A 135,135-nucleotide genomic window follows, 5' to 3' on the forward strand; every position below is an offset into this window, starting at 1 on the left:
GGTGGGGGGAGTCACCCTGAGATAGGTTTGAGGCAACCCAGGACAGGGGAAACTTTGAGCCAAGAGGATGAGGTTGCCAATCTGGGAGCCGGGGGAAGACAGGGGGGCCCAGGACTGGCCAAACCTGGATCGGGGGAAGGGACCGCGCTGGGGGCCGGGGAATGGCTGTTTTGGAAGCCAAGGGGCAGAGTCTCCGGGAAGGGGAACATCCCCGGATCCCGAGCAGCAGGGCCGAGCTAACAGGTACCGCGACTCAGTTTCCGGGCCGGAGCAGAGCCAGGGCCGGATTTATCGGAAAGCTCCTACACGCGTATGTACTTATTCTGGGTTTTCTATTGGTCCGTCCGTCGTGGCAAGGAGCTTTAACGCCTCGGTGCCTGAGTTTGTTGGTCTGCCGGTCGTGGCAAGTCGCTTTAACGCCTCAGTGCCTGAGTTTCCTCATCTGTAAAATGAGGATTCGGTCCCTGTTCTCCTTCCCCCTTAGACTGCGAGCCTCATGTGAGACAGCGATTGGGTCCTACCTGATTATCCTGTAGGCACCCCAGCGCTTAGTACATTGCTTGGCTCGGAGTGAACGCTTAGCAAATACCACAAACACCCCCTTGATTAGCCGAAAATCAGAAAGGTCGGGGCGGGAAGGGGGGACCTCGCCAGCCTAGGCCGGGGAAGGGGGCATCCAGGCCACACATCGGCATCGGACTGGCGCTGCTTCCAAGGTTGACTTCGAGCTGGGGGTTCAGGACCTCCGGGGAGATCGGCAGAGACCCCAGAAGACCCCCGCCCAGGATTCCCGGCCCTGCCTGGCTCTGCTGACCCCCACCCTCAAACGGTGGCACCGTGGCCTAGCGGATAAAGCACTGGCCGGGGAGTCCGAAGGACCTGGGTTCTAATCCCGGCACCACCGGTCTGCTGGGTGACCTTGGGCAAATCACTTCACCTCTCTATGCCTAGATCACCTCATCTGGAAAATGGGGATTAAGATGGTGAGCCCCACGTGGAACAACCTGATTACCTTGTATCTTCTCTGTGAACCCCTGGTGGGAAAGGGACTGTGTCCAACCCGATTAGCTTGTCCCCACCCCAGGGCTTAGTAGAACTCCTGGCACATAGCTTTTAACACCGGAGGCGTTGGGGTCAGAAGACACGCTCCGACAGACAGCGGGTCTCTGTGCCCGGGCTGCAGTCCTCCCCCCTCCGCCGGGGCCGATTCCTATTTTCGGCCAAGTCGGCAGAACGGCTTCCCGCCTGCCGCTTCTCCACCCCCTTGCAGACCCCTCCCCTTCTAGCCTGGCCCGGCGGCCGCCCGAGCCCGAGTGACCGACCCGCCCCGCCGCAGCCCCACCGACCCCAGACCCCAAACCCAGGTGAGCGATACTAGCCTTGATCGGCTACAACCCCCTCCCTCCCCCCCATCGCCCCAGGCCTCCCCTCTGACCTGTCCCGTCCCCCCGGATCTCCCCCGACCCCGTTTTCCCCGGCCTTCCCTCATTCGGGCAGCTTTCCCCCCCGATCTGCGTCTCCCCCTGACTCAGTTCGCCCCGGTCCTTCCCCAGGCCCCGTTTCCCCTACCCCATCGTTTCTGCTTCCCCGTGGTCTAGGGTGGGGAGGGTGGGGGGTCCTGAAGGTCTCCCCTGGGCTGGAGGAGGAAGGGGGGGGAGTCCCCAGTGGCCTCCGGACCAGCGTGGCACAGTGGAAAGAGCCCGGGTTTGGGAGTCCGAGGTCGTGGGTTCTAATGCCGCCTCCGCCACCTGTCAGCTATGTGACTTTAGGTAAGTCACTTGACTTCTCTGTAAATCTTCATCTGTAAACTGGGGATGAAGACTGTGAGCCCCACGTGGGACAACCTCATTACCTTGCATCCACCCAAGCCCTTAGAACAGCTCTGGGCACATGGCAAGCGCTTAACAAATGCCATCCTAAATATTACCGTTATTATTCAGGCCGCAACTGGGAAGGAAGGAGGGAGCGGGGAAAGGAGCTCAGGGGTCCCGGGGCCTTCCGGGGTCAGGTTGGCCCACCTCCCGTCCCGTCCCCCCGGATCTCCCCCAGCATGTGCTCCCAGGCCTCGACGAGGCCTATGCGGCGCGTGGCGGTGTGCGGGGGGACCCACGGCAACGAGCTGAGCGGGGTGACCCTGGCCCGGCTCTGGCTGCGGGATCCCGCCGAGCTGCGGCGCCAGACCTTCGCGGCCACCGCCCTGCTGGCCAACCCGAGGGCCACCCGCCATGCCCGCCGCTACCTGGACCAAGATCTCAACCGCAGCTTCACCGCAGAAGTCTTAGCGTGAGTGCCCTCGTCTCGTCCCCCTTCCCTGCCCAGCTCCCTCTCCCCTCTCTGTCTCATTCACTCATTTAATAATAATAATAGTAATGATGATGTTGGTATTTGTTAAGTGCTTACTATGTGCAGAGCACTGTTCTAACCGCTGGGGTAGATACCGGGTCATCAGGTTGGCCCATGTGAGGCTCACAGTCTTCATCCCCATTTTGCAGGTGAGGTAACTGAGTCCCAGAGAAGTGAAGTGACTTGCCCACAGTCACACAGCTGACAAGTGGCAGAGTCGGGATTCGAACCCGTGACCTCTGACTCCCAAGCCCGGGCTCTTTCCACTGAGCCACGCTGCTTCTCCATAATGTTGGTGTTTGTTAAGCGCTTACTATGTGCAGAGCACTGTTCTAAGCACTGGGGTAGATACAGGGTCATCAGGTTATCCCACGTGAGGCTCACAGACTTAATCCCCATTTTCCAGATGAGGTAACTGAGGCCCAGATAAGTGAAGTGACTTGCCCACAGTCACACAGCTGACAAGTGGCAGAGCCGAATTCGAACCCATGACCTCTGACTGCCAAGGCCGTGCTCTTTCCACTGAGCCATGCTGCTTCTTCTTTGGTCGGTCGTATTTATTGAGCGATCACTGTGGGCAGGGCACTCTACTAAGCGCTTGGGGACGTACGATACAAGAAGAAACAGTGACAGTGCTGCCCACGATGAGCTCGCAGTCTAGAGGGAAGGGGGAGACAGACATCGATAGAAGTAAACGGGCATCAATATAAATAAATAAAATGACAGAAAGAGCACGGGCTTGGGAGTCAGAGGTCATGGGTTCTGATCCTGACTCTGCCGCTTCTCAGGGGTGTGACTCTGGGCAAGTCACTGCACTTCTCTGTGCTTCAGTCACCTCATCTGGAAAATGGGGATTAAGACTGTGAGCCCCACATGGAGCAACCTGATTACCTTGCATCTCCCCCAGCGCTTAGAACAGAGCTTGGCACATAGTAAGCACTTAACCAATACCATTATTATAATTATTATTATACATAAGTGCCGAGGGGCAGGGAGGGGGGAAGAACAAAGGGAAAGAGTCAGGGTGAAGCGGAAGGGAGTGGGAGCTGAGGAAAAGTGGGGCTAGTCCAGGAAGGCCTCTTGGAGGAAGTGAGCCTTCAGTAGGGCTTTGAAGCGGGGGAAGAGTGATTGTCTGTCAGATTTGAGGAGAGAGGGCATTCCAGGCCAGAGATAGCATGTGGGCCGGGGTCAGCAGCGAGAAAGGCGGGATGGAGGCACAGGGAGAAGGTTAGCAGCAGAGGAGCGGAGGGTGCGGGCTGGGATGGAGAAGGACAGAAGGGAGGTGAGGTAGGAGGTGGCAAGGGGATGGAGAACTTTAAAGCCAATGGAGAGGAGTTTTTGTTTGATACGGAGGTGGATAGGCAACCACCTGCCTCTCCCCGGGCCCTCGCCCTCCCGCCCTCTTCGCCCCCTCACCGGCCCATGCATCCTTACTCCTCGCCCACAGCTCCCCGCCCGCGGAGGATGACCCGTACGAGGTGACCCGGGCCCGGGAGATCAACCGGTTGTTCGGCCCCAAGGGCTCGGCCGAGGCTTTCGACTTCCTGTTGGACATGCACAACACGACGGCCAACATGGGCTCCTGCCTCATCGCCAATTCTGCCCACAACACGTTCGTCATGCATCTGTGCCGCCACATCCAGGTGTCCCGGGACGAGCCGGTCACTCCCTGGCCTTGGCCATCAGGCCCCGCCCCGCCCCACCCCAGCCCGGCCTTTCCTTTGTTGGTCACCCTCGCCCCAGAGTCCTCCCCCAACACCAGCCCTCTCTGCTCCCAGACCATTCACCCACCTGGCCCCCACCAACCTGAGAGGCAGCATGGTGTAATAATAATAATGATAGTAATAATAATTACGGTATTTAAGTGCTTACTATGTGCCCGGCACTGTTCTAAGCACTGGGGTGGATACGCGCAAATCAGGTTGGACACGGTCCTTGTTCCGCATAGGGCTCACAGTCTTAGAGGAGCAGCGTGGCTCAGTGGAAAGAGCCCGGGCTTTGGAGTCAGAGGTCATGAGTTGGAATCCCAGCTCTGCCACTTGTCAGCTATGTGACTGTGGGCAAGTCACTTCACTTCTCGGTGCCTCAGTTACCTCATCTGTAAAATGGGGATTAAGACTGTGAACCCCACGTGGGACATCCTGATTCCCCTGTGTCTACCCCAGCGCTTAGAACAGTGCTTGGCACGTAGTAAGCGCTTAACAAATACCAACATTATTATTATTATTCTCCATTTTACAGATGACGAATTGAGGCGCAGAGAATAATAATAATAATGATAATGATGGTATTTATTGAGCGATTACTATGTGCCAAGCACTGTTCTAAGCTCTGGGGGAGATACAAAGTAAGGAGGTTGTCCTAGGTGGGGCTCACAGTCTTGATCCCCAGTTTACAGATGAGGTAACTGAGGCACATAGAAGTGAAGTGACTTGCCCAAAGTCACACAGCTGACAAGTGGTGGAGCCGGAATTAGAACCCATGACCTCCAACTCCCAAACCCGTGCTCTTTACAGAGAAGTGAAGTAATTTGCCGAAGATCACACAGCAGACAATAATAATAATAATAATGTTGGTATTTGTTAAGCGCTTACTATGTGCAGAGCACTGTTCTAAGCGCTGGGGGAGATACAGGGTCATCAGGTTGTCCCACGTGAGGCTCACAGTTAATCCCCATTTTACAGATGAGGGAACTGAGGCGCAGAGAAGTGAAGTGACTCGCCCACAGTCACACAGCTGACAAGTAGCAGAGCCCGGAGACGAACTCATGACCTCTGACTCCGAAGCCCAGGCTCTTTTCCACTGAGCCACGAGCTGGGTTTAGAACCCATAGAGCATGGGCCGGGAGTCACAAGGTCCTGGATTCTAATCCTGACTCCACCTCTTGTCTATGTGACCTTGGGCAAGACACTTTACTTCTCTGGGCCTCAGTTCCCTCCTCGGCAAAATGGGGATTGTGACTGTGAGTCCCGTGTGGGACAGAGACTATGTCCAACCCGATTCACTTGCATCCACCCCAGCACTTTGTACAGTGCCTGGCACATAGTAAGGGCTTCACAGATACCATTATTATTATTATTATTGTTATTACCAGCCTCTCATTCACTCATCATACCTGCCCCTGCCACCCCCCTCCTTTCCCAGGCCATTGGCTTATTGGCCATGCCAGTTCAGGTCCAGCCTCCCTGCCAGCCTATCATTCACTGGTCACCGCTGCCCCACTCCCACCCTCAATGACTACATTCATGCAGACCCCTGACCCACATCAGCCTATCATTCATTGGTCAGACATGCCCCTTCTAGGCCCCTACATCTGACCGATCACTCACTGACCAGGCCCAGCCAAGCCCAGCCTTCCCAGGCACTGGCCATACCCATCCAGGGCCCCATGTCCCAGGGCCCCACGTCCACCCAGGCCCTAGGCCCACCCAGACCCCACCCCCACCTTCGCAGCAATTGTCTTTGCTCTGGTCTGTCCACCCGGCGCCGAGAGGTCCGGGGGCGCAGGGCCCGGCAGGACTGGGGTTGGGGGGTAATCCGGTCCTGTGCCCCCCGAATCACTTTGCTCCGGACCCGTGCCCCATCTACCTCTTCTTACTGCCTGGAGAGCAAGACTACGCCCTCACCTCTGTGGGCAAAAACGGCTTGGGTAGGGAGGAGGTGGAGGCAGAGAGATGGACCGGGGGATGGGGATCTGGGATGGGTTGGGGGCGGGGAGATGGGAGGGAATGGGGCGGGGGACGGGGAAATAGGGTGGGGTGGGGGCTTGGTCGGCGGGTCCCTCCGGGGCCCCTGATCCGAGCGGGGGCTGGTTCCGGGCAGGTCTGGAGCTGGGGCCTCAGCCCCATGGAGTGGTCCGCGCTGACCTGCTGTTTCGAATGAGGGCCCTGGTCTCCTGCGTCCTGGACTTCATCGACCTCTTCAACCAGGGTTGGTCCTGATCCCCTACCGTCCCTCCCCTTCTCCAGACCCAAGGGTCCATCTGGGCGTCCCATCCCCCAGCCCTGATCCCCTCCCCCCTTCCCTCTCATCCCTCACCCACTCTGGCTCTCCTCCCTCGCAAGGACCTGGGAGTCAGAGGTCTTTTTTTATGGTCTTTGTTAAACTCTTACTATTCAAGCACGGCTATTCTAAGCACTGGGGCAGATACACATTTATCAGATTGGACACAGTCCCTGTCACACTAGCTTCACTAACACCATCCTCTCCAGGTTCTCCTCTTATCACTCTGACTGCTCCTTCTCTGTCTCTTTCGTGGGCTTTTCCTCCACCTCCAACCCCCTAACTGTGAGGGTCCCTCAAGGGTAGTTCTGGTTCCCCTTCTACTCTCCATCTACACCCACTCCCTCGGACAACTCATTCACTCCCACAGCTTTAGCACCATCTTCTTGTGTTGTACTCTCCCAAGCGCTTAGCACAGGGCTCTGCACATAGTACCGCTACAACCCAACCCACTCACTTTGCTCCTCTAATGATAAACTTCTCACTGTACCTTGATCTCATCTCTCTCGCCACCGGCCCCTCACCCACGTCCTGCCTCTGGCCTGGAACGCCCTCCCTCCTCATGTCAGAGAGGCAATTACTCTCCCCCCAGTTCAAAGTCTTATTGAAGGCGCAACTTTTCCAAGAGGCCTTTCCTGACTAAGCCCTCTTGTCTTTTTCTTCAACTCCTTTCCGTGTCACCCTGAATCGCTCCCTTTATTCATCCCCGCTCTCAGCACGGCAACACTTCTGTCTGTATCTGTAATTTTACTTATTCTAATGTCTGTTTCCCCCTCTAGACTGTAAGCTCACTGTGGACAGGGAATGTGTCTATTTATTGTTATATTGTACTCTCCCAAGAGCTTAAACAGTGCTCTGCACGAAGTAAGCATTCAATAAATACGATTGATTGATCAGATGAATTCCAAATTTACATCTCTAGCCCTGATCTACCTCCTCTGCTGTCTCTGTATTTCCTCCCACCTTCAGGGCATCTAGACTTGGACATCCCACGGACACCTCACAGGGAGTTGTCATTCGAACTCAATTTGTCTGAAACGATCGTGTTTCAATCAGTTGTATTTATTGAGCACTTACTCTGTGCAGAGCACTGTACTAAGTGCTTGAGAGAGCACAGTATAACAAAATTTGTACATTCCCTTCCCTCAGTGAACTTACAGTCTAGAGGGGGAGACAGACATTAGTATAAATAAATAAAGAATTCATTCATTCTTTATTGTGCAGACTACTGTACTAAGCGCTTGGGAGAGTACAATGTAACAATAAACAGACACATTCCCTTCCCTCAACGAACTTACAGTCTCGAGGTGGGGAGAGACAGTAAATATGAATAAATCTATTTCAGATATGTACATAAGTGCTGTGGGACTGGATGGAATAAATAAGAGGACCAAGTCAGGGCGACGCAGAAGGGAGTGGGAGAAGAGGAAAGGAGAGCTTAGTCAGGGAAGGCTTCTTGGAGAAGATGTGCCTTCAATCCCGCTTTGAATTTGGGAAAGTAATTAATTTGTCTAGGATATGGACATAAGTGCTGTGAGACTGAGGGAGGAGTGAATAGAGGGTGCAAATCCAAGCACAAGGATGACAGAGAAGGGAGAGAGGAAAAAAGAAATGAGGACCTAGTCGGGGAAGGCTCCTTGGATGAGATGGGCCTTCAATTAGGCTTTGAAGGTGGGGAAAGTAATTGTCCATCGGTCAGTCGGTCCTTCTCCTGGATCGTCCCCTTCTCCTGGAAACGTTTTTCAAACTAGTCTTCACTAACTCTGTCCTCTCTTGGTTCTTCTCATCTCTCTGGCCATTCATTCTCAGTCTCCTTCTCAGGTTCCTCCTCTGCCTCCCACCCCCGAAATGTTGGGAGTCTCTCAAAGTTCAGTTTCTGGTCCCCTTCTATTCTCCATCTACACTCATTCCCTCGGAGAACTCATTCGCTCCCACGGCTTCAACTACTATCTGTAGGCAGATGATACCCAAATCTACATCTCCAGCCCTGATTTCTCTCCCTCTCTCCAGGCTCGCATCTCCTCCTGCCTTTGACACATCTCTACTTCACTGTCCTCACATCACCTCAAACTTAACATGTCCAAACAGAGCTCCTTATCTTCCCACCCAAACCCTGTCCTCTCCCGGACTTTCCCGTCACTGTAGATGGCACCACCATCCTTCCCATCTCATAAGCCTATAACCTTAGCATTATCCTTGACTCCTCTCTCTCAATCACCCACATGTTCAATCCGTCACCAAATTATATCGGTTCCACCTTCACAACATTGCTAAAATCCGCCCTTTCCTCTCCATCCAAACTGCTACCATGTTGAAACAATCACTCATCCTCTCCCACCTAGATTACTGCATCAGCCTTCTTGCTGACCTCCCAACCTCCTGCCTCTCCCCACTTCAGTCCATACTTCATTCCGCTGCCCGGATCATCTTTCTACAGTAGCGTTCAGGACATGTCACTCCCGCTCCTCAAAAATCTCCAGTGGTTGCCCAACCACTCCATATCAGGCAAGAATACCTCACCATTAGCTTTAAAGCACTCCATCACCTTGCCCCCTCCTACCTCACCTTGCTTCTCTCCTAGTAGAACCCAGCCGGTACACCTCACTCCTCTGGTCCTAACCTTCTCAGTGTGCCTCCATCCCGCTGTCTCACCGCCGACCCCTGGCCCACGTCCTGCCTCTGGCCTAGAACACCCTCCCTCCCCAAATCTGCCAGACAATCACTCTCCCCATCGCTTCGAAGTCCTATTGAGGCGCACCTCCTCCAAGAGGTCTTCCCAGACTAAACCCCACTTTTCCTCGTCTCCCACTCCCTTCTGCTTCATCCTGACTTGCTCTCTTTGCTCTTCCCCCCTCCCCACCCCATAGCACTTATGTATATATCCGTCATTTTATTTATATTGATGTCTGTTTATTTCTATGTGTCCCTCCCCCCCATGCCGGAGTGGGAGCTCATTGTAGGCAGGAATTGTCACTCTTTATTGTTACATTGTACTTTCCCAAGTGCTTAGTACAGCGCTTTGCCCACAATAAGCACTTAATAAATATGACTGAATGAATTGAATGAATGACTACGAAGAGGGAGGGCATTTCAAGGCCAGAGGCAGGATGTGGACAAAAAGTTAGTGGTGAGATAGACAAGATCGAGGTACTGTGAGTAGGTTGGCACTCAACTTCCCACTCAAAACCCTGGCCTCCCTCTGTCTTTCCCATGACTATAGACAACACCATTATTCTCCCTGTCTCTTAAGTCTGTCACTTTGGCATTATGCTCAACTCATCTCTCTAATTCAACACTCTTTGGTCCTTTCATGCCAACCTACTCCATTGTACCTCGACCTCGTCTATCTCGCCGCCGACCTCTGGCCCACATTCTCTATCTGGCCTAGAAATCCCTCGCCTAGAAATCCCTCCCTCTTCATATCTAAGAGTCCACCCTCTCCACTCCTTATGAGACTCATTAATTAAATAATTCATACATTCATTCAATCAGACATTAAAATCACATCTCCTCTAAGAGGTCTTCCTCATTTTTCTCATTTCCCCTACTCCCTCTCCCTTTTGCATCACCCTTGCACTTAAATTTGTATCTTTTAAGCATTTGCTATTCACCCTACCTTCAGCCCTACGGCATTTAACTCCATGTCCATAATTGATTTTAATGTCTGTCTTCCCTTTTGGTCTATAAATTACTTGTGGACCGAGGAAAATATCTACCAATTCTGTTGCAAAAACTTCTCACTCTAGGCTTCAAGGCTCTCCATCACCTTGCCCCCTCCTACCTCTCCTCGCTTCTCTCTTTCTACCGCCACCCCGCACGCTCCACTCCTCTGCCGCCCAACTCCTCACCGTCCCCCCTTCTCGCCTATCCCGCCGTCGACCCCCGGGCCACGTCCTCCCGCTGTCCCGGAATGTCCTCCCTCCTCACCTCCACCAAACTAACTCTCTTCTCCTCTTCAAAGCCCTACTGAGAGCTCACCTCCTCCAAGAGGCCTTCCCAGACTGAGCTTCCCCTTTTCCCTCTGCTCCCTCTCTGCCCCTGCCTTCACCTCCCCTCAGCTAAGCCCCGTTTCCTCCACTTTCTCTCTGCTCCTCCCCCTCTCCCTTCCCTTCGCCTCAGCACTGTGCTCATCTGCTCATTTGTATATTTTATTTATTACCTTATTTATTTTGTTAATGAGATGTACATTCCCTTGATTCTATTTATTGATATTGTTTTTGTCCGTCTGTCTCCCCCGATTAGACTGTAAGCCCATCAATGGGTAGGGATTGTCTCTATCTGTTGCCGAATTTACATTCCAAGCGCTTAGTACAGTGCTCTGCACATAATAAGCGCTCAATAAATACTATTGAATGAATGCATGAATGAATGTTGCACTGTACTCTCCCAAACGCATTATACAGTGCTCTGCACACAGTAAGCATGGGGATTCAATAGCTGTTTTCCTTTTCACATAGACTGTGAGCCCAGTGTGAGACAGGGATTGTGATCCAATTGTGTTGGACAGTACTTACTGCAGTGCTTGTCACATAGTAAGCACTTCATTGTATTATTATTATCATCAATAATAAATCGTATTTATTGAACATTTTTTATGGTATTTGTTAAGCACTTACTATGTGCCAGGCTCTGTACTAAGCCCCAGATACAAGTTAATCAAGGTTGGACACAGTCCATGTCCCATATGGGGCTCACACCCTTAATCCACATTTTTACAGAGGAGGTAACTGAGGCACAGAGAAGTGAAGTGACTTGTCCAAGGTCACGCAGCAGACAAGTGGCAGAGCCAGGATTAGAACCAGATCCTTCTGACTCCCAGGCCTCTGCTCTCTCCACTAGGCCTGGCTGCTTCTCAGAGTAGAGCACTGTCCCAAGTACACTGGAGAAGCAGCGTAGCTCAGTGGAAAGAGTACGGGCTTTGGAATCAGAGGTCATGGGTTCGAACCCCGGCTCTGCCACTTGTCAGCTGTGTGACTGTGGGCAAGTCACTTAACTTCTCTGTGCCTCACTTACCTCATCTGTAAAATGGGGATTAAGACTGTGAGCCCCACGTGGGACAACCTGATTCCCCTGTGTCTACCCCAGCGCTTAGAACAGTGCTCTGTACATTGTAAGCGCTTAACAAATACCAACATTATTATTATTATTATTATTATCTCACTCCGCCACTGATCAGCTGTGTGACTTTGGGCAAGTCGCTTCACTTCTCTGGGCCTCAGTTACCTCATCTGTAAAATGGGGATGGAGACTGTGAGCCCCACGTGAGACAACCTGATTACCTTGTATCTACCTCGGTGCTTAGAACAGTGCTTGGCCCACAGTAAGCACTTAACAAATACCATCATTATTATTATTCCTTCTAGACTGTAAGCCCCTTGTGGGCAGGGATTGTCTCTGTTGCCGAAATGTACTTTCCAAGCCCTTAGTAGAGTGCTCTGCGCACAGTAAGTGCTCAATGAATACGATTGAATGAATACAATATAACGGAGTTGTTAGACACATTATTATTATTGCTGTAATTATTGTATTATAATTATGGTTGCTGTTGTCATTTCTCCTGCTCCCGCTCTCTCAGGCACGGAATTCCCGGCCGCCGACATTGAAGTGTATCAGTCCCTGGACCGTGTCGACTACCCCCGAGGGCCCGAAGGCTTCCTGGAGGCTGCGGTGCACCCAACCCTGCAGGTAAAGCTCTCCATCACCTCTCTCCCTCCAACCTCACCTCGCCGCTCTCCCCCTACAACCCAGCCTGCACACTTCGCTCCTCAAATGCCAGCCTACTCACAGCACTTTGATCGCATCTATCTTGCCACTGACCTCTTGCTCGTGTCCTGCCTGGGGCCTGGAAGGCCCACCCAACCCTCTCCCCACCTTCAAAGCCTTCCCGAAGGCACATCTCCTCTAAGAGGCCTTCCCCCCTCATTTCCTCTTCTCCCGCTCCCTTCTGCGTCACTCTTACGCTTGGCTTTGTTCCCTTCATTCACCCCTCCTTCAGTCCCTCAGCACTTCTGTCCATGTCCATCGTTTATTTTTATTTATATGAATGTCCGTCTCCCCCTCTAGGCTGTCGGCTTGTTGTGGGCGGGGAACATGGCTACCAACTCTGTTATATTGTACTGTCCCTAGAGCTTGGTACAGGGTCTGCACGCAGTAAGCGCTCAATACATAGTATTGATTGAGGTGGGTGGGCAGGCGCCGATTGGGGGTGGGGGATCCCCCCCCGGGGACCCATGCCCCAGCCTCCCTTCTTCCTTCCAGGACCGTGACTTCCTACCGCTGCGACCTGGGGCGCCGGTGTTCCAGACCTTTGGCGGAGAGGAGATCGTGTACGAGGGCGCCGGCACGGTCTACCCGGCCTTCATCAACGAGGCGGCTTACTATGAGAAGGGCATCGCCTTCAGCATGACCGAGAAGAGGACCATCTCGCTTCCTGCCCTGCGGGTCTCGGGGGACTGATTCCCTGACCCCAGACCTTTCATTCATTCATTCAATTGTATTGATTGAGCACTTACTGTGTGCGGAGCACTGTACCAAGCGCTTGGAAAGTACAATTCGGCAACAGAGACAATCCCTGCCCACAACGGGCTCACAGTCTAGAAGGGGGGAGACAGATATCAAAACAAGTAAACGGGCATCAGTAGCATCGTTATAAATCAAGAGAATTATAGATATATAAATCATTAATGATAATAAACAGAATTATAATTATAAATACGTGCATATATGCACAAGCTGTGGGGCGGGGATGGGGTAGAGCAAAAGGAGTGAGATGGGGAGATGGGGAGGGGGAGCAGAGGAAAAGGGGGGCTTTGCCCCCCACTCCTCAGGTCCCCCAGGATCCAGGGCTCTGACCCCTGACTGCCCCCCGCCCCGACCTCCCCGGTCCTCGGCTTAGGCCTCCCCCTCCTCCTACCTTGCCCAGCTCACGCCCCTCGCCAATCTCCCCGCTCCCGTTGGACGAGCAGATCCACGAAATGGGGGAGGGTCGGTGGGCCCCTAACTCATTAAAACCCTCTGAATCCTCACCGGCCATGGAGTCGGCTGGCTGAGCTGGGGAGGGGGGCGGGGAGGGGGAGGGCACGGGCTGCCCGAGGCTGTGGCCCACCGAGGCGAGGGAGCGCTAGACAGAACCTGATGATATGGGCGGGGGGAAGATGGACGGGGTTGCCCTCCTAGCCCCGCCAACGCCCGTCCAGGGCCCCCGGAGCCTCTCTCCCCCGGACCCCTCCCCTCCAGGACCCAGGACCCCGGACCCCCGCCCCCTCGTCGTCCCTCCGCCGCCCATCCGTCTCCCCGAGGCGGGCAACATCGAGCGGGAGATGAAGAGGTGTGAGAGACGGGCGGGCACGGGGGACCGAACCGACAGAGATAGATGAAGGGGTGGGGGGGGGGCCGGTGGGGGGGGGCTCGGGGGGCCGGTGGGGAGGGGCCGCCAGCTAGACAGCTACCCCCTCATCTCTCCACTGCATGCAAACTCACCACAGGCCCAGGCCCCCAACCCCACAGCCCCAGCCCCGGTCTCAGGCCCTCCCCAGGCCCACCCCTAGCCCCAATTTCTGCCCCAGTCCCAGCCCCGGACAGACCTCCTGTCTCCCCTGACTCGTCTCCAGCCTCTGCCCAGCCCCTGGCCCAGCCCCTGCTCCTGCCCCAGGTCCGGCCCTCACCTTAGCGTCTACTCCATTCCCACTCCAGCCTCTACTCGAGTCCGCTGCCCCAGGCCCCATCCCAGCCCCTGACCCAGCTGCAGACCCTGCCTCGGTCTCTACCCGGACCCCACCCTGGGCTTCTGCCCCAGCCTCTGCTCAGCCCCTGGCCCAGTCCCAGCCTCTGCCCCAGCCCTTGGCCCAGCTCCAGCCCCTGGCCCAGCCCCTGGCCCAGCCTCTGCTTCACCTACCCGGTCTCCCTCCTCTAGCCTCTACCCCAGCCCCAGCTCCATCTCCAGCCTCCTCCTCTGCCCTAGCCCCTGCGAGGACACTTCACCTGTGCCCCTGCCGCACCCCCTCTCCTGCCTCCCCGACCCCGGCCGGGCCTGTAAGCGGGGGGCTGAGGGCGGGGGGGGGGGGGGCGACCATATCTGTGCTGTCGCTGGAGCCTCATTGATCGGGCTGTAGCCCGCGGGGGCCGTCCTGTCCTGGCCGGGGAGGGGGCCGGGGGGTACCCAAGGCTCCCAAGATGGTTGCTTCTGTCAAGCCCCCTCCCCTGCCACCCGCTGCCGACCCCTCCCCGCCCTAGCGCCGCCCCTGGGCGCCCCCACCCCGGCCCCTCTCCGGCTCCTCTGGCCTGTCACTGCGGCCACCAGCCCACACCCGCCACAGGCCGCGGGCCCGTCGGACCCCCCAGCCCCCCCGCCAGAAACCCCTCCCCCGGGGACAGAGACACCGACAGAGACACCCACCCGACGACAGAGACGCCTGGACAGCGATAGCTAGACACCGAGACACCAAGACGCGGGGACAGAGACAGAAACAGAGCCACCGAGGCACGGACAAGCACAGAGACCCCGCGACACGGACAGAGACACAGACAGCGACAGGAAGAAAGAGATTCCAAAAGAAAGCGAGAACTGAGGCAGGCAGAGTCGCCGAGACCCAGCCGGGAGGAACCGAGCCGGGGGAGAGGCGAAATCGGGGCCGAGCCCGGTGGTGGGACCCCTTTCCATGGCAGGTAAACTTCGCATCCTCTTCTTCCTTCTCCTCCATCCCCATAGTTGCCCCAGTGGGCACAGGGGAAAACGGGCGGGGGGACCGGGGGTCTCCCCAGGGAAATCGCGGAGGCTGAGAGACAGACAGACCCAGAGACGAAATCAGAGGCAGAGACAGGCACCGAAACGGAGACAGAGACAGAGACGGACAAGAAGACAGAGACAGATGCGGAGAGAAATGCACAGAGGAGAGAAAGACAGAGACAGAGAGACAGATACAGAGAAAACGAGGGACAGAGAAGAGATGGAAAGGCAAACAGGTTCAGGGCGACGGGAGGGTGCAGAGACAGAAGAGGCCTCCACCTCTCCCTTCCCATCCCCACAGCACTGTACTCGTCCGCTCAACTGTATATATTTTCGTTACCCTATTTATTTTGTTAATGAATTGTACATCGCCTCGATTCTATTTAGTTGCCATTGTTTTTACGAGATGTTCTTCCCCTTGAATCTGTTTATTGCCATTGTTCTCGTCTGTCCGTCTCCCCCGATTAGACCGTAAGCCCGTCAAACGGCAGGGACTGTCTCTATCTGTTGCCGACTTGTTCATCCCAAGCGCTTAGTACAGTGCTCTGCACATAGTAAGCGCTCAATAAATACTATTAAATGAATGAATGAAAGTGGAAACCTAGAGGGACGAGAGAGAAAGGGCAGAGACCGAAAGGGAAAGACACAAATGGAGATCCGGAGAGACAGAGAGAACTGCGGACACAGAAGAGGAGAGACACGAATGGAAACCCCAAGACACTCGGAGAGAGAGAAGTGCGGACACAGAAAAGGAGAGACACGAATGGAGACCCCAAGAGTCTCAGAGGGAGAGAAGTGCGGAGGCAGAAAAGGAGACAAAAATGGAGACATTGAGACCGAAGTGCCGAGGTAGGAAAGGAGACACAAATGGAAATCCAGAAATACAGAGACAGAGACATGCAGAGACTGAAAAGGAGAGACACAAATAGAGGCCTAAAGTCACAGACACACTCACGCACACCCAGAGAAAGAAGTGCGGAGACAGAAAAGGAGAGAAACGAATGGACACACACATCGACCCAGAGACAGTGCAGAGAGACAGAAAAGGAGAGACACCAGTGGAGACCTAGAAATACAGAGACAAAGCGAGAGAAGTGCGGAGACAGAAAAGGAGAGACACAAGGGAGACAGAGAGAAGTGAGGAGGCAGGCAGATGAAGAGACAGGGTGGCAGGAGGGGGACAAAACTAGTCTGCGATCCGGAGGCGAGGATGGGATAGGTGGGGGGCTTGGGGAGGGTTGTGGCTCCTGGGGCAGAGCTGCGGGGGGGCCAGGGTCGGGGGGCGGAGGTTTGGGGGCGGAGATCTGGCCGTTTTCTGTCGGGATTTGCGGGAAGGACGGGTTTGGTGTCAAATATTTGCTCGCCCTCCTACTTAGACTGTGAGTCTCGTGTGGATCAGGGCCTAGCGCCTAGTACCACAGCGCCTAGTACGGTGCTTGGCACGTAATAAGCGCTTAACGAACACCGCAACTATTCTAAGATTATTATTGGGATTAGCGGGCCCATCGGCTCGTCCCGTCCCCAGCTCTCTGAATCGTTCCCCACAGATCGAGCAGAGTGTGTGGGTGACTGTGTATGCGTGTCCCCGTGTCCGGTGCCCCCTCTCCATCCCCCAGCCGGCTGGCAGCCCCTCCCCCAGGGGCCGGTCAGTCTCGTCCTCAGAATTTGTGTGGAACTGCATCGTTTTATTTCTCTATTGAATTTAAATATTTAGTCAGGTATTTTACGGTGATGTATTTGTATTACTTTCATGGAAGCAGCGTGGCTTAGTGGAAAGAGCTCGGGCTTGGGAGTCAGAGGTCGTGGGTTCTAATCCCGGCTCCGCCACTTGTCAGCTGTGTGACTTTGGGCAAGTCACTTCACTTCTCTGTGCCTCAGTTCCCTCATCTGTCAAATGGGGATGAAGACTGTCAGCCCTACGTGGGACAGCCTGATTACTTCCTATCTCCCCCAGCGCTTAGAACAGTGCTCGGCACATAGTAAGCGCTTAACAAATACCATCGTCATTATTATTAATAATATAACCTCCCGAGGGGCAGGGAAAGGGTCTGTTGATTGTTACAGTGTACTCCCGAGTGCTTAGTACAGTGCTTTGCAGGCCGCGAGGGCTCAGTAAATACGATTGAGTGCCTCTGTCGGGGCCCGAGACGACCCCTCCTCCCGCCCGTCTGGTCCCGCGTCTCTCCCGCAGCCTTCCTGTCCAGCAGCCTGGCCGTCCTGGCGTCCGGCGAGGGCTTCCCGCCGCCGCCCTGCAGCCCCGCCTGGGGGTCCGGGCTGGGGGCGTCCTGCTCCCTGGGGCCGCCGGGCCCGGGCCCCGCCCCGGGGGGCGAGCGGGGGGCTCCGGGCCCGGGCCCCGTCCCGGGGGGCGGCCGGAAGAACCCGCGCGTGTCCGAGGTGACGGTGCAGCTGGAGACGCAGAGTCTGTGGGCCGAGTTCCACCGCCTGGGGACCGAGATGATTGTCACCAAGGCGGGCAGGTGCGGGTCAGCCCCGGGACCGGCGAGGGGCGGATAGCGGCGGGGCTGGAGGAGGGGGGCGCTGGGGGCAGGGGCAGGGCCGGGGTGGGGCAGAGGAGGGTCAGGGGTGGGGGGGGCCTTGGGGGGGGCAGAGCCGGGGATGGGACAGAGGAGGGACTGGAGGAGGGCAGGACGGGCGGGGGGCACGGCCAGAGGGCGGGGATTCATTCATTCAATAGTATTTATTGAGCGCTTCCTATGTGCAGAGCACTGTACTAAGCGCTTGGAATGGACAGTTTGGCAACAGAGAGAGACCATCCCTGCCCAATGACAGGCTCACACGGAGGAGGGCAGGGGCTGGGCTGGGGCAGAGGAGGGGCAGGGGTGAGGGGTGGGGCTTTGGGGGCAGGGCCGGGACCGGGGCGGAGGCGGGGCTGGAGGAGGGCAGGGCAGGACTGCGCTGGGGGCAGGGGCAGGGGGCTGGGATGGAGGAAGGCAGGCCAGGGCAGGACTGGGGCAGAGGAGGGTGAGGGGTGAGGGGTGGGGGTTGAGGGGGCAGGGCCGGGGCCGGGGCAGAAGAGGGGCTGGAGGTGGGCAGGGTGGGCCCGGGCCTGGCTGGAGGACAATGGGGCGGGGCTGGAGGGTCGTTGGGCGGAGCCGGGGGGCGGGGGGTGGGCCCGGAGGAACGCGGGACGGGACTGGGGCTGGGGCGGGGGCGGGGCCGGGGGAGCGGGCTGAGGGGCCGGGCGTGAGGGGCCGGGGGTGACGAGGGGCCGGGGGCCGGCAGGCGCATGTTCCCCACATTCCAGGTAAAGATCGATGGGATGGACACGGGGGCGGACTATGCGCTGCTCATGGACTTTGTGCCCCTGGACGATAAGCGATACAGGTGTGTTTGGGGGAGGGGGCGGGCCGGGACTCATTCATTCAATCATTCATTCAATATTTATTGAGCGCTTACTGTGTGCACAGCACTGTTCTGAGCGCTTTATTTATACAATAGAGACAATCCCTTCCCACAAAGGGCTCACAGTCTAGAAAGGGGGAGGCAGACATCAATACAAGTAATCAGGCATCAACATAAATAAATAGAATTATAGATATACACATAGACATAAGTGCCTGTGAGGCGGGGTGAGGAAGAGTCGGGTGACGCGGAAGGCAGGGGAGCTGAGAAAAAGCGGGGCTCAGTCTGGGAAGGCCTCCTGGAGGAGGTGAGCCTTCAGTAGGGCTTTGAAGGAGGGGGGGGGGAGTGTGATTGGCGAATTTGAGGAGGGAGGGCGTGGGTCAGGGGTCAGCGGCGGGACAGGCGAGACGGAGGCCCAGGGAGAGGGTTAACGGTACCAGAGGAGCGGAGTGTGCGGGCTGGGATGGAGAAGGACAGTGGGAGGTGAGGTGGTGGTGGGGGGACGTGTCCAGTGACCCCCCCCCCCGCCCCCCTCTCCTCCTCCTCCTCCTCCTCCTCCTCCTCCTCTTCCACCAGATACGCCTTTCACAGTTCGGCCTGGCTGGTGGCCGGAAAGGGCGACCCCGCGACCCCTGGGCGAGTTCACTTCCACCCGGACTCGCCGGCCAAGGGCGCGCAGTGGATGAGGCAGATCGTGTCCTTCGACAAACTCAAACTGACCAACAACGTGCTGGACGACAACGGCCACGTGCGGGCGTCAGAGGGGAGGGGGCGTGGGGAGGGGGTCAGCGGGCCACGTGGGAGCAGGTGGGGAGCTGGGCGGAGGCCGTGGGGGCGGGGACGCTCCTGGGTGGTAACCCTGCCCGCATCCTCCCTACCATCCCCCTCCCCTTCCCCCCAGACCGTCGTCCCCTCCACCGCCCCCTCCCCTTTTCCCCAGCCTATCCTCCCCCCGGCCCCCTGCCCTTTCCCCCGGTCCATCCTCCCCTCTCCCTCTGTCCCACTCCCCTTTTCCCCAGATCATCCTCCCCTCTCCCCCCGGCCCCTTTCCCTTTTTTCCCCAGCCCATCCTCCCCTCTCCCCCATCCCCCAGCCCATCCTCCCCCCTCCCCCCGTCCCCCTCCCCTTTTTTCCCAGCCCATCCTCCCCTCTCCCCCCGGCCCCCTCCCCTTTTCCCCCAGCCCATCCTCCCCTCTCCCCCAGCCCATCCTCCCCTCTCCCCCCGGCGCCCTCCCCTTTTTTCCCCAGCCCGTCCTCCCCTCTCCCGCCGGGCCATCGTCCCCTCTCCTCTCCAGCCCCCCTGCCCCTCTCCCCGTTGCCCCCTCGCCCCCGACCATCCTCCCCCCTCCCCCACAGATCATCCTCAACTCCATGCACCGCTACCAGCCGCGCTTCCACGTGGTGTTCGTGGACCCGCGCAGGAACAGCGAGCTCTACGCCCACGAGAACTTCAAATCCTTCGTCTTCGCCGAGACCCAGTTCACTGCGGTGACGGCCTACCAGAACCACCGGGTCAGCGCCCCGCCCGGCGGCCTCGCCCCCCCGCCCCCCTTCCCCCCACCCACTCCCCCAGACCCCCACGACCCCCGAGCCCGGCCCCAGGCCCCAGCCGCCTGCTCTCTCCCCTTCTCCCCAGATCACTCAGCTCAAGATCGCCAGCAACCCCTTCGCCAAGGGCTTTCGAGATGGGGAGCCCGAGGACTGGTAAGAACAGGGGGGCGTAGATCCGAGGACATCGGTCTGTCCCACGTGGGGGCTCACGGTCTTCATCCCCATTTGACAGACGAGGTCACTGAGGCCCAGAGTAGTGAGGTGACTTGCCCAAGGTCACCCAGCTGACCAGAGGAGGAGCCGGGATTAGAACCCACGACCTCTGACTCCCAAGCCGGGGCTCTTTCCACTGAGCCCCGCTGCTTCTCACAAGCGCTTACAATGGGCCGGGCACTGTACTATAATAATAATAATTAAATAATCATAATTATAATTGTGATATTTGTTAAGTGCTTACGATGTGCCAGGTACTGTGCTAAGCCCTGAGGCGGACACGTTTAGACTGTGAGCCCGTCACTGGGCAGGGATTGTCTCTATCTGTTGCCGAATTGTCCATTCCAAGCGCTTAGTACAGTGCTCTGCACATAGTAAGCGCTCAGTAAATACTATTGAATGAATGAATACAAGCAAATTGAGTTGGACACAATCCCTGCCATTCATTCATTCATCCCATCGCATTTACTGAGTGCTTATGGAATGCAGAGCACTGTACTAAACGCTTGGGAAGTACAATTCAGCAACAAATATTCATTCATTCAATCATATATATTGAGCGCTTCCGGTGTGCAGAGCACTGTTCTCAGTGCTTGGAAAGTACAATTTGGGAACAGATAGGGACAATCACTATCGAACAACGGGCTCACAGTCTAGAAGGGGGGAGATGGGGATGGACAGCAAAATAAGTAACCGGGCATCAGTTGCATCATTATAAATAGAATTATAGATATATACACATCATTAAGAAGCAGAAGCAGCGTGGCTCAGTGGAAAGAGCCCGGGCTTGGGAGTCAGAGGTCGTGGGTTTGAATCCCGGCTCTGCCACTTGTCAGCTGTGTGACTGTGGGCAAGTCACTTCACTTCTCTGGGCCTCAGTTCCCTCATCTGTAAAATGGGGGTGAAGACTGTGAGCCTCACGTGGGACAACCTGAATTATCCTGTATCTACCCCAGCGCTTAGAACAGTATTCTGCACATAGTAAGCGCTTAACAAATACCAACATTTATTATTTATTTTATTTAATAAAAATAAATAGAATTATAATTATAAATATGTAAATATATACACAAGTGCTGTGGGGCAGGGAGGGGGATAGAGCAAAGGGAGCGAGTTGGGACGATGGGGAGGGGGAGCAGATGAAAAGGGGGGCTTAGTCTGTCCCTCATGGGGTTTACAGTCTCAACCCCCATTTTACAGATGAGGCAACTGAGGCACACAGAAGAAGTGAAGTGACTTGCCCAAGGTCACATAGCAGACAAGTGGCAGAGCTGGAATTAGAACCCATGACTTTCTGACTCCCAGGCCCTTGCTCTCTATCCACTATGTCAAACGGTTTCTCGAAATCTCCCTCGAGACTGTAAACTTGTTGTGGGCAGGGTACCTGCCTGCCATTTCTGTTGTATTGTACTCTTAGTACAGTGCTCTGCACCAGTAAGTGCTCAATAAATACCATTGATTGATGGTAGCAATAGAGGGGACATTGATTGAGCTCCCACTTGGCGTGATGCACTATACTAGGCGCTTGGGAAATTCAGAATAATGAAGTTGGGGGGGGAGGGGGGTGTCCCTGGACATCAAGAAGCTTACACTGTAAGTGGGGAGACAAACATAAAACTATTTTTTACACAAGTGGTCAAAATAGCAGTCAGAGTTTTTATTAAACACTTGCTGGGTTCAGAGCACTGTGCTAAGCACATCGAAAGAATACACAGATGGGAATTAAACGGGTTCCTGTTCCTGGGGGAAGGGGCAGTGAGGCTCACAATGTAAAAATAGAGTCATATATGTACATAATGCCGAGGAGAAACTGTGGTCTCATGGATAGAGCCCGGACTGGAAATTAGAAGGACCTGGGTTCTCATCCCAGCTCCACCACTTGTCTGCTGTGAGGCCTTGGGCAAGTCACTTAATTTCTCTGTTCCTGAGTTCCTTCATCTGTAAAATGGGGATTAAGACTATGAGCCCCATGTGGGACAGGGACTGTGTCCAACCTGATTACCTTGTATCTACTCCAGTGCTTAGAACAGTGCCTGACCCAGAGTAAGCACTTACCAAATATCACTGTTATTGTTATTATTTCTTCCTTCTCCCTGGCCCCCACTGCTCTCTGTTTTCCTCCCAGGACTGGGGCCCCGCGGCCACTCCTGACCACCCTACCCCGGGGCCGAGGACGGGCCGTCCTCTCCCGGCCCGAGGACGAGGGGCGAGAGCCAGGTAACACCCCCGCACCTCCCCAACCGGAATTCATCCCCCATCCCATCTCTTCCTCCACTCCCCATCCACTCTCCTCTCCCTGTTCCCAATCCCACCCTCCAAACACCTTCCCATCACCCTCCTTCATGCCCAATCGGTCCTCCTCCCCCAGTACTCCTTCTCCATTCCCAATCCTCCTTTCCAGAACTCTTTCCCACTCGCAACCCTCTCCCCAATCCCCTTCCCCTAGAACTCTTCCTCACTCCCATGCCCACTCCCCAATACCTCTCCCCCAAACGCTTGCCCATCTAGACCGTTACCTTGCTGTGGGCAGGGAATGCGTCTGTTTATTGTTATATTGTCCTTTCCCAAGCACTTAGTACAGCACAGTAAGTGCTTAATAAATTCGATTAATAATAATATTGCTGGTATTTGTTAAGCGCTTACTATGTGCAGAGCACTGTTCTAAGTGCTGGGGGAGATTCAGGGTCATCAGGTTGTCCCACATGAGGCTCACAGTTAATCCCCATTTTACAGATGAGGGAACTGAGGCACAGAGAAGTTAAGTGACTTGCCCACAGTCACACAGCTGACAAGTGGCAGAGCTGGGAGTCGAACCCATGACCTCTGACTCCGAAGCCCAGGCTCTTTCCACTGAGCCAAAGACTGTAAGCCCGTCAGTGGGCAGGGATTGTCTCTGTTACCGAATTGTACATTCCAAGCGCTTAGTACAGTGCTTTGCACATAGTAAGCGCTCAATAAATACTATTGAATGAATGAATGAAATTCGATTGACTGACTGACAACTCCCAATACCCCTCCCCCAGCACTCTTCTTCATTCATTCAGTCAATCATATGTATTGAGCACTTACTATGCGCTTGGGAAGTACCATTCAGCAACAAATAGAGACAATCCCTGCCCGCAAAGGTTCTTTTCATTCATTCATTCCATCATATTTATTGAGCTCTTACTGTGTCCCAAGCACTGTACTAAACGCTTGGGAGAGTACAATACAACAACAAACAGACATTCATTCAATAGTATTTATTGAGCACTTACTATGTGCAGAGCACTGTACTAAGCGCTTGGAATGAACAAGTCGGCAACAGATAGAGACAGTCCCTGCCGTGTGACGGGCTTACGGTCTAATCGGGGGAGACGGACAGACGAGAACGATGGCAGTAAATAGAGTCGAGGGGAAGAACATCTCGTAAAAACAATGGCGACTAAATAGAATCGAGGCGATGTACATTTCATTAACAAAATAAATAGGGTAATGAAAATATATACAGTTGAGCGGACGAGTACAGTGCTGAGGGGATGGGAAGGGAGAGGGGGAGGAGCAGAGGGAAATGGGGGGAAAAGAGGGTTAAACTGCGGAGAGATGAAGGGGGGATGGTAGAGGGAGTAGAGGGAGAAGAGGAGCTCAGTCTGGGCTCAGACACATTCCCTGCCCACAACGAGCTCACAGTCTAGAGGGGGATCCAGACATAAATATAAATACATAAATAATCTCAAACCCCTCCCCCAGAACTCCTCCCATTCATTAATTCATTCATTCAACTGTATTTGTTGTGTTTACTGCGTGCAGAACACTGTAGTAAGTGCTTGGGTGAGTACAATACAAGAATAAATAGACACATTCCCTGTCCACAGCAAGTTTACAGTCTAGAGGGGGATCTAGACATGAATATAAATATGTAAATAAATAAATAATCTCAATCCCCCCTCCCCCAGAACTCCTCCCATTCATTAATTAATTCACTCAACTGTATTTATTGAGTGTTGACTGCACGCAGAGCACTATACTAAGTGCTTGGGCGAGTACAATACAAGAATAAATAGACACATTCCCTGTCCACAGCAAGCTTACAGTCTAGAGGGGGAGACAGGCATTAATATAAATAAATAAATGACAGATTTGGACATAAATGCTGTGGGGCTTGAAGCGGAGATGAATAGAGGGAGCAAGTCAGGATGAGGCCTGTTTACTTGCTTTGCTGTCTGCCTTTCCCCTTCTAGACTGTGAGCCCGTTGTTGGGTAGGGATTGTCTCTGATGCCGGATTGTACTTTCCAAGGGCTTAGTACAATGCTCTGCGCACAGAAAGCGCTCCATAAATGTGATTGAATGAATGAATGCTGCAGACGGGAGTGGGAGAAATGGAAAGGAGGCCTTAGTCAGGGACCAGCCCCGTCACCGCTATCACTGAAACTCTTACTGCCATCGTGGCACTGACCACCACAGCCACCATCCTAGGCCTCACCAAAGCCCCCCCGCCCCGCGCCGCCACAGCCCCCACCGCATTCGTCGTCCACCTCACCATCCCACTCAGCCCTCCTCCTGGCCCCATCGCAGTCCCCAATCCGTCATCCCACGGGATTTACTGAGCACCCCTTGAGCGTTAGTCACTTGAACCATCGGCTTGAAAGCTCTCAGTCAGCTCGGCACCGCCCCCCAACCTTACCCTACCTCACTGATTTCCTGCTACCATCTTAATCTGCACATTTCACACCCCTAGCACCGGATAGATCGTTCGCGTAGCCCGATCTCGTGTATCTCACCGCCGACTTCTTCCCCACATCCTCCTTGTGGTCTGGACCTCCCGCCCCCTCCATATCCCAAGGACTATCACTCTCCCTACCCTCAAAACCTTATTTATCCATCAGTGGTATTTACTGAGCGCTTACTATGTGCAGAGCACTGTACTAAGCACTTGGGGGAGTACAATATAACAGAGTTAGACATGTTCCCTGCCCAAAATGGCTTATTAAAATCACATCTCCTCCAAGAGGCCTTCCCCAATTAAGCCCTTTTTTCTCTGACTTCTCCCTTCTGTGTTTCCTGAGTACTTGGATCTTTGCCAGAATTAGAACCCAGGACCTGTGATTCCCAGGCCCATGTTCCTTCCACTAGGTCACTGTGCTTCTCTAAAACATCAGACTGGCATACGACAGAGCCGGGTACACGGTGTACAGATAGGCTGGTGTCAGTCAGTCAATTGCATTTATTGAGCTCTTACCAGGTGCAGAGCGCTGTACTAAGCAATTGGGAGAGGACAATAGAGTATATCAGACATATTCCCCACCCACAACGAGCTTACAGTGTAAAGGGGGGAAACAGACATTAATATAAATAGATAAAATTACAGCTATGGATATAAGTGGTGTGGGGCTGGGAGGATGAATAAAGGGAGCAAGTCAGGGCGACGCAGGAGGGAGTGGGAGAAGAGAAAAGGAGGGCGCAGTCAGGGAAGGCCTCCTGGAGGCTTTGAAGGAGGGGAGAGTCATTGTCTGTCGGATAAGAGGAGGGAGGGCATTCCAGGCCACAGACAGGAGGTGGGTGAGAGGTCAGCGGCGAGATGGACGAGACGGAGGTACAGTGAGAAGGTTGGCATTAGAAGAATAAAGTGTACCGGCAAAGAGGTGGTGAGAGAGTAATAATAATAATAATAATGTTGGTATTTGTTAAGCGCTTACTATGTGCCCAGCACTGTTCTAACTGCTGGGGTAGATACAGGGTAATCAGGTTGTCCCTCGTGAGGCTCACAGTCTTTTATCCCCATTTTACAGATGATGGAACTGAGGCACAGAGAAGGTGAGTAGCGAGGTGAGGTGGGAGGGGGCAGGCTGATGGACTGATGTTCATTCATTCAATAGTATTTATTGAGCGCTTACTATGTGCAGAGCACTGTACTAAGAGCTTGGAATGAACAAGTCGGCAACAGATAGAGACAGTCCCTGCCATTTGACGGGCTTACAGTCTAATCGGGGGAGACGGACAGACGAGAACGATGGCAATAAGTAGAGTCAAGGGGAAGAACATCTCGTAAAAACAATGGCAACTAAATAGAATCAGGGCGATGTACATTTCATTAAACAAAATAAATAGGGTAATGAAAATATATACAGTTGAGCAGAGTACAGTGCTGAGGGGATGGGAAGGGGGAGGGCGAGGAGCAGAGGGAAATGGGGGGTGAAGAGGGTTAAGCTGCGGAGAGGTGGAGGGGGGGTGGTAGAGGGAGTAGAGGGAGAAGAGGAGCTCAGTCTGGGAAGGCCTCTTGGAGGAGGTGAGTTTTAAGTAGGGTTTTGAAGAGGGGAAGAGAATCAGTTTGGCGGAAGTGAGGAGGGAGGGCGTTCCGGGACCGCGGGAGGACGCGGCCCAGGGGTCGACGGAGGGATAGGCGAGGCCGAGGGATGGTGAGGAGGTGGGCGGCGGAGGAGCGGAGCGTGCAGGGTGGGCGGTAGAAAGAGAGAAGGGAGGAGAGGTAGGAAGGGGCAAGGTGATGTAGAGCCTTGAAGCCTAGAGTGAGGAGTTTGACCCGGAGGTCTTGGAATGTACAATTCGACAACAGAGACAACCCCTGCCCAACAACAGGCTCACAGTCAAAACGGGGGAGACAGACAACGAAACAAAACAGAACAAAACAAGGAGTCTGGCGTCAATATCATCAAGATAAATAGAACCGTAGATATATACACATCATTAACAAAATAAATAGAGTGATAACTGATATATACAAATATGCACAAGTGCCGTGGGGAGGGGAGCAGAGGGCGGGAGAAGGGGGAATGGGGAGAGGAGGAGGAGCAGAGGGAAAGGGAGGAGTGGGGAAACACGACCTGAATGTTTTTGTTGAAAAATGTGAGCCCTTCTTCTGGAACCGACAAGGGAAGTTTCACGTCTACCAACTCCATTGCACTGTATTTTCCCAACCGCTTAGTACAATGCTCTGCCCACATTAAGCGTGCAATAAAAGGCATCGATTGACTCACCGAGTGCCTCTTTGGTGCAATTCGCTGAACTAAGCACTTGGGAAAGTACCAAATGAAGAGGAACCCTAGTAATAATAATAATGATGATGAATGATGGTATTTGTTGAGCACCTATGTGCCCAGCATTGTTCTAAGCACTGGGGTAGATACATGGTAATCAGGTTGGATACTGTCCCTGTCCCATATGGGGCTCACAGTCTTAACGCCCAGTTTACAGATGAGATAACTGAGGCCCAAAGAAGTGAAGTGACTTGCCCAAAGTCACACAGTTGATCAGTGGCGGAGCTGGGATTAGAACCCACGCCCTCTGACTCCCAAGACCGTACCCTTTCCACCAGGCTACGCCACTTCCATGCTAGGGTGGAGATAGGACAGAGGCAGGGGCTCAGCCCCACTCCCAGGACCGCCCCCGCCCCCAGTCCGGGGTCTGGCCCCGGGCTGCGGTCTGGGTGGGTGAAGGAGAAAATGGAGAAATAAAGAAGCGATGTGGCCTAGTGGATAGAGCACAGGCCTGGGAGTCAGAAGGATCTGGGTTCTAAACCTGGCTCTGCTGCGGTGTGACCTTGGGCAAGTCGCTTCACTTCTCTGGGCCTCAGTTCCCTCCTCCCTTAAATGAGGAGTATGACTGTGAACCCCATAGGGGACATGCACTGTGTCCAACCCAATTAGCTTGTACCTACCCCAGGGCCTAATAAAATGCCTGGCACATAGTAAGCGCTTAACAAATACCATTAAAAAAAAAGGAGGACTAATGGTTAGGAACCCTGTCATTCTCTGCAGACGTGGACGGTGACCAGTGCTTCGGGTCCATGTTTGCGGCCGCCGGCTCCCAAGCTCCGGGCCGGCTCTGTCACCAGCCCCCAGCTGGCCCGGGGACAACCGGAGGCGTCCCGGATCTCCCCGGACTCCTGGACTTTCACTCGGACCCGCCGCCGGCCCCGGCCGGCCCCCGGCCCGGCCCCCGGCCCCAGCCCGGCCCCGGCCCGGCCTTCTCCTACCTCAGCCCACACCCGGCCCGGCCCCGGCCGACTCCCTACCACGGCCCGGCGGGCAGGGTGGGCGGCGGCCCACAGTTTCGACCCTTGTCCTCGGGACCTCTGCCCACCTCCCCCGGCCTGGCCCGGGGTCAGGAGAGGCAGTGACCAGTGGACAAGTCCGGGCCTGGGGATCCTCCCCCCCACCCCACCCTCCTGCCCCCCGGCCTGCCGGCTCCTCTCCAGCTCCGACCACCCCCTCCAAGGGAATCTCCAGTTGGACCCCTGGAGACCAATTTCTGGAGACACCAATTTCTCCCCTGAGTTCTGCCCCCTCCTACCTCGACCCCAACTCGTGCTGTGACGTTGGATTCATTCAATCGTATTTATTGAGCGCTTACTGTGTGCAGAGCACTGGACTAAGCGCTTGGGAGAGCACAATACAACAATAAGCAGACACATTCCCTGCCCACAACGAGCTTACGGTCTAGAGCGGGGAGACAGACATTAAAATAAAGAAATACATAACAGATATGGACATAAGTGCTGCGGGGCTGGGGTTGGGGGTGAAGAAAGTCAGTTGGCTGTGACTGACCCCCCCCTTAACCCTTTCGGGCTCTCCCCCTTCTTTGAGAGGAGATACCCCCAGGCTTAATCCATCGCGGCTACCTATTGAGCACCTATGGAGTACTAAGCAAGTGACCCTGCAGCAGCAACGGTCCCGCAGCCGAACACCAGGGGGAGGGAAGGAGGTGGCTCATTTATTGAGTGTCGAGCCGAGCGCTCTGCACACTGTAGGCGCCCGATCGAGGTCGGGGCGGAGGAGACCTCGCGCCTCCTGACTGTTCCCCCCTCTCCCCCTCGGTTATGAGAAGTAGCGTGGCTCAGGGGCAAGAGCCCGGGCTGGGGAGTCAGAGGTCATGGGTTCTAATCCCGGCTCCGCCGCTTGTCAGCTGTGTGTCTTCGGGCGAGTCACTTCGCTTCTCTGGGTCTCAGTGACCTCATCTGTCAAATGGGGATGAAGACTGGGAGCCCCACGGGGGACTGAGCTCCTCCCTTGCTCCCTCTACCCCCCTCCCTTCACCTCTCCGCAGCTAAACCCTCTTCTCCCCCCTTTCCCTCTCCTCCTCCCCCTCTCCCGTCCCCCCCCCCAGCACTGTCCTCGTCCGCTCAACTGTATATATCTTCATCACCCTATTTATTTTGTTTATTTTGTTTCATGAGATGCACATCACCCTAATTCTATTTATCTGCCAGTGTTTTCATGAGACGTTCTTCCCCTTGACTCTATTTACTGCCATTGTTCTTGTCTGCCCGTCTCCCCCGATTAGACTGTGAGCCCGTCAAACGGCAGGGACTGTCTTTATCTGTTGCCGCTTTGTCCATTCCAAGCGCTTAGTCCAGGTGCTCTGCACATAGTAAGCGCTCAATAAATACTATCGAATGAATGAATGACCTTGTATCTTCCCCAGCGCTTAGAACAGTGTTTTGCACATAGTAAGTGCTTAACAAATACCATCATTATTATGATTATGATGTCCCCCCTCGGTGTCTCCGCCCCCCCGTCCCGCCCCTGCCTCGGTTTCCCCCCCGGGCCCCGCCCCCCGCGGGGTGGTGCCTCCGCCGCCATCTTGTCCCGCGGTCCAGGCCGTAGCGCGGGCCGTTCCGGCCCTTGACCTCCGACCCCTGACCTCCGACACCCCCCCCCCCCCGGAGGCACCTCGGCGGGACCCTCTCCAATCCCCGACCCCGACGCAAACCCCCACCCCGGTTACCCCCGGTTACCCCCGACAGGACCGGACAGGACGAGAAAGGACAGGCCCGAACCGGACCGGACAGGCCCGGATCGGACCGGACAGGACCGGACAGGACCGGACAAGATAGGAAAGGACCGGACCGGACAGGCCCGGACAGGACAGGACCGGACCGGACAGGAAAGGACCGGACCGGCCCGGACAGGACCGGCCCGGCCCGGCCTCCGCCTCCCCCGCCGGCCGCGGGTCGTGGGCCGATGCTGTGGTCGGTGCTGCAGGCCAAGCCCCGGGCCCTCAGCCCGCCCGGCCCCCGCCTCCGGCCCGGTGCCGGTGCCGGTCCCGGGGGGGGTCCCGGGGGTCCCCGCGGCTACCTGCGCCCCGGGAACGAGCGCCGCTGCCGGGACCTGCTGGCCGCCGCCACCGCCCGGGCCCGGGACCGACGAGCCGCCGGGACCCCCGGGACCCCCGGGGCCGCCGCCGCCGCCGCCGCCGTGCTCGTCCCCCTCTGCACCGTCCGCGGGGCCCCCGCCCTGCTCTACACGCTGCGCTCCGCCCTCCTGGCCGGGCGACACCGCGGGGATGTCAGGTAGCCGCCGGGGGGACGGCGCCCAGCCCCTCCCCACCCCCCGAATCGTCATCGATAACGACGATGCCATTTGGTCAGCGCTTCCTACGCTGTTCTAAGCGCTGCGGGGAGATACAAGGTCATCAGGTTGGCCCACGCGGGGCTCACAGAAATACCATCGTTATCATTATATTATGATTATAGTACTATGATTATTATTGTTATTCCCCATTTTACAGATCAGGTCACCGAGGCACGGAGAAGTGAAGTGGCCCGATACGGTGCAAGCGCTTAGTACGGTGCTCTGCACATAGTAAGCGCTCGCGCTCAGTAAATGCGATGGAATGAATGAAGCGGCTTCCCCAAGGTCACACAGCCCACAAGTGGCGGAAGTGGGACGATAGAGCCCGGGCCTGGGCCTGAGAAGGGCACGGGTTCTAATCCCGGCTCCGCCACCCGTCGGCCGCCCGACCCTGGGAGGGTCGCCTCACTTCCCTGGGCCGCCGTGACCCCGTTTGTGAAATGGGGATTGAGACTGTGAGGCCTCCGTCGGACTGGGACTGGGGGACTGTGACTCGATTTGCTCGGTTGCCCCCCAGCACTTAGTACGGTGGCTGACGCACCTAACAGATACCATAATTATTCTTATTATTGTTATGGTCTGTCCGGTCCCCTCTCCCCCCGGGTCCATCTTCTCTCCCCCAGTGTCCCCCTCGGCCCCCAGGACGCCCTTCTCCCTCCAGCCCTCCCTCCCCGTCCCGGGACCTCCTCCCCTCCATCCCCCCTTCCCCTCAGGACCTTCTCTCCCCCACCGCCTCTGGAAACTCCTTCTTTTCGGAGTTTCTGACCCTCCCCTTGCCAGGACCCCTTACCTCCCCTACCCCAGTGCCCTCTACCCCACCAGGGCCCTTTCCTTTCCCTCCCAGGGGTCCCCTCCTACCCACCCTTCAGCCCCTCCTCTCATCTAAACTCATCCCCGCCTGTGCCCTCCACCCCCCAAGCTTCACAACCCTCCCGGGGACCCAACGGTACCCCCTTTTCTGGAGAGCCCCCCCCTCCGCCCCCAGATATAGGAACCCACAGCGGGGCGTTGGGGCGGGATGCCTCTTTTCCTTCCCCTGCCCCGTCCGTCGAGGCCCAGCATGCCGGTGGTGGTCAGCGGGCCCCCCCGTCAGCCCCTCGGGCCCGGCCGGCTCCCGGCCCCCCGACTCCCGAGGGCCCGCGGCTTCTCGTTTCAGCTTCCCGGGGGGCAAGTGTGACCCCGTGGACCGGGACGTGGTGGCCACGGCCCTGAGGGAGACTCATGAGGAGCTGGGCCTGCAGGTCCAGGAGCGGAGCGTGTGGGGGGTCCTGGAGGCTGTGCCCGACTCGGTAAAGCTGGGGCGCGGGGGGCCCCCCACCCCTCGGCGGCCCCGCCTGGCTCCCTCCGGAAATCGTCCCGGGCCCGGTGAGGTCCGTCCCGGGCCCGGTGAGGTCCAGCCGGGAGGGCGGGTGCCCCGGGGGCGGGGGTGGGGCTGAGCCTCCTCTGACCGCAGCCCCCCGCGGGGGTCTCCCGCAGAAAAACTCCCACATCGTTCCTGTCGTCGCCCAGGTGGGAGCCCTGGAGTCCCTGTGTCTGACCCCCAACCCCCAGGAGGTGAGACACTCTGGGCTCCAAGGCCCTCCCCGCCCCCACCACATGAGAAGCGGCGCGGCGGCCTAGTGGCTAGAGCGCAGGCCTGGGAGTCGGAAGGTCAGGGGTTCCAATCCCGGCTCCTCCACTTGTCTGCGGGTGACCTGGGGCGAGTCACTTCACTGCTCTGGGCCTCGGGGACCTCATCTGTCAAGTGGGGATTGAGACCGTGAGCCCCAGGTGGACCGTGTCCAACCCGGATTGCTCGTACCCGCTCCGCCGCTCAGTACGGCGCCCGGCACGTAGTAAGCGCTTCACAGATCCCGTCGTCATTCTTAAGGCCGGTGGGTGGGGAGGGCGGTCCGGTCATAGCAGCCCAGTCGCCACCCGCACCCCCCGCTCCCCTCAGGTGGACGATGTGTTTACCCTCCCCCTGGCCCACCTGCTCCAGGACGGCAACCAAGGTTACACCCACTTCTGCGTGGGGGGGCGTTACCGCTACACGCTCCCCGTGTTTCTGCACGGTCCCTACCGCGTCTGGGGGCTCACGGCCATAATCACGGAGCGAACGCTGGAGCTTCTGGTGCCCGGGGCCTACCGCCGCCGGACCCACGGCCCGGGGCTCTGACCGGACGGCGCTCCGCCGCCCCCGGCCTCCGACGGGCTGGGCCTCCTTCCTCTCTGATGGGCCGGGGCCTCTCCCACCCTCTGACGGACCGGGGTCCCCCCCACCCATGGGCCCGGTCCCTTACTCCCCGCCTCTCCCAGCCTCTGGGTTAGGTCTCTGAAGGGTGGGGTCTCCGCCACCACCCCCAGTCTGACAGGCTACGTCTCTCCTCTCCCTTTGGCTCTTCCATCGAGGCCCTCCAGGAACGATGCGGAGCCACTGGGCCAGGCCCCCTCCCCCCTCCGTAGGGACCTGGAGACCCCCACATTTAGACGTGGAAGGGGAGTGGGCAAGCTCAAGCTGGAGTCCTAAAATCCTGCCTTTGCACTGACCCGGCCCCAGATGTTTTTCAATAAAGAGCCTTCGGAAACTCAACGGGCCCCGACTGACCTCTTTCCTCCAGGGCAGAGTGGGACCAGGGACCAGGCCGGGAGCAGGGGACAGGCGGCATTGGGGCACGCCCTCCCGCAGTCGAGCCCGGCCCCACACCCCTCCTTGCTCGGCCAGCATCAGGGCCTGAGGGGCGGGAGGAGGGGACGGTCCTCCCTCTATTCCAGGCAAGCAGCGCGATTTAGTGGAAAGAGCACGGCATGGGAGTCAGAGGTAGTGAGTTCTAATCCTGGCTCCGCCACTTGTCAGCTGGGTGACTGTGGGCGAGTCACTCAACGCCTCTGCGCCTCAGTTACCTCATCTGTAAAATGGGGATTAATACCGCAAGCCCCACGTAGGACAACCGGATAACCTTGTATCTATCCCAGTGCTTAGAACAGGGCTTGGCCCATAGTAAGTGCTTAACAAATACCATCGTCATCGTTATTATTTTTATTATCATCATCCCCACTCCCCTACCTTAGCACGGACCCAGTGTGGCAGTCTCTGAGCCAGTCTGTCCGCCTGCCCGCCTGGGAGGGGCAAGGTGAGGGGAGCGGCACCCTTTCCCAGAGAGGAGAAGGAAGCATGGCAGCTTCCGGAGGTATTTCCTAACCCCAAGGGGCCTCCCCGCTGCTCCCAGGGTAGGAGCGTGTGCCGGGGTGGGGGGCCTGCGTACTCAATGGGCAGAACCAGCCCCGGGGAAATCAGAGCAGGATCCCACCAGAGCCACGGCCGCGGTGGCGACGGGACGTGGACACACGGCGGAAACAGTTGACAACGGGCCGGACGGCAGTAACTTTACTCGCAGGAGAACCCGGGGAGGGGGAGTGTGTGTATCTGGTGGGGTGGAGGGGTGTCAGGCAGCGGCCTGGCGGGTGCCGTGCTGCTCCTCGAAGCGTTGGAATCGCTGCTCCAGCTCCGGCCGGAAATGGCGAATCAGGCCCTGGTGGTGAGGAGGAGACAAAGTGGGAGGCAGACGGTTGGGGCCTTGGGCCCCGCAAACAACCTCCCCGCACCCCCCGCTCTCCGAAGGCTGTGCCCTCCGCCTGGGGGCTCCCCGCCGCCCGCCCCAGCCGTACCTGGACAGGCCAGGCGGCGCCGTCGCCCAGGGCGCAGATGGTGTGACCCTCGATCTGCTTGCTGATCTCCCACAGCGCGTCGATCTCCGCCGCCCGGGCCTCCCCCTTCACGAAGCGCCACATCACCTTGTTCATCCAGTCCACACCTGCCTCGGAGGGGCGGGAGGGGGCAGACGGTCAGTCAGTCGTGTTTGTTGAGCGCATACTGTGTGCAAAGCCCTGTACTAAGCACTCACAGATAAATTACAGCTAAGTACCTCAGTGTTGGGGGGGGGGGGGGGGTTGAATAAAGGGAGCTAGTCAGGGCGATGCAAAAGGGAGTAGAAGAAAAGGACAAAGAGGACTTAGGGAAGGCTTCTTGGAAAGAAATAGGCTTTGTGTGTGGAGGGGAGGAGGGCTGGCGGGATGCAGGGTGGAAGGAGATGGGCATCACCGTGGGAGGAGGAGCCGGGTCCCACCCAGGTTCCCCGGGCTCCTGTCCGGTAGCGGGCTCACCCTCACGGCAAGGCGTGCACTGCCCACAGCTCTCGTGCTTGTAGAACTCAATCAGACGGGCGATGGCCTTCACGATGTCCGTCTGGGCCGGGCGGAGGGAGGGGGGGGGGGTGGGGGGGGGTGACTCTGGTGAGGCTCCGGGAGGAGTCTGGGAGCAGGGGGCAGGTCTCCCCATCCCGTCCGCCCCACCCGGGAGCCAGGAAACAGTTGGGAGCCACGGTGGCGGGGGACGGACGGAGGGACGAGGCGTGGCGGGAGCCGGGGAGCGGGGTTACCGATCGGTCCATGACGATGACGGCGGCCGTGCCCAGCCCGGTCTGCGCCTGCACCAGCCCATCGAAGTCCATCAGCACCGTCTCGCACACGGACTTGGGGATCAGCGGGGTGGAGGAGCCGCCGGGGATGACCGCCAGCAGGTTGTCCCAGCCGCCCGTCACCCCACCTGGGGACCGGAGCCCGTCAAGGGCCGCCCCCGGCCCCTTCCTCCCGCCGCAGCCCCGGCCTCCTCCCCCCACCGGCACGCCAGCCCTTGACCGTCCCGCTTCCCCACCGCCCTGTCCCCCTGGCTGCCCGCCCCCACCAGCGTGTTTCTCGATGAGCTCCTTGAGGGGCACGGACATCTCTTCCTCGACGGTGCACGGGTGGCGTACGTGGCCCGAGATGTTGAAGAGTTTGGTGCCGGAGTTGCGCTCCCGGCCGAAGCCGGCGAACCAGGCCCCTCCCCGGCGGCAGATGGTGGGGGACACGGCCACGGTCTCCACGTTGGCCACCGTGGTGGGGCAGCCGAACACACCTGCGGGCACAGCCGGGGCCAAGCTGCTGGGACGGGGGCGTGCGGACGGCGGGTTGGGGGAGTCTGTCATCCCTCTAGGCTGTAAGTTTGTTGTGAGCAGGGAATGTTTCTATTACAGGGTATTCTACTAAGCGCTTACTATAGGGCTCTGCACACAGTAAGTGCTCAGTAAATATGACTTGGGTGGACCCAATTCCCACGTCCGCCCCCTAGCCTGGAACTCCCTCCCCCACCATACAGGCCAGAACACCACTCTCTCTATCTTCAAAACATTTTGATAATCCCATCTCCTCCAAGAGGCCTTCCCTTTCTAGGCCCTCTTTTCCCCGGCTTGCTCTCCCTTCTGCCTCCCCAACCCCACAGCGCGTAATAATGATGGTATTTGTTAAGCGCTTCCTATTTGCCAAGCACTGGGCTAAGCACTGGAGTAGATATGAGTTAATCTGGTTGGACACATTCTTAATCTCTACTTTTCAGATGAGGTAACTGAGGCCCAGAGACATGAACAGACTTGTCCAACGTGACCCAGCAGACAGGTGACGGAGCCGGGATTAGAACCCGGGTCCTTCTGACCCCCAGGTCAGTGCTCTATCCACCAAATGTTCAATTATGTAGCATAAAAAATTACTTATTTATTCACATTAATGTCCGTCCCCATCTAGCCTATATGCTTTTTATGGGCAGGGAACGTGTCTGTTCTTTTGTACTGTATTCTCCCAAGTGCTTAGCACAGTGCCCTGCGCATATTAAGCGCTCAATAAATACGACTGATTGATAGAGCGGGGTCTGGTGAAGGAAGGGGAATGGGGGGAGGTGGAGATGAGGTGGAGTGGCATGGGGGGCGCGGTCCTCCTCACCCACGTCGGCGGGGAAGGGTGGCTTGAGCCGGGGTTTGCCCTGCTTCCCCTCGATGGACTCGATGAGGGCCGTCTCCTCGCCGCAGATGTAGGCCCCGGCGCCGCGCACCACGAACACGTCGAAGTCGTAGCCCGAGCCGCACGCGTCTCGGCCCAGCAGCCCGGCCTCGTACGCTTCGCGGATGGCCACCTGCCGGGGTCGATGTGGGTCCCGGTCACCCCGTGAGAGTCCCACAGCCCCCCACGACCACCCCCCAGCCTCCTCATCCACCTCATCCTCCCATCCCTTAGCCCCACCGTCCTCTCGGTGGGTCCCCCGCCCCCCGTCCAGCTTCCCCTTCCCCCCTCTGCAGGTTGAGGGGATTATAAAACTCCCTGCGGATGTAGCACCCTCCCCCCACCCTGCTGAGCCCCCGATTTTCCCCATCTCCCCCTCAGCTCCCGACCTGCAGGTTGGAGGCCTCGTTGTAGAACTCCCCGCGGATGTAGATGTAGGCAGCGCGGGCCCCCATAGCCCGGCCCCCGACCAGGCAGCCCTCCACCAGCTTGTGGGGGTCGTGGCGCATGATCTCGCGGTCCTTACAGGTGCCCGGTTCCCCCTCATCCGCGTTCACCACCAGGTATTTGGGTCTGCGGGCACCAGGGCATCAGCCCGTGGGGTTTATCCCTCCCGCCCCGCCAACCACGCGCTTCTGCCCCTCCTCCTCCATAGCCACCCGAAGACTTGGGCCCCTACATTTCCTGCCCGTGGGTTATCATAGCCTTCGTAGCGGCATGGCCTAGTGGATGGAGCACGGACCTGGGAGTCAGAAGGACCTAGGTTCTGATCCCAGCTTCGCCACTTGTCTGTTACGTGACCTTAGGCAAGTCACTTCACTTCTCGGTGCCTCATCTATAAAATGGGGATTAAGGCTGTGAGCTCCATGTGGGACGGACTGCGTCCCACCCGGTTAGTCTGTATCTTCCCCCAGTGCTTGGCACACAGTAAGTGCTAAACAAATACCATTATTACCTGCTGGAGGGCAGGGATCGTATCCACTAACTCTTTCTATTCTCCCAAGCGCTTAGTACGGTGTTCGGTAAATACTATTGACTGATGGCCTGAAGGACCACCAACAAAAACCAGGGCAGGGTCTTTATGGGCAGACCCGTCACGTTCTGGGAGAGCAAGGGTGGTGGTGGTGGGGGGCTGGCTCTCCTAGGACCCCTCCCCCCGACCGTGGCCTCTCCCCAGCATCCTTCCTCCTCGCACCTGCCGTCCGAAGGCTTGTTCATGAAGCTCCACTTGAGGCCCGTGGGGAAGCCGGCCCCTCCGCGGCCCCGCAGGCCGGAGGCCTTGACCTCCCCCAGGATCCAGTCCGGCCCCTTCAGCAGGATCTCCTTGGTCTTGTACCAGTCGCCGCGCTTCAGCGCCCCTTTAAGCCTGGAGGGGAACGGATGGGTTGGGGGTGGCTGGGGGGGCTAGAGAAGCAGCGTGGCTTAGCGGAAAGAGCCCGGGTTTGGGAGTCAGAGGACGTGGGTTCTCATCCCGGCTCCGCCACTTGTCTGCTCTGTCACCCTGGGCAAGGCACTTAACTTCTCTGGGCCTCGGTGACCTCGTCTGTAAAATGGGGATGAAGACTGTGAGCCCCACATGGGACAACCTGGTGACCTTGTATCTACCCCAGAGCTTAGAACAGTGCTTGGCATATAGTTAGCGCTTAAAATATCATCATTACTGTTCTAAGCTCTGGGGGTAGATACAGGTTACCTCATCTGTAAAATGGAGATTAAAAGTCTGAGCCCCATGTGGGACAACCTGATTATCCTAACAATAATCATAGTATTTGTTAAGCGCTTATTACGTGCCAAGCACTGTTCTAAGAGCTAGGGTAGGTACAGGGTAAGCAGATTGTCCCACATGGGGCTCACACTTGCCAAGTGCCTCAGTGACCTCATCTGTCAAATGGGGATGAAGACTGAGTCCCACGTGGGACAACCTGATCACCTTTTATCTCCCCCAGTGCTCAGAACAGTGCTCTGCACATAGTAAGCGCTTAACAAGTACTATTATTATCTTCTCTGTCACTCAGTGACCTCATCTGTCAAATGGGGATGAAGACTGTGAGCCTCACATGGGACAACCTGATGACCTTGTATCTCCCCAATGCTTAGAACGGTGCTTGGCACATAGTAAGCACTTAACAAATACCATCATTATTATTCTCTGGGCCTCAGTGCCCTCATCTGTCAAATGGGGATGAAGACTGTGAGCCCCACGGGGGACAACCTGATGACCCTGTATCCCCCCGCCGCGCGCTTAGAACCTCAGCATGTAGTAGGTGCTTAAATCCCATCACTATTACCACCTGTGACTCCCGGGGCCGGAGGGGTGGGGACAAGCCGTGGGGGTGGAGGAGGGTCTGGCTGTGTCACCTCCAGTCGTGGCGGCCGTAGAGATTGGTGAAGATGCGGTCCTCGTCCTTCAGCGACCCAAATGTCGTCTTCTTGGGAGCAGCCTGCGGGGTCTGTGGATCGTTCATTCAATGGCATTTATTAATAACAATAATAACGTTGGTATTTGTTAAGTGCTCACTATGTGCCGAGCAGTGTTCTCAGAGCTGGGGAGGATACCAGGTCATCAGGTGGTCCCCTGTGGGGCTCCGGGTCTTCCTCCCGATTTTCCAGATGAGGTCACTGAGGCCCAGAGAAGTGAAGTGACTGGCCCCAAGTCACACAGCTGACAACTGGCGGGGCCGGGATTTGAACCCATGGTCTCTGACTCCCAAGCCTGGGCTCTTTCCACTGAGCCATGCTATTTATTGAGTGCTTATGGTGTGCAGAGCGCTGGACTAAGTGCTTGGGATGGACAATTTGGCAATAGAGGGACCAACCCTGCCCAATGACAGGCTCACTGAAGTGTGGGGTGGGAGGCTCGGACAGCCGGAATAATAATAACGTTGGTATTTGTTAAGCGCTTACTATGTGCAGAGCACTGTTCTAAGCACTGGAGTAGATACAAGGTCATCAGGTTGTTCCACATGAGGCTCACAGTAGAAAAGCAGTGTGGCTCAGTGGAAAGAGCCCGGGCTTGGGAGTCAGAGATCATGGGTTCGAATCCTGGGCTCTGCTCCTTGTCAGGTGTGTGACTGTGGGCAAGTCACTTCACTTCTCTGGGCCTCAGTGACCTCATCTGTCAAATGGGGAGGAAGACAGGGTGCCTCACGTGGGACAACCTGATGACCCTGCATCTCCCCCAGTGCTTAGAACAGTGCTCTTCATATAGTACAGGGAAGCAGCGTGGCTCAGTGGAAAGAGCCCGAGCTTGGGAGCCAGAGGTCATGGGTTCGAATCCTGGCTCTGCCACCCATCAGCTGGGTAACTTTGGGCAAGTCACTTCACTTCTCTGTGCCTCAGTTCCCTCATCTGTAAAATGGGGATTAACTGTGAGCCTCAAGTGGGACAACCTGATGACCCTGCATCTCCCCCAGCGCTTAGAACAGTGCTCGGCACAGAGTAAGCGCTTAACCAATACCAACGTTGTTATTATTATTATTATTATAGCAAGCGCTTAACAAATACCAACATGATTATTACCCCCATTTTGCAGATGAGGGAACTGAGGCCCAGAGAAGTGAAGTGACTCGCCCACGGGCACCCAGCTGACAAGGGGCAGGGCCGGGATTCGAACCCATGACCTCGGACTCCCAAGCCCGGGCTCTTTCCACTGAGCCACGGAAGGACTCCCCCCGCCCCCCGCCGCTCTGAGCCCGGACAGTGTCCCGGGGCCGGTCCTTCCCCCCGGCGCGCGCCCCCGCCCCTCGCGCGCGCCCCCGCCGGCCCCCCCCCGCGCGCCCGCGCGCGCGCTCACCGCCTGGGCCGAGAAGCCCCGGGCGGCGCCCCCGGGGAGCGACCCCCGAGCCAAACGCCGCGCCGCCAGCATCCTGCTCGCCGAGGAGGACCGGGAGGAGGAGGAAGAGGAAGAGGAGGAGGAAGAGGAGGGCGGCTCCAGGCGGGCCTTGATCCGCCGCCGCCGCTTCACCCTCCCACTGTCACCTTCAGCCTCGGAGGGAGGGAGGGAGGGAGGGCGGGCGGCGCCGGAGGGACGCGCCCCAATGACACCACGCGCCTCCCCCGAGGCGCACGCCGATGACGTAGACGCCGGGCGGGAAGCGACCGGAAGCAGAATCGCCCGACATCGCCGCGGGGGCTTCTGGGGAATGTAGTCCCCAGCCGCGGGGCCGGCCCCGCCTCGCCCTTGGCGCTTGGGCCGCCGGGAACCGTGTTTTCCCCAGCCGAGGCGCCCGCCTCGAGGAGTCACTCTCCCCTCGTTCGAAACTTTATAATAATCATAATAATGATGGCATCCGTTAAGCGCTTACAATGTGCCAAGCACTTAGGGAAGCCCCATCTCCAAGAGGCCTTCTTCATAATAATAATAATAATGGCATCTGTTAAGTGCTTTAAAAACCCGCTCTTAACCCCACTTCCCCCTCCAGTTATCGCCCTATCTCCCTACTACCCTTCCTTTCCAAAATCCTAGAACGAGTCATCTACGATCGATGCCTAGAATTCCTTAACTCCCATTCTCTCCTAGACCCCCTCCGATCTGGCTTCCGTCCCCTCCACTCTACCTACACTGCTCTCTCTAAGGTCACCCATGACCTCCTTGCCAAATCCAATGGCTCCTACTCCATTCTGATCCTCCTTGACCTCTCTGCTGCCTTTGACACTGTCGACCATCCCCTCCTCCTCCATACCTTATCTCATCTTGGCTTCACGGACTCCGTCCTCTCCCGGTTCTCCTCTCACCTCTCTGGCCGGTCATTCTCGGTCTCCTTCGCCGGCGCCTCCTCCCCCTCCCATCCTTTAACTGTCGGAGTTCCTCAAGGGTCAGTTCTCGGCCCTCTTCTGTTCTCCATTTACACTCACTCCCTCGGTGAACTCATCCGCTCTCACGGCTTCGACTACCATCTCTACGCAGATGACACGCAGATCTACATCTCCGCCCCTGTCCTCTCCCCCTCCCTTCGGGCTCGCATCTCCTCCCGCCTCCGGGACGTCTCCACCTGGATGTCTGCCCGCCACCTAAAACTCAACGTGAGCGAGACTGAGCTCCTCATCTTCCCTCCCAAACCCGGTCCTCTCCCAGACTTCTCTATCACCGTGGATGGCACGACCATCCTTCCCGTCTCTCGGGCCCGCGATCTCGGTGTCATCCTTGACTCGTCCCTCTCGTTCACCCCACACGTCCTATCCGTTACCGAGACCTGCCGGTTTCACCTCTACAATATCGCCAAGATCTGCCCTTTCCTCTCCACCCAGACGGCTACCTTACTGTTACGGGCTCTCGTTATATCCCGGCTAGACTACCGTGTCAGCCTTCTCTCTGACCTCCCTTCCTCCTCTCTCGCCCCGCTCCGGTCTATTCTTCACTCCGCTGCCCGGCTCATCTTCCCGCAGAAACGATCTGGACGTGTCACTCCCCTTCTTAAACGACTCCAGTGGTTGCCTATCGACCTCCGCTCCAAACAAAAACTCCTCACTCTAGGCTTCGAGGCTCTCCATCACCTTGCCCCTTCCTACCTCTCCTCCCTTCTCTCTTTCTACCGCCCACCCCGCACGCTCCGCTCCTCCACCGCCCACCTCCTCACCGTCCCTCGGTCTCGCCCATCCTGCCGTCGACCCCTGGGTCACGTCCTCCCGCGGTCCTGGAACGCCCTCCCTCCTCACCTCCGCCAAACTGATTCTCTTTCCCGCTTCAAAACCCTACTTAAAAATCACCTCCTCCAAGAGGCGTTCCCAGACTGAGCTCCTCTTCCCCCTCTACTCCCTCTGCCATCCCCCCTTTACCTCTCCGCAGCTAAAGCCTCATTTTCCCCTTTTCCCTCTGCTCCTCCACCTCTCCCTTCCCATCCCCACAGCACCGTACTCGTCCGCTCAACTGTAGATATTTTCGTTACCCTATTTATTTTGCTAATGAATTGTACATCGCCTTGATTCTATTTAGTTGCCATCGGTTTTTACGAGATGTTCTACCCCTTGACGCTGTTTATTGCCATTGTTCTTGTCTGTCCGTCTCCCCCGATTAGACCGTAAGCCCGTCAAATGGCAGGGACTGTCTCTATCTGTTGCTGACTTGTTCATTCCAAACGCTTAGTACAGTGCTCTGCACATAGTAAGCGCTCAATAAATACTATTGAATGAATGAATACTATGTGCCAAGCACTTAGGGAAGCCCCATCTCCAAGAGGTCTTCTTCATAATAATAATAATAATGGCATCTGTTAAGTGCTTACTATGTGCCAAGCACTTAGGGAAGCCCCATCTCCAAGAGGTCTTCTTAATAATAACAATAACAATAATAATAATAATGGTATTTGTTAAGCGCTTACAATGTGCCAAGCACTTAGGGAAACCTCATCTCCAAGAAGCCTTTTTAATAATAATAATAATAAAAATGATGGCATCTGTTTAGAGCTTACTATGTGCCAAGCCCTTAGAGAAGTCCCATCTTCAAGAGGCCTTAATAATAATATGATGATGATGATGATGATGGCATCTGTTAAGCACTTACTATGTGCCAAGCACTTAGGGAAGCCCCATCTCCAAGAGGCCTTCTTCTTAATAATAATAATAATAATAATGGCATCTGTTAAGCACTTACTATGTGCCAAGCACTTAGGGAAGCCTCATCTCCAAGAGGCCTTCTTAATAATAATAATAACAATAATAATGATGGCATCTGTTAAGTGCTTACTATGTGCCAAGCACTTAGAGAAGCCCCATCTCCAAGAGGTCTTCTTAATAATAATAATGATGATATTTGTTAAGCGCTTACTATGTGCCAAGCACTGTTCTAAGCTCTGGGGGAGATACAAAGTTGTCAGGTTGTACGTGGGGCTCACTGTCTTAATCTCCATTTTTTACAGATAAGGTAACTGAGGCCCAGAGAAGGGAAGTGACTTGCCCAAGGTCACCCAGCAGACAAATGGCGGAGGCGGAATTAGAACCCATCACCTTCTGACTCCCAGGCCCGGGCTCTATCCATTAGGCCATTCTGCTTCTTAAGCTCCTCCTTTCCTCTTCTCTCACTCCCTTCTGCGTCATCTTGACTTGCTCCCTTTATTCATCCCCCCACCCGCCAGCCCCACAGCACTTCGGTACACATTTGCCATTTATTTCTTTACATTACTGTGTGTCTCCCCCCCTAGACTGTAAGCTCGCTGTGGGCAGGGAACGCATCTCTTATATTGTACTCTCCCAAGTGCTTAGTAAAGTGCTCTGTGCACATAGGAAGTGCTCAATCAATATGATTGATTGGTGACTTTAGGGCAATATCACTGGATTGAAGAGGACCGAAGCCAGATGATTGGAGGGGATCAAGGAGAGAATTTGAGGAGTGGAAGTGGAGGCAGTAGGTGTAGCCATTCATTAATTCATTCATTCAACCGGATTTATTGAACGCTTACTGTATTCAATAGTATTTAATAGTATTTATTGAGCGCTTACTATGTGCAGAACACTGTATTAAGCACTTGGAATGTACAACTGGGCAATAGAGAGAGACAATCCCTGCCCAGTGACGGGCTTACAGTCTAATCGGGGGAGACAGATGGACAAAAACAAGACAACATCATCACAATAAATAGAATCAAGGGACTGTACACCTCATTAATAAAATAAATAGGATAGTAAAAATATATTCAAATGAGCACAGTGCTGAGGGGAGGGGATGGGAGAGGGGGAGGGCAAAGCACTGTACTAAGCGCTTGGAAGAGTACAGTATAACAAATAGACACATTCCTGCCCAGAACGAGCTCACAGTCTAGAGGAGGAGACAGACATTAATAATAATAATCATAATAATGATGGTATTTAAGCACTTAGTATGTGCAAAGGACTGTACTAAGCGCTGGGGGGGATACATGGTGATCAGGTTGTCCCACATGGGGCTCATAGCATTCATCCCCAATTTAATGATGAGGGAACTGAGGCCCAGAGAAGTGAAGTGACTTGCCCAAAGTCACACAGCTGACACGTGGCGGAGAGGGGATTAAAACCCACAACTTCTGACTCCCAAGCCCGGGCTCTTTCCACTGAGCCACGCTGCTTCTCGTAACAACGCCAGGCTGATGCGTGGAGGGGACGGACCAAGCTCCCAACCCACCTCCCCACTCCAAAGATGCTTAATACAGCGTCCTCGTATCGAGGACATATCCGATATTAAACTGATAAGAACAGATATTACACTTGATCTTAGCCCAAAGGCTGAGAAGCGATATAAAATAGGAGTAGATAAATAATAATAAATCTATTAATATGAATAGCCGAATAAATTACAGACATGTATCTATCTGCCAGATATATACATATGTGCTGTGGGGGTGGGAGGGAAGATGAATGAAGGAGCAAGTAAGAGCGGCACAGAAGGGAGTGGGAGAAGAGGAGGGCTAAGTCAGGGAAGGCTTCTTGGAGGAGATGGGCCTTCAATATGGTTTTGAAGTGGAGGAGAGGCAGTTTCCCCCACTCCATATTCACTCCCTTCTGTATCACCTTCGCCCTCGGGTCTCTGCCCCCTAAGCACTTTGACAGAGTCTGGGACAAGGCTGCAATTTATGTACCAGGTGTTCGGTTAGCTTACCAAGTTGTCCAATATGGTGATGATGATGGCATTTGTTAAGCGCTTACTCTGTGCAAAGCACTGTTCTAAGCGCTGGGGAGGATACAAGGTGGTCAGGTTGTTCCCCGCGGGGATCACAGTCTTCACCTCCATTTTACAGTTGGGGCAACTGAGGCCCAGAGAAGTCAAGTGACTTGCCCAAAGCCACACAGCTGACAAGTGGCTGAGCTGGGATTTGGGGATCTGTGAGCCCCACGTGGGACATCCTCGTTAACCTTGTATCTACCCCAGCGCTTAGAACAGTGCTTGACACATAGTAAGCGCTTAATAATGGCTTTTATTGCCATCGTTCTTGTCTGTCCGTCTCCCCCGATTAGACTGTAAGCCTGTCATAGGGCAGGGACCGTCTCTATCTGTTGCCGACTTGTTCATTCCAAGCGCTTAGTACAGTGCTCTGCACATAGTAAGCGCTCAATAAATACTATTGAATGAATGAATAAAAACCAACATTATCATTATTGTTACTGTTGTAATAATAATAATGTTAATAATGTTGGTATTTGTTAAGCGCTTACTATGTGCCGAGCACTGTTCTAAGCGCTGGGGTCGACATAGGGGAATCAGGTTGTCCCACGTGGGGCTCACAGTCTTAATCCCCATTTTACAGATGAGGGAACTGAGGCACAGAGAAATTAAGTGACTTGCCCACAGTCACATAGCCGACAAGTGGCAGAGCTGGGATTCGAACTCATGAGCCCTGACTCCAAAGCCCGTGCTCTTTCCACTGAGCTACGCTGCTTCTGAATGTTGGTATTTGTTAAGCGCTTACTATGTGCAGAGCTGTTCTAAGCGCTGGGGTAGATACAGGGTCATCAGGTTGTCCCACGGGAGGCTCACAGTCTTAATCCCCATTTTACAGATGAGGGAACTGAGGCCCAGAGAAGTGAAGTGACTTGGCCACAGTCACACAGCTGCCAAGCGGCAGAGCTGGGATTGTACTCACCCACGCACCTAGTAGTGCTCTGCAAACAGTTATCTATCACTGAATCCTGTAGGTTCAACCTTCACAACCCTGCTAGAATCCATCCTTTCGTCTCCATCCAAACTGCTTCCACGTGAATCCAAGAATTAATCCTCTGCCACCTGGAACACTCAATCAGCCTCCTCACTGCCCTCTCCGCCTCCTGTCCCTCCCCGCTCCGGGCAATACTTCACTCTGCTGCTTGGATCATTTTTCCATAGAAACGTTCAGTCCATGTCTCTCCCCCTCCTCAAGACCCTCCAGGGGAAGCCCATCCACCTCGGCAGCCAACAGAAACTCCTCACCATGGGCTTTAAAGCCGTCCATCCCCTTGCCCCCTCCTGCCTCACCTCCCCGCTCTCCTCCTGCAGAGAAGCAGCATGGCTCAGTGGAAAGAGCACGGGCTTTGGAGTCAGAGGTCCTGGGTTCGAATCCCAGCTCTGCCACTTGTCAGCTGTGTGACTGTGGGCAAGTCACTTAACTTCTCTGTGCCTCACTTACCTCATCTGTAAAATGGGGATTAAGACTGTGAGCCCCACGTGGGACAACCTGATTCCCTTGTGTCTACCCCAGCGCTTAGAACAGTGCTCTGCACATAGTAAGCGCTTAACAAATACCAACATTATTATTATCTCCTCCAACCCAGCCTGCGCACTTTGCTCCTCTAATGCCGACCTACTCATTGTACCTGGATCCTGTCTATCTCACTGCCAACCTCTCACCCGCATCCTGCCTCCAGCGTGGAACGCCCTCCCTTTTCATAACCGACAGTTGCTCTCCCCACCCTTCAAAGCCTTACTGAAGGCGCGTCTCCTCCAAGACACCTTCCTCAGCCAACGTTTCTTTTTTTCCCCACTTCCTCTGCCCCACCCTGGCTTGCTCCCCTTAGACACCTCTCCCTCCAGCTCCACAGCACTTTTGTACAAATTGGTAATTCATTCATTTATATTAATATCTGCCTCCCCCTTTCATTCAGTCATATTTATTGAGCTCTTACGGTGGGCAAAGCACCGTACTAAGCAGTGTGGCTCAGTGGAAAGAGCCCGAGCTGGGAAGTCAGAGGTCATGGGTTCAATTCCTGGCTCTGCCACTTGTCAGCTGTGTGACTTTGGGCAAGTCACTTAACTTCTCTGCGCCTCAGTTACCTCAACTGTAAAATGGGCATTAAGGCTGTGAGCCCCAAGGGGGACAACCTGATCACCTTGTATTCTCCCCAGCACTTAGAAAGGTGCTTTGCACAAAGTAAGCCCTTAGCAAATGCCATCATTATTAATGTATCCCCCCCCCAGTGCTTAGAACAGTGCTTTGCACATAGTAAATGCTTAATTAAATGCCATCATTCAGTAGAAGCAGCGTGGCATAGTGGAAAGAGCCCAGGCTTGGCACTCAGAGGCTCTGCCATTGATCAGCTCGGTGACTTTGGGCAAGTCACCTGACTTCTCTGTGCCTCAGTAACTTCATCTGTCAAATGGGGATGAAGATTGTGAGCCCCATGTGGGACAAGCTGATTACCTTGTAACCCCCGTCCCCAGCGCTTACAACAGTGCTTGGCCCATAGTAAGTGCTTAACAAATGCCATCATCATCATTATTATTACTAAGCGCTTGACTGTAGACTGTAAGCTCATTGTGGGCAGGGAATGTCTGTTATTTTGTTGTCTGTCCTCTCCCAAGTGCTCAGTACAGTGTTGAGCACACAGTAAGTGCTCAGTGAATACCACTGATCGATTGAGGTGGGGATGGTTGTAAGGACTAATCCCTTTTCCTGACCACAGCAATTCAGATCGGGACCCGTTTGGCCACAGAACTGGCTGCCAGTTCAGGGCTGCGGCTCCCGCAGAGATAAGACTGGCCATTTTCCCCGTAGTGCCACCCCCCAATTCCCTTCACCCTCCTCCTGTCTTCTCCCTTTTCTTCTTTCACCATGAGTTCGGTCCCACAGGAAGCAGCAGCAGCAGCAGCAGCAATAACTTGGCCTTTAGTGCCCTCCCCAAGCTAGTACCAGAGGGAACCCTGACCCCCGACCAAGGACCAGATTATGATCTTTGAAAACTTTTATTGGTTGCCTTGAGGCCGGGCGGGATGCGGGTGGCACCTGGGGACCCAGGTGGAGGGCCCGGTGGGCCCTCACTGTTTGCCATTGCCGTTGATGGGCAGATTCAGGTGCTGAGGCGAGGCCAGGAAGGCCTGGAGCTTCGGGCGGGCGGAGAGTCGCTTCACGTAGGCCTGCAGCAGCGGGAAGGAGGCCAGGCAGCCAGGGGCGAGGACCTCGTGGTTCAGCAGCACGTCCAGCAGGCTGTAGTCCGCGAAGGAGATCTGGAAAGGGGCAGGGAGGAGTGTGAAGAGCTGCGACAAAACGACTGGATAGGCCCCCTCCTCCACACAGCCTTCTCCCTGGATTCCCCAAACGTGTACGTGTTTATCCCGTTTTGGATAAACCTCCTGCCTCTCCCCACTCCAGTCCGTACTTAACTCTGCTGCCCGGATCATCTTTCTAAAGAAACGTTCAGACGGGTCACCCCACTCAAAAATCTCCAGTGGTTGCCTATCAAACAAAAACTTCTCACCATTGGCTTTAAAGCACTCCATCCCCTTGCCCCCTCCTACCTCACCTCCCTTCTGTCCTTCTCCAACCCAGCCCGCACACTCCGCTCCTCTGCCGCCGCTAACTTTCTCTCTGGGCCTCCATCTCACCTGTCTCGCCGCCGACCCCTGCCCCAGGTCCTACCTCCGGCCCTGAACGCCCTCCCTCCTCAAATCCGCCAGACGATTACTCCCCCCGGTTCAAAGCCTTACTGAATGCCCATCTCCTCCAGGAGGCCTTCCCAGACTAAGCCTCACTTTTCCTCATCTCCCACTCCCATCTGTATCACTCTGACTTGCTCCCTTTGCTCTTCCCCTCTCCCTGCCCCACAGCACTTATGTCTATATCTGTTATTTCACTTATATCGATGTCTGTCTCCCCCCCGCCAGACTGCGAACTCGTTGTGGGCAGGGACTGAAACTCTTCACTGCAGGATTGGACTTTCCCAAGGGCTTAGTACAGTAACCTGCACACCGTAAGCGCTCGATCAATAAGCTCGATAAGCACTTGAAAACAGCGTGGCTTCCTGGAAAGAGCGCGGGCTTGGGAGTCAGAGGTTATGGGTTCTGATCCCGGCTCCGCCGCTTGTCAACTGCGTGACCGTGGTTAAGTCACTTCACTGGGCCTCAGTGACCTCATCTGTAAAATGGGGATGAAGACTGTGAGCCCCCCATGGGGCAACCTGATTACCTTGTCTCTACCCCAGAGCTTAGAAGAGTGCTCGGCACATAGTAAGCGCTTAACAAATACCAACATTATTATTATTATAAATACGATTGAATGTATGATTGACGTCAGGCAGGGCAAGGGGCTGCAGGGGTCGGGGGAGCCCTCACCTGGTCCCCTACGATAAACGCTTTTCCCGCCTGGTTCCGGGCCAGCAGCTCCTCGAAGGGTCGTAGCTGGGCGGGCAGTTCCTTCACGTACTGATCCTTGCCGTCCTCCTGTGAGGCAGGTGGCCATGAGCCCTCCGCGTCCCCCCTCCCCTATTCCACCCTCTCCGTCCCCCTCAGCTTACGTAATTCTGGTAGATGAGGCGCACGTAGCGCAGGCGCAGATCCTCCACCCCGTCGTTCACCATGTCGATCAGGGCCGCTTCCCGGGTGTCCTTCCCGTACAGCCCTGCCGGGAGCACCCGCTCACACCTGCGCAGGCCTCTCCCGGGAGGCGGCCTCTCCGTTCCCTCCCTCCGGATCCCCATCCCGCCTCCCTCCGCTCGGCCGGTCCCTTACCGTGCGAGCGGCCCAGGTGCCGGAGGATGGCGTTGGACTGGAACAGGGTCAGGTCTCCGTCCAGGAACTTGGGCAGCTGCCCGTACAGCTAAGTGGGGAACGAGAGGGGCCTTCCTTAGGTTATGATGTTTGTTAGGCGCTTACTATGCGCCAGCCACTGCACTAAACACTGCTCCTTGGTGGCAGGGAATATGTCTGTTTATTGTTAGATTGTACTCTCCCAAGAGAGCGTGGCTGGGTGGAAAGAGTACAGGCTTGGGAGTCAGAGGTCATGGGTTCTAATCCCAGCTCCGCCACTTAATAATAATGTTGGCACTTGTTAAGCGCTTATTATGTGCCGAGCACCGTTCTAAGCGCTGGGGTAGATACAGGGTAAGCAGGTTGTCCCGCGTGAGGCTCACAGTCTTAATGCCCATTTTACAGATGAGGTCACTGAGGCACCGAGAAGTGAAGTGATTTGCCCCAAGTCACACAGCCGACAGGTACGCTGACAGTTATTCACTTGTCAGCTGTGTGACTTGGGGCAAGTCACTTTACTGTGCCTCAGTGATCTCATCTGTACAATGAGGATTAAGACTGCGAGCCCCAAGTGGGACAACCTAATTACCTTGTATTTCCCTGCCCACCCCCAGTGCTTAGAACAGTGTTTGGCACATAGCGAATGCTTAACAAACACCATTATTATTATCATCAGGACACACAGTAAGCACTCGATAAATCGGCTTGCAGTCGATTAGACTGTAAACCCGTCATTGGGCAGGGATTGTCGCTATCTGTTGCCAAATTGTACATTCCAAGCACTTAGTCCAGTGCTCTGCACATAGTAAGCGCTCAATAAATACTATTGAATGAATGATAAATACGACTGAATGAATACAAGTGATGCAGGTTGGACACGATCCATATCCCATATGGGGCTCACGTTCTTAATCCTCATTTTACGGATGAGGGAACTGAGGCAAAGAAGTGGTGTTTTGCCCCAAGGTCACACAGAGGAGAAGTGGCGGGGCTGGGATTGGAACCCAGGTCCTTCTGACGCCCAGGCCCTTGCTCTATCCATTAGGCCCTACCGCTTCTCTATAATCAACCTTTAGTTTTTACTGCACTCCTAGAGGTGCAGAGCTCTGTCCTAAGTGCTTGAGAGAGAACAATATCCACTTATGTACAAATTTGTTATTTATTTTTATTAACGTCTGCCTCCCCCTATAGACTGTAAGCTCATTTTGGGCAGGGAATTTGCCTGTTGTTATAGTGTACCCTCCCAAGCGCTTAGTACAGTGCTCTGCACACAGTCAGCGCTCAAATACAATTGACTGTCTCTTTTTGTTCAACCGTTTCATCCTGTTTCCTGCTTTATCTGTGTTCTTCCCACCTCATTAGATGATCAACTTCAGGAGGTCAGAGAATGCGTCTCTCGCTACCGGTGTGCTCTTCCAAGCGCTTATTACAGCGCCTAGCACTCCTGAGGGCCTCTCAAGAGAGGGAGAGCTGGGGTCTGGGAGGCTCGAAGGGGGAGGGACTTGGAGGTGGGAGAGACACAGGCAAACTGAGGAGAATGTAGAGCGCAAGCTGGGGCATAGTGGGAGAAGAGAGTGCGTGAGTGGGGGGGACAGAGCTGATTACGTGCCTTAAGGCCGACGGTCAGAATGGTCTGCTTGATGTGAAGGAGAGGAACGGATATCCTTGGAAGTGTTTGACAAGTGGGAGATAACGTGTAGTTCAATACTTTTAGAGAAATGATCTGGGCAGAAGAACGAAGTGTGGACTGGAGACGGTAGAGGCCGGAGGCAGGGCGGACTAGACAAAATGGAATATCAAGAGCATTTGGACCAAGGCATTAGCTGTTTGGATGGAGAGGAAGGAATGGATTCTGGAAACGCAGAGAAGCAGCATGGCGTAGCGGATGGAGCCCGGGCTGCGAGTGAGAAGGACCTGAGTTCTAATCCCAGCTCCGCTGGTCTGCTGCGTGACCCTGGGCAAGTCACTTTGCTTCTCTGTGCCTCAGTTACCTCACCTGTAAAGTGGGGTTTGAGACTCTGAGCCTTATATGGGACAGGGACTGTGCCCAAGCAGTGTGGCTTAGTGGAAAGAGCAGGGGCTTGGGAGTCAGAGGTCATGGGTTCTAATCCCGACTCCACCACTTGTCTGCCGCGTGACCTTGGGCAAGTCACCTGACATCTCTGTGCCTCGGTTCTCTCATCTGTAAAATGGGGATTAAGACTGTGAGCCTGATGTGGGACAACCTGATTACCTTGTATCTACCCCAACACTTAGAACAACAGTGCTTGGCAGATGGCGCTTAACGAATACCATCATCATCATAGAAATAATAATGACTGTGGTATTTATTAAGCTCTTACTGCAAAATCAGGTTGGACACAGTCCCTGTCTCACATGGGGCTCCCCACCTCAACCCCCAGGCTACAGATGAGGGAACTGAGGCACAGAGACATGAAGTGACTCGTCCAAGGCCACACAGCAGACGAGCGGCAGAGCCGGGATCGGAACCCACGACCTTTCAGCTCCCAGGTCCGTGTCCTATCCGTCGCGCCCTGCCGCTCCCCCTGCGATAGGTAAGTTAGATGAGAGTCCCCGGGAAAAGGATGAGATGATGGATGAGGCAGGGACATGGCTGTTAGTCACCCATGGAATGAAAACACCTGGGGAGGCCTCTCCCTCCTCCTCTTCCTCTTCTCCTCCTCCCCCCCCTCCCCCTTCCTCCTCCCCCTCCCCCCCCCCTCCCCTCCCGCCTTTCCCCTCCCAACCCCCCCTCCTCCCCCCTTCCCCCTTCTCCCCCTCCCCCCTCCTCCCCCTTCCCCCCTCCCTCCCCCCTACTCCCACCTCCCCTCCTCCACTCCCCCTCCCCCTCCCCTCCTCTACTCCTCTTCTAGAGAAGCAGCGTGGCTCAGTGGAAAGAGCCTGGGCTTGGGAGTCAGAGGTCATGGGTTTGAATCCCCACTCTGCCACTTGTCAGCTGGGTGACTTTGGGCGAGTCCCTTAACTTCTCTATGCCTCAGTTATCTCATCTGTCAAATGGGGATGAAAACTGTGAGCCCCAAGTGGGACAACCTGATCACCCTGTATCTCCCCGGGCGCTTAGAACAGTGCTCTGCACAGCGTAAGCGCTTAACAAATACCAACGTTATTCTCCTCCCCCTCCTCCTCCCCGTCCCCTCCCCCGGATGGGGGGAGGTTTGACTCACACAGCCGGCCTTGACCTCGCCCTTCATCCAGGCCTCGATGGTGACCACCTCCTCCTTCCAGGGCAGGCCCTGGTCTGCCAGCAGCATGCGGGTGGCCTCGCAGCGGCCTGATGGGGGAGGGGGGGTGAGGCCCGTGGCCCCCCGCCCTCCGCCCCCCGCCCCCCGCCGGCCCGGGGAGGGGAGGGGGGAGAAGAGGAGCGCTGTAGGCGAGCCTGGGGTGGGGGGTCCGGTACCTCTGACGGGGAAGTAGACGATGGTGTAGGGCGGCACTGGGAGGGAGACAGAGACAGAGAGACAGGGTCAGGGCCGGGCCGGCGCCCCCTGCCCTTTGCCCCCTGCCCCCTGGGCCACCCCCCACCGCGGGCCCGAGGAGGGGACCCCCACCAAGGGGTCGGGGCGGGGGGGGGGGGGGGGGAGAGTGAGGACCCGCCCCGGACTCACTGGCGACGGCGGGACGGCCAATGTGGGGCGCGCCGCCCCCAGCTCGGCCTTTTAGGCTTGGGCCCCGCCCCCGCTCCGCCCCCTCGGCCCCCCGCCATTCCTCCGGCCCGCCCGCCGTCCCTCCCCCCAGCTTCTCTCGGACCCAGCGTTTAGAGCAGTGCTCCACACACAGAGGTCACCCACGCTGAGCAGCGGCGTGGCTCGGTGGAAAGAGCCCGGGCTTTGGAGTCAGAGGTCACGAGTTCGAATCCCAGCTCTGCCACTTGTGAGCTGTGTGACCTCGGGCAAGTCACTTCACTGGGCCTCAGTTCCCTCATGTGGAAAATGGGGATGAAGACCGGGAGCCCCACGGGGGACAACCTGATTTCCCTGTGTCTACCCCAGCGCTTAGAACAGTGCTCTGCACCTAGTAAGCGCTTAACAAATACCAACACCTGATGTCCTTGTATCCCCCCAGGGCTTAGAACAGTGCTTTGCAGAGGAAGCGCTTAACAAAGGCCATCATTATTATTATTATTATTATCATCAATATTATTATTATTAACAAATACCATTCTTCTTCTTCTCCATACCTCCCTCCCCTCCCCCATGCCGCCCCCCCCCCCCCCCGGATTGTGCTGACTCACCGTGGCTCAGCAGAAAGGCCAGTGAAAGGACAGAGCGGGAATTTTGGCCAACTGCCCACCCGAGGCCTTGGGAACACCCGGACAACCCGCAGGGAAGCGCCATGGCCTAGTGGCAACAACACCACTTGGGGAGTCAGAAGACGTGGGTTCGAATCCCGGCTCTGCCAGCTGGGTGACCTCGGACATGTCACTTCACTTCTCTGGGCCTCAGGGACCTCATCTGGAAAACGGGGGTGAAGACTCTGCCCCTTGTCAGCTGTGTGACTGTGGGCAAGTCACTTCACTTCTCTGGGCTTCAGTTCCCTCATCTGGAAAATGGGGATGAAGACTGTGAGCCCCACGTGGGACAACCTGGTTCCCCTGGGTCTACCCCAGCGCTTAGAACAGTGCTCGGCACATAGTAAGCGCTTAATAAATACCACATTAAATACCAACATTAAGACGGTGAGCCCCCCCCCCCCACCCCAACGGGGGACCACCTGATCGCCTTCTATCCGCCGCAGCGTGGCTCAGTGGAAGGAGCCCGGGCTTGGGAGTCAGAGATCATGGGTTCGAATCCCTGCTCTGCCACCTGGCAGCTGGGTGACTGGGGGCATGTCACTTCATTGGGCCTCAGTTCCCTCATCTGTTAAATGGGGATGACAACTGTGAGCCCCACGTGGGGCAACCTGATTACGCTGTATCTACCCCAGCGCTTAGAACAGTGAAGCACTTAACAAATACCAACATTAGTATTATTATTACCCCAGCGCTTAGAACAGTGCTCGGCACATAATAAGGGTTAACAAATACCAACATTATTATTATTATTATTATTATTAATAACCCGAGTTTGGGAGTCAGAGGACGTGGGTTCTACTCCACCACTTGATCTTTTTGTACATTCCAAGCACTTCAAATACTATTGAATGAACGAATGAATTAATCGATCATATCTCTTGAGAGTTGATCGGGTGCAGAACGGCGAGCAGGGTGCCCAGTCTTTATTTTACTCTCCTGCCCCCTCTTTTCTTCCAAAGAGATTTCTACAAAATCCTCTTTTTGAGGACTAAGATTGTGAACCCCAAGGGGGACAACCTGATTACCTGGTATCTAGCCCAGCGCTTAGAATAGTGTTTGGCACAGAGTAAGCGCTTAACAAATACCATCATTATTATTACTAAACGCTGGGGAAGGTACAACACGACAAATAAAGAGTGCCATTCCCTGCCCTCGACGAGTTCACAGTCTAGAACGGGGGAGATAGACATCGATAAAAGAAAATAAAATGACAAATATGTACATAAGTGCTTTGGGGTGGGGAGGGAGGAAGGGCAGAGGGATAAATAAAATTACAGATACGAACACCTCGCTGCTCTCCTACTCCAACCCCGCCCGCAAACTTCGCTCCTCTAATGCCAACCTCCTCACTGCACTTCGATCTCCTCTCTCTGGCCGCTGACCCCTCACCCCAGCCCTCCCTCTGGCCCGGAAGTCCGATCCCCTTCAAATATGAAATCCCCTCCCCACCCTCAAAGCCACTTGTCTGCTGTGTGACCTTGGGCAAGTCATTTAACTTCTCTGTGCCTCAGTTACCTCATCTGTAAAACTGGGGATTAAAAAAATGTGAGCCCCACGTGGGACAATCTGATGACCCTGGATCGACCCCGGCGCTTAGGACAGTGCTCAGCACAAAGTAAGCGCTTAACAAATACCATGATTACTATTATTATTATTAAAATCACATATTCTTCTAGAGGCCTTCACTGGCGAGGCCCTCATTTCCCCTACTCCCTTCTCCCTGCCGCATCGCTCTTGCACTGGATTTTGCCCTCTTTATTCAATAGTATTCATTGAGCGCTTACTATGTGCAGAGCACTGTACTAAGCGCTTGGAATGAACAAGTCGGCAACAGATCTCTTTATTCACCCCGCCGCAGGCCCCAGGGCACTTATGTCCATATCCATCATTTATCTTAATGTCCCTCTCCCCCTTTAATAATAATAATGCTGATGGCATTTGTTAAGCGCTTCCTCTGTGCAGAGCACTGTTCTAAGCGCTGGGGAGGATACAAGGCGATCAGGTTGTCCCACGTGGGGCTCACAGTCTTCATCCCCATTTGACAGATGAGGTCACTGAGGCACAGAGAGGTCAGGTGACTTGCCCACAGTCACACAGCTGATCAGTGGCAGAGCCAGGATTAGAACCCACAACCTGACTCCCATGCCCGGGCTCTTTCCACTGAGCCACGCTGCTTCTTAGACTGTAAGCTCCTTGGGGGCAGGGCAGCGTGGCTCAGTGGAAAGAGCACGGGCTTTGGAGTCAGGGCTCATGAGTTCGAATCCCAGCTCTGCCACTTGTCAGCTGTGTGACTGTGGGCGAGTCACTTAACTTCTCTGGGCCTCAGTTCCCTCATCTGTGAAATGGGGATGAAGACTGTGAGCCCCACGTGGGACAACCTGATTCCCCTGTGTCTACCCCAGCGCTTAGAACAGTGCTCGGCACCTAGTAAGCGCTTAACAAATACCAACATTATTATTATTATTATTATCACCTACCCACTCTCCGTTATATTGCACTCTCCCAAGTGCTTAGTGCAGTGCTCTGCACACAGAAAGCGCCCAGTAACAGCGATGGATTGGTTGCTTGTGGGCATGGAGCATGTCTACCAGCCGTTGTACTCTCCCAAGCGTTTAGCACAGCCCTCTGCATCCAATGAAGTAAGTTCTTGAGGAGTGTTGTTATACCGTACTTTCCCAAGTGCTTAGTCCAGTGTTCTGGACACAGTAGAGAAGCAGGACAGAAGCACCACGGCAGGGTAGAGCCCGGGCCGGGGAGTGAGAAGGTCATGGGTTCTAATCCCGGCTCTGCCACCTGTCTGCCGGGTGACCTTGGGCGAGCCCCTTCACTTCTCTGTGCCTCAGTCACCTCATCTGTAAAATGGGTACTGAGACTGCGAGCCCTACACGGGACAGGGACGGCATCCAGCTTCATTCGCCCACCCCAGCGCTTAGAACGGTGTCTGGCACGTGGTAAGCGCTTAACCAACACCATCATCATCATCAGTAAGCGCTCAATAAATACGATTGACTGAGTGGGGAGATGTGGACTGGACCTTTTTTTTTTTCTAGAAAATGATCCAGGCAACAGAGCGAAGTATTGCAGGGAGGAGAGACAGGAGGCAGAGGGAGGTCAGCGAGGAGGTTAATGCTGTTGTCAGTCAATATCTCTTGAGCGCTGTACTAAGCGCTCGGGAAAGTACGATACAAGGCAGGAATTGACCGACGCTTGGATCAGCAGAGTAGCCGTTTGGGTGGAGAGGATAGGGCAGATTTAGCGATACCGTGAAGGTAGAAAGGACAGGGTCGGGTGACAGGTTGGTTGAATATGTAATAATAACGTTGGTATTTGTTAAGCGCTTACTATGTGCAGAGCACTGTTCTACGCGCTGGGGTAGACACAGGGTCATCAGGTTGTCCCCCGTGGGGCTCACAGTCTTCATCCCCATTTTCCAGATGAGGTCACTGAGGCCCAGAGAAGTGAAGTGACTCGCCCACGGTCACACAGCTGACAAGTGGCAGAGGTGGGATTCGAACTCATGACCCCCGACTCCCAAGCCCGTGCTCTTTCCACTGAGCCACGCTGAATATGTAGGTTGTACGGGAGCGAAGAGTCAGAGAAGATAATACGGAGGTTACGGGCTTGCGAGATAGGGAGGATAGCGGTATTGTCAGGCAGTCAGGCAGTCGTATTTATTGAGGGCTTACTGCTTGTGCAGAGCGCTGTACTGGGCGCGTCGGAGAGTGACCTGGAACACTATAACAGACACGTTCCCCGTCCACAGCGAGCTCACAGCCTAGAAGGGGAGACGGACGTTAATGGGAATTAATAAACGACAGATACGGACATAAGCGGTGTGGAGCTGGGAGGGGGGATGAACAAAGGGAGCGAGTCAGGGCGAAGCAGAAGGGAGTGGGAGAAGGGGAAAGGGGAGGGCTTAAGCAGGGAAGGCCTCTCGGAGGAGGTGGGCCTTCGATAAGGGGTCTGGGGCAGGAAGGCCAGGGAAGACCCGGGCCGGAGGGGCTCCGGCCGGACCGATGTCCCCCCCACCGGGCCCACCCTCTCGGCGGCCCCCCGAGCTGTGCCCGGGGATGTGGAGGGGTCAGGTCCAACCGTGGGCACCGCCTGAGGGAGGGGTGGGGCTGGCGACACGCAGGGAGGGCCCTGCCCAGCTCAGGTGGCAGAGGCGGGCGGGGATCCGATTCCCCAGAACAAAGGTTTGGGGGGAGCCGGGGGGGGCGGACGGGGCAGGGGAAGCAACCCGAGAGGGGCCGGGGCCGGAGCAGGAGGCCGCGCGGGGAGACCGAGCCGGAGGTCGGGGCTGGGCAGGGGAGGGAGAGGAGTGGGCAGCGGGAGCTGGGGGGGAAGGGGTAGGCCGAGGGGGTTGTCGGAGACCCTGAGGGCACCGGGGTGGGTCCTGGGGGGGCTGTGTTGTTGAGGGGTGACTGGCAGAGGGGGGTGAGGAGGGAGGGAAGGCGGAGGGCCGGTCCCCGACGGAGGATTGGGGGCTACAGGGCCGGCAGCACGCTGGGGGGAAGGGAAGGACTACGGAGAGGGGGCAGTGGGAAGGGGGCAGCCCGGGTGGACGGGGCAGGGAGGAGGGGAGCGGGTTTAAGGGAGGGGGCAGCGGGGAGAGGGTGGTCGCGACTCACGAGGCCGGCTGGCCCTTTCGTTTGTGGGAAGCTCGGCTAGGAGTCGAGCGGGAGCCGCAGCGCGGAAACGCTCCGGACACGTGCGGGCCGGACACGAGGGGGCCACGAACAATGGACGGGTCCAGTGGGCCGGGGGCCGGGAACCGAGCCCCCGGGCTTTCCCGCCCCCCACCCGGCCCGCGGATCCAGGGGGCCGGGGCCGGAGCGGGGCCCGGCCCCGGCCCCGGCCGTTCGGCCGCCCCCGCCCCCGGGGCACCCCGAGACCGGACCCCCCAGCCGCAGGCCGCGTACGGGCAGGTGAGGGGGGCGGGGGCACAATCCAGGGACCCTCAGCCGAGGGTCCCAACTGGGGAGGGTCTCCCCCAAACCCCCGCATCGCCCTTCGCTGCCCTCCCGAGACCTGGGGGTGGGCCAGAGACAGCCGGGGTCAGAGACATCCGACGAACAGAGACAGCGGGGGCGGGGGGGAGCCGAGGGAGACCTGTCGGCCACCAGGGGAGGCTTGGGGGAGGGGGATCGAGGCCAGGGAGAAGCCCAGACGGGAGGCGGCGGGGTGGGGAGGGGATACGGTGCCTCGCCCACCCCTCCAAACGGTCCGCACGGTCTGCCCGCCTGTCCAGGCCTGAGGAGAGGACAGGCCCCGGGGAGAAAATGGGGGAACAGGGCACAGAGACAGCAGGGGGACGGAGACACACGGGGACAAAGACTGCCCGGGAGGAGCAGCGAGGTCTAATGGCTAGAGCCCGGGCCTGGAAGTCAGAAGGATCTGGGTTCTAGTCCCGGCTCCACCGTGTGTCTGGACAAGTCACTTTACTTCCCTGTGCCTCATCTACAAAATGGGGATTACGACCGTGAGCCCCATGTAGGACAAGACTGTGTCCAACCTGATTACCTTGTATCTACCCCGGTGCTCAGAACAGCGCCTGGCACATAGTAAGTACTTAAAAAAATAAAAATAAAAGGCCGGGGCCAGACACAGGCAGGGGCAGAGACATCTGGGGGCCAGAGACAGCCGGAGATAGAGACACCCGTTGACCTAGACAATGGGGGGGGGGAGATAGAGGCAACCGGGGGACGGTGACAACGGGGGACGGTGGGCGACGAGCGCCAGGGCCCAGGGGCGGAAGCAGGAGCAGGGATGCGCGGGCCCCGGGCGGTCTGGAAAGGGAAGCAGCGAGAGGGGAAAAGGGGTCCCTAATCCAGCCCCCAGCCCCACTCCCCCCTTTCCCCTCCCAGGACCAGCAGCTGCGGCCAGAAGAGATTGAAGGTAAAAGGGTTGGGGGTCTGCGGGGGGGACGGTGCGGGCCCGCTTGGAGGAGGGGCGGGAGGGGGCGGGAAGTTCGGGGAATGCCGGGGTCACATCCTGCCCGCTTCCCAGAGCTGCAGGCCGCGTTCCGGGAGTTTGACCGGGATGGCGACGGGTCTATCGGCTGTCGGGAGCTGGGCGCCTGCATGCGGAGCTTGGGCTACATGCCCACCGAGATGGAGCTCATCGAGGTCTCCCAGCACGCCAGTGCGTCCCACCCTCTCGCCCCGGGCCCGGGACCCTCGCCCACGCCCTCCCACCCCGACGCTCCATCCTGCCCCCTCCCGCCCCCCGTCGCCCCCCGGACCCCGACCCCTCCTGACCCCGGCTCCTCCCCGAGACCCTCCTCCTTGACCCCTAGAGAAGCAGCGTGGCTCAGTGGAAAGAGCCCGGGCTTGGGAGTCCGAGGTCATGGGTTCGTATCCCGACTCTGCCCCTTGTCATCTGGGTGACTGTGGGCGAGTCACTTCACTTCCCTGTGCCTCAGTTCCCTCATCTGGAAAATGGGGGTGAAGACGGTGAGCCTCACGTGGGACAACCTCATTCCCCTGTATCCACTCCAGCGCTTAGAACAGTGCTCTGCACGTAGTAAGCGCCTAATATCAACACGATTATTATTATTATCCCGGGGACTCAGCCCCTTCCCCCAGCCGCCCTCCGTCGGCTCACAGTCTTCATCCCCATTTTACAGATGAGGTAGCTGAGGCACAGAGAAGTGAAGTGACACAGTCACTTGCCCACGGTCACCCCGCTGACAAGTGGCAGAGCTGGGATTCGAACTCATGACCTCTGAGTCCAAAGCCCATGCTCTTTCCACTGAGCCACGCAGCGCTCAATAGATACGACTGAATGAAGTGTAGTTCCCCGCCCCGCCCCGCCCCGCCCCCGGCGCTCAGTACAGGTCCCGGCACGTAGTAAGGGCTTAGCAAATGCCGTCAGTGTTCTTGTTATTTATTGCCAGTCCCGTCCCTTCCCCCTGCCCCGCCTCGGTCCTCCCGATGGCCCCCGTGAGCCGGGGCGGGAGCTGACCGGCGCGGGGGCGGGGCGGGTCCGGCCAGGCGGCGGGAAGGTGGACTTCGAGGACTTCGTGGAGCTCATGGGCCCGCGGATGCTGGCGGAGACGGCGGGCATGATCGGGCGCCGGGAGCTGCGGGTGGCCTTCCGAGAGGTGCGGACCGGGGGACCCGACGGCGGGGCGGGGCGGGGCGGGGCGGGGCCTAGAGGGCGGGGCTTCGATCGGCGGAGGGGGGCCGGGTGGGCGGGGCCCAGGGGACGGGCTTCGATTGGCTGAGAGAGGGCTGGGTGGGCGGGGCACAGAGGGAGAGACTTCGATTGGCTGAGAGGGGGCCGGGTGGGCGGGGCCCAGGGGACGGGGCTTCGATCGGCTGAGAGGGGGCCGGGTGGGCGGGGCACAGAGGGAAAGACTTCGATTGGCTGAGAGGGGGCCGGGTGGGCGGGGCCCAGGGGACGGGGCTTCGATTGAGAGGGGGTGGGGTGGGCGGGGTCTGAGAGGAGGGGTGGGAATGGGGCGGGGCCTGCAGGGGAGGAGCGGGTGGGCGGGGCCTGGAAGGGAGAAGGGCGGGGCCTGGAGGGGCGGGACCGAGAGGTGGGAGGGGCGGGGCCCGGTGGGGGATGGGCGGGGCCTGCGGGGAGGAGGCGGTGATGGATTGGTGCGGGGTCCGGAGGGGCGGGGCCGTGGGGAGCGGGGAGGAGGCGGGGATTGGGGCGGAGCCAGGAGGGGCGGGGCCTGGGGGAGCGGGAGGGAGGCGTGATTGGTGCGGGGTCCGGAGGGGCGGGGCCCGGGGGAGCGGGGGGAGCTGGTGATTGGTGCGGGGCCCGGAGGGGCGGGGCGTTGGGGGAGGTGGGCGGGGATCGGCGCGGGGCCCGTTGGGGCGCGGGGCCTCGGGCGGGCGTGCGGGGCCCGGGCGGTATCGAGCGCGTGCGTGGCGGCGGCAGCTGGACCGCGACGGCGACGGCCGGCTGAGCGCGGCGGAGCTGCGGGCGGCGCTGCGGGCGGCGCTGCGGGAGCGGCTGAGCCTCGGCGACGCCGAAGAAATCCTGCGCGACCTGGACCGCGACGGCGACGGGCTCGTGGACTTCGAAGGTCCGACCCCGCCCCTCCCCCTCCCCGCCACGTGCTCCCCCCCCCCCCCGCCGCGCCGACGGGCAGGCCTAATTATACTAGATAATAATCAATAGATTAATAATAGTGGAATTCCAGTGTTTACGACGTGCTAAGCACTGTTCTAAGCGCTGGGGGAGATAGGAGGTCATCAGGTGGTCCCCCGCGGGGCTCACGGTCTTCATCCCCCTTGGACCGACGAGGTCACCGAGGCACAGAGAAGTTATTAATGATAATGATGGTATTTCTTAAGCGCTTACTATGGGCCAAGCACTATTCTAAGCACTGGGGGAGATATTAATAATAGTGATGTTGGTATTTGTTAAGCGCTTACCATGTGCAGAGCACTGTGCTAAGCGCTGGGGGAGATACAGGGTCATCGGGTTGCCCCACGGGAGGCTCCCAGTCTCCATCCCCATTTGACAGATGAGGGAACTGAGGCCCCGAGAAGTGAAGTGACTTGCCCACAGTCGACAAGTGGCGGAGGCGGCATTCGAACCCATGACCTCTGACTCCCGAGCCCGGGCTCTTTCCACTCAGGTTGCCCCACTTGGGACTCGCAGGCTTCATCCCCATTTGACAGATGAGATCATCTGTCCGTCTCCCCCGATTAGACCGTAAGCCCGTCAAACGGCAGGGACCGTCTCTATCTGTTGCCGACTTGTTCATCCCAAGCGCTTAGTACAGTGCTCTGCACATGGTAAGCGCTCAATAAATACTATTGAATGAATGAATCACCAAGGCACAGAGAAAATAAGTGCTTGCTACGTGCCAAGCACCGTTCTCAGCGCTGGGGGAGATACAGGGACATCAGGTTGTCCCCCGGGAGGCTCCCAGTCTTAATCCCCATTTTACGGAGGAGATCATCGAGGCACAGAGAAGATATAATAATAATGGTACTCGTTAAGTGCTTACTACGTGCCAAGCACTGTTCTAAGCACTGAGGGAGACGCTACGTCATCAGGTTGTCCCACGTGCGGCTCACAGACTTAATCCCCATTTTTAACAGATGAGATGACTGAGGGACAGAGAAGTTAATAATAATGTCGGTATTTGTTAAGCGCTACTACGTGCCAAGCACCGTTTTAAGCGCCGGGGCAGATACGAGCCAAAGACGAGTCACGGTCTTCATCCCCATTTGACAGATGAGGTCACCGAGGCCCAGAGAAGTGAAGGGACTTGCCCAGAGTCACACAGCTGACAAGTGGCGGAGCGGGGATCAGAACCCACATCCTCTGATTCCCAAGCCCGTGCGGGTCGGGGGCGAGAGGGGTTCAACGGTCCTGTCCCCCCTCAGAGTTCGTGCAGATGATGTCACACTGAAGCCGGGCGCGGGGCCCATCCGGACTCCTCCGGCAGCTTCGGGACCGTCCAACCCAACCGTCCTCTCAACTCTCCCGCCGCCGAGACCCCAGGGCCGCTCCGGCCCGTCCCATCCTCCGGTCCCGCCCCCTCCCCCCAACCCCATTTTCCCTCCAATTCCCATCCGCCATCCTCGCCCCCCCAGACCCCAGACCCCAACCCCCATCCTGCCCCCGACCCCCGAATCTCAGACTCCGCCCTGCCCGCTGGGTGGCCTCTGCCCAAGGGTTCGCCCGCCACCTTCTATCTCTGGACTAATAAACTCCTAGCCCAGGTAGCCGCTGTGCCTGCTCCTCTCTGGGAGAGTCAGTGCCCTGCCCTGCGACCGGGGAAGGGAGCCTGGGCGGGGCCCCAGTCAATCAATCGATTGTAATAATAATGATAATAATGTTGGTATGTTAAGCGCTTACGATGTGCAGAGCACTGTTCTAAGCGCTGGGGTAGACACGGGGGAATCAGGTTGTCCCACGAGGGGCTCACAGTCTTCATCCCCATTTTACAGATGAGGGAACTGAGGCACCGAGAAGTGAAGTGACTTGCCCACAGTCACACAGCTGACAAGTGGCAGAGTCTTCACCCCCATTTTCCAGATGAGGTCACTGAGGCACAGAGAAGTGAAGTGACTTACCCGAAGCCACACAGCTGAGGCCCCAGTCAATCAATCGATTGTAATAATAATAATAATGTTGGTATGTTAAGCGCTTACTATGTGCCGAGCACTGTTCTAAGCGCTGGGGTAGACGCAGGGGAATCAGGTTGTCCCACGTGGGGCTCACACTCTTTATCCCCATTTTACAGATGAGGTCACTGAGGCACAGAGAAGTGAAGTGACTTGCCCAAAGCCACACAGCTGACAGGTGACAGAGCTGGGATTCGAACCCATGATCTCTGCCTCCAAAGCCCGGGCTCTTTCCACGGAGCCACGCTGCTTCTCGTGTAGCAGTGAATTTATTGAGCACCAGAGCATTGCGCTAAACGCTTGGGGGAATACAGAGCAGAGTTGGTAGACATTCTCTGCCCACAACGAACTTACAGTCTAGAGGGGGACACAGAAAATCTAAATAAATAAAGTACGGATATGAACAGAACTGCTCATGGGGCTTAAGTGGGGGTGGGCGGTGAATAATAATAACGTTGGTATTTGTTAAGCGCTTACTACGTGCGGAGCACCGTTCTCAGCGCTGGGGTAGATACAGGGTCATCAGGTTGCCCCACTTGAGGCTCACAATGAATCCCCATTTTACAGATGAGGTAACCGAGGCACAGAGAAGTGAAGTGACTTGCCCGCAGTCACACAGCTGAGAAGTGGCAGAGCCGGGATTCGAACCCATGACCGCTGACTCCCAAGCCCGGGCTCTTTCCACTGAGCCACGCTGCTTCTCTAAGGAGGAAATGAGGGCGACACAGAAGGGAGTGAAAGAAGAGGAAATGAGGGCTGAGTTAGGGAAGGCCTCCCTTCATTCATTCGATCGTATTTATTGCGCGCTTACTACACGCAGAGCACTGTAGTAAGCTCTTGGGGGAGTACAATACAGCAATAAAGAATGACAATCCCTGCCCACCACAAGCTCACAGTCTGGAGTGTGGAAAGAGCTCAGTGGAAAGAGCACGGGCTTGGGAGCCAGAGGTCATGGGTTCGAATCCTGGATCTGCCAGCTGTCAGCCGTGTGACTGTGGGCACTTTACTTCTCTGTGCCTCGGTTCCCTCATCTGTAAAATGGGGATGAAGACTGCGCGCCTCATGTGGGACAACCCGATCACCCTGTATCTCCCCCAGCGCTTAGAACAGTGCTCTGCACAAAGTAAGCCCTTAACAAATACCGACATTATTATTACTAGAGGGCCCCGGGGGGAGAAGGGTGGGGGGTGGGCCTCCTGTCCATACTTCCCACTCCAGTCCATACTTCACTCTGCCGCCCGGATCATTTGTCTACAAAAACGTTCAGCCCATGCTTCCCCCGCTCCTCAGAAACTTTCAGTGGATGCCCGTCCGCCTCCTCGTCAAACAGAAACTCCTCACCGTCGGCTTTAAACCGCCCGATCCCCTTGCCCGCTCCTACCTCACCTCGCTACTCTCCTTCTTCAACCCAGCTTGCGTATTTCCCTCCTCTAAAGCCAACCTTCTCACTAATCCTGGCTCTCGGCTATCTCACTGCCGACCCCTCACCCTGCCTCTGGCCTGCAACGCCCTCCCTCCTCAAATCCGCCGGACCACGACTCTCCTCCCACCCCTACAAAACCTTATTGGAGCCCCATCTCCTCCAAGAAGTCTTCCCTACCTAAGCCCTCCTTTCCTTTTCTCCCACTCCCTTCTGCACCGCCTTGACTCGCTCCCTTTATGCGTCCCCCCTTCCAGACTCACTTAGGTCCCTATCTGTCATTGAATTTATTTTAATGTCTGTCTCCCCTGCTGGATTCTAAGCTCACTGTGGGCAGGGGATGTTATATTGTATTCATTCATTCATTCGACAGTATCTATTGAGCGCTTACTATGTGCAGAGCACTGGACTAAGCGCTTGGAACGGACGAGTCGGCAACAGATAGAGACGGTCCCTGCCGTTCGACGGGCTCACGGTCCGATCGGGGGAGACGGGCAGACGAGAACGATGGCGATAAATAGAGTCGAGGGGAAGAACATCTCGTAAAGACAACGGCGACTAAATAGACTCAGGGTGATGTACATCTCATTAAACAAAATAAACGAAATAAATAGGGTGATGAAGGTATATACAGTCGAGCGGACGAGTACGGTGCTGAGGGGGTGGGACGGGAGAGGGGGAGGAGCAGAGGGAGAGGGGGGAGAAGAGGGTTTAGCTGCGGAGAGGTGAAAGGGGACGGGTAGAGGGAGCAGAGGGAAAAAGGGGGGAGCTCAGTCTGGGAAGGCCTCTTGGAGGAGGTGAGTTTTAAATAGGGATTTGACTTGCTCCCTTTATTCATTCCCCCCCACCCAGACTCACTTATGTCCCTGTCATTTTATTTATTTATATTAATGTCCGTCTCCCCTGCTGGATTCTAAGCTCACTGTGGGCAGGGGATGTTGTATTGTACTTAGTACAGTGCTCTGCACCCAGTAAGCGCTCAATAAATATGATCGGCTGCTGACCGCTACTACTATTAATAATAATGATTATGGTACTCGTTAAGCGCTTACAATCTGCCAATCACTGTAACCAGGGTGCCAGGACCCCAGCTCAGCCTGGCCAGGCACCCCATCCCCCAACCTCTACCTCTGAGGTCCCGTCACCGCCCCTTCCTCGCCCCCCACACATTAAAAAATCAGTAACAATAATGATGATGGTATCTGTTGAGCGCTTACTACGTGCCAAGCACTGTTCCAAGCGCTGGGGGAGATACGAGGTCATCGGGATGTCCCACGGGGGGGCTCACAGTCTTCATCCCCATTTGACAGCTGAGATAACCGAGGCGCAGAGAAGTGAAGCCACTTGCCCAAAGTCACGGAGCCGGGATTAGAACCCACGACCTCTGGCTCCCAAGCCCGGGCGCTTTCCACTGAGCCGCGCTGCTTCTCACGATCACTGGTGATGTGCAGAGCGCTCCGTTAAGGGCTTGGGCCCGTTTTCTGGCCACAGCGAGCTTACGGTCTAAAGGAGAAGACAGACATGAATATAAATCACCTTTTTCATTTCCAGGGCACGGTTTAGTCCGGCTCAATCAGTCAGTCAGTAGCTGTATCGAGCTCTTACAGCGTGCCGAGCACCCTACTGATCGCTTGAGAAAGTACGATACAACCGAGCTGCGTGGCACGTTCCCTACCCATAAAGAGATTAGCGTCTAGAGGGGGAGCCAGACATTAAAATAAATAACGGATATGGACATGAGTGCTCTGGGGACGAGGGTGGGGTGAATATCAAGCGCTTCAAGGATACAGATCCAAGTGCCTGGGCCACGGAGAAGGGAGGCAGGGTAGAGGACGCGAAGGAGATGGGATTTCAGTGAAGTTTCGAAGGTCCGGAGAGCCGTGGTCTTGGTGAATAGGAAGGGGATTCCCGCTCTCCTTCGTGTCTCCTTCTCCCTCCCTGACGACCCGCCCAGGGAGACTCTTCAAACTAACTCATTCATTCATTCAGTAGTATTTATTGAGCGCTTACTATGTGCAGCGCGCTGGACTAAGCGCTTGGAATGGACAATTCGGCAACAGCTAGAGACCGTCCCTGCCCATTGACGGGCTCACGGTCTAGTCGGGGGAGACGGACGAAAACAGTGATGTTTAGGTCCTTTTAGGTCTTTCTGACTCCCAGGCCTGTGCTCCAACCACTAGACCACACTGCCTCATGCAGCTCCACCTTCTCGAGAAGCAGCGCGGCTCAGTGGAACGAGCCCGGGCTTGGGAGTCGGAGGTCACGGTTCGAATCCCAGCTCCGCCACTCGTCAGCTGGGTGACCGTGGGCAGGTCACTTCACTTCTCTGGGCCTCAGTTCCCTCCTCTGTAAAATGGGGATGAAGACTGTGAGCCTCATGGTGGGACAACCTGACGACCCTATGCCGACCCCAGCGCTTCAAACAGTGCTCTGCACAGAGTAAGCGCTTCACAAATACCAGCGTTATTATTATTGTTATTAGATGTAACTCGCTCTTGACTCTCTCACCATCGACCCCTGGCTCACACTAGTCCTCCGGCTTGAAAGTCCCTCCCGCCTCAAATCTGAAGGACTTGGCCCATATTCGAAGCCCTCCTGGGAGCCCACCTTCCCCAACACACTTTTCCAAATGAATTACCCGAATCCCAACTGGTATAAACCCATCGGCCATCTCTAGCACGCTTAGCTACCTACATGCACTTAATCCTCAGCGCTGCGCATTTACTGGTCGTCATTGCTGTTTATATGTAATTTTGACCGTCTCCCCCCGTAGAAGCAGCGTGGCTCGGTGGAAAGAGCCCGGGCTTGGGAGTCAGAGGTCACGGGTTCGAATCCCGGCCCTGCCACTTGTCCGCTGTGTGACTGTGGGCAAGTCACTTCACTTCTCTGGGCCTCAGTTCCCTCACCTGTAAAAGGGGGATTAACTGTGAGCCTCACGTGGGACAACGTGATGACCCTGGATCTACCCCAGCGCTTAGAACAGTGCTCTGCACATAGTAAGTGCTTAGCAAATACCGTCATTATTCTTATTATTATCGCTCTTTCCCCCTCCCAGTCCCACAGCACTTACGTCCACATAATAGTGATGGCATTCGTTAAGCGCTTACTATGTGCCAAGCACCATTCTACAGCACTGCGGGGGGATACGAGGCGATGAGGTTGTCCAACGTGTCAGCCTTCATCCCCATTTGACAGATGAGGTCACTGAGGCACAGACAAGTGAAGTGACTTGCCCGAAGTGGCGGAACCGGGATTAGAACCCACGACCTCTGACTCCCAACCCCGTGCTCTTTCCAGCGAGCCACGCTGCTTCCATCCGTCGTATTATTTCATTCAGTCGTATTTATTGAGCGCTTACTGTGTGCAGAGCACTGTCCTAAGCGCTTGGAACGTACAATTGGGCAACAGAGAGAGACCATCCCTGCCCAACAGCGGGCTCACAGTCCCGCTTAGAACAGTGCTCTGCACATAGTAAGCGCTTAACAAATACCAACATTCTTATTAAAAGGTTTATATATCTGTACTGATGTCTGGGTCCCCGGCTGTCGACCATGAGCCCGTTGGGGGCAGGGAATGTCACTGTTTATTGTATTGTCCTGTCCCAAGCGCTTAGTACAGTGCTCCGCACATGGCTTAGTGGAAAGAGCCCGGGCTTGGGAGTCCGAAGTCATGGGTTCGAAACCCGGCCCCGTCACTTGTCCGCTGTGTGACTGTGGGCAAGTCACTTCACTTCTCTGGGCCTCAGTGACCTCATCTGGAAAATGGGGATTAACTGTGAGCCTCACGCGGGACCACCTGATGACCCTGTAAGCGCTTAACAAATACCAACATTATTACTAGAGAAGTCGCGTGGCTCAGTGGAAAAGAGCAGGGGCTTGGGAGTCGGAGGTCATGGGTTCGAATCCCGCTCTGCCACTTGTCAGCTGAGTGACCTTGGGCCAGTCACTTCACTTTTCTGTGCCTCAGTGACACTTCATCTGTAAAATGGGGATGAAGAGTGTGAGCCCCACGTGGGACAACCCGATTCCCCTGTGTCTACCCCAGCGCTTAGAACAGTGCTCGGCACATAGTAAGCGCTTAACAAATACCAACGTTATTACTAAGGGCTCAATCAATACGGCTGAATGAAGTGCATTGGGTGGCTCAGTGGAAATAGCCCGGGCTTGGGAGTCAGCGGTCATGGGTTCGAATCCCGGCGCCGCCAGCTGGGTGGCTTTGGGCAGGTCACTTCTCCGGGCCTCAGTGACCTCATCTGGAAAATGGGGACGAAGACGGGGCGCCCCACGGGCGGCCGCTAGGGGGCGGCAGGGGGGGCGCGGCCGCCGCGTTTGGCCGGTTGCCATGGAGACGTGGGGGGAGGCGAGGGGCGCGCGCGGGGGCAGGTGCGCGGTGACGTCAGAGGGCGGGGCGCGCGGCCGGCTGCGTCAGTGCCTGGCGCCCGGCGCTGTCCGGAGAGGGAGAGCGGCGGCGGCGGCGGCGGCCCCGAGGAGGGAGGGAGGGAGGGAGCGGAAGAGGGAGCGAAGCGGCACGAGGAGCGGAGCCCGGCGGCGCCGGACGACGACGGCGGCGGCGGCGGCGAGCGGAGCCCGGCTCCCCGGGCCCGCCGCGCCAGCCCCGGCGCCCGAGCCAGGCCGCCCGGCGCCAGGACGCCCCGCCCCCCGCCGCCCCGCCCGACCAATCGCTGAGGGAGGGCGGCCGGCCGCACCCAATCGCCACCGGACAGGTGAGAGCCTCGCCGCGGCGGGAGCCAATCGGGCGCGGGGCCCGCCCGCCCTCCCCCCCCGGCCCGCGCTCCGCCAATGAGGAGGCGGCGGGGGGGCGAGTGACGTCCGGCGCCGCCAATCGGAAGCGGAGGAGCCGCGGGCCTATCGGGGCGCGGGCCTCCCGGCCGGGTGACCAATCGGGAGGCGAGGCGGCCGCGGCGGCCGGCCAATCGGCGGACAGAGCTCGGACGGGGGCCGCTCCAGAGGGAAGACTTGGGAATGTCCTACAAACCCATCGCGCCTGCGCCGACCAGCACCGCCGGCTCCAGCGGCACCGGCACCGGCAACCCCATCCCCCCAGGTCGGCTCCTTCCTTCCTTCCTTCCTTCGCACGCTCCTATTTACTGAGCGCCTCCCGGGGGGGGAGGAGGGGCAGGACACCCTACTAAGCGCCCGGAAAGTCCAGTTCAGCAGCGGACAGTGACCCTCCCCGCCCGCACCGGGCTCACAGTCCAGAAGGAATAAATAATAATAATAATGCTGGTATTTGTTAAGCGCTTACTCTGTGCAGAGCACCGTTCTAAGCGCTGGGGGAGATCCAGGGTCATCAGGTGGTCCCACGTGAGGCTCACAGGCTTCATCCCCATTTTCCAGATGAGGTCCAGAGAATAATAATGTTGGTATCTGTTAAGCGCTTACTATGTGCCGAGCACTGTTCTAAGCGCTGGGGTAGACATAGGGGAATCAGGTTGTCCCACGTGGGGCTCACAGTCTTAATCCCCATTTTACAGATGAGGGAACTGAGGCACAGAGAAGTTAAGTGACTTGCCCACAGTCACACAGCCGACAAGTGGCAGAGCTGGGATTCGAACTCATGAGCCCTGACTCCAAAGCCCGTGCTCTTTCCACTGAGCCACGCTGCTTCTCAGAAGCAGAAGAAGAGAAGTGAACTTCTCAGAAGAGAAGTGAAGTGACTCGCCCACAGTCCCACAGCTGACAAGTGGCGGAGCCGGGATTCGAACCCATGACCCCTGACTCCCAAGCCCGGGCTCTTTCCACCGAGCCACAAATGGAATTATAGTTATGGGCACAGCGGAACGGGCAAGCGGGCGTCGATAGAAATAAGTGGAATTAGAGCTACATGCACTTCACCACAGGCATCGATAGAAATAAGTGGAATTATAGCTGTGTACGCATCAGAACGAGCAAACAGGCAGCGATAGAAATAAGTGGAATTATAGCTGTATATGCATCAGAACGAGCAAACAGGCAGCGATAGAAATAAGTCGAATGATAGCTGTATACGCATCAGAACGAGCAAACAGGCAGCGATAGAAATAAGTGGAATCACAGCTATGTACGCATCAGAACAAGCAAACGGGTATCGATAGAAATAAGTGGGATTAGAGCCATGTGCACATCAGAACAAGTAAGCAGGCAGCGATAGGAATAAGTGGAATTATAGCTATATACGTATCGGAACAAGTACACGGGCATCGACAGGGATAAGTGGAATCATAGCTATCTGCGCATCGGAACAAGTACACGGGCATCGATAGAAATAAGTGGAATTAGAGCTATGCGCACATTAGAACGAGCAAACAGGCAGCAATAGAAATAAGTGGAGTTAAAGCTATGTGCACATCGGATCGAGTAAACGGGCATCGATAGAAATAAGTGGAATGATAGCTGTATACACATGGGATCGAGTAAACGGGCAGCGATAGAAATAAACTGAATTATAGATATACGCATATAGACAGAAGGGCTGTGGGGCGGGGAAAAGGGAGCGAGTCGAGGTGATGGAAGGGAGGGGGAGCTGAGGGTAAGGGGGGCTTAGTCTGGAAGGCGGCTACGGAGGAAGGGGGTGGCCCGAGCTTCGGAAGGGTCGGGGGAGGCTTTGACAGGCGCTCCGGGAAGCGATCAATCATATTTATCGAGAGCCTACTGCGTGCAGAGCACTCCACGCAGCATTTGGGAGGAGACGGTAGAGCAGAGTTGGCAGACACGGCCCCTGCCCACAGGCGAGCTTCCAGTCTAGAGGGGGAGAGAGACATTAATGGAAAGAAATAAATGGTGGGTCTGCACATAATGATAGTGAGGGTATTTGTTAAGCGCTTACTGCGTGCCAAGCACTGTTCTAAGCGCAGGGATAGACGGAAGGTCATCAGGTTGTCCCACGTGGGGCTCACAGTCTTCATCTCCATTTATAGATGAGGTAACCGAGGCACAGAGAAGTGAAGCGGCTCTCCCAAGGCCACCCAGCAGACAAGTGGAGGGGTCGGGCTTAGAAGCCACGACCTCGGACTCCCAAGCCCGGGCTCTCTGTGGGGCTGAGGGAAGGGTGGAGAGAGGGAGCAAGTCCAAGCACGAGGGCGAAGCAGAAGGGAGTGGGAGAAGAGGAAATGAGGGCTTAATCAGGAAATGACAGGGTTGAACTCTCTGAAGAGGTCACGTGCTGGCCCTTCATTCACTTATTCATTCATTCAATCCTATTTATTGAGCCCTTGCTGTGGGCAGAGCACTGTACTGAGTGCTTGGAAAGTACGGTAGGGCAATAAAGAGACCATCCCCGCTCACAGTGGGCTTACAGTTCGGGGGGAGGAGGGGAGATGGACATCAAAACAAATAAACACGCTGAGAAGCAGTGTGGCTCAGGGGAAAGAGCAGGGGCTTGGGAGTCAGAGGTCGTGGGTTCGAATCCCGGCTCTGCCACTTGTCAGCTGTGTGACCGTGGGCAAGTCACTTAACTTCTCAGTGCCTCAGTTACCTCATCTGTAAAATGGGGATTAACTGGGAGCCTCACGTGGGACAACCTGATTCCCCTGTATCTACCCCAGCGCTTAGAACAGTGCTCGGCACCTAGTAAGCGCTTAACAAATACCAACATTATTAAACGGGCATCCATATAAGTAGAATTATAGATGTATACGTATAGACAGGGAAGCAGCGTGGCTCAGTGGAAAGAGCCTGGGCTTCGGAGTCAGAGGTCATGGGTTCGACTTCCAGCTCTGCCACTTGTCAGCTGTGTGACTGTGGGCGAGTCACTTAACTTCTCTGTACCTCAGTTACCTCATCTGTAAAATGGGGATTAACTGTGAGCCTCACGTGGTACATCCTGATGACCCTGTATCTACGCCAGCGCTTAGAACAGTGCTCTGCACCCAGGGAGCGCTTAACAAATACCAACATCAGACAGAAGTGCTGTGGGGCGGAAAGGGGGGAAGTGCAAAGGGAGCGAGTCGAGGTGACGCGGGAGGGACGGTGGGGAGCTGCAGAGCGTGGGAGCGCAGATGGGGAGGGTTGGGGCCCGGGAACCCCTCCGGCTCCCCGAAACCCCCTCCGGCTATCCCGGGGTTCCCGCCTTCACACCCGCTGCCGACTGACCCCCGTCCCCCCACCCCCACCCCGGTCCGCGTTTGCAGCCACGAACGTCCCGTCGCCCTCCGGCTCCGCCCCGGGAACCGCCGCCCCTTTCCGGCCACTGTTCAATGACTTCGGGCCGCCCTCCATGGGTTACGTGCAGGTGAGCCGCCGGGGCCTGGCGGGCTGGGGGGGCTCGAGCCGAGGGGCCCGGGGCCGGGGGGCCCCCCCACCCATCCACCCGCCCGGCGGGCGTCTGTCACGCAGGCGATGAAGCCGCCCGGCGCGCAGGGGTCTCAGAGCACCTACACGGACCTGCTGTCCGTCATCGAGGAGATGGGCAAGGAGGTCCGGCCCACCTACGCCGGCAGCAAGAGCGCCATGGAGCGGCTCAAACGAGGTGCGTCCTCCGGGCTGTGGGGGTGGCCCTCGGACCACCCTCCCGTCCCTCCGTCCGCCCGTGACCGTCTCCCCGGCCCCCGCCGGTCCCCCGCCCCCCGAAGCCGCCCCGGCCCTCGTCCCTCCCTTCCGCCGGTCGGGCCCTCCCCGCCCCCGACGTCGCCCCGTTGCTCCCCGCAGGTATCATCCACGCCCGGGCACTGGTCCGAGAGTGTCTGGCAGAGACAGAGCGAAATGCCCGCACGTAACAGCTAGCGTCCGTCCCCCACCCGACCTCGCCCCCCCGCCCCGGACCGGTCCACTCCCCCACCGCCTGCCATCTCCACGGTCGGAGAAGCGTTCGGATCCCCCCGGCGGAGCCTCCTCGGCCAGTGGCCGGGGGCCACTCCGGCCCCTCTCCCGCCCTCCGCCGATCACCCTGCTCCTCCCTTCCCTCGGCTCCCCCCTCCCCTTCCTCCACCCCCAACGGCTGGGCCTTGGCACCTCTTTTCTCGGCGTCTTTTACTAAAACGTTCTTTTTCTATGAACCAATAAAGGAAGCTTTGGAGTTTTGTGCTGTGTCCCCGGGGCTGACGAGACGTGGGCGGGCTGCATCTGGGGAGCCCTGCTGGCTCGGGGGAGAGGGACAGGACTTTCAGCATGTGACTCCAACAGGATCCCCGGGGCGGGGGGTGGGGGCCGCCTCTTCCGGCTCCTGTCGATCAGAACGATAAAAGCGATATTTGTTAGTAGTGATCGTAATGGTTACGTTGTTTGTTAAGCCCTTTAATAATGATTAATAATAATAATAATAATGTTGGTATTTGTTAAGCGCTTACTGTGTGCAGACCACTGCTCTAAGCGCTGGGGTAGATACCGTGTCATCAGGTTGTCCCACGTGAGGCTCACAGTTAATCCCCATTTTATAGATGAGGTTACTGAGGCCCAGAGAAGTAAAGTGACTTGCCCACGGTCACACAGCTGACAGGTGGCGGAGCCGGGTTTCGAACCCATGACCTCGCACTCCCAAGCCCGGGCTCCTTCCACTGAGCCACGCTGCTTTTCGTCATTATTAATGATAATAATGTTGGTATTTGTCAAGTGCCGACCAAGTGCCAGGCACTGTTCTAAGCGCTGGGGTAGATCCAAGGTCATCAGGTCGTCCCATGTGGGGCTCACAGTCTGCATCCTCATTTTACAGATGAGGTACTAAGCACTGTACTGATCGTTCAGTCGTAATAATCATTATGGCATTTGTTAAACGCTTACTACGTGCCAGGCACTCTACTAAGCGCTGGGGTGGATTCAAGCTCGCCGTCTCCGTCCCCGTTTTACAGATGAGGTGACTGAGGCCCAGAGAAATGAAGGGTCTCGCCCAAGGTCACGTGGCAGAACAGGGGCAGACAGGATTAGGACCCGTGACCAGACTCCCAAACCCGTGCTCCATCCACTACGCCGTGCTGCTTCGATCGTATTTATCGAACGCTCACCGTGCGTAACCTAAACGCTTGGAAGAGTTCATTATAACAGATTGGAGAGACACGTTCCCTGGTCACAAGGAACTTGACAGTTTAAAGACGGAGACAGACATTAAAATGAATTATGGATAATTCATTCAATTCATTCAATAGTATTTATTGAGCGCTTACTATGTGCAGAGCACTGTACTAAGCGCTTGGGATGAACAAGTCGGCAACAGATAGAGACAGTCCCTGCCGTTTGACGGGCTTACGGTCTAATCGGGGGAGACGGACAGACGAGAACAATGGCACTAAACAGCGTCAAGGGGAAGAACATCTCGTAAAAACAATGGCAACTAAATAGAATCAAGGCGATGTACAATTCATTAACAAAATAAATAGGGTAACGAAAATATATACAGTTGAGCGGACGAGTACGGTGCTGTGGGGATGGGAAGGGAGAGGGGGAGGAGCAGAGGGAAAAGGGGAAAATGAGGCTTTAGCTGCGGAGAGGTAAAGGGGGGATGGCAGAGGGAGTAGAGGGGGAAGAGGAGCTCAGTCTGGGAACGCCTCTTGGAGGAGGTGATTTTTAAGTAAGGTTTTGAAGAGGGAAAGAGAATCAGTTTGGGATAATAATAATGTTGGTATTCGTGAAGGGCTTACTGTGTGCAGAGCACTGTTCTAAGCTTTGGGGTAGATACAGGGTCATCAGATTGTCCCACGTGAGGCTCACAGTCTTCATCCCCATTTTCCAGATGAGGGAACTGAGGCCCAGAGCAGTGAAGTGACTTGCCCACAGTCACCCGGCTGCCAAGTGGCAGAGCCGGGATTGGAACCCATGACCTCGGACTCCCAGGCCCGGGCTCGATATGGATGTCAATACCGTGGGGCTGAGGGCGGGGTGGATATCGGGTACTTAAAGGTTACACCGGTCACCTCGGCGTTATCCTTGACTCATCCGGCTCATTCAACCCACGTATTCAATCTGTCGCCAAATCCTGCTCAAATCTGCCCTCTTCTCTCCATCCAAACTGTTGGATCAAACCACTTTTCGTATCCCGCCTCGAGTCCTGCATCAACCCTATCTTCCATAGCCTCCTCTCTATCCCCGCTCCCCACTCGTTCTGCTGCCCCAGTGTTTTTTCTCCAAAAACGTCCGATCCACGTTTCCTCCGATGGCCGCCCACCCGCCTCCGCGTCCAACGGAAACTCCTCGCCGTCGGCTTTAAAGCCCTCGATCGCCTCGCCGCTCTCCTTCCGGCCCACACACTCGGCTCCTCTGATGCCAACCTTCTCCCTCTTCCTCGATCTCATCTAGCCCCGGACCTCGCCCACATCCGGCCTGGAATATCCTCCCTCTTCGCGGCTGACGGAAGATCACTCTCTCCGCCTCCAAAGCCTTATCGAGGGCGCATCTCCAAGAGATCCCCAACTCAGCCCTCATTTCCTCCTCTCTCGCTCCCTTCTGCATCCCCCTTGCTCTTGGATCGGCGCCCTTTATTCAGCCCTGTCTCCGCCCTCCGGCTCTAGTGTGCATATCTGTAATCTATTCACATTAACGGTCTCCCCTTCTGGATTGTAAGTTCGTTGTGGGCGGGGAACGTGCGTTTACTACACTGCTCTGCACACGGTAAGTGTTCAGAAAATATGGCTCAGTGGAAAGAGCCCCGGCTTGGGAGTCAGAGGTCATGAGTTCGAATCCCGGCTCTGCCACTTGGCAGCTGGGTGACTGTGGGTAAGTCACTTCACTTCTCTGGGCCTCAGTCACCTCATCTGTAAAATGGGGATGAAGACTGTCAGCCTCATGTGGGCCAACCTGGTTTCTTCCTGTAAAATGAGGATGAAGGCTGTGAGCCTCACGTGGGACAACCCGATGACCCTGTATCTACCCCAGCGCTTAGAACGGTGCTCTGCACGTAGTAAGCGCTTAACAAATACCAACATTATTAGAAGCGTACAGATACAAGTGCACAGGCATCACAGAAGGGAGAGGAGTAGGGCAAATTAAGGCTAAGTCCGGGAGGGCCTCTTGGGGGAAATGTAGTTTTAATAATAAGCCTTTAAAAGCGGAGAGAGGGGTCGCCTGTCGGGTATCAGTCAGTGGTATTTATGGAGCTCTTACCGTGTGCAGAGCACTGGACTAAGCGTTTGGGAGAGTACGATATAGAAGAGTTGCTAGACGTGATCCCTGCCCCAAAGAAGCTCACGGTCCAGTGGGGGAGACGGACTTCCACGTGAAGGAGACGAAGCGGGAGGGAGTGCCGGGACGGAAGGAGGATAAAGGAGGACGCGGGCAAGGGAGCCACAGCGAGATAGACGAGCGAGTAGGTCGCCGTTAGAGGGGTGAAGCGGGTGGGCCGGGCCGCGGGAGGGACGAGGGGGCGATTCTGACCGAGGGCTTTAAAGCCATTGTTTCTGTCGGATGGGCGACCACAGAAGAGTAAGGAGCGGTGAACTGAACAATTTTTTAGAAAAATAATTCGGGCCAAAGATCATCAGGCTGGATACAGTCCCCATCCTACATTGGGGTTCACAGTCTTAAGTAGGAGGGAGAACAGATAATAATAATGTTGGTATTTGTGAAGCACTTACTGTGTGCCAAGCACCGTTCTAAGCGCCAGGGGAGATACAGGGTCGTCAGGTTGTCCCACGTGAGGCTCACCGTCTTCATCCCCATTTTACAGATGAGGTCACTGAGGCTCAGAGAAGTGAAGTGACTTGCCTACAGTCACACAGCTGCCAAGTGCAGGGATGGTCTCTATCTGTTGCCGATTTGTCCATTCCAAGCACTGAGTACGGTCCTCTGCACATAGTAAGCGCTCAGTAAATACTATTGAATGAATGCAAGTGGCAGAGCCGTGATTCGATATTGCATCCCTATCCTACAGGTGAGGAGGCTGAGGCATTCATTCATTCAATCGTATTTCTTGAGGGTTTACTAGGTGCTGTACTAAGCGCTTGGAATGGACGATTTGGCAACAGAGAGAGACCATCCCTGCCCAGTGACGGGCTCGCCGTCTAAACGGGGGAGATGGACAGCGGAGCTAAACAGAACGAGACAACATCACCACGATCGATAGAATCAAGGGGATGTACACATTGAGGAGCAGCGTGGCTCAGTGGAAAGAGCACGGGCTTTGGAGTCAGGGCTCATGAGTTCGAATCCCAGCTCTGCCACTTGTCGGCTGTGTGACTGTGGGCGAGTCACTTAACTTCTCTGTGCCTCAGTTCCCTCATCTGTAAAATGGGGATTAAGACTGTGAGCCCCACGTGGGACAACCTGATTCCCCTATGTCTACCCCAGCGCTTAGAACAGTGCTCGGCACATAGTAAGCGCTTAACAAATACCAACATTATTATTATTATGTACACCTCATTAAGAAAATAAATAAGGTCATAAATAGTATATACAAAGGAGCACAGTGCTGAGGGGCAGGGGAAGGGGGAAGAGCAGAGGGCCGGGGAGGGGGAGCAGAGGGAAAGGGGGAAGTACAGAGAAGTGACATGGCTTGCCCAAAGTCACACAGCATGTAGACCTGGGATTAGGACCCAGGTCCTCTAACTCCTTTAGAGAAGCAGCGTGGCTCAGTGGAAAGAGCCCGGGCTTGGGAGTCAGAGGGCACGGGTTCGAATGCCGGCTCCGCCACTTGGCAACCGTATGACTGTGGGCGAGTCACTTCACTTCTCTGGGCCTCAGTGACCTCATCTGGAAAATGGGGATGAAGACTGTGAGCCTCACGTGGGACAACCTGATGACCCTGTATCTCCCCACATAGTAAGCGCTTAAATACCAACATTATTAGTATTATTGTTATTATTAACTCTCAAGCCCGTGCTCAGCGTGGACAGGAAATGTGTCTACCAACTCTGTTATACGGTACCCTCCCTAGCGCTTAGGAAGTCAAGCAGTCATATTTATTGAGCACTTACTGTGTGCAGAGCACTGTACTTAGTGTTTGGGAGAGTACGCTATAACAGTAAACAGACACATTCCCTGCCCACAACGAGGTCACAGCAGAGAAGCAGCATGGCTCAGTGGAAAGAGCCCGGGCTTGGGAGTCAGAGGTTGTGGGTTCTAATCCCCACTCTGCCGCTTGTCAGCTGGGTGCCTTTGGGCAAGTCACTTCACTTCTCTGGGCCTCAGTTCCCTCATCTGGAAAATGGGGATTAAGACTGTGAGCCCCACGTGGGACGACCTGATGACCTGGTATCCACCCAGTGCTTAGAACAGTGCTTGGCACAGAGTAACCACTTAACAAATACCAAAATTAGTATTATTATTATTGTTAGAGAAGCGGTGTGGCTCAGTGGCAAGAGCCCAGGCTTGGGAGTCAGAAGTCACGGTTTCTAGTCCAGGCTCCGCCACCTGTCAGCTGTGTGACTTGGGGCAGGTCACTTCACTTCTCTGGGCCTCAGTGACCTCATCTGGAAAATGGGGATGGAGACGCTGAGCCCCACGTGGGACAACCTGATCACCTTGCATCCTCCCCAGTCCTTAGAACAGTGCTCGGCACATAGTAAGAGCTTAACAAATTCCATCATTATTATTATTTTTATTAGAGGGTTAGACAGCTATTAATATAGACAAATTCCAGCTGTGGACATCAGTGCTATGTCCCCGGGAAGGGGGATGAATGAAGAGAGCAAGTCAGGGTGATGCTGAAGGGAGTGGGAGAAGGGGAAAGGAGGGTGCAGTCAGGGAAGGCCTCCTGGAGGAGGTGGGTCTTCCGTAAAGCTCTGAAGGCGGGAAGAGTCATTGTCTCCTGGATATGAGGAGGGAGGACGTTCCAGGTCAGAGGCAGGACATGGGCGAGAGGTCGGCGGCGAGATCGAGGCACAGCGGGAAGCTTAGCCTTAAAGAAGCGAAGTGTGCGGGCTGGGTCGCAGTAGAGTAATAATAATAATAATAATACATATGATATTTGTGAATAATGATGGCATTTGTTAAGCACTTACTATGTGCAAAGCACTATTCTAGGCGCAGGGGGGATACCAGGTGATCAGGTTGTCCCATGTGGGGCTGACAGTCTTCATCCCCATTTGACGGATGAGGGAACTGAGGCACAGGGAAGTGAAGTGATTTGCTCAAAGTCACACAGTTGACAAGCGGCGGAGCACTTACTATGTGCCAGGCTCTTTTCTAAGCATTGGGGTAGATACACAATAATTGGGCTGGACACCGTCCCTGTGCCTCATAGGGCTCGCAGTTGTAATCCAGCACTTAGAACAGTGCTTGGCATATAGTAAGCGCTTAACAAATACCATCGTCATCATTAATGTTAATAATAAGAATTATGATGATGTTATTTGTTGATTAATTGTAATTAATTAATTATGGTGATGGTATTTGTTAAGCGCTTCCTATGTGCCAAGCACCGTTCTAAGCACTGAGGTAGATATGAGGTAATCAGGTTGTCCCATTTGGGGCTCACAGTCTAAATCTCCAATTTACAGGTGAGGTAACGGAGGCACAGAGAAGTAAAGTGGTTTAACCAAGGTCACACAGCAGACAAGCGGAGGAGCCGGGATTAGGATCTAAGTCCTCTGACTCCCAGGCCCGGGTTCTATTATTATTAATAATCCCCATTTTACAGATGAAGGAACCGAGGCCCAGAGAAGTGAAGTGACCTGGCCAAGGTCACCCAGCAGACGGGTGGTGGAGCCGGGATTAGAGTAGCAAGGTGAGGAAGGAAGGGGAAGGAGTCAGTGGCAAGGAGGGGGGTTTAGTTCAGTGTTGAGTACACAGTAAGCGCTCGGTAAATATGACTGATTGAGCCTACTAGGCCATTTTGCTACCGCTTGGTGTGATGACCTGAGCAAGGTCAGCCCAGTGCTGGGCGCTCGGACCCAACGGACTCCCGGACCCCCCCGGGCCCCCGTGCCTTCCCTGGTCACCCCCAGAGAAGCAGCGGCGCCCAGTGGGAAAGAGCACAAGCCTGGGAGTCAGAAGGACCTGGGTTCTAATCCCGGCTCCGCCACTCGTCTGCTGTGTGACCTTAGGCGTGCCACTTCGCTTCTCTGTGCCTCAGGTCTCTCGGGTAAAGTGGCGATTAAGATCGCGAGCCCGCTGTGGAACGGGGACTGTGTCCAACTCGACTACCGTGTATCTATCCCGGCGCTTAGTACAGTGTCTGGCACATAGCTCTTAAGAAATACCACAGTGATTACTACTTATTATTAGTAGGTCCTCGCCTGTGATGATTGGGATCTCCCTAGCCCCCTTTCCCCTCTGTGCCTGGGAACCAAAGCCCTGGTGTTTGCACGGGGGCGGAGAGGGGGTGGTCTCGGACCCCACCGACCCCACTCGATTCCGAGGCAACCGGTGTCTCCCGGATGGGGCGGGAAGGGAGCGACTCACATCCCCGGACCCCCCAACCCGTCCCACCCACAACCCCATGTCAGTGGAGAGGCCTCTGAGGGGCTGCAAGGTTCCTGGTGGTGGTGGTTGGTGACGGGGGACCTGAGGCAGGCGGGGAGAGTGAGCTGGCGGTGCCCACCACCCCCAGGACCGACAAGAGGCCCAAGGCCCCGGGGGGACGCCGCTGCTCGGGAGAGGGTGGGGAGGATGGAGGCGATGGAGGCTGGCCGGCGTGGGGAGGGAGAGGGGGAGAATGGAGGTTGGCCGCTGCTCGCTTGCAGGGAGGAAATTGGCCCTTGGAGGGACTGGAGGCTGACCGGTTGTGGGGAGGGAGAAGCGGCAGGGTGGGGAAATGGAAACCGGCCGGATGGCTGGTAGAAAGAAGTCTGAACTGGCCGGCAGGGAGGCAAGGGACTGGAGGGGATGGCTAGGATTGGCGTAAAGCGGGGTTAAGGCTGGCTGGGGTTGGATTCATTCAGTAGTATTTATCGAGCACTTACCATGTGCAGAGCACTGTACTAAGCGCTTGGAATGGACAAATCGGCAACAGATACAGTCCCTGCCCATTGACGGGCTTACAGGGATAGGGCTGGCTGGAGGAGGGAGAAGGGGATGGGGCAGTATCAAGGGCGTTGGGTCGGGGGTGGGCTGGAGTGGAGGTACGAGAGGAATGGCCTAAGGGGGATGGACTGGTATGAGGGGGTTGGGGGGGCTGGGGCTGGCCGGGGTTGGTATAAGGGGGAGGGGACTGGCCGGGAGAGGTCTAAGGGGGATGGGTCTCACTGGAGGAGGGAGAAGGGGATGGGGCAGTATAAAGGGCATTTGGGCTGGAAGGGAGGTAGGAGAGGGATGGATGGGGGCAGCGTAAGGGGCGCGGGGCTGGCCGGGGTGGATATAAGGGGGTAGAGTTGGCTGGGGTGGGCATAAGGGCGTGGGGCTGGTGTAAGGGGGATGGGGCTGGTACAAGGGGATGGGACTGGCTGGGGTTGGAATAAGGGGACGGGCCTGGCTGGAGTGGGTATACGCAGGATGGGGTTGGTATAAGGGGGATGAGGTCGGTATAGGGGAGCGGCGTGGCTCAGTGGAAAGAGCATGGGCGTCCGAGGTCACGGGTTCTAATCCCGGCTCTGCCACTTGCCAGCTGGGTGACTTTGGGCGAGTCACTTCACTTCTCTGGGCCTCCGTTTCCTCATCTGAAAATGGGGATTAAGAGCGCGAGCCCCACGCGGACAACCTGATCACCTCGTATCCACCCCAGTGCTTAGAACGGTGCTTTACGCCTACGAAGCACTTAACAGATACCGTTATTACGATTATTGTGAGGGGGTGGGGTTGTCTGGGGTTGGTATAAGGGGGATGGGGCTAGCTGAGGTGGGTAAAAGGGAGATAGGGCAGTATAAAGGGGGATTGGTTTGGGGTGGGCAGAGGGGCGGTAGAAGGGGGATGGGGCTAACCGGAGAGAGGGAGAAGGGGGACGGAATTGGTATGGGGGGGGTGGGGGTGGCATAAGGGAGATGAGGCCGACTGGTGCCGGTATAAGGGCCATGGGGCCGGCTGAGGTAGGTATAAGGAGGATGGGGCAGTAGGAAGGGGATCTGGGGTGGGCCGGACGGTCGGCAGATGGGGGACGGGGTTGTTCGAGGGGGGATGGGGTCGGTGGAAGGGGGATGAGGCTGGGCGGTGCCGGTATAAGGAGGATGGGGCAGTAGAAAGGGGATCTGGTTCGGGGCTGGGCCGGAGGGTCGGTAGAAGGGGGATGAGGTGGGTATGGGCGAGATGAGGCTGGGGCGGTGGAAAGGGGATTCGGTTTGGGGGTGGGCCGGAGGGTCGGTAGAGGGGGGAGGGGGTTGGTATGGGGGGGATGGGGTTGGTAGAAGAAGGGGGAAGGGTGGGTATAGGGGGGTTGGTATGGGGTCGGTAGAAGGGGGATGAGGCTGGCCGGTGCTGGTATAAGGAGGAGGGGCGGTAGAGAGGGGATTTGGGGGTGGGCCGGACGCTGGGTACGGGGGGCATGGGGTGGGTGTGGGGGGACGGGGCAGTCTAGAGGGGCCGTGCTTGCGGGTGGGCCTAGGTGGGGAGAAGGGGGCTGGGGGCCCTCGGAGGACGGAAGCTGCGCGGAGAGGCGGGCCGGCCCGCCCCCCGCCCGCCCGCGTCAGCACCGGGTTGCCGGGGGAACGGGCGGGGACAGCTGGGGGGGCGGCGGCGGCGGCGGCCGGGGGGGGGGGGGGGCGCGGCCCTGGCGGCTCCTCCATGGGGGCCGGGGCGGGGGGCTGCGGGAAGGCGCCCGGACCCTGAGCGGCCACGGCCCCGGGCCCGCCGCCACCGCCGCCACCATGCTCATCAAGGAGTACCACGTCCTCCTGCCCATGAGCCTCGAGGAGTACCAGGTGGCGCAGCTTTATATGATCCAGGTGCGGGCCCGGGACCCCCGCACCGCCCGGGGGGGGGGGAGGGGGGCTCACGGGGCGGGGGGCAGCCAGCGCCGAGGCCGGCGAGGACAGAGGGAGGCGGGACACGAAGGGTTAAGGAAGCCGTAGAAGGCAGAAGGTCGGGGGTTCCCATCCCCGCTTCCCCGGGCCTCGGTTTCCCTCCTCCGAAAATGGGGATCGACAGCTCGAGCCCCACGTGGGACGGGGACGGCGTCCAACCCCGTCTGCCGGGACCCGTCTCGACGCCTGGTAGAGGGCCTGGCACCTAGCGGGCGGCCAACACGACGGAGGAGGGCGGAGGGCGTCGGGGGGCATCGGAATTCCGAAGGGGTGGGGATGGCAGGGAGTCCAGGTGTGGCAAGGGTGGGAGGCGCGGAGGGGGCTGGCTGGGACGCAGAGGAGGAGACGGGCGGTGAGGGGCGAGGGGGTCGAGGAGATGGGGGGCAGTAGGGGAGGAGGGGGCGTGGGACGCGGAGAGGGTCGGGGGTCGACGGCACCCGGGGCCGACCCCCTCACGGCGGACCCCGGCCCGCAGAAGAAGAGCCGGGAGGAGTCGAGCGGCGAGGGCAGCGGCGTGGAGATCCTGGCCAACCGACCCTACGCCGACGGGCCCGGGGGCAGCGGCCAGTACACGCACAAGGTCTATCACGTGGGGTCCCACATCCCCGGCTGGTTCCGGGCCCTCCTGCCCAAGGCCGCCCTGCAGGTGGAAGAGGAGTCCTGGAACGCCTATCCGTACACCCGGACCCGGTGAGGACCCCCGCGCGCCCCCGGCCCTCCCCCGGGACCCGGACGGTCCCCCGCGCCCTCACTCCCGGAGAGCTCCCCACGCCCCCCGTCCCCACCCCGGGGATGCCGGAGACCCCCCCCCCCCGGCCCCGGAGGGTGCCCCTACCCCCACCCTCACCCCCGCTCCTGGACTCGAAGAGTCGCCCCCCCGCCACACACCCCAGCGTGGCTCAATGGAAAGAGCCCGGGCTTGGGAGTCAGAGGACGTGGGTTCTCATCCCCGCTCCGCCACTTGCCTGCTGTGTGACCTCGGGCAAGCCGCTTCACTTCTCTGGGCCTCAGCTCCCTCCTCTGGAAAATGGGGATTGAGACGGTGAGCCCCACGTGGGGCAACCTGACCACCTTGTATCCACCTCAGCGCTTAGAACAGTGCTTGGCACGTAGTAAGCGCTAACAAATACCACTATCATTATCACTGTTATTATTAAAGGGCTCCCTCACCCTCACTCCTGGACCTGCAGAGTCCCCTACACACCCACCCCTGGAGAGCGCCCCGCACTCCTACCCTCAGGGAGCTCCCCCCGTCCCCCACACCTGGCGAGTCTTCCCCACTCTCACCTCCGGACCTGGTGAGCCCCCTACGTCCAGTGTAGACCCGGTGAATCCCCCTACACTCCTCCCCATCCTGCCCCTGGGCCCCGCGACACCCCGGGTGAATCCCCTCTACATCCCTATCCAGACCTGGCGAGTCCCACCACCCCTGGACCCGGTGAGCTCTTTGCCCCCCCACCCCTCTCTCCCCGTTGCACCCCCCTCATCTGCCTATCCCCTGGGTTGGGCCTGGGGGCTTCCCGGCCCCTCTCCCCTCCTCCAGCTGCCACGGGAGCTCGGTCAGGAGGGACGTGAGAGTCCGGGGCTGGAGACGGGTGGGGAAGGGGCCCTGGGCCGCCCCCCCCCCCCCCGCACGGAAGGCCGGCAGGGGAGGGCCGAGGGTGGGCTGAGGATGGGCGGGCCGGGCCGGACCAGGCCACGAGTCGTCTGAGGCCGGGTGTGGCCCGGGCCCGCAGGTACACCTGTCCCTTCGTGGAGAAATTCTCCATTGAGATTGAGACCTACTACCGGCCCGACGGGGGCGGCCAGCCCAACGTCTTCAACCTGACCGGGGCCGAGCGGCGCCAGAGAATCGTGGGTCAGTGCGGGCCGGGGGCGGGCGGGGGCCGGGGCCCAAACACACGCACATGCCCTCTCTGTCTCCGTCTCTGTGCTGGAGAGGGCCAGAGGGAGGAGGAGGCGGCACAGTCTCTGCTCCCGAGGGGCTGCCATTCTGACTGCGGAAGTGGGACACGCACGCATTCACTCACTCACACCAGTCCATGGTAGAAGCAGTGACCTCAATCCAACCGATGCAAGCGGGGAGAATCAGCCCAGCAAAGCGAGGGCCCGGGGACCACCCAACGTGCACAGGGTTTCGTGGTGCAGGGCCCCGGGGGACTTGGTGGAGGTGAAAATGACCGATCGATTGACTGAGACAACTTACTGAGCGCCTTCCATGGGCGGAGGGCACTGAGCAGAGCGTTTGGTCCATTAGAGTCAGTCCAAGAGCTCACGGTCTAGACGGGCCAGAGCGGGGCCGTCCGGGAAGAGGTGTCTTTCGGGATCGAGGCGGTTGTCCCGGAGGGAAGGGGGCGGGAACCGGGGAGATCCCCGGAGGTGCCGGGCTGAGCCCCCCTCCCCCCGCCTCCGGCAGACACCATCGACATCGTGCGGGACGCGGCGGCCCCGGGCGAGTACAAGCCCGAGGAGGACCCGCGTCTCTACCACTCGGCCAAAACGGGGCGGGGGCCGCTGTCGGACGACTGGGCTCAGGCGGCCGCCCGGACCGGACCCCTGATGTGCGCCTACAAGCTCTGCAAGGTGGAGTTCCGCTACTGGGGCATGCAGGCCAAGATCGAGCAGTTCATCCACGACGTGGGTGAGCCCGACCCCCGGCGCCTTCCCCTGCACCTCCCCCAGACCTTTTTTTTCTTCCCACGGTATTTGCTGAGCGCTTACTCTGTGTCAGACACCGTCGTTTGCGCTGAGGTAGAAATGAGATAATTAGGTGAGACGCAGTCCCCGACCCTCATAGGATTCACAGTCTTAGTGGGACGGAGGACAGGCATCTAATCTCCATTTTACAGCCGAGGAAACTGAGGCACGGAGAAGTTAGGTGACTACGGTCACGCAGCGGGCAGTTAGCAGAGTCAGGATTAGAACCGAGGAGGTCTTCGGACTCCCAGGCCCGGGCTCTTTCCACTGGGCCGCGCTGCCCCTCGCCCCCCATCCCAGCTCCAGTGCTTCGGATCTCCCCGGGCACCCTCCCGGACCTGCCCCCCACCCCCAAGCTGGGATCCCTCTGACCAGTCCCAGCTCTCCGCACAGTCCCCCTCAGCCTCACGGACCCCTCGCTTCCCTCCGGGTCCCCTGACCTGTCCCAGCTCTCCGGACAGGCCCCCCTCCCAGCCCCGGGGACCCCGGCTGCCCCGGGCCCCAGCCCACGACCCGCCCCCCCCACCTCCCCTGCCCCGCAGGGCTGCGCAGGGTGATGCTGCGAGCGCACCGCCAGGCCTGGTGCTGGCAGGACGAGTGGACGGACCTCAGCATGGCGGACATCCGGGCGCTGGAGGAGGAGACGGCTCGAATGCTGGCGCAGCGCATGGCCAAGGGCGGAGGCGGCTGCGGGGCCGGCGCGGCCGGCGGGGGTGGCGGGGACGGCGGCGGGGCCGAGCCCGCGGGGGAGCCCGGAGCCCAGGGCCCGGCCAGGCCGGGCCAGGCCGGTGGCCCCGACGGGGCCGAGGGGCCGGGGGCGCCGGACACGTCCCCCGACGACAGTTTCGCCAAGCAGTGGTCTTCTTCGTCCCGCTCATCCTACTCCTCCCAGCACGGCGGTGAGCGCGGCCCGGGAGGACACGGGTGGGGGGCTGTGCGGGTGGGTGTGTATGTGTGTTTCGGGGGGGGGCATCCCGGGCCTATTGATGTCTGTCTCCCCCGCCCAGCCCCCGTCTAGACTGCGAGCCCGTCGTGGGCAGGGATTGTCTCTCTCTATTGCTCTATTGTGTTTTCCAGGCGCTTAGTCCAGTGCTCTGCACACAGTAAGCGCTCAATAAATATGACTGAATGAGCGAGCGGGTGGGGTCGGCGAGGCTGGGGGTGGTGACAGGCCTCGGGGCGGGGGTCCGCAGGGGGCGTGTCTCCCCAGAGTCTGTCAGAGTGGCGAATGCAGCACATCGCCCGCGACTCGGAGAACAGCGACGATGGCGATGAGTTCTTCGACGCCCACGGTATGTGAGCCCACCGGGCCCGGGGGACCCCCGAAATCCCCTCCCCACCCTGGTTTGCTCCACCACCTCCCCCTCCCTTCCACTCCCCCACCGCTGAGCCCGCCCCCCGTCCATCGCCCACAGAAGGCTTCTCGGACAGCGACGAGGTTTTCTCCAAAGAAATGACCAAGTGGAATTCCAACGACTTCATCGACGCCTTCGCTTCTCCCGAGGCCGAGGGTCCCCCGGGTGAGAGCCCCCCGCCCTCCAGCCCCGGGCCCGCGAGGTCAGCTGGGGGCGAGGGAAGAACCTGGCGGGGAGACACAGGCCCCCCCACCAACCCCCACCCCCTCCTCTCGACTGTAAACTCGCCGTGGACGGGGAACGTGTCTACCGGGTCGCACTCTTCCCAGCGCTTAGTACAGTGCTCTGTGCACAGTAAGCGCTCGATAAATACGGTTGATTGATCGACTGGTTGATCCTCAACCCCGCCACGCACAGATCTGGGCGCAGCGGCTATCAAAGCAGAAGGAGACGGAGAAGGAGCCGGAACTGCCGGGGACCCCGAGGTTAGTCCGCCCCCTCCCCTTCCCCACTCTCCCTTCCCTCCCCACAGCCCTAACCCTGCCCCAGACCCCAGCGTGGCCTAGTGGTTAGAGCCCGGGCCTGGGAATCAGAAGGACTTGGGTTCTAATCCTGACTCCACTACTTGCCTGCTGTGGGACCTTGGGCAAGTCACCTCACTTCTCTGGGCCTCGGTTCCCTCATCTGTAAAATGGGGATTAGGACTTTGAGCCCAGCGTGGGACAGGGACTGCGTCCCACCTGATTAGCTTGTATCTACCCCAGCGCTTAGAACAGTGCTTGTCACATAGTAAACGCTTAACACTTACAGTCCTTTAAACGGTAAACTCGTTGTGGGTAGGGAATGTGTCCGTTTGTTGTATTGCTTTCTCCCAAACCCTCAGTAATATTATTATTCTGATGGTATTTGTTAAGCGCTTACTAGGTGCCAAGCACTGTTCTAAGCGCGAGGTCATCAGGTGGTCCCACGTGGGGCCCACAGTCTTCATCCCCATTTTACAGTTGAGGTCACTCAACTGAAGTGAAGTGACGAGCCCAAGGTCACACAGCTGTCAGGTGGGGGGAGCCAGGATCAGAACCCACGTCCTCTGACTCCCAAGCCTCTGCTCTTTCCACCGAGCCACGCTGCTTCTCTGTACAGTGCTTTGCACGCGGTATCGCTCAATAAATACGAACGAATGAATGAATGAACGTACCATCATCGTCACGATGGATAGAGCAGAAGGTCAGGGGTTCTAATCCTGGCTCCGCTACTGGCTTGCTGTGTGACCTTGGGCAAGTCGCTTCACCTCTCTGGGCCTCAGGTCCCTCATCTGTAAAAGGGGGATTGAGACTGTGGGCTGTCTGACCCGATTTGCTTGACTATCCACCCCAGTGCTTAGAACGGTGCCTGGTACGTAGTAAGCGCTTAACGGATGCTAATATCAGCATCCCCCCTCCCAGTACTGGCCTGGGGGGTGGGTGGGAGGGAGGGGCTTCTCTGCCCCATCTCGCCCGGGGCCGTCCCCCCACCCCGGGGCCGGTCCCAGCCTCGCTCTGCCTCTCCCTGCTGCCCCGCAGGCGGTGGGGCCCGGGGCCCGGACGAGCTGCGCCGTCCACGCGCTGTTCCTGATCCTGCACAGCGGGAACATCCTGGACGCGGGGCCGGGAGACCTGGGTTCCAAGCGCGCGGACGTGCAGACGCTGGCCGCCGCCTTCGACGCCGTCACCCGCCTGCACTTCCCCGAGGCCCTGGGCCACGTGGCGCTGCGCCTCGTGCCCTGCCCGCCCGTCTGCGCCGCCGCCTACGCCCTCGTCTCAGAGTACCCGGGGACCCCGTGGCGGGGGCGGTGGTCTGCCGGGGGGGGGGGGGGCGGGACACCGGTGGGCGGAAGACTGGGGGCGGGGGCGGAGGCGGAGGAGTCGGGGCGCCTCGGGAGTGGCGGGCGGGCGGGAGGAGGGGAGGCCGGGGGTCGGGGGGCGATGTGCAGACAGAACCAGAAGCCACGTGGCCTAGGGGCTGGAGCCCGGGCCCGGGAGTCCGAAAGACCTGGGTTCCAGGCCCGCCTCCGCCTCTTTGGGCAAGTCACTTTACTTCTCCTTGCTTCGGTTTCCTCATCTCTAAATTGGGGATAAAGCCCGGGAGCCCCCTGTGGGACGTGGATCTTGTCCAACCTGATTACTTTCTATCTACCTCAGCGCTCAGAACAGAGCCTGGCACATAATAGCGCTTAGTGCAGTGCTCTGCACACGGTAAGCGCTCAGTAGAAACCTTCGAACGAATGAATGGGAAAGTCCAGGTCAGAGGTGGAGGGAGGGAACGAGGCCCCAAGCCTAGACTGACCCTCCCCCTCCCCCCGCTCCGGCCAGCCTGAGCCCCTACAGCCACGACGGCGACGGTCTGTCCCGCTCCCAGGACCACATCCCGCTGGCCGCCCTGCCCTTGCTGGCCACCTCGTCCACCCGCTACCAGGGCTCCGTGGCGACCGTCATCGCTCGGACCAACCAGGCTCACGCGGCCTTCGTGCACTCGCCCGAGGGGGCCGGCTTCTGCGGGCAGGTCAGGGGCGGCGCCTCCGCCTCCTCGCTCCCCATCCCGGTCCTCCCCGTCCCCCCTCGGGCCTCCCGCCCCCCCCCAGGCCTCCCCACCCCAACTCGGTCCCCCCCGCCTCCCGTCTCCGAGTCTCCTCTCCGCCCGCAGGTGGTGCTCATCGGAGACGGCGTCGGAGGGATTCTGGGATTTGACGCGCTGTGCCACAGTGCCAGCGCGGGGAGCCCGAGTAGCAGCCGGCGGGGCAGCGTGGTGAGTATGCGGTGCTCTGCACGTAGTAAGCGCTCAGTAAATACTGTCGAATGAATCCGCTGCCCTCCCTGCGTGCTCCCCTCGCCCCAGGCCGCCTCCCCCCTTCCTCCCTCCTCGCCGACCCCCATTCCTCCTCCCCTCTAGGTTATGGTTGGACTCCGAGAGGCCTTCCCGGATCGCGCCCTCCTTTCCTCTCCTCCCTCTCCCCGCCGCGTCGCCCTGCCTCGTTCCCTTCATTCGTCTCCCCCCAACCAGCCCCACTTACGTCCGTCTCTGTTGCTATTCACGCCCCTCTCCCCCTCTAGACTGCGAGCTCGTGATGGGCAGGGAACGTGTCCGTTTATTGTTGTGCTGTCCTCTCCCCAGGGCCTAGTACAGTGCTCTGCACCCCGTGAGCGCTCAGTAAATAGGATCGAATGAGTGAATGGCCTAGGTGGGTGGGGGCGGGGACAGGGCCCCACCCGGACCCGGACCCGTTTCCTCGCGCCCAGAACACGGAGCTGTTGTCCCCGGAGTCCGGAACCGGGCGCGACCCGTTGATGGACGGGCCGGAGGGGCCCGGCGGGGCCAGCCCGGACCCGGGGGCCCCGTCCGCCCAGCGCCCCCCCGGCGACGGAGCCGCCCCGGAGCCGGGGTCCCCCCCGGCGCCGCGACAGGGAGTCCCGGGCAGGTGAGGCCTTGTTCCCGCCCTCCACCCTGCGGTCCCGGGACCCCCCCCGCCCCCTCCCCCGACCCCGCTCCTCTTTCCCTCCCCCAGCCTGCAGGCGGGGGCGCTCGGGGCCGACTCGGAGCCCCGCCGAGGCAGCACGGCCTCCTGCCCGCCCCCGGAGGTGCCCGACGGCCCCACCCGCCTGGACTTCAAGGTTTCGGGCTTCTTCCTGTTCGGTTCGCCCCTCGGCCTGGTGCTCGCGCTGCGCAAGACCGTGATGCCGGCCCTGGAGGGTGAGGGGGGAGAGAGATGGGGGTGGGAGCTGTGCCGCCGGTCAAGCTGCAGGGGAAGTCGGGGGAGATGACGATAATGACGACGATGGTATATGTTAAGCGCTTACTGTGCCACGCGCTGTTCTAAACCCTGGGGTAGATACAAGGTCGTCAGGTTGCCCCTCGTGGGGCTCACGGTCTTCATCCCCATTTTACAGATGAGGCCGAGAGAAGTCAAACGGCTTGCCCAAGGTCACACACCTGACAAGCGTAGAGAAGCAATGTGGCTCAGTGGAAAGAGCCCAGGCTGGGGAGGCAGAGGTCATGGATTCTAATCTCGGCTCCGCCCCTTGTCAGCTGTGTGACTTCGGGCAAGTCGCTTCACTTCCCTGGCCCTCAGTCACCTCATCTGTCAAATGGGGATGAAGACTGTGAACCCCACGTGGGACAACCTGATCACCTCGTACCCCGCCCGGCGCTTAGAAAAGTGCTTTGCACATAGCAAGCGCTTAACAAATGCCAAGGTTTTTAAGTGGCGGAAGCGGGATTGGAACCCACGACCTCTGACTCCCCGGTCCGGGCTCTTTCCACTGAGTCACGCTGGGGGACAGTTGGGTGGGCCGGGTTGGGGGCCCGGGGGCGAGGCTGAGCCCCCTGCCCCCTTGCCCCCCGCAGTGGCCCAGATGCGCCCGGCCTGCGAACAGATTTACAACCTGTTCCACGCGGCGGACCCCTGCGCCTCCCGGCTGGAGCCCCTGCTGGCCCCCCAGTTCCAGGCCATCGCCCCGCTGGCCGTGCCGCGCTACCAAAAGTTCCCGCTGGGCGACGGCACCTCCCCGCTGCTGGGTACCGTGTGGGCGGGGCACGGTCGCCAGGGTGACGGTGGGGGGCAGAGGATGGGGCCCTGCCGACCACCGACCCCCCACCCCCACCCCGTCCCCCCAGCGGATGCCCTGCAGACCCATTCGGGTCTCTTCCTGGAGGAGATGGACTCGCTGGTGCCGTCCACGCCGACCTCGGCCGGCGGGGGCTTCTGGCGGGGCGGCGACCTCGGCCCCGAGCCCCCGGCCCCGACGGGAAACCCCGGCACCGCCGGCGAAGTGGTCAAGAGTGAGTCCGCCCGCCCCGCCCCCCTCCCCCCGTCCTCGCCCCGGACCGGGGGGTCCACGGGAGGGGCCGGAGGGAGGCCGGGCGGGGCCCGGGAGGGGACGGCGGGGACGGCCCCGGGGGGGGCAGCGGCCGGAGGCCGGGCGGGTGCTGAGCCGAGCTGGGCCCGCAGTCCTGGAGCGCTGGTGGGGAACTAAGAGAATCGACTACTCGCTCTACTGCCCCGAGGCCCTGACCGCCTTCCCCACCGTGTCGCTGCCGCACCTGTTCCACGCCAGTTACTGGGAGTCCGCCGACGTGGTGGCCTTCATCCTCAGACAGGTGCCCGCGGGGCCGGGGACCCCGGGGCGGGGGGCGGGGCCGGGGGCCCAGAGGCCGGGGGCCGAGCGAGGCTGCCCCGCCAGGTCATCGAGAAGGAGCGGCCTCAGCTGACGGAAGCCGAGGAGCCGTCGGTCTACAGCCCGGCCTTCCCCCGGGAGAAGTGGCAGCGCAAGAGGACCCAGGTCAAGATCCGGGTAGGGACCGGCGCCTCCGCCGCCCTCTCCTGCCCGGCCCCGACCGGGGCCCCGGGGGCGGCGGAGACGGAAGCGGAAGAGGAGGCCCGCGGACGCCGGGACCGGAGATGACCGCGAGGGCCGCGGGGTTGGGGGGAGGGCGGCGGGGACGAGCCCGTCGCCCTGGTCCCGAGCCGGACCCCGGCCTGGGTTCCCCAGGACTCCCTCCTGCGGCGAGGGAGGACCCTGACTGCGCCCTCCTTTCCTCTTCTCCCTCTCCCTTCTGCGTCGCCCTGACTTGCTCCCTTCGTTCGTCGCCCCCGTCCCAGCCCCACGACGTCACGTCCGCATGGATCATTTGTTTCTCTCTCTTAACGTCCGCCTCCCCTTCTAGACTCTAAGCCCAACGGAGGCAGGCAATGTGCGTGTGTTGTTCTATTGTCCTCTCCCCAGCGCTTAGTCCAAAGTGCCCTGCACGCCGTAAGCGCTCAGTCAATACAACTGATCGAATGAAAGGCCTGGCTCCCTCGTCCCTGGAGCCCGGATCCGGGCTTCTGTCCTCCGTAGTGAGGAGTCGGAGGCCCCAGCCCTCTCCCCCAGGAAGACTCCGAGCCCCCCGGGCGGTCCGGGGCTGCGTCCCAAGTGACCGGCCCCAGCGTGGACGCTCCGGACGGGCAGCGAGTGGCCTCTCCCGCTCCCTTCTCCCCCAGAACGTGACCTCCAATCACCGGGCCAGCGACGTCATCGTCTGCGAGGGGCGCGCCCAGGTGCTCAGCGGGCGCTTCATGTACGGCCCCCTGGACGTGGTGACCCTCACCGGAGAGAAGGTGGACCGGCCGGCCGCTCCCGGACCCCTCCCGGCGCTTCCCCCACCCGGGATCGTTCTCCCGGGGGTTACCCGGCCCGAGCCCCGCCCCTCCCCGCCCCCACTCCCGGCCACATGTCCCCAACCTTGAAGCAGTGCGGTTTAGTGGCTAGAGCCCGGGCCTGGGAGTCAGAAGGACCTGGGTCTAATCCCAGCTCCGCCACACGCCTGCCGTGTGACCCTGGGCAAGTCGCGTCACTTCTCTGGGCCTCGGTTCCCTCATCTGTCAAATGGGGATCGAGAGGGTGAGCCCCATGTGGGACGGGGGCTGTGTCCAACCTGATTATCTTACCTACCTCAGCGCTTAGAACTGTGTTTGGCGCACAGTAAGCGCTTAACGAGTACCTTAATCATCGTCATTATCATTAATATTACCGAAGGGCCTCCGGCTTCATGCCGTCCCTCCCCGCCGGGGGTCGTCCCTCCCGTCCCCCCGCCCTCACCCCTCCGACGCGCTCCGACCGCCTCCTCCCTCCCCCGCAGGTGGACGTCTACGTCATGACCCAGCCGCTGTCCGGCAAGTGGATCCACTTCGGCACCGAGGTCACCAGCGGCTCCGGCCGCCTCTCCTTCCCGGTGCCCCCGGAGCGGGCCCTGGGCATCGGCGTCTACCCGGTCCGCATGGTGGTCAGGTGAGGGGGAGGGGGCGCCGGCGCGGGACCCCTCCTCCCCCCGGCTGGGCAAGGGGCGTGGGGCCGGAGGCCGGCGCCCCCGCGAGCCCCTGCCCTCCCCGCCGGCCTCTCCCAGGGGAGACCACACCCACGCCGAGTGCTGCCTGACGGTGGTGGCCCGGGGCACGGAGGCCGTGGTGTTCAGCATAGACGGCTCCTTCACCGCCAGCGTGTCCATCATGGGCAGCGATCCCAAGGTGCGGGCCGGCGCTGTCGACGTGGTCAGGTACGGCCGCCCGGCTCCCTTCCCTAAGATCCGTAGCGTTTACAGTAACGGCGATGATGATGACAGTATTTGTTAAGTGATCTCGGAGCGCTTAGTACAGTGCCTGGAACGTAGTAAATCACTAACCAATACCCTAAGTAGTAGTATTATGCGCTTAGTATGAGCCAGGCACTGTACTAAGTGCCGGGCGGGGTCGTACAAGGTAATCAAGTTGGACCCAGTCCCTGTCCAGTGTGGGGCTCACAGTCTCAATCCCCATTTTACAAACGAGGTCACGGAGGCACAGAGAAGTGACTCACCCAAGGTCACGCAGCAGACAAGCGGCCGAGTCTGGATTAGAACCCGTGACCTTCCGACTCCCACGCCCGTGCTTTAGAGAAGCAGCGTGGCTCACCGGAAAGAGCACGGGCTGGGGGGTCAGAGGTCATGGGTTCAAATCCCACCTCCGCCGCTTGTCAGCTGACTCCTGGCACGTCACTTAACTTCTCTGGGCCTTGGTTACCTCAACTGTAAAATGGGCATTAAGACTGTGAGCCCCAAGTGGGACAACCCGATCACCTTGTGTCCTCCCCGGCGCTTAGAACGGTGCTTTATATATAGTGAGCGCTTAACGAATGCCATCTTTATTATTATTACTATGCCAAATTGAGTGACCACTGTGATAAAGCCCTGTACTAAGCTCTTGGAACAGGAAGGACGTGGACCCTTAGTCCAAAAACAGTTAGTAGTTCGGAGCCCTACCCCAAAGAGGTTTTTGGGTTTTGGGGTTGTTTTTTTTGGTTGTTTTTTTAAAACGGTATTTGTTACGTGCTTACTACGGGCAGGGCACTGTACTAAGCGCTGGGATAAAAAGAAGCTCATCAGGGTAGGCGCAGTCCACGTGCCATGTGGAGCTCACAGTCGTAATCCCTATTTTACAGATGAGGTAACTGAGGCACAGAGAAGTGACTTGCCCAAGGTCACACAGCAGACATGTGGCAGAGCCAGGATTACAAACCAGGTCCTCTGATTCCCAGACCTGTGTTCTTTCCCCTGCTATTATTTCTGCTGCTGCTATTACTAATGATAACAATAATAATTATAATAACGATGATGCTATTCGTTAAAGGTTTACAAGGTGGCAAACACTGTGCTAAGCGCTGGGGTAAAAACAAGATAATCAGGTCCCGTAAAAACAAGACAATCAGGTCCCACATAGGGCTCAGAGTCCAAGGGGGAGGAAGGACAGGTATGGAAAATCCTCATTCTGCGGAAGAGGTGTTTGAGGCCCAGAGAAGTCAAGTGAGTTGCCCAAGGTCACACAGCAAGACGGGCGGGGGGCAGGGGTAGAGCCGGAATTAGGACCCCGGTCCCCGGGCTCCCAGGCCCAGGCTCTTTCCAGTAACCCACACGGCTTCTAAAAGTTGTAGCAGGGGAGCTAGATGCTGTAACTCATATACAACAGTCACATCGCAATATAACGGACCACACCGTCCCTAAAGTCACTTTTATCCGGGAGGCAGGAAGAGCTTTGTATTCCCATCATTGGGCAGGGGTTGTCTCTGTTGCCGAATTGTGTATTCCAAGCGCTTAATACAGTGCTCTGCACAGAGTAAGCGCTCAATAAATACTACTGAATGAATGAAATTCATCTTTATAAGTGCCCTCCCCCCGCCCCCAGACTGGTAGCTCGTGGTGGGCAGGGAATGCATCTGTTTATTAATAATAATAATAATAATGTTGGTATTTGTTAAGCGCTTACACTGTGCAGAGCACTGTTCTAAGCGCTGGGGTAGATACAGGGTCATCAGATTGTCCCACGTGAGGCTCCCAGTCTTCATCCCCATTTTCCAGATGAGGTCACTGAGGCCCAGAGAAGTGAAATGACTCGCCCACAGTCACCCAGCTGACAAGTGGCAGAGCCGGGATTTAAACCCACGACCTCTGACTCCCAAGCCCGGGCTCTTTCCACTGAGCCATGTTTATCGATCTGTTGTCCTCTCCCAACGCTTAGTACAGTGCTCTGCACACAGTAAGCGCTCGATAAATACGATTGACTCACTGACTGACTAACAAGAGCTATCGGGGTGGGGGAGGTAGTCGAGTGAGTGCTCAAGTGGCTTTGGGGGGGGGTGGGCATAAGGGGGGGGGCGTCGGGGGAGGCCCCTGCCCTCCTCCACCGGCCCCTCCGCACACCCCCGCCTCTGACGCCCCCCCCCGCAGACACTGGCAGGACTCGGGGTACCTGATCGTCTACGTGACGGGGCGGCCCGACATGCAGAAGCACCGGGTGGTGGCCTGGCTGTCCCAGCACAACTTCCCGCATGGCGTCGTCTCCTTCTGCGACGGCCTGACCCACGACCCTCTGCGCCAGAAGGCCGTCTTCCTGCAGGGCCTGGTGCAGGAGGTGAGGGGGGTCGCGACCAGCCCGGCTCGGGGTCGGGGGTGGGCCCCCCCCCCGGCCAGCTGGGGATCCGGACCCCGGGATGGGATGGGGGAGGAAGGACGGTGGGGGAGGCACCAGGCTGGGCTAATAGGAATATTTGTGGAATTTAAGCACTTACTATGGGCCAGGCACTGTGCTAAGCGCTAGGGTGGATACAGCAAATCAGACCGGGCTCTGCACGAGGATGGTAGGGCTACCAGAGAAGCGGCGCGGCTCAGTGGAAAGAGCCCGGGCTTGGGAGTCAGAGGTCACGGGTTCTAATCCCCGCTCCGCCCCTTTGGGCAAGTTACTTCACTTCTCTGGGCCTCAGTTCCCTTGTCTGTAAAATGGGGATGGAGACCGTGAGCCCCACGGGGGACAACCTGACCACCTTGTACCCTTCCCCACAACGCTTAGAACAGTGCTTGGCTCATAGTAACAAATGCCATCATTATTATTACCTGCTGATTGGTTTGGGGGTGGGCCACAGGGTTTCACCTCTACAATATCGCCAAGATCCGCCCTTTCCTCTCCACCCAAACGGCTACCTTACTATTACGGGCTCTCGTTATATCCCGGCTAGACTACCGTGTCAGCCTTCTCTCTGACCTCCCTTCCTCCTCTCTCGCCCCGCTCCGGTCTATTCTTCACTCCGCTGCCCTGCTCATCTTCCTGCAGAAACGATCTGGGCATGTCGCTCCCCTTCTTAAACAACTCCAGTGGTTGCCTATCGACCTCCGCTCCAAACAAAAACTCCTCACTCTAGGCTTCGAGGCTCTCCATCACCTTGCCCCTTCCTACCTCTCCTCCCTTCTCTCTTTCTACCGCCCACCCCGCACGCTCTGCTCCTCTGCCGCCCACCTCCTCGCCGTCCCTCGGTCTCGCCTATCCCGTCGACCCCCGGGTCATGTCCTCCCGCGGTCCCGGAACGCCCTCCCTCCTCACCTCCGCCAAACTGATTCTCTTTCCCTCTTCAAAACCTTACTTAAAAATCACCTCCTCCGAGAGGCGTTCCCAGACTGAGCTCCTCTTCCCCCTCTACTCCCTCTGCCATCCCCCCTTTACCTCTCCGCAGCTAAAGCCTCATTTTCCCCTTTTCCCTCTGCTCCTCCACCTCTCCCTTCCCATCCCCACAGCACCGTACTCGTCCGCTCAACTGTATATATTTTCGTTACCCTATTTATTTTGTTAATGAATTGTACATCGCCTTGATTCTATTTAGTTGCCATCGGTTTTTACGAGATGTTCTTCCCCTTGACGCTGTTTAGTGCCATTGTTCTCGTCTGTCCGTCTCCCCCGATTAGACCGTAAGCCCGTCAAACGGCAGGGACTGTCTCTATCTGTTGCCGACTTGTTCATCCCAAGCGCTTAGTACAGTGCTCTGCACATAGTAAGCGCTCAATAAATACTATTGAATGAATGAGTGAATGGGCTCTGTGCAGGGAAAAGGGCTAAGGGCTGGGCTGTTCAATTATATTTATCGAGCACTTACGGTGTGCAAAGCACTCTACTCAGCGCTTGGGAGAGCACACTATAACGATATAACTGACCACAACGAGCTTGTGGTCTAGAGGCGGGGACAGACAGCGATATGAATCAAAAAAGAAATAGGTTACTGGGCCGCGTGCAGGGGACGGTAGGCTGGTCGGTGGGGGGAGTGGGGCTACCGGCTGGGCTGTGTGCAGAGGGCGAGGCTACCAGCCGGGCTAGAGGCCGGTCCGTCCGTGTGCAGGGGGGGCGGAGCTACTCTGCCACGTACTAGAGGGCGGTGGTTGTCCCGGCTGCAGGCGGAGCTGAGCATCGTGGCGGGCTACGGGTCCCCCAAGGACGTGGCCGTGTACGGAGCCGTGGGCCTCCCGCCCTCGCAGACCTTCATCGTGGGCCGTGCCGTGCGGAAGCTGCAGGCCCAGTGCCAGGTGAGGGCGGGACGGGGGGCGGCCCGGGGGTTGGGGGGGCGCGGGGCGGGGTGGGCGAGCTCGGTCCGAGTGCGCTGTCGTCGCAGTTCCTGTCGGAAGGCTACGTGGCCCACCTGGCCCAGCTGGAGACGGGCGGCCGCGTCCACGCCCCGCCGCGGCCGGGGCTGGTCAAGGGCGGCCTGGGGGGGCCGGCCCCCGGAGACTTTCTGCGCAAACAGAGTCAGCTGCTGCGGGCCCGGGGGCCCAGCCAGGCCGAGCGCGAGGGGCCCGGGACCCCCCCGACCGCCCTGGCCCGCGCTAAAGCCCGCAGCGTCAGCCTCAAGCTGGACAGCGAGGAGTGAGCCGGGGTGCGGGACTTATTGCCACGACAGGTCGCCTCTTCCCTCCCCGTGCACCTTGTAATCGTTTCCCTCTCCTTGCCCCTCCCTGTGTGACTGTCCCTTGACCGTTTGGGGGGTGGGGTGGGGAGGGACCCCATGTTGCGGGGGGAGGGGGGAAGCTGGCGCTTTTGCACCTTGTGAAGCCGTGAAAATAAACTTCCCGCCACCTGTGCCCTGTCTTGGTGTGCAACTCTCCCTCCTCCAGACTGCAAGCTCCCCGTGGGCCGAGAACGGGTCTACCACCTCTGTTCCGGTGTTTAGGACAGTGCTCTGCACACAGCAAGCACTCGATCGATACCAGTGATTCTGCCCCTTCCTCCAGCCTGTCTTCCGCCCCAGCGGAGCCCCATCCCACATCTGAGGCCGGCCGGTCCCCTTCCGGGTGCGGAGACAGAGGAGCCGGGCGCCGGCGAGAGATAAATACACATTTATACAGATACAGAGCGAAGCGGGACCGAGCGGGGGCAGGGGGCGGGCGGGGGGGGGGGGGGGGCCGCCCTCAGGGGGCAAAAATGCCCCGGAAGCGTGCTTTGTCCTCCTGGTCCTTCTGCCGCAGCCGCATCTCCAGCGAGCGCAGCTCCCGGCTGACCACGGGGCCCAGGGCCGGCTCCAGCTGCAGGACCTTGGCGAAGTCCGCCTGGGCCTCCTGGGCGTTCCACACCGCCGCGTGCGCCTTCCCCCGCTTGAAGTACGCCTTCACGTTGTCTGCAGGGACGGCGGGGGAGACCGAAGCTCAGCGGGGCCGCCCGAGGGGGGCGGGCGGTCGGTCAGTCAGTCGATCGTATTTACTGAGCGCTTCCTGGGTGCACGGCCCTGGCCTGAGCGCTTGGGAGAGGACACCGTGGCAATACTACAGACACAGTCCCTGCCCACGGCGAACTTACGGTCTAGTAGAGGGGGAGGCAGACGTCGATATCGATCAATTACAGCTACGGACCTAAGTGCCGCGGGGCTGAATGAAGGGAGCAGGTCGGGGCGACGCGGAAGGGAGCGGGAGAGGAGGGCGCAGTCAGGGAAGGCCTCTCGGAGGAGATGGGCCTCCAATGAGGCTTCGAAGGGGGGGGAGAGTGGCGGTCGGTCGGATGTGAGGAGGGAGGGCGTTCCGGGCCGGAGGTAGGACGCGGGCCAGGGGTCGGCGGCGGGAGAGACGAGATCGAGGTACGGGGAGAAGGTTGGCGTTAGAGAAGCGAAGTGGTCGGGCCGGGGGACGGGCCGGGGGACACTCACTCACCCTCGTACTTGTTGAGGATGGTGGAGCAGTGGTCCAGCACCTCGTAGTATTCCTGGGCTACCAGTTTGCACTGGCAGTAGTTGAGCAGCAGTGGTGTGATCTGCAGATCCAGCTGGATCCAGTCCGGGGAGCCCGGCTGCTCCTGGGGGCGAGGCCGCTCAGTCCCGCCTCCTAACGCCCCCCCCCCCCCCTCCCCGCCCCCTCCCGCCATCGTCGCGGGGCCCCGGCCCCACCTTCATCTGCAGGTTCTTGAGGCAGGCGATGGCGTCGTAGTACTTGGCGGCGGCCTCCTGCACGTGGCCCTCGCGGTACAGCCGGTTGCCATCCTGGTGGATGAGGGGCACGGCCGCCATCTTCTCCTCGTCCGTCATGGCCCAGGGGTCCTGCTGGTACGAGCCGGGGTTCTCCACCTGGAGGGGCGGAGGGAGGGTCATCCGGGGAGAGGTGGAGGCTGGCGGCGGCACCGCGGCCGGCGGCTGGAGTCCAGCGTTCCCGGCCTCCGCCACGAGGCCTTCCCCGACTGGACCCTCGTTCCCCTCTTCTCCCGCTCCCTCCCGCGCTCCGACGTACGCCCTTCACCCGCCCCTCCCTCGGCCCCACGGCGCTTATGTCCGTGTCCGTCTCCCCTCCTGGGCCGCGAGCTCTCTGTGGGCGTGGGAGCGCGTCTCCCAACTCCGCCACACGGTCCTCTCCCAAGTGCTGGGTCCCGGGCTCCGCACGCGGTCGGCGCTCAGTAAACACCACCGACGGACTGACCGAGTGGGAACCGCGGCCTCAAGGGGCCCGGACGCCACAGCCCCGTCCGTTCCCTAAGGCGGGCGGAGGGCCGACTGGTCGCGGGAAGGCTGGACGCGGAGGGGACCGGCGCCCGCTCCGCCCCGGCACCTTGATCATCTCGATGGCAAAGACGAGGGGTTGGGGGTGCTGCTGGAGGGCGTCTAGGTCCTCGTGGCCCAGCGACGAGTGTTCGTGCATCTGGGTGATGCCACAGCAGTGTCGCTGCCCCTCCAGAGGGTCCTTGCCCGCCGCGATGTTGCGCAGGCTCTTCGACACCAGCGGGTACATGACCACGTGCTGTGGGGCGTCCGGGGTTCGGTCGGCGTCCCGGTAATGCAAAAAACAAAAACAGTGCTATTGGTTAAGCGCTTACTTCGTGTCAGACACCGCGCTAAGGACTCGGGAGGATACAAGCAGATGGGGTTGGACCACGGGCCCTGTCCCACATGAGGCTCACCGTCTTAATCCGCGCTTTACGGATTAAGATTTACAGATCACCGAGGCACAGAGACGTGAAGCGACTTGCCCGAGGTCACCCAGCAGACAGGTGGTGGAGCCGGGATTAGAACTCAGGTCCTCGGGACTCCCAGGCCTTGGTTCCGTCCACTAGACCACGCTGCTTCTCGCTGTTTCTCGTGTTCAGTGACCCCTTCCCATCCAACCCCAGGGTGGGGTGTAAAGGTGTGGTAGGTCGGAGGTCAGGGAAGCGGCGTGGCTCAGTGGAAAGAGCCCGGGCTTGGGAGTCGGAGGTCGTGGGTTCGAAACCAAACTTTGCCGCTTGTCAGCTGACTCTGGGCAAGTCACTTCACTTCTCTGTGCCTCTGTTACCTCTTCTGTAAAATGGGGATTAAGACTGTGAGCCCCACGTGGGACAACCTGATTACCCTGTACCCCACCCCAGCGCTTAGAACAGTGCTCGGCACATAGTAAGCGCTTAACAAATGACATCATCATCATCCTATGAAGGCAGGAGTCGGCAGAACGTTCAGGAATCGCTCTCGCTCCCGGGCTCGCCTCTCTCAGCCGATCCAACCCCATCCTGCCCCACGCCTGGGACGTCCGTCTCCTCCTGCGGACGGGAAGCTCCTTGTGAGGAGGGGACGTGTCTCCCAACTCTTGTACCGCACTCCCCCGAGCGCTCGGTACGGTGCTCCGCCCGCGGCAGGCGCTCGATAGATACCACCGAGCGACGGGGAGGGGCGGGGGTGGGCTACCTTGACTTCGCAGAGGAACTCGGCCACCTCGCCCTCTCGCATGGTGCTCAGGATGGTCTCCCATACGGGCAGCTTGAACTTCTTGCCGATGATGAGCTCCATGGGCTTCCCGCGACTGCGGCTGTCGTCGATGGGGGGCCCCAACCCATCGCCGCGGAGGGTCCGGTAGTGGAATGTCGCCTGGAGGGCAAGGCGGGGTGAGGGGGGGAAACGGGGGTTCTGCTGTCCCGGCCCCCTGCGCTGTTTCCCCTCTCCCCCCTCCCTCCTCCCCCGTCTCCGTCACCCCTGCATCTTCCGGTTGCCATGCAGGCATCCGCCCCTCCAGGATGGCCCACTCGCATCCGGACAGGAATCCCCCATCCAATGCCTGGGAGACGGGGTGCACCCCGCCCAACCCTTGGGAGGCAGGGGTCCCCCTCATCCGATCCTATCAACCTTCACATGAAGCAAAAACTCCTCGCTCTTGGCTTCCAAGCCGTCCATCCCCCGGCCCCCTCCTGCCTCACCTCCCTTCTGTCCTCCTCCATCGCAGGCCGCACGCTCCGCTCGTCTGCCGCCGCTCGCCTCCTCCCCGGGCCTCCTTCTCCCCTGTCCCGCCGTCAACCCCTGGCCCACGTCCTATCTCCGGTCTGGAATACCCTCCTTCCTCACATCGGCCAGACTAACTCTCTTCCCCTCTTCAAAGCCCTACTGAGAGCTCACCTCCTCCAGGAGGCCTGCCCACACTGAGCCTCCCTTTCCCTCCGCTCCTCCTCCCCTCCCCGTCGCCCCGACTCCCTCCCTCTGCTCTACCCCCTTCCCCACCCCACTTGCGTATATTTGTACATATTTATGCTATTTATTTTATTACTGATAATGAAAATGTTGGTATTTGTCAAGCGCTTACAATGCTTCTCAGCAATGATGTCTATAGATCTATAATTCCACTGATCTATTTTGATGCCAGAGAAGCAGCGTGGCTCAGTGGAAAGAGCCCGGGCTTGGGAGTCAGTGGTCATGGGTTCGAATCCCGGCTCTGCCGCTTGTCAGCTGAGTGACTTTGGGCAAGTCGCTTCACTTCTCTGTGCCTCAGTTACCTCATCTGGAAAATGGGGATTAAGAATGTGAGCCCCACGTGGGACAACCTGATTCCCCTGTGTCTACCCCAGCGCTTAAAACAGTGCTCTGCACATAATAAGCGCTTAACAAATACCAACATTATTATTATTATGCTACTGATGCCTGTCTTCAGCATGGCTAAGTGGAAAGAGCCTGGGCTTCGGAGTCAGAGGTCATGAGTTCGACTCCCGGCTCTGCCACTTGTCAGCTGTGTGACTGTGGGCGAGTCACTTCACTGGGCCTCAGTTCCCTCATCTGTAAAATGGGGATTAACTGTGAGCCTCCCGTGGGACCACCTGATGACCCTGTATGTCCCCCAGCGCTTAGAACAGTGCTCTGCACATAGTAAGCGCTTAACAAATACCAACATTATTATTATTACTGGTTTAGCTTTCTGCCTCCCCCTTTCAAGCCTGTGAGCCCGTTGCTGGGTGGGAATGGTCTCTATCTGCTGCCCAATTGTCCATTGCAAGCGCTTAGTCCAGTGCTCTGCACATAGTAAGCGCTCAATAAATGCGATTGAATGAATGAACGAATCCCAGGGCGGCGGGGGTCCCCCATCACCCCCAGATAAGCGGGTCCGGCAGGTTCCTATATAACTGGGCAGGGGGTGGGGGAGGGGGGAGGGGGCGGGGCCCCCGCCCGGAGCCCCGCCAATCAGCGTCGAGTCCCCCACGTGAGTCCGGAGGCGCCGACCAATGGGGAGGCCGAGCAGGCGCCCCCTGGCGGCCGGCGCTTCCTCCTGCCGGGGAGCGGGGCTCCGCACCTTCGTTCCATCCCGAAAGTCCGGCAGCTCGCCCCGACCCTCCTTCACCAACCGCTTCTCGATGCCGTCGGCCCGCAGCCTCGCCGCCGCCTCCGCCATCCTCCGCCCCGGCCACCAAGCCCCGGCGACGTCCGGAGACACTTCGGCAACTTCCGGAAATGCTTCGGCAACTTCCGGAAGGGCCACATCCTGGAGCGGGGGGGGGGGAGGGGGGAAGGAGGAGGGAGAGGGCGCCGCCATCTTTTTTGAGGGCGACAGCCGCGGGCGGAGCCAGTGCCAGGACCCGACCGGAAGTTGGGCTTCTGCGGAGGCCGGAACTCGGCGGGAAGCCCCGCCCCCTTCCCCCTTCCCCCTTCCCCTCCCCCTCCCCCTCCCCGCCCGGGCCTCACTGCGGCTGCGCGGCCTCCGGCCCGCACCGCCCTCCGCCCACCCGCCGGCCGCGCGCATGCGCGTCCTCGCTCTTCTGGGCCCAAGCGAGTCGTGGGTGCGAAGGATGGTGATGATGGCGAGCACTGTTCTAAGCGCCGGGGGAGATACAGGGTCATCGGGTTGTCCCACGTGGGGCTCACCGTCTTCATCCCCATTTTACAGATGAGGCAACTGAGGCCCAGTTGTAGTAATAATAATAATGTTGGTATTTGTTAAGTGCTTACTATGTGCAGAACACTGTTCTAAGCGTTGGGGGAGATACAGGGTCGTCACGTTGTCCCACGTGGGGCTCACCGTCTTCATCCCCATTTTACAGATGAGGCAACTGAGGCCCAGTTGTAATAATAATGTTGGTATTTGTTAAGCGCTTACTATGTGCAGAGCACTGTTCTAAGCCTTGGGGGAGATACAGGGTCACTAGGGCCCACGTGAGGGTCACAGTTAATCCTCATTTTACAGATGAGGGAACTAAGGCACTGGGAAGTGAAGTGACTTGCCCACGGTCACACAACTGACAAGTGGCAGAGCAGGGATTCGAACCCATATCCTCTGACTCCCAAGCCCGGGCTCTTTCCACTGAGCCACGCTGCTTCTCTAGTCAAGCGCTCAGTACGGCACTCTGCACATCATAATCACTCAATAAATATGATTGAATGAATAATAATAAGCACCGTTCTAAGCGCTGAGCACTGTTCTGCAGCATGGTATAGCGGATAGAGCATGGGCCTGGGAGTCAGAAGGTCATGGATTCTTATCCCTGCTCCTTCACTTGTCTGCTGTGTGACCTTGGGGAAGTCATTTCATTTCTCTGAGCCTCATTCATTCGTTCAATCGTATTTATTGAGCGCTTACTGCGTGCCGAGCACTGGAAAGTACAATTCGGCAACAGTTAGAGACAATCCCTGCCCAACCATGGGCTCACAGTCTAAAACGGGAGAAACAGACAACAAAACAAGTAGGCATCAATACCATTGAGATAAATAGAGTCATAGATATATATACACATCATTAATAAAATAGAGTAATAAATAATATATACAAATATGCAACTCATCTGTAAAATGGGGATTAAGACTGTAAGCCCCACGTGGGACAACCTGATGACCTTGTATCTACTCCAGCGCTTAGAACAGTGTTTGGCACATAGTAAGCACTTAACAAAATACCATAATAATGAATGAACAAGTGGCGGAGGCGGGGGTAGAAGCCACGTCCTCTGACTGCCAAGCCTGTGCTCTTTCCACTGAGCCACGCTGCCTCTTTGGTATTTGTTAATCGCTTACTACGTTAAAGGCCTAGAACAGTGCTTGTCAAGTAGTAAGCGCTTAACAAATGCCATAATTATGATGTGCAGGCACTGTTCTAAGCACTCGGGTGGATACGAGCAAATCGGGATGGACACAGTCCTTGCCCCGTGCGGGGCTCACAGTCTCAATCTCCATTTTGTTATTAATAATAATAATGATGGTATTTGTTAAGCACTTACTATGTACCAAGCACTCTTCTAAGCACTGGGGTAGATAAAAGCTTATCAGGTTGTCCCACGTGGGGCTCACCATCTCAATCCCCATTTTACAGATGAGGAAACTGAGGCACAGAGAAGTGAAGTGACTTGGCCAATGTCACACAGCAGACAAGTGACAGACCGGGAATTAGAACCCGTGACCTTCTGACTCGCAGGCCCACGCTCTATCCAGTCGGTCCCCCCACGGATGTTGCCGACTGGGGGGTTCGGAGGATATTGGAGTCTGGAAGGAAGATGAGGGGCCGGTTGCAGTGTACCCCTCCTCCCCCATCCAAACTGCTACCTCCGCATCAGTCATTAGAGAAACCCTATGGCCAAGTGGCCAGAGCACGGGTTTGGGAGTCAGAGGTTGTGGGTTCTAATTCCCGCTCTGTCACTTGTCTGCTGGGTGACCTTGGGCAAGTCAATTGATTTCTCTGTGCCTCCGTTACCTCATCTGTAGAATGGGGATGGAGGCTGTAAGTCCCATGTGAGACAGGGGCTGTGTCCAACCTGATTGCTTTGTAGAACAGTGCTTGGCACATAGTAAATGCTTAACAAATACCATAATATTTATTATTATTAGTCCAAGCATTTATCCTCTCCCGGCTTGATTACTGTAACAGCCTCTTTGCTGACCTCCCAACCTCCTGTCTCTCCTCACTCCAGTCCGTACTTTACTCTGCTGCCCAGATCGTTTTTCTACAAAAATGTTCAAACCAAATTTTCCCCCTCCTCAAGACCCTCCAGTGGTTGTCCAACCACCTCAGCATCAAACAGAAACTCCTCACCATCCGCTTTAAAGCCGTCCATCCCCTCGCCCCCTCCTACCTCACCTCACTGCTCTCCTACTACAACCCAGCCCGCATACTCCGCTCCTCTAATGCTGACTTATTCTTCGTCCCTCGACGTCTTTCTCACCACCAACCTCTAGCCCCCGTCCTGCCTCTGGCCTGGAACGCCCTCCCTCCTCATATCTGATAGACAATGACTGGCCCCGCCTTCAGAGCCTTATTGAAGGCCCACCTCCTCCAAGAGGCCTTCCCTGCCTCAGCCTCCTTTCCTCTTCTCCCACTCCCTTCTGCGTTCCCTGACTGGCTCCCTTTATTCATCCCGCTCTCCAGCCCCGCAGCACTTATGTGCTCAGTGGTAAGAGCCTGGGCTTGGGAGTCAGAGGTCATGGGTTCGAATCCCGGCTCTGCCACTTGTCAGCTGTGTGACTGTGGGCAAGTCACTTCACTTCTCTGTGCCTCAGTTACCTCATCTGTAAAATGGGGATTAACCGTGAGCCTCACGTGGGACGACCTGATTACCCTGTATCTACCCCAGCGCTTAGAACAGTGCTTTGCACATAGTAAGCGCTTAACAAATACCAACATTATTATTATTATTATGTGCCAGGCACTGTACTAAACGCTTGGGAGAATCCAATACAACACAATTAGCTGACATGTTCCCTGCCCATAACAAGTTTACAGGTTAGAGGGGGAGACTGAAATGTAATAAGTCATTTATAACAAACAATTTAAAGGTATGTACTTAAGTGTGGGGTTGGGAGTGGTGCAAATATGAGACGTCCAAAGGTCACAGATTGCAGCGCGTTAGACAACGCAGAAGGGAGAGCAAGAGCAAGCTGGGGAAAAGAGGTCTTAATCTGGGAAGGCCTCTTGGAGGACATGTGACCTGTTGGTTTTACCTTCACAACATTGCTAAAATCCCTCCTTTCCATCCAAAATTCTACCGTGCTGATCCAAGCACTTACTTACCCTCCCCTGTGGCGGCTACTGTTGTGACTGCTACGTGCCCTTGGGCAAGTCACCTAACTTCTTTGGGCCTCAGTTACCCCTCATCTGTAAAACGGGATTAAGACTGTGAGCCCCATGTGGGACAGGGACTGTGTCCAACCTGATTAATTTGTATCTAGCCCAGTGTTTACAACAGTGCTTGACACATAATAAGTGCTTAACAAGTACCGTAATGATAATAATTATTATTATTACAGCATCTGCCTCCTCACTGACCTCCTGATCTCTTGTCTCTCCCCACTCCGATCCATACTTCATTCTGCTGCACGAATCATTTATTCGTTCATTCATTCGTTCATACATATTTATTTATTGAGTGCTTACTGTGCGCAGAGCACCGAACTGAGCTCTTGGAAAGTACAATTCGGCAACAGATAAAGACCATCCCTACTCAACACGGGGCTCACAGTCTAGAAGGGGGAGACAGACAACAAAACAAAATAAGTAGACAGGCCTCAGTAGCATCAAAATAGATAAATAGAATTATAGATCTATACATATTAATAAAATTGAGTAATATGTACAAATACTCACAAGTGCTGTGGGGTGGGGAAGGGCATAGAGCAGAGGGAGGGAGTCGAGGCAACGGGGAGGGGAGGAGGAGCGGAAGGAAAGGGAGGGCTCAGTCTGGGCAGGCCTCCTGGAGGAGGTGAGTTCTCAGTAGGGCTTTGAAGAGGGGAAGAGAGTTAGTCTGGCCGATATGAGGAAGGAGGGTATTTCAGACCGGAGATAGGACGTGGGCCAGGGGTTGACGGCGGGACAGGGGAGAAGGAGGCCCGGGGAGGAGGCGAGCGGTGGCAGAGGAACGGAGCGTGCGGCCTGCGATGGAGAAGGACAGAAGGGAGGTGAGGTAGGAGGGGGCCAGGGGCTTTGAAGCCAAGAGTGAGGAGTTTTTGCTTCATGCGAAAGTTGATAGGCAACCACTGGAGGGGAGTGACATGCCCACAGCCTTTCTGTAGAAAGATAATCCGGGCAGCAGAGAGAAGTATAGACTGAAGCGGGGAGAGACAGGCAGATGGGAGATCCGAAAGGAGGCTGATGCACTAATCCAGTCGGGAGAGGATGCGTGATTGTACAAGGTAGCGGTTTGGATGGAGAGGAAAGGGCGGATCTTGGTGATGTTGTGAAGGTGAGACTGGCAGGTTTTGGCGACAGATTGGATGTGTGGGGTGAATGAGAGAGCCGAGTTAAGGATGACACCAAGATTACGGGCTCGTGAGACGGGAGGGACGGTCGTGCCGTCCACAGTGACGGGAAAGTCAGGGAGAGGACAGGGTTGGGGAAGGAAGATGAGAAGCTCAGTCTTGGACATGGTGAGTTTGAGGTGGCGGAAGGGAATCCAGGTGGAGACGTCCTGAAGGCAGGAGGAGATACGAGCCTGGAGGGAGGGAGAGAGAACAGGGGAGGAGATGTAGGTTTGGGTGTCATCTGCGTAGAGATGATAGTTGAAGCCGTGGGAGCGAATGAGTTCACCAAGGGAGTGACTATAGTATTTATCAACATAGACGTTCTGTTCAGATCTGCCCCCCGTCCCAAGAGCCTCCAGCGGTTGTCCATCCACCTCTGCATCAAACAGAAACTCGTTATCACTGGCTTTAAAGCCGTCCATCAGCTCACCCCACCCTACCTCACCTCACTAATCTACTTCATCCCAGCCCTCACACTCCGCTCCTCCAGAGCCAGCCTACTCTCTGTGACCCGATCTCGTCCATCTCATCGCCGACCCCTTTCTCACGTCCTCCCACTAGCCTGGAACTCCCTCCCTCTCCACATACACCAGATCACCACACTCTCCACCTTCAAAGCATTACCAAAGTCACGTCTCCTCCAAGAGGACCTCTAGGATTAAGCTCTCTTTTCCCCTGCTCTTTCTCCCTTTTGTGCCATCTACGCGCCTCAATCTGTGACCTTTGATCATCTGATATTCTCTCCACCCCAACCCCACAGTATGTACATATCTTTAAATTATACATTATAATCTGCTTATTTATTCATATTAAAGAAGAAGCAGCGTGGCTCAGTGGAAAGAGCCCGGGTTTGGGAGTCAGAGGTCACGGGTTCTAATCCCGGATCCGCCGCTTACCAGCTGGTTGACTTTGGGCAAGTCACTTCACTTCTCTGTGCCTCAGTTACCTCATCTGTAAAATGGGGATTAAAACTGTGAACCCCACATGGGACAACTTCATCACCTTGTATCCCCCAGCGCTTAGAACAGTGCTTGGCATGTAGTAAATGCTTAACAAATACCACCACTATTATTATTATTATCAGTCTCCCCCATTAATAATAATAATTCTGGTATTTCATTCATTCATTTAATCGTATTTATTGAGTGCTTACTCTGTGCAGAGCACTGTACTATGCTCTTGGGAAGTCCAATTTAGCATCAAAGAGAGAATCCCTGCCCACAATGGGCTCACAGTCTAGAAGGGGGGAGACAGACATCAAAACAAGCAAACAGGCATCGATAGCATCAATATAAATAAATAGAATTATTTATTAAGCACTTATCGCTATTATTTTTTAAGCTCTTACAGTGTGCCAGACACTGTACTAAGCGCTCTAAACTCATTATGGGCGGCAGGGAACACGTCTGCTAATTCTGTTGTACTGTACTCTCCCAAGCGCTTAGAATAGTGCTCTGCACATAGTAAGCACTCCATAAATACGATTGATTGAGAGTAATGATTTGAAGACAGAGAGAGTGGTGGTCGGCATATTTGGAAGTGGAGGTCAGTCAGTGAGTCAATCGTATTTGTTGAGCGCTTACTGTGTGCAGAGCACTGTGTTAAGAGCTTGGGAGAGGGCAATACAGTAATATAACAGAGTCATTCTCTGCCCACAGTGAGCTTACAATCTAGAGGTCCAGGTTAGGGGGATGATATGGAGAAGCAGCATGGCTCAGTGGAAAGAGCCCGGACTTGCGAGCCAGAGGTTATGGGTTCGAATCCCGTCTCTGCCACCTGTCAGCTGGGTGACTGTGGGCAAGTCACTTAACTTCTCTGTTCCTCAGTTACCTCATCTGGAAAATGGGGATTAAGACTGTGAGCCTCATGTGGGACAACCTGAATACCCTGTAATAATAATAATAATAATGTTGGTATTTGTTAAGCGCTTACTATGTGCAGAGCACTGTTCTAAGCGCTGGGGTAGACACAGGGGAATGAGATTGTCCCACGTGGGGCTCACAGTCTTCATCCCCATTTTACAGATGAGGGAACTGAGGCACAGAGAAGTGAAGTGACTCGCCCACAGTCACACAGCCGACAAGTGGCAGAGCTGGGATTCGAACTCATGACCTCTGACTCCAAAGCCCGCGCTCTTTCCACTGAGCCACGCTGCTTCTCTATCTGTATCTATCTGTATCTATCTATCTTCTGTATCTACCCCAGCGCTTAGAACAGCGCTCTGCACATAGTAAGCGCCTAATAAATACCAACATTATCATTATTATAGGCAGGGGGTCGGCAGCGAGATAGATGAGATCGGGACCCAGTGAGTAGGCCGGTGCTAGAGGAGCGGAGGTGCCGGCTGAGCTGTGGTAGGAGCTTAGCCAGATGAGATAGGGCGGGATGAGCTGAATAACTGCTTTAAAGCCAATGGTAAGGAGTTTCTGTTGGGTGCGGAGGTGGATGGGCAACCACCGGAAGTTCTTGAGGAGTGGGGAGACAGGAACTGAACGTTTCTGTTGAGAAACGATTCGTTCAGCAGAGTGGAGTATGGCTTGGAGTGGGGAGAGACAGGAGGCAGGGAGGTCAGCGAGGAGGTTGATACAGGAGTCGAGGCGGAATGGGATGAGTGCTTGGATCGGCAGGTTGCACTCTGGATGGAAAGGAAAGGGCGTGTTTTAGCAGTGGTTTGAAGGTAGAACTGTCAGTATTTGGTGACAGATCGAATACGTGGGTGGAATGAGGGAGAAGTGAATCGAGGACAAAGCCAAGGTTATGGGTTTATGAGACGGGGAGGATAGCGGTGTCTACTGTGATGGGAAAGACAAGGGGACGAGAGGGTTTGGATGGGAAGGTAAAGAGTTCAGGTTTGGACATGTTTAAAGAAATATAATAGTTTAATATAGAACATCCAAGTAGTTATGTTTTGAAGGCAAGGGGAAATGCAAAATTGCAGGGCAGGCGACAGGTCAAGGCTGGATACTTAGATTTGGGTAGATACAAGGTAATCAAGTTGGACGCAGCCTGTGTCCCGCATGGGGCTCGCGGTCTTAATCCCCATTTTACCGATGAGGTAATTGAGGCCCAGAGAAGTGAAGTGATTTGCCCAAGAAAGCAGACAAATGACAGAGCTGGGATTAGAACCCAGGTCCTTCTGACTCCAGACCCACACCCTATCCACTAGCCCAAGTGGCTCTTCTTTTCCCCAGCTCCCCCCATCTCTTTGTTTGTTTGGGGGTTTTTTGTTGCCATTGTTATAATATTTGTTGAGCATTCACTATGTCTCAAACACTGTTCTAAGTGCCGGGGGAGGTACAAGTCAATTAGGTTGGACACAATCCCTGTCCCACACGGGCTTCGCTGTCAAAGTAGGAGAACAGGAGAACTGAGGCACAGAGAAGGTAAGTGATTTGCCCAAGCTCACACAGCAACAATTGGCAGAGTCAGGATTAGAACCCAGCTGCTCGGACTCCCGGGCCTGTGCTCTTTCCATTAGGCCATGCTGCTTCTCCCCTCTGCTTTTTGCTATTCACTTGGATCTGTAACCTTTGGGCATTTGCTATTGTCACTCCACTCTCAACCCCACAGCGCTTAGGTACGGATCTTTAAATGATACATTTAAAATTACATATTTATATTAATGTCCGCCTCCCTCTCTAGTCCTTAAACTCAATGTGGGCAAATAAAAATTCTGTTGTACTCTTCTCTCCCAAGTGCCTAGTGCACTGCTCTGCACATAGTAAATGCCTAATAAATACTACTGATTGATTGAAGGCTCCCTCAGCCACACAGCACTTCAGGTCGTATCTGTCTATTTCTCGGTCACTGAGTTACTCCCCTTTGCCCGCTGCACCCCGCCTTCTCGCTCGCTACGCCTCACCCCATCGCCCGCTACTCTCTGCCACGCTAAGAGGAAGCAGGGTGGCTCAGTGGCAAGAGGCCTGGCTTGGGAGTCAGAGGTCGTGGGTTCTAATCCCAGCTCCGCCACTGATCGACTGTGTGACTTTGGGAAAGTCACTCAACCTCTCTGGGCCTCGGTTCCCTCATCTGTAAAATGGGGATGAAGATTGTGAGCCCCACGTGGGACAACCTGATCACCTTGTATCCTCCCCAGCGCTTAGAAGAGGGCTTGGCACGGAGTAAGTGCTTAACAAATGCCATCATTATTATTATTATTATTAATAATAATAATCATCCCTACTCTGCCACTGATCAACCGTGTGACTTTGGACAAGTCAGTTAACTTCTCTGGGCCTCAGTGACCTCATCTATAAAATGGGAATGAAGACCGTGAGCCTCCCGTGGGACAACCTGATGACCTTGTATCCCTCCCAGCGCTTAGAAAAGGGCTTGGCACAGAGTAACCGCTTAACAAATGCCATCATTATTATCATTATTATTATTATTGCGATTAAGTTGTCGTGTTTTTGTCTGTCTCCCCCGATTAGACTGTGAGCCCATCATTGGGCAGGGATTATCTCTATCTGTTGCCGAATTGTCCATTCCAAGCGCTTAGTCCAGTGCTCTGTACCTAGTAGGTCCCCTGCAAATCTTCGCTACTGCCCCACAGAGACCTCCGCTCTCTCGATCCCATCCGTCTTTCCAATAGCATCTCGTCTCACCTTGCCGCCCTGTCCTCTCTTCCCACTCTCGACGATCAGGTCTCCGCTCTCAACTCCACCCTCACTACTCATCTCGACTCTCTCGCCCCCCTTTCCCTCCGCCGCTCTCGCGCCACTAACCCACAGCCCCGGATCACCTCCTCCGTCCGCCTCCTACGCTCCTATGCTCGAGCTGCCGAGCGCCGCTGGCGAAAGTCCAAGCACCAAGCCGACCTCACACACTTCAAATTTATCCTTTCCTGCCTTAACTCTGCCCTCTCCTCCGCCAGGCAAAGCTTCTTCTCCTCCCTCATCGACACCCATGCCCGTCACCCCCGCCGATTGTTCCGGACCTTTAACTCTCTCCTTAGGCCCCCTGTTCCTCCCCCTCCCCCATCTCTCACCCCTAATGATCTGGCCACCTATTTCCTCACGAAAATCAACACGATCAGGTCTGAGCTCCCCAAAGTCACCCCTCCGCCTCTCCCCTCCCCCCCAACAACCCCCTCCCCTACTTTCCCATCCTTCCCTGCAGTATCCTCAGAGGAGATCTCCTCCCTCCTCGCAAGTGCCACCCCCTCCACCTGCGCCTCGGACCCCATTCCCTCTCACCTTCTTAAAACCATCGCCCCTGCCCTCCTCCCTTCCTTAACTTCTATTTTTAACCACTCAATCTCCAAGGACTCCTTCCCCTCTGCCTTCAAACACGCCCACGTCTCCCCCATCCTAAAAAAACCCGCTCTTGACCCCACTTCCCCCTCCAGTTATCGTCCTATCTCCCTACTACCCTTCCTTTGATTTTTGATTTTTTTAGTAGGTGCTCAATAAATACTATTGAATGAATGAATGAATGATGATGATGATGATGATGATTACAGCCCGCCCCTTGTCCCGCTGCGCTCCTCCCTCTGGCTCGCTAAGCCTCGCCTTCTCCATCTCTAGGCCCCGCCCCTTCGCCCCCTACGCCCCACGAGAAGCCGCAGTGGGGCTCAGTGGCAAGAGCCCGGCCTTGGGAGGCACAGGTCGTGGGTTCTAATCCCGCCTCCGCCGCTCGTCCGCTGGGTGACTGTGGGAAAATCACTTCACTTCTCTGGGCCTCAGTTCCCTCCTCTGTCAAATGGGGGTGAAGACGGTGAGCCCCACGGGGGACCGACCACCCGATGACTTTGTATCCCCCCCCCAAGCGTTTAGAGAAGTGCTTGGCACATAGTAAGCGCTTAACAAATACCATCATTATTAAAATGGGGGTGGAGACTGCGAGCCCCACGGGGGACCACCCGATCACCTTGTAACCCCCGCAGCGCTTAGAACAGTGCTTGGCACATAGTAAGCGCTTAACAAATACCATCATTACTAAAATGGAGATGGAGACTGCGAGCCCCACGTGGGACCACCGGATCAGCTTGTATTCCCGCCCACCCAGGGCTTAGAACAGGGCTTGGCACATAGTAAGCGCTTAACAAATACCATCATTATTAAAATGGGGATGGAGACTGCGAGCCATCGCCTTGATTCTATTTATTTGCTATTGTTTTCATGAGATGTTCACCCCCTCGACTCTATTTACTGCTATCGTTCTCGTCTGTCCGTCTCCCCCGATTAGACCGTGAGCCCGTCAAAGGGCAGGGACCGTCTCTCTCTGTTACCGATTTGCCCATTCCAAGCGCTCAGTCCGGTGCTCGGCACATAGTAAGCGCTCAATAGATACTATCGAATGAACGAATGACCACCCGATGCCCTCGCAGCCCACTCCAGCGCTTAGAACGGCGCTTGGCACATCGCGAGCGCTTACCGAACCCTATGATTAAAGAGCCCGGGCTTGGGAGTCAGAGGTCATGGGTTCGAATCCCGGCTCCGCCACTTGTCAGCGGGGTGACTGTGGGCAAGTCGCTTCACTTCTCCGTGCCTCAGTTCCCTCCTCTGTCAAACGGGGGATGAAGACCGTGAGCCCCACGTGGGGCGACCGGATTCCCCTGCGTCTCCCCCAGCGCTTCGAACAGTGCTCCGCACATAGTAAGCGCTTAACAGATACCAACATTAAGCGGCGTGGCTCAGTGGGAAGAGCCCGGGCTTTGGAGTCCCAGGTCATGGGTTCGAATCCCAGCTCTGCCACTTGTCAGCTGGGTGACTGTGGGCGAGTCACTTCAACTGCTCTGGGCCTCAGTTCCCTCCTCTGTAAAATGAGGATGAAGACTGTGAGCCCCACGTGGGACGACCTGATTCCCCTGGGTCTCCCCCAGCGCTCAGAACAGTGCTCTGCACATAGTAAGCGCTTAACAGATACCAACATTATTATTATTAGGATTATTGCGGCCGGCTGGGCCCCGCCCCTTCGCCCACTAGGCCCCGCCCCCTCTCCCGCTCCTTGGGCCGGGCTGGAAGCTGCGTCCGTGCGGAATCCCATCCCGGAAAGAGGCCGGGAAGAGGCGACGGGGCCCCGGGCCAGCGGGCACCGGGAGGGGCAGGTCCTCGGGGGCCCGGGATGGTGGCGGCCCGGCCAGGGGGTCGGGGGCAGCGGGGGGCCCGCTGAGCGGCCCGGGGAGGGCCCCGCCATGGGCACGGCCCGGCCCCAGTTCAGCATCGACGACGCCTTTGACCTGTCCCTGGAGGAGGGGGGCGGGGGCCCGGCGGGCCCGGCCGGGGGTCCCCGCTTTGGAGGGCTGCACTTCGAGCGCAAGGCTCGGGGGGACGGCGGGGAGGACGGCGACAGGCAGTCCCGCCTCAAGTACCAGGTGAGAAGCACCGGCGGGCCCCGGCCCCCGGCCCACCCCGCCCTCCACCCCCCGGGGGGGGCCGCTCCCCGGGCCGGCCGAGCCCCCCACTGTGCCCGCCGCCCCCCAAACCCCGGCCGCACCCGCCTTCCACCCCTAGGACTCGTTCGACCCGTTCCACCGGGTGCGACTGTCAGGGCGGGGACCGGCGGGGCGGGGAGGGGACCGGGGCCGGGCCCGGCTCCAACGGGCCTCTGTGTTTCGGAGCAGAACCTGGAGAACGATGAGGACGGAGTCCCGGTGTCCCAGGACCCCATCGGGGGCGTCGCCAACAACAGGTCAGGGTTTAGGCCTCAATCCCTGTCCCTTCTCAACCGGCTCCGTCGACGGAGTGCGGCGGGGAGTGGGGGGTCCCCGTGCCTCCTGTCGCCTTGACGCAGCCGGTTCCCAGATGTCCTTCTCTAACCCCTGACCCCCGACCTCCGCCATCCCGCATCTCCTCCTGCCTCTAGGACACCTCTCCGCCGATGCCGACGGCTCAGATGCCGCACGTTCAAAACTGAGCCCTTCGTTTCCCCTCCCGATCGGTCGAGGAAAGGTATCCGTTGAGCACACGCTGTGTGCAGAGCACCGTTCTGAGCCCTTGGGAGGAGCGACGCGGCCCGGGGAGTCGGAGGACCCGGGCTCTGATCCTAGCTCGGTCTCTTGTTGTCTGTGTGACCTTGAGCAAATCACTTAACTTCGCCGTGCCTCCGTTTCCTCATCGGTAAAATGGGGATTTCAATAATAATAGTAATAATGTTGGTATTTGTTAAGCCTATTTGTTAAGCACTTACTATGTGCAGAGCACTGTTCTAAACACTGGGGTAGACAGAAGGGAATCAGGTTGTCCCACATGGGGCTCACAGTCTTAATCCCCATTTTACAGATGAGGTAACTGGGGCACAGAGAAGTTAAGTGCCTGCCCACAGTCACACAGCTGACAAGTGGCAGAGCCGGGATTCGAACCCATGACCTCTGACTCCAAAGCCCGTGCTCTTTCCACTGAGCCACGCGGCTTCTCTAAATGGTATTTGTTAAGCGTTTGTCACATCCGTACTAAACACCGGGGTAGATTCGACACGATCGGGTTGGACACAGTCAACGGCCCACGTGGGGCTCAAAATCTCAATCCCCGTTTTACAGATGAGGGAACCGAGGCCCAGAGAAGTTAAGCGACTTGCCCAGGGCCACGCAGCAGGTGAGGGGTGGAGCCCCCGGGATTAGAACCTCCGACTCCCCATGTTCTTTCCACTCAGTCCCACCGCTTCCTACTCCCTCCTACTTTGACCGTGAGCCTTGCATGGGACGGGGACTGTGTCCGGCCTAATTATCGTGTATCCACCCCAGGGCTTAGTACAGTGTTAGGCGTGTAGGTTGGGGGGGGGTACACTACAATCCCTGTCTTTGAGGAGTTTACAGTCTAGCGGGGGAGAGGCTTTAATATAAGATAAGGGGAAGTAACAGAGTATCAAGATATGGACATATGTGATTTGAGGGTGAGGGGGAAAAGCAAAGTTCTTTGGTGTTCCAGACTAAAATATATAGGTGAGACAGATGGAAGGGAGAGGTTAGGAGAGAAAGTAGCGTGACCTAGTAGGAAGAGCATGGACCGGAGAGACCGAGGATCTGTCTTCTAATCCTGGCTCTACCAGGTGCGTGCTGTATGACCTTGGGCAAGTCATTGAACTTCTCTGTGCCTCAGTTTCCTCAACTATAAAACGGGGATCCAAAACCTGTTCTCCCTCCTACTTAGACTGGAAGCCCCATGCGGGAGAGGGACTGTGTGCAACCTAATTAAAGTGTACCTACCCCAGCGTTGAGAACAGCGTTTGACACATAATAAAGCGCTTAACAGATACCTGTAAAACAAAAAATGTTGGGGGGGAAGACTTCCTGGAGGAAGTGGGATTTGAGTAAGCTCCTTGGGGGCAGCACTCTTGCTTAGTACAGTGTTCTGCACAAAGTAGGTGTTCAGTAAATACCTCTGGTCGATTTATACAATATCCAGCCTCTCAAGCCTGTCACCCTGTCTCCTCCCTCTCTTTCAAACCCTATATTCACTTTTTCGCCAAATCCTGTTGATTCGTCCTCTGTAACATTCCCAGAATTCCCGCCCCTCTCCCGCCCTTCCTCTCCATCCAGACCGCCACCCCCACACTGGGGTCCCAAGCCCTTTTCGTTGCCTCAGCCTACCTACTGCTTCAGCCTCCTCCCAGGCCTCCCTGCCTCCAACCTTTCCCCACTCCAGTACAAACTTCACTTTGCTGCCTGCATCAGTATTCTAAAATAAACTGTTCAGCCAGTCAATCATATTTATATCGAGCGCTCACTTTGTGCAGAACACTGTACTAAACGCTTGGGAGAGTACAATATATCAATAAACTGACACATTCCGTGCCCACAACGAGCTTAGATTCTAGAGGTGGAGATAGACGTTAATATAAATAAATGAATTACGGATATGGACATAAGTGATCCCCACTCCCCAAAAGCCTCCAAAGACCTCCCAGCCACCTCTGTGTCAAACAGAGCCCCTTGACCATTAGATTGTAATAATAATAATAGTAATAATGATGGCATTTATTAAGCGCTCACTATATGCAAAGCAGTGTTGTAAGCGCTGGGGGGGATACAAGGTGATCAGGTTGTCCCACGTGGGACTCACAGTCTTCATCCCCATTTTACAGATGAGATAACTGAGGCCCAGAGAAGTGAAGTGACTTGCCCAAAGTCACACAGCTGACAAGCGGCGGAGCCGGGATTAGAACCCCTGACCTCTGACTCCCAAGCCCGGGCTCTTTCCACCGAGCCACGCTGCTTCCCATCATATTAATGTCTGTCTCCCCCTATAGACTAAGCTCGTTGTGGGCAGAGAGCATGTTGTTTATTGTTATATTGTGCTCTCCCAAGTGCTCAGTACAGGGCTCCGTAAACAGTAAGCACTCAATAATAATATGAGATTTGTTAAGCGCTTAACTAGGTGCCAGGTACTGTACTAAGCACTGGAGTGGATACAAGCAAATCGGGTTGGACACAGTCCCCGTCCCACGTGGGGCTCACCGTCTCAATCCCCATTTTGTAGATGAGGGAACTGAGACCCAGAGAAGTGAAGTGACTAGACCAAGGTCACGCAGCAGACGAGTGGCAGACGAGTGGATTAGAACCCATGACTTTCTGGCTTCCAGGCCCGTGCTCTAACCGCTAAGCCATGCTGCGCCTCTATAAATATGATTGAATGAATGACCATCGACTTTAAGACACTCAGCTGTCTCCCTGCTTCTTTTCCTCTCTCCTCCCACTACACCCCAGCTGGTGATTTTTTAAATGGTATTTGTTCATCAATCAATGGTATTTATCAAGCGCTTACTGTGTGCAGAGCACTGTTCTCAGCGCTTGGGAGAGTACAGTGCAAGAGAATTAGCAGGCACGTTCCCTGCCAGTAATGAACTGACAGAGGAGCAGCTCTTTTTATGTGCCAGGCACCGTTCTAAGCGCTGGAGTAGTTAAAAGGTAATCAGGTTGGACACAGTCCCTGTCCCAAGCGGGGCTCCCAGTCTTCATCCCCATTTTACAGATGAGGGAACTGAGGCAGAGTGAAGTTAAGTAACTTACCCAAGGTCCTACAGCAGAGCCGTGGCAGGGCTAGGATTAGAACCCAGGATCTTCGGACTCTGAGTCTCAGGCTCTGCTAGATCACGCTGCTTGCCTTTGCTCTTCCCCAGATCATTTGGAATCTCCCTCCCAGCTTCCACTTTGGAACTTCCCTGTCAACTAAGCACTTGGGTACCCACCCCCCAATCCCCACCCACACTTATGTACATAGCTCTAGTTTCTATGACTTCCTCCTGCCTGCAGTTTATTTTAGTGTCCATTTCCCCTGCTAGATTGTAAACTCTGTGAGAGGAGGGTTCTCTATTACAGTAGGTGCTTCGTAAAAAGCCCGGCTTGATTGCCTGCCTTTCAAACTTTCAGTTCAGTGCTCTGCATGCAGTATTATTATTATTAAGGGCTGTCGAGTCATTTCCGATTCACGGCGACTCCGTGGATTATACGTTTTCCAGAACGTCCTGTCTTCTGCAAACTTTCTGTTCTTCCGTTATCGTTTTACGGTCTCTGTCCGTCTAGCTGCCGGTCTGTCTCTTCCACGTTTTCCCTGGACTTTTCCTAGCATTGGTGTCTTCTCCAGAGAATAAGTCCTCCTGATGATGTGTCCAAAAATCTAAGTAGAGTTATTTGGCCTCCCAAAGATCACTTTGGTTTAATTTGCTCTAAAATCCATTTGTTTGATTTTCGGGCAGCCTTTGGTATTCGCAAAAGCCTTCTCCAACACCACATTGCAAAGGAATTGATGTTTGCTCTGCACCCAGTGAGCACTCAACAAAGCCCCTTGGTAGATTGCAGCGATAGGCTCCCATGGGCCGGGGGGCCCCAGGGCCTGGGGCTTGCGGCTGACCTTGTCTTTCTGTGTCCTCGCAGGGATCCCAGCCGCTCGTCCACCCGCAGCTCTCAGTGGTCCTTCAGCACCCTCAGCAACACCACCCAGCGCTCATACCACGCCTGCTGCAGGTCAGACCCGGGCCCCCCACCTTCCTGTGCCTGAGACTCCCCTCTTCCCCTTCCTGTGCCTGAGAATCCCCCTTTCCTCCCCATCCCTGCAGCTGAGACCACCCCCCTCACAGCTGAGATTCCCTTCCCTCCCCCTTCTTATGCCTGAGAATCCCCCTTCCCTCCCCCTGCCTGCAGCCAGGACCCCCCTTCCCCTCCCCGCACCTGAGGCTCCCCTTTCTCTCCCCTTCTGCAGCTGAGACCCCCCTTCCCTTCCCTCCCTGCAGCTGAGACCCCCTTCCTTCCCCTTCCTTGCAGCTGAGACCCCCTTCCTTCTCCCTCCCTGCACCTGAGACTCCCCTTTCCTCCCCTTCTCTGCAGCTGAGACCCCCTTCTCTCCCTCCCCCACAGCTGAGACTTGCCCTCCCTGTGCCTGAGACCTCCCTTTCCCTCCCCCTCCTTACAGCTGAGACTCCCCCTTCCCTCCCTCTTTTAAAAAAATGGTATTGGTTAAGTGCTTACTATGTGCTAGGCACTGTTCGAAGCCCTGGGGTAGCTACAGACTACTCAGGTTGGACACAGACCTTGTCCTACACGGGACTCGGTGTCTTAAGCCCTGTCTTACAGATGAGGTAACTGAGGCACAGAGAAGCGAAGTGACTTGCCAAAGGTCCCACAGCAAGCAAGTGGTGGAGCTGGAATTAGAACCCGGGTCCTCTGATTCCCAGGCCTGTGCTCTTTCCAGTAACAGTAATAATAATAATAGTGGTATTTCTTAAACGCTTACTATGTGCAAGCCCTGAATTTAGCACAGGGGTAGACCCAAGATAATCAGGTCTCACATGGGACTCACAGTCTAAGTAGGAGGGAAAACAGGGATCGAATCTCCATTTTACAGATGAGGGAACTGAGGCCCAGTTAAGTGATTTGCCCAAAGTCACACAGCAGGCAAGTGGCGGAGCGGCATTAGAACCCAGATCCTCTGACTCCCAGATCCAGGCTCTGTCTACTGGGTAACACTGCTTCCCTCACCCTGCAGGTGATAGCCCTCTTGCCTCCCCTTCCCTGCAGTTGAGACTCTCCCCATTCCCCCTTCCCGGCAGCGGAGCCTCAGGGCCCCTCCCTTCCCCTCTCAGGAGGGACCAGAGTCCTCCTCTAAAGGACTCCTCCATCCGTCTGTCCATCTCCTAGTCTGGCCTTGCAGCATCCCCAAGGCCCCGGCCCACAAAACATAGCTTTTCCCACCCCGGATCCCCCGCCCCCCCCCCCCCCGTATCCCTTTCCCGCCTGCTGGTGCCTCTTACTGTCTAATGGCTGTTCCGGCCCCAGCTGGACCCACCACCCTCTGGTCCAGAAGAATCGCCGGGTGGTGCTCGCCTCCTTCTTGCTGCTGCTGCTGGGTCTGGGTGAGTGACCTCTGCCTGGGGGCCGGGGAGGGAGCGGCCGGGGCGAGGACTGGGCGTGACTGTCTCGGCCAACTGTCCACAGGGCTCATCCTCGTCGGGGTGGGACTGCAGGTGTCGCCATCGGCGGGTAAGTCAGTCAGTCGTATTTATTGAGCGCTTAATGTGTGCAGAGCACTATCCTGAGTGCCTGGGAGGGGACACTATAACAGTAGAACAGACACATTCTCTGCCCACAGTGAGCTTACTGTCTAGGGGTGGAGACAGACATTAATATAACCCTGACCTGGCCCTTGGCCCGCCCCCTGCCCAGACGACTCCTGCCCTGAGAGTCCTGCCCAGATCCCTGCCCTGACCCCCGCCCTCTCCTTCATCTTGGGACGATGGCTTCTCCCCTTCCCTCCCCTCCTCAGGGAGAGAAGGCTCCGGCTCTGAGCGGGGGCAGTGGGGGGGAGGGGGGGTTGGTGGGATTGAGGGGGAGGGTTAAGGGTGGGGGGGCTCTCGGGTCCCGCTACCTCGTGGTTCCCGTTGTTCCTGCGTTCCTGTTTCCTTCACCCTGCGAGACCCAAGGCCTCTCTTCTCACAGGCATCTCTAGTGCCATCTTCTTTGTCCCGGGCTTCCTGCTTCTCATCCCTGGAGGTGGGTCCCTGGGGCTGGTGGGGGGAGGGAGAGGGGGCCTGGGACTCGCAGGCGGAGGGTGGGGGGGAGGAGGAGGAGAGAGGATGGGATTGAGGGGCCAGGACTGTGACCACCCCCTTCCGTCTTGCAGTGTATCACGTCATCTTCATTTACTGTGCAGTGAAGGGACACAGAGGGTTTCAGTTCTTCTACTTGCCCTACTTCGAGAAGTGACCGGAGGTCGGCGACCTCGGGGAAAACCCAGGACGACCAACCCACCTCCCCCACTCAACCGGGCGAGGACCCACGACCGTGCTCTGCACCCCCACTCTCGAGTGGGCCTGGCACCTGGCCACCTGCCCCTAGGGAAGACCCAGCTGCCCCGGGATTGAGCTGCCTCTGGCCCCAAGGCCCCGCCTCAGGACACAAGCGGGCAGCCTGCCCCTGACTCTCTTCAGGACAGGGAGGTCGGGTCAGGGTGGGCTTGCAGTGAGCCCCCCACCAAGACTCTTTCTCCCCGACCTACCCCAGCACCCCCGGCTGGCTCACTCCTGCCGACCGTGGGCTCGCGCTGCCTCGATTCGGGCGAGGCCCTGGAACGGCTGATAAAAGGTTTATTCGTTCATTCAGTCATATTTATTGAACGCTTACTGTGTGCAGGGCACCGAACTAAGGGCTTGGGAGAGTACAGTAGAACGATATAACAGTCCCTGCCCACAACGAACTTACAATCTACAGGTTCTGCATCGTGCCTTGCTTTCCCTTCCGCTGGCATGGGAGACAAGACCGAGGCCGGCTCCCAGGTGTCCTGACTGAGTCTGGGTTCTGCCCTTAGCCCCCTCCTCCTCCGCGGACCCTTCCCCCGGCCCTCCTCACTCCGCACAGCCCTCTCTGTCCTGTCCCGAGAGGTAGCCCATCTCCACCACCGGTTTCCTCCAGGCTGTTTACGTCAGAACCTTTCCCTGGCCTTCCCTCGGCCAAATCCCCTCCCCTCCGCTTCTGACTCCCGGGAGATCCAAGCTGCTCTGGCCCCGGTCTCGGAGCCACAGGCCACACTCGGTCACACGCCACCCCATCCCTCGGGCAGACCCACGGCTTGCGGCCCTCGGATCTATCTCCCGCGGCACCGGGACCCTGGGAGGAATCGTGTGCCGGTCGCCCTGCTGGACACCCACCCCCATGGATAGGGATAGATCAATTCCCTGACTCTCTCCTCTCCATTCCTGACTCTCCCCAGTGACCCAGCATGGACCATCTGACATCTCTGACTCTCCCTTCACCGTCCCTTGACTCTACCCCAGTGGCCCACCGTAGACAGCCCCCCGCCCCGCAACACCCCTGACTCTCCCCTCTCCATCCCTGACTCCCCAATGTCCCAGCATAGACCACCCAACCCCACTGACTCTTCCTCTCTCCATTCCTGACCCTCCCCCAGTGACCCAGCTCATACCATCCATGGCTCGCCCCTCTCCATCCCTGACTCACCTTATGACTGACCTAACTTTGATGCTTGTCCACAGCTCAAGAAATCAATCAATCAGTGGTATTTATTATGCAATTAGTGGGCAAACCGTTATGGGGCCTGGCGGAGTTTCCTTCCACACTGGGCCCTGTGGGAACAGATCCCCGTGCTCACCCCCTGCTGAGGGAGAAGTGTTTTCTCTTTGGTTCAGGACTAGCCTCCCTTTCTTCCCCCTCCAGGGGTTCTGGGTTTGCCCTGCTCTGCCCCTTTTTTATAATAATAATGATTATAACCATACTGGCGTCTGTTAAACACTTACTATGAGCCAAGCACTGTGCGGAGGGGATAGAACAAGGGCCTGGGAGTCAGAAGGTCATGGGTTCTGATCCCGGCTCTGCCACTTGTCTGTTGTGTGGCCTTGGGCAAGTCATTTCATTTGTCTAGCCTTCAGTTCCCTCACCTGTAAAATGGGGATTGGGACTGTGAACCCCCCAGGGGACAGGGACTGTATCCAATTCGATTTGCTGGCATCCAGTCCAGCACTTAGAACAGTGTCTGGCACACAGTTAAACGCTGAACAAATACCACGTTATTAGTGCTGGGGTGATATGTCATCAGGTGGGACCGAGTCCCCGTCCCACACAGGGCACAGACCCTGTGATCTTGAATCACATCCCTTCCCTGGGCGTGGCTTCCCCCGTGGCAGGGCACGGATGGTCTGAGGCGGCCCCGCTGGGCCCCGGTCTCCCCCTGTCCCTTCTCAGGCTCCATGCACGAGGCGGCTGAGGTCCAGCTGAGGGTGGGGGGTGGGGGAGGGCTGTCCTGAAAGGCGGCCTGGCATAAGGACGCAGGGCCAGCTGGCCCAAACAGCCATCTACAGCCTGAACTCTCCACCCTTCTCCCTCAGTGCTTGCCAGTTGGCGGTGCGACTGTAGGGGCTGCCTTCGCGCCCCCACCCCCAAATCACAGCTGGGCCCCCACTCAGGTTTGAGCCTCTGTTCAGGACAGGGCCAGTCAGTCAATCGATTGTATTTATTGAGCACTTACTGTGTGCAGAACACTGTCCTCATGCTCTTGGGAGAATATAATGTAACAGACACATTCCCTGCCCACAGTGAGTTTACAGTCTAGAGGCCACCATGCAGGACTGAGCTGCTGTTTAGGACAGGGCCAGTCAGTCAATCATATATATTAAGTGCTCACTGTGTGCAGAGCACTGTACTAAGTCCTTGGAAGAATACAATAGAACAATATAACAGACACATTCCCTACCCACAATGAGCTTACAGTCTAGAAGCCACCACTCAGGGCTGAGCTGCTGCTCGGGGCGGGGCCGGCCGGCAGGGCCGGGGTGACCGAGGGAAGGGGGAGCGTCCGGCCCGGCGAAGGCTCCCGGTGCAGGGTGTCTTGGGGCCGCTGACCCTGGGGTCTGACCCTGGGGTCTAGCGAGAGGAGAGCATCATCACAAACTCTGCAAAAAAAAAAAAAAGCCAGGAGTTCCGACCCCGAGCGGGGGCCTGGGCGTGCAGGGGCCCGTGGTGGGGAGGGGAGCCAGGGAACACCGTGGTCTGGGGAAGGAATGAGGAAGGGGCTGAGGGCCACGGGGGGACCGGCGCCAGCACCGACCGTCGAAGTCCACGTGTCCATCTCCGTTGAGGTCGACGTCGCGGAGGATCTCGTCCAGCTCCGGCCCGGACAGGGGCTCCCCCAGCAGGTCGGGGGCGGCCGCCCGCAGCTCCGCCACGGAGATCCTCCCGTCTCGGTCCGCGTCAAACTGGCGCCGTCCCGACAGCCGGGACGTGAGGCCCTGCCCCTGCCCTGGCCTGCCACCCCCCTCCGCCACCTCTCGTCCCCCAGTAAACCCCAGTCGGCCGCCCCGCGACCCTTGGCTCCCCACTCCTCCATCCCTCGCGGCCCCCAGTCGGCCCTGACCTGGCGGAAGGCGCTGCGTAGCTCCCGCACCCCCAGCATGTGGGCCGTCTCCTCCCGCAGCTTAGGGCCCATCATCTCCACAAACTCCTCAAAGTCCACGCGGCCGCCCACTGTGAGGAGACGTTCAAAGGCCCGCTCACGGCCTCCCCGCACCTGGCGGGGAGCCCCACTCACTCACGGCACCTCCGTCACCTCCACACGCTCCTCCAAGTCCACGTGGCCGTCCACTATGAAGAGATGTTCGCAGCTCCCCCACCAAACCCGCGGGGAGGCCTGCTTGCAGTTCCCCCGAACCCAGAGGGAGACCTGCTCAGAGCCTCCCCCGCACACACCCCAGGAACACCCTCTCACAGCTCCCACACACCCTATTCATTCATTCAATTACATTTATTGAATGCTTTCTCTGTGCAAAGCACTGTACTAAGCACTTGGGAGGGTACACTCCCGACTCTGCCCCTTGTCAGCTGTGTGACTGTGGGCAAGTCACTTCATTTCTCTGTGCCTCAGTTCCCTCATCTGTAAAATGGGGATGAAGACTGTGAGCCTCACGTGGGACAACCTGGTTACCCTGTATCTACCCCAGCGCTTAGAACAGTGCTCTGCACATAGTAAGCGCTTAACAAACAAATACCAACATTATTACACTATAACAACAGACCCATTCCCTGACCATAACGAGCTTGCAGTCTGGAAGGGGAGACATTCATATGAATAAATAAATAATTACAAATACGTACAGAACTACAAGAAGAGCCCCCCCCCCAACCCTCCCCACACACTGCAAAGAGACCTGCTCACTGCCCTCACACACACACACACCACAGCAAGACCTGAAACAGCATGGTGTAGTGGCTGGAAGCCAGAAGGTCATGGGTTCTAATCCTGACTCTGCCACTTGTCTGCTGGGTGACCTTGGTCAAGTCACTTCACTATGCCTCAGTAATCTCATCTGCAAAATGGGGATTGAGATTGTGAGCCCCACATGGGACAGGGACTGCGTCCAACCCGATTTGCTTGTATCCACCCCAGGGCTTAGTACAGTACCTGACACATAGTAAGTGCTTAACAAATACCATAATAATAATTATTATTATTACAGCCCTCCTCCCCCAACACACCCTCACACTAGAGGGAGGCTGGTTCATAGCTCCTCCCCACCCCCGCCACAGAGACACCCGCTTTCAGGCTGTGCTTACCCACCCCCAAGACCCCACACTGGGAAGAGACCTTGTCACCGACCCCTCCGGGCCTTCTGGCAAGAAGACCTACCTGGCAGAGACCCCATCCATGGTCCCCGCCCCGCCCACCCCCTTGCTCTTACTGCGCATCTTGACGTGCTGGGAGACCTCGATGAGCTCCATCTCGGTGGGCATGTAACCCAAGCTCCGCATGCAGGCGCCCAGCTCCCGGTGCCCGAGGTAGCCATCCTGGTCTGTGTCGAACTCTTTGAACGCCGCCTGCAACTCTGACCCAGGAAGAGGTGAGAGGAGGAGGAAGAGAGGAAAACAAAGAGGAGAGGGAGGAGGAGGGAGATTTATTGAGCACTCTCTTGGTGCAATTCACTCTACTAGGCGCTTGGGAAATAATAACCAAGTGGCCCCTATCCTACCCTCAAGGGGCTTCCATTCAAACGAGAAGCAGCGTGGCGCAGTGGAAAAGAGCACGGGCTTTGGAGTCAGGGCTCATGAGTTCGAATCCCAGCTCTGCCACTTGTCAGCTGTGTGACTGTGGGCAAGTCACTTAACTTCTCTGTGCCTCAGTTCCCTCATCTGTAAAATGGGGATGAAGATGTGAGCCCCACGTGGGACAACCTGATTCCCCTGTGTTTACCCCAGTGCTTAGAACAGTGCTCGGCACATAGTAAGCGCTTAACAAATACCAACATTATTATTATTATTAAATGTGGGAGACAAACAGAAAAATATTTAAAACTCTAATGGTCAGTGTAGATAGAGTTCACACAGACACATACGCTGGGTAAGGAGGGTGTAAATAAGTTTCTGAGCGCAAAGGATGACATGACTCAGGATGCTGGGGCATCAAGTGGGGAAAGTCTATCGGAGGAGGAAGGATTTTAGGTGGGATTTGAGCTCCCAGATGGTGTTGGTCCTTTCGTCCCCCACCCGGGGCCCCCGCCCTGGGCCTTAGTGGAAGTAACTCACCATCCAGCTCTTGGGCATCTAGTTCTCTGTCCTGGAGGGGAGGAGGAGGAGGAGAGGAAGCCTGTGGGTGGGCCTCCCCCATCCCCCACTCCCCTCTCCCCCTCTTAGGGGGCAGCGGCACAAGGGGGTCTCGGAGTCCCCTGACCAACCTGAGGATTGGGGTTGGAGGGGCCCCCAGCCAGCCCAGGGAGGGCACAGAGCGAGGGGCGGCCACAGTGGGCGGGTCGACCGGGACGTTCCACCTCTGCCCCAGGCCTCTCTCCACTACAGAGTCAACTCCCTTCTGGGACCAGGAAAATGGGCACATGGCTCCTTAACTCTGCCCCTCAGGCCCACATCTGGACCCCCTTCACCCTGACGTTCTGGATGCCATTGCAGGAGGTTGGGGCGCTGCGCACTACACTCTCTGGCTTTCCCGCCAACATCCAGTTCCTCCCCGGCCCCCGGTGCCCTCTCCTTCCCCAGTCCCTGCTGCCCTCTCCTTTCCAAGTCCCTAGTGCCCCTTTTCTTCCCTGGCCCTGGTGCCCCTCTCCCTCCCAGCCCCTGATGCTCTCTCTTTCCCCCACCCCCAGTGCCCTCTCCTTCCCTGGCCCTGCCCGGTCCTCCCTCCCGGCCCGGCGGCCGTCCCATCGCGTCACCTTGCCGAAGAGGCTGTTGAGGAGGGGCGTGAGGGCTTGGTGCGCAGCGTGACGGCGGTGAGGGTCCGGGCGGTGCCGATGGTGGTACGGTCTTCGAGCCGAGGGGTGCGGGGGCCCTCCCGGCCCCTCCGCAGGCGCCCTGCCACCGCCTCCCTGGGCCCCCACGGTTTCACCCAAGGGTTTCCCCTCCTCCCCGGGCAGCGCCCCTCTGTTCTGCTCCTTCCTGCTCCTCCTCTTTCTCAGCCCCCCACCCCCCGTCCCCCCCAACTCTGAAGCCACCTCCTCCGCCGGGCTTGCCTGGGGACCCTTTCCAACCTGCTCTCCGTCCCCACCCTCCAGGGGGGATCCCTTGCCTGGCTCCCCCATCCTGGCAGGAGGGAGCCACTGAGGCCGGGCGGGTCCCGGGGACCTACAGTGGGTCTGGACGGGGAGCTAAACTAGGCTCTTAGAGCCAGAAAATCGCCTTAACCCCCTCCCCCCTCCACTGCCCCTAGGCCAGGAGGTGCCCGCGGGCAGCCCGGGGCAGGGCAGGGGTCAGGCTGGGAGTGGGGATTAGCCTGAGGAAGCTGGGCAGGCCTGCTCTAATCCTCCCATCTCCCCCCGCCCCGTGCAACCAGGCTCCACGTCCACCATGCCAAGAGCCAACGTCCTGTGGCCCCTCTGCCCCTCATTTGGGCCCAGGCCCTGCTTCTCTCCCTACACTCCACCAACCCCCTTCCCCTTCCTGCCCCTTGTACCCCCTCAGAGAGCTGGGGACTCAGCATATGCGGCCGGTTGGTGACAGTGTCCAGGCGGGAGGACCGGGGGTCTGCGGAGACCAGGCCCGGCTTCAAAGGAATAAAGTCCCTGGGGATCGGAGCAGGGAGATGGAGGGCCGGGGGAGAAGACACTCCCCAGAGCAGGGGAAGACTCCATTTCCACTCCATTCTGCTCCATTCATTAATAATAATGAAAATAGTCATGATGATGGCATTTGTTAAGCTCTTATTATGTACCAGGCACTGTACTAAGTGCTGGGGTGGATACAAGCAAATCGGGTTAGGCACGGTCCCCAACCCAGGTGGGGCTCACAGTTTCAATCCCCATTTTACAGACAAGGTAACTGAGGCCCAGAGAAGTGAAGTGCCTCGTCCCAGGTCACACAACAGCAAGTGGCAGAGCCTGGATTAGCGCCCATGACTTTCTGACTCCCAGGCACATGCTCTATCCACTACGCCAATAATAAGGATTATGGTATTTGTTGTTAATAATAATAATAATAATAATAATAATAATGTTGGTATTTGTTAAGCGCTTACTATGTGCAGAGCACTGTTCTAAGCGCTGGGGGAGATACAGGGTAATCAGGTTGTCCCACATGAGGCTCACAGTCTTAATCCCCATTTTACAGATGAGGTAACTGAGGCCCAGAGGAGTTAAGTGACTTGCCCACAGTCACACAGCTGACAAGTGGCAGATCAGGATTCGAACCCATCACCTCTGACTCCCAAGCCCGGGCTCTTTCCACTGAGCCACGCTGATTTTTGGTAGACGTGTTCTCCTCCCACAAGAAGCTTACAATCTAGAGGGGGAGATGGACATTAATCAGTCAGTCAGTAGAAATATTGAGCACTTACTGTGTGCAAAGCACCGTACTAAGCACTGGGGTGGATACAAGCAAATCAGGTTGGGCACAGTCCTTGTCTCATGTGGAACTCACAATCTGGATCCCCATTAACAGATGAGGTCACTGAGGCACAGAGAAGTGAAGTGACGTGCCCAAGGTCACACAGGAGACAAGTGGCAGAGCTGGGATTCGAACTCATGACCTCTGACTCCCAGGCCCGCGCTCCATCCACCATCCACGCTGCTTCAGGAAAACCTCCAGAGATCCCTCCCTCCCGCTCTTGTCTTTTTCAGCCAGGGTTGTGATGCTGTGACACTCTCCAACCCCAGGTTGGAGTGAGAAGCAGTATGGCCTAGTGGATGGTGCACAGTCCTGGGTTCTAGAACTGGGTTCTAATCCCCACTCTGCCACTTAAGAATAATAATGTTGGTATTTGTTAAGCGCTTACTATGTGCAGAGCACTGTTCTAAGTGCTGGGGTAGATACAGGGCAATCAGGGAGGCTCACAGCCTGCATCCCCATTTTACAGATGAGGGAACTGAGGCACAGGGAAGTTAAGTGAATTCCCCGCAGTCACGCAGCTGACAAGTGGCAGAGCCAGAATTCGAACCTGTGACCTCAGACTCCCAAGCCCGGGCTCTTTCCACTGAGCCACGCCGCTTCTTTACACCTCTTCACACTTGTCTGCTGTGTGTCCTTGGGCTAGTCACTTCCGCTACTCTGGGCTTCAGTTACCTCACCTGTAATAATAATAAAACTGGGAGCCCGTTGTGGACAGGGATTGTCTTGGTTGCTGAATTGTGCTTTCCAAGCGCTTTGTACAGTGTTCTGCACAGAGTAAGCGCTCAATAGATACGATTGAATGAAATGAGTAATAATGGTACTTATTAAGCACTTACTACGTGCCAAGCACCGTTCTAAATGAGAAGCAGCATGGCTCAGCGGAAAGAGCCCAAGGTTGGGGGGTCAGAGGTTGCGGGTTCTAATTCCTGGCTCCGCCACTTGTCAGCCGTGTGACCTTGAGCAAGTCACTTCACTTCTCTGTGCCTCAGTTACCTCATGTGTAAAATAGGGATGAAGACCGTGAGCCCTACGTGGGACAACCCGATAGCCTTGTATCTATCTACCCCAGCGCTTAGAACAGTGCTTGGCACACAGTAAGCGCTTAAATAAAAAAACAAAACTCTGGGGGAGATACAGGTAAATCAGGTTTGATATCATCTGTAAAATGGGGATAAAGACTGTGAGTCCCATGTGGGACAGGGCCCGTGCCCACCCCGATGATCTCGTATCCATCCCGGCACTCAGAACAGTGCCCGGCACGTAGAAAGCGCTTAGCAAACACCACGTTACTATTATTATTACTATGGTGTGGGCCTCGCCACCAGCCGCCCCACTGACTCTCTCCCCACTCCTCAGCACTCCCCCAACTCCCCGAGGCCGAGACTTGGCCGGGTCAGGTTTCTTGGGAGCTAGAGCCCCATGAATGTTTGATACAGGCAGCGGCTCGAGTTTCGGGCCGGGGGCTCGGCGGGCAGGGTGGGGGCCTAGAAGATGGAACGGTTGTCTCCTCCCACCTTCTCCCCCAGCCTCTCGTGAGAGAGCGGGGCCCGGCCCGCGGGGCGAGGCCGACGGGACGGATCCAGGCGGGCAGCTGAGCGGCTCCGGCTGGCGGCCTGGGTCTCTGAGCTGCAGGTAGCAGTGGGCACAGGTGAGTCGATTCTCTTTCCCGCTGCCCTCCCTTGGCTCTGGCCCAGCATCCGGCCGGCACTGGACAGCGGGGAGGAAGCCTCTGGAGGGGACTGGCCTCCAGATCCCGGGGCCTCCCCCCGCCCCCCCGAGCTCAGGAGGTGGGGCGCGAAGAGCCCAGGGAAGGAGGTGGGGAGGAGTTGGAGCTTCTCGACCTTCCCAGAGAGCAACTTGGCCCAGCCTGATGGTGTCGCTCAGTCAGTCAATGGTATTTATTGAGCGCTTACCGCGTTCAGGGCACTGTACTAAGCCCTTGGAAGAGGACAATAGAACAGAACAGACACATTCCCTGCCCACAATGAGCTTGCAGTCTAGAAGGGGAGACGAACGTGAATAGAAATAAAGGACAGCTATGGACATGAGTGCTGTGGGGCTGGGAGGTGGGGATGACTAAAAGGAGCAAATCGACACAGAGGGGAGTGGGAGAAGAGGAAAGGAGGGCTTAGTCAGGGAAGGCCTCTTGGAGGAAATGGACCTCCGATAAGGCTTTGAAGCGGGGGAGAGTAATTCGATGTCCGTCGGATATGAGGAGGGAAGGCGTTCGAGGCCGGAGGCAGGACGTGGGTGAGAGGTCGGCGGCGAGATAGACGAGACGGAGGTGCGGTGAGAAGGTTGGCATGAGAGGAGCGAAGCGGGCCGGTTGGCTTGTAGTAGGAGAGTTGCGAGGTGAGGTAGGAGGGGACAAGGGGATTGGTGCCCATCCTGACAGTGGCAGACCGTGAGCCGAGCCCTGGGCCCAACCGGTGTCACTGTAAGCTCGCCGTGGGCAGGGAACGTAAATGTTACATTGTACCGGCCACCCGGGCGCCCAATACAGTGCTCTGCACAGGCTAAGCGCTCAATCAATACGAACGAACGGCTGGAGCTGGGGAGGGTCGGAGGAAGGATCGCAGAGTGCGCGGCCTGGGGCCAGTCCTCCCAGTGGCCTTGCCCTGAGGACAAATATCCTGGCCCCTGCCCAGGAAACCCGTGGGAGAAACAGCAGAGGAAGCGAGTTGGGAGTAGCAGAGTTGGCCGCCGCGTCTGACCGCCAAGGTCCCCAACCCCACAGCCGCCTCGCCCCCCAACAGCCCCCAAGAGAGCTGGAGAATCCGGGGGTTCCGGAACCCCCTCTCCGGCTGGGCCGGACCCCGGTTCCTTCGGAGGCCCCGAAAGGAAATAAAATAAATTTTATTTATTTACATTAACGTCTGTCTCCCCGGCTAGACCGCGAGCCTGTTGTGAGCCGAGAATGTCTGTTAGAGTTTCCTCTCCCAAGCGCTTAGTACAGTGCTCTGCACATAGTAATGGCTCAATAAATATGACTGACCGACTGACTGGTCCCATAAAGAGAGGCAGAGGGTAACGCTAACCCTCCGCCTCCCACCGCCACGTGCCAGGGCGGAACCAGGGCTTCCACAGGGCAGGTAGACAGGAAGAGTCTAGGGGGCAGAAGCTGGAGCCGAGATAGCGGGAGAGGGCCGTCCTCGCCCATCTTCC

The 135,135-nt window shown here is 57.3% G+C and overlaps 12 protein-coding genes and 1 non-coding gene across 16 annotated transcripts in view; 8 read left to right on the forward strand and 5 right to left on the reverse strand.

Annotated features, from left to right (window-relative positions):
* Positions 1–1,843: 1,843 nt before the first annotated feature.
* On the forward strand, positions 1,844–12,878 carry ACY3 (aminoacylase 3). The gene is made up of 6 exons (XM_039911336.1): positions 1,844–2,283; positions 3,791–4,005; positions 5,918–5,992; positions 6,166–6,273; positions 11,921–12,030; positions 12,604–12,878. Exons 1-6 carry the CDS (start codon positions 2,051–2,053, stop codon positions 12,799–12,801), a joined length of 939 nt encoding a protein of 312 aa, XP_039767270.1. The 5' UTR covers positions 1,844–2,050; the 3' UTR covers positions 12,802–12,878.
* A 5,417-nt stretch (positions 12,879–18,295) lies between these two features.
* On the forward strand, positions 18,296–28,051 carry TBX10 (T-box transcription factor 10). The gene is made up of 7 exons (XM_039911335.1): positions 18,296–18,415; positions 19,010–19,181; positions 19,790–19,945; positions 20,070–20,137; positions 22,323–22,414; positions 25,967–25,991; positions 27,950–28,051. The coding sequence occupies exons 1-7, from the start codon at positions 18,318–18,320 to the stop codon at positions 27,960–27,962; spliced, it is 624 nt and encodes a 207-aa protein (XP_039767269.1). The 5' UTR covers positions 18,296–18,317; the 3' UTR covers positions 27,963–28,051.
* A 2,013-nt stretch (positions 28,052–30,064) lies between these two features.
* NUDT8 (nudix hydrolase 8) lies at positions 30,065–33,116 on the forward strand. Of its 2 annotated transcripts, none has more exons than XM_029059179.2 (4): positions 30,065–30,483; positions 31,701–31,909; positions 32,021–32,098; positions 32,484–33,116. In XM_029059179.2, the coding sequence occupies exons 1-4, from the start codon at positions 30,155–30,157 to the stop codon at positions 32,852–32,854; spliced, it is 987 nt and encodes a 328-aa protein (XP_028915012.1). In that variant the 5' UTR covers positions 30,065–30,154; the 3' UTR covers positions 32,855–33,116. The 2 variants fall into 2 exon arrangements, with proteins under 2 accessions (XP_028915012.1, XP_028915013.1); XM_029059180.2 differs by having other exon boundaries at positions 31,701–31,833; positions 32,484–32,790.
* Positions 33,117–33,547: 431 nt separating this feature from the next.
* On the reverse strand, positions 33,548–40,387 carry NDUFV1 (NADH:ubiquinone oxidoreductase core subunit V1). Its single transcript, XM_029061293.2, has 10 exons — positions 40,188–40,387; positions 38,753–38,844; positions 37,590–37,760; positions 36,784–36,967; positions 36,338–36,527; positions 35,268–35,480; positions 34,963–35,129; positions 34,688–34,769; positions 34,193–34,338; positions 33,548–34,056 (listed from the first exon to the last, which is right to left on the reverse strand). Exons 1-10 carry the CDS (start codon positions 40,257–40,259, stop codon positions 33,970–33,972), a joined length of 1,404 nt encoding a protein of 467 aa, XP_028917126.1. The 5' UTR covers positions 40,260–40,387; the 3' UTR covers positions 33,548–33,969.
* Positions 40,388–44,405: 4,018 nt separating this feature from the next.
* Positions 44,406–44,599, reverse strand: LOC114810729. Its single transcript, XR_003758424.1, has one exon. It is a non-coding gene; the product is annotated as a U2 spliceosomal RNA (small nuclear RNA).
* A 3,396-nt stretch (positions 44,600–47,995) lies between these two features.
* On the reverse strand, positions 47,996–53,480 carry GSTP1 (glutathione S-transferase pi 1). The gene is made up of 7 exons (XM_029058985.1): positions 53,420–53,480; positions 53,212–53,247; positions 52,979–53,085; positions 49,776–49,863; positions 49,562–49,665; positions 49,380–49,487; positions 47,996–48,275 (listed from the first exon to the last, which is right to left on the reverse strand). Coding segments are annotated over exons 1-7 (633 nt in total). The 5' UTR covers positions 53,421–53,480; the 3' UTR covers positions 47,996–48,086.
* A 6,603-nt stretch (positions 53,481–60,083) lies between these two features.
* CABP2 (calcium binding protein 2) lies at positions 60,084–63,803 on the forward strand. Its single transcript, XM_029061438.2, has 4 exons — positions 60,084–60,249; positions 61,101–61,210; positions 61,999–62,146; positions 63,462–63,803. The coding sequence occupies exons 1-4, from the start codon at positions 60,084–60,086 to the stop codon at positions 63,485–63,487; spliced, it is 450 nt and encodes a 149-aa protein (XP_028917271.2). The 3' UTR covers positions 63,488–63,803.
* CDK2AP2 (cyclin dependent kinase 2 associated protein 2) lies at positions 62,090–74,642 on the forward strand. 2 transcript variants are annotated; one of them, XM_039911337.1, is made up of 4 exons: positions 62,090–62,146; positions 73,754–73,854; positions 73,959–74,091; positions 74,271–74,642. In XM_039911337.1, the coding sequence occupies exons 2-4, from the start codon at positions 73,840–73,842 to the stop codon at positions 74,336–74,338; spliced, it is 216 nt and encodes a 71-aa protein (XP_039767271.1). In that variant the 5' UTR covers positions 62,090–62,146; positions 73,754–73,839; the 3' UTR covers positions 74,339–74,642. The 2 variants fall into 2 exon arrangements, with proteins under 2 accessions (XP_039767271.1, XP_028917404.1); XM_029061571.2 differs by lacking the exon at positions 62,090–62,146 and adding an exon at positions 70,424–70,689.
* A 9,488-nt stretch (positions 74,643–84,130) lies between these two features.
* Positions 84,131–100,368, forward strand: PITPNM1 (phosphatidylinositol transfer protein membrane associated 1). 2 transcript variants are annotated; one of them, XM_029060195.2, is made up of 23 exons: positions 84,132–84,298; positions 84,852–85,066; positions 86,113–86,234; positions 86,793–87,017; positions 87,616–87,972; positions 88,267–88,365; positions 88,489–88,593; positions 88,846–88,913; positions 89,988–90,229; positions 90,777–90,966; positions 91,108–91,209; positions 91,701–91,879; positions 91,967–92,151; positions 92,806–92,976; positions 93,076–93,240; positions 93,410–93,558; positions 93,642–93,752; positions 94,442–94,558; positions 95,080–95,228; positions 95,344–95,493; positions 97,696–97,879; positions 99,685–99,813; positions 99,900–100,368. In XM_029060195.2, exons 1-23 carry the CDS (start codon positions 84,221–84,223, stop codon positions 100,152–100,154), a joined length of 3,747 nt encoding a protein of 1,248 aa, XP_028916028.1. In that variant the 5' UTR covers positions 84,132–84,220; the 3' UTR covers positions 100,155–100,368. The 2 variants fall into 2 exon arrangements, with proteins under 2 accessions (XP_028916029.1, XP_028916028.1); XM_029060196.2 differs by lacking the exons at positions 97,696–97,879; positions 99,685–99,813; positions 99,900–100,368 and adding an exon at positions 96,414–96,448 and having other exon boundaries at positions 84,131–84,298.
* Positions 100,369–100,680: 312 nt separating this feature from the next.
* Positions 100,681–105,443, reverse strand: LOC100089622 (aryl hydrocarbon receptor interacting protein). Its single transcript, XM_029060199.2, has 6 exons — positions 105,280–105,443; positions 103,416–103,595; positions 102,310–102,498; positions 101,658–101,834; positions 101,425–101,566; positions 100,681–100,898 (listed from the first exon to the last, which is right to left on the reverse strand). The coding sequence occupies exons 1-6, from the start codon at positions 105,376–105,378 to the stop codon at positions 100,693–100,695; spliced, it is 993 nt and encodes a 330-aa protein (XP_028916032.1). The 5' UTR covers positions 105,379–105,443; the 3' UTR covers positions 100,681–100,692.
* Positions 105,444–117,293: 11,850 nt separating this feature from the next.
* TMEM134 (transmembrane protein 134) lies at positions 117,294–124,732 on the forward strand. The gene is made up of 7 exons (XM_029060200.2): positions 117,294–117,519; positions 117,769–117,836; positions 122,017–122,106; positions 123,415–123,491; positions 123,574–123,618; positions 124,075–124,128; positions 124,259–124,732. Exons 1-7 carry the CDS (start codon positions 117,340–117,342, stop codon positions 124,339–124,341), a joined length of 597 nt encoding a protein of 198 aa, XP_028916033.1. The 5' UTR covers positions 117,294–117,339; the 3' UTR covers positions 124,342–124,732.
* A 2,279-nt stretch (positions 124,733–127,011) lies between these two features.
* Positions 127,012–133,667, reverse strand: CABP4 (calcium binding protein 4). Its single transcript, XM_029061444.1, has 7 exons — positions 133,485–133,667; positions 130,302–130,454; positions 129,664–129,694; positions 128,823–128,966; positions 127,502–127,611; positions 127,196–127,343; positions 127,012–127,040 (listed from the first exon to the last, which is right to left on the reverse strand). Exons 1-7 carry the CDS (start codon positions 133,665–133,667, stop codon positions 127,012–127,014), a joined length of 798 nt encoding a protein of 265 aa, XP_028917277.1.
* A 1,220-nt stretch (positions 133,668–134,887) lies between these two features.
* Positions 134,888–135,135, forward strand: part of GPR152 (G protein-coupled receptor 152) — a 1,568-nt gene continuing 1,320 nt past the window's right edge. The window contains exon 1 of the mRNA XM_029061448.1: positions 134,888–134,893. Coding sequence (XP_028917281.1) covers positions 134,888–134,893 — 6 coding nt within the window. The remainder of the gene's footprint in view (positions 134,894–135,135) is intronic.

Source organism: Ornithorhynchus anatinus, chromosome 3, assembly GCF_004115215.2.
Source record: "Ornithorhynchus anatinus isolate Pmale09 chromosome 3, mOrnAna1.pri.v4, whole genome shotgun sequence".
Taxonomy (NCBI): domain Eukaryota; kingdom Metazoa; phylum Chordata; class Mammalia; order Monotremata; family Ornithorhynchidae; genus Ornithorhynchus; species Ornithorhynchus anatinus.

Bases quoted from the DNA above. Each gene is read 5' to 3' on its own strand.
- ACY3 (XM_039911336.1), top strand. From the start codon at position 2,051: ATGTGCTCCCAGGCCTCGACGAGGCCTATGCGGCGCGTGGCGGTGTGC. The intron at 5,993-6,165 runs GTAGGGAGGAGG...GGTTCCGGGCAG, and splicing joins TGTGGGCAAAAACGGCTTGG to GTCTGGAGCTGGGGCCTCAG. The intron at 12,031-12,603 runs GTAAAGCTCTCC...TCTTCCTTCCAG, and splicing joins CGGTGCACCCAACCCTGCAG to GACCGTGACTTCCTACCGCT.
- TBX10 (XM_039911335.1), top strand. From the start codon at position 18,318: ATGTTCCCCACATTCCAGGTAAAGATCGATGGGATGGACACGGGGGCG. The intron at 18,416-19,009 runs GTGTGTTTGGGG...CTCTTCCACCAG, and splicing joins CTGGACGATAAGCGATACAG to ATACGCCTTTCACAGTTCGG. The intron at 22,415-25,966 runs GTAACACCCCCG...CCCATTTTACAG, and splicing joins GGACGAGGGGCGAGAGCCAG to ATGATGGAACTGAGGCACAG.
- NUDT8 (XM_029059179.2), top strand. From the start codon at position 30,155: ATGCTGTGGTCGGTGCTGCAGGCCAAGCCCCGGGCCCTCAGCCCGCCC. The intron at 30,484-31,700 runs GTAGCCGCCGGG...TTCTCGTTTCAG, and splicing joins CGACACCGCGGGGATGTCAG to CTTCCCGGGGGGCAAGTGTG. The intron at 32,099-32,483 runs GTGAGACACTCT...CGCTCCCCTCAG, and splicing joins TGACCCCCAACCCCCAGGAG to GTGGACGATGTGTTTACCCT.
- NDUFV1 (XM_029061293.2), bottom strand. From the start codon at position 40,259: ATGCTGGCGGCGCGGCGTTTGGCTCGGGGGTCGCTCCCCGGGGGCGCC. The intron at 36,968-37,589 runs GTGCGAGGAGGA...TGGTGCCCGCAG, and splicing joins AACAAGCCTTCGGACGGCAG to ACCCAAATACCTGGTGGTGA. The intron at 35,130-35,267 runs GTGGGGGCGGGC...TCCGGTCCCCAG, and splicing joins GCTCATCGAGAAACACGCTG to GTGGGGTGACGGGCGGCTGG.
- GSTP1 (XM_029058985.1), bottom strand. The intron at 49,666-49,775 runs GTAAGGGACCGG...TGCTCCCGGCAG, and splicing joins GCACCTGGGCCGCTCGCACG to GGCTGTACGGGAAGGACACC. The intron at 48,276-49,379 runs GTGAGGGCTCCC...GCCCCTTTCCAG, and splicing joins CGTTTATCGTAGGGGACCAG to ATCTCCTTCGCGGACTACAG.
- CABP2 (XM_029061438.2), top strand. From the start codon at position 60,084: ATGCCGGGGTCACATCCTGCCCGCTTCCCAGAGCTGCAGGCCGCGTTC. The intron at 61,211-61,998 runs GTGCGGACCGGG...TGGCGGCGGCAG, and splicing joins TGCGGGTGGCCTTCCGAGAG to CTGGACCGCGACGGCGACGG. The intron at 62,147-63,461 runs GTCCGACCCCGC...GTCCCCCCTCAG, and splicing joins CGGGCTCGTGGACTTCGAAG to AGTTCGTGCAGATGATGTCA.
- CDK2AP2 (XM_029061571.2), top strand. From the start codon at position 70,608: ATGTCCTACAAACCCATCGCGCCTGCGCCGACCAGCACCGCCGGCTCC. The intron at 73,855-73,958 runs GTGAGCCGCCGG...TCTGTCACGCAG, and splicing joins CCTCCATGGGTTACGTGCAG to GCGATGAAGCCGCCCGGCGC. The intron at 74,092-74,270 runs GTGCGTCCTCCG...TGCTCCCCGCAG, and splicing joins CATGGAGCGGCTCAAACGAG to GTATCATCCACGCCCGGGCA.
- PITPNM1 (XM_029060195.2), top strand. From the start codon at position 84,221: ATGCTCATCAAGGAGTACCACGTCCTCCTGCCCATGAGCCTCGAGGAG. The intron at 85,067-86,112 runs GTGAGGACCCCC...CCGGGCCCGCAG, and splicing joins TATCCGTACACCCGGACCCG to GTACACCTGTCCCTTCGTGG. The intron at 93,559-93,641 runs GTGCCCGCGGGG...CTGCCCCGCCAG, and splicing joins TGGCCTTCATCCTCAGACAG to GTCATCGAGAAGGAGCGGCC.
- LOC100089622 (XM_029060199.2), bottom strand. From the start codon at position 105,378: ATGGCGGAGGCGGCGGCGAGGCTGCGGGCCGACGGCATCGAGAAGCGG. The intron at 102,499-103,415 runs GTAGCCCACCCC...GACGCCCCACAG, and splicing joins AGTTCCTCTGCGAAGTCAAG to CACGTGGTCATGTACCCGCT. The intron at 100,899-101,424 runs GTGAGTGAGTGT...CCGTCCCTGCAG, and splicing joins CATCCTCAACAAGTACGAGG to ACAACGTGAAGGCGTACTTC.
- TMEM134 (XM_029060200.2), top strand. From the start codon at position 117,340: ATGGGCACGGCCCGGCCCCAGTTCAGCATCGACGACGCCTTTGACCTG. The intron at 122,107-123,414 runs GTCAGACCCGGG...TTCCGGCCCCAG, and splicing joins TCATACCACGCCTGCTGCAG to CTGGACCCACCACCCTCTGG. The intron at 123,492-123,573 runs GTGAGTGACCTC...AACTGTCCACAG, and splicing joins GCTGCTGCTGCTGGGTCTGG to GGCTCATCCTCGTCGGGGTG.
- CABP4 (XM_029061444.1), bottom strand. From the start codon at position 133,667: ATGCTGGGCCAGAGCCAAGGGAGGGCAGCGGGAAAGAGAATCGACTCA. The intron at 129,695-130,301 runs GTGACGCGATGG...CCTCCCCTCCAG, and splicing joins TCAACAGCCTCTTCGGCAAG to GACAGAGAACTAGATGCCCA. The intron at 127,041-127,195 runs GTCGGTGCTGGC...TTTTTTTTGCAG, and splicing joins TGGACACGTGGACTTCGACG to AGTTTGTGATGATGCTCTCC.